This window comes from Loxodonta africana, chromosome 23 (genome assembly GCF_030014295.1).
Source record: "Loxodonta africana isolate mLoxAfr1 chromosome 23, mLoxAfr1.hap2, whole genome shotgun sequence".
Classification (NCBI taxonomy): Eukaryota; Metazoa; Chordata; class Mammalia; order Proboscidea; family Elephantidae; genus Loxodonta; species Loxodonta africana.
The window spans coordinates 55885456-56029634 of record NC_087364.1 but is presented as its reverse complement, the minus strand read 5'-3'; positions in this window follow the sequence as shown (position 1 = coordinate 56029634).

Below are 144179 nucleotides of genomic sequence, written 5' to 3'. Positions count from 1 at the left end.
TATACAGGGTTGCCATGAATTAGAATTGATTCAATGGCAGCAGGTTTGGTTTTGGTTTATGATAGACAAAAAAAATAATAAAAACATGCATGTAAACATGCCATTAGTCTGTGAAAAAAAAAAATTTTTCTGGTTGCCAGAGTTATTTGAATTCTATTTTTCTTTCTTAAAAACAAAACAAAACAACAACCACCACAAAATCTTCTGCCCTGTTTTCTTGACTTTATTGGTAATAGTTGGTTATAATGCCTTGTAGAAATGCCCTGGGGTGTAGCATTTCATTGGAAAGATAGCATAACTGTGAGAAGCTGTGATCCAGCATGAAAGAGTCTCTGTGATTGCAGGGCTGGTGTTTTTTTAAACACGTTGTTGTTAGGTGTCATGGAGTCAGTTAAGATTCATATCGACTGTATGTGCAACAGAACAAAACACTGCCCAGTCCCATGCCATCCTCCCAGCCATTGTCATGCTTGAGCCCACTGTCATAGTCACTGTGTCAATCCACCTCCTTGAGGGTCTTCTTCTTTTTCTCTGACCCTCTATTTTTTCCAAGTGTAAAGATAGATAGGAAACATTTTTATTTTTCTCCTTAGGCTAAGAATTAAAAATGGAACATGAGCTTACTTGTGCTTACTTAGTGCACGATTTCATCTCGTCAAGGATTGTGCATTACAGATTAGTAACTAAACACAATTAAGCTCCTGCGTACCTTGCTTACTGTAAACTGGTGCGTACCTTGCTTACTGGTTAATCCTCCCCCGCAGGGACAGATTTATTACAATATAGAAGTCTAGCCCGGGAAATGTTCCTTTAATGTCGACAAGACCAGACTTCTCTTCATCCCATCAACATGATCTTAAATTAACAACACCTGCTATTTGTTACCTCTAATTCCCACAAACTGGATGCAAGAAATAACAAAGTGTGTTTGGTCTTCAGCATCAGCAGGATGCTAGGTAGGGGTCTGTCTTGAAAACAAAGTAAACGATGAACGACTGTGAAAGTTCTTTGCAAACTGTCAAGCACTGTTATACAAATAAATATTGCATTTGTGATATGACAGAACAAAATAAGTGCTAAATATAGGTGGGAGCAAAAAGCCATATGTTTTCTCTAACAGGAAATGAGCCCTTAAAAAAAACAGAAATTTGCCTTTAAGTTCATCTTTCCAATTTCTCTCTCATGAAATTCAACTTAGTCTTTTGATCCCTACCCATGTGTATTTAATGACTGCTTGAGTTAATAAGTGAATGAAGATACACACACGCACACACACACATACACACACACATGCACGCCCATTGCCATCGAGTTGATTCCAACTCATACTGACCCTATAGGACAGAATAGACCTGCCCAGTAGGGTTTCCAAGCAGTGGCTGGTGGGTTCCGACTGCTGACCTCTTGGTTAACTTTTAACTACTGTGCCACTAGGGCTCTGAATGAAGATACAATTGTGGCTAAATATGGAGATGATGCACTGGTCCATCATCATCAATACAATTTGCACTCTACGGTCCTGGTCCAGCATATCGTGATCACCTCAACACCCTCACCTGGTAGCCTTGTGACACAGGATTCCCCCGTGAAAGATACCTGGCTACCACTCAAGTTATTTTACACAAACTGATCAATTGACTTAGTCTTTCTTTATTCCCCTTTTTTCTTAGGCACTAGACTATTGCAAATAAAATATTTAAATATATGAAATAGAACCAAAGTGTTTTAAATGAGATTCAACTTGATTCCACGGTGTAGCCTCAGCTCTACTGCTGTGCTTTGATAATAAAGCTACAAAGAAGACGTAGACTTTGCTGTCCAGAAACGTGTAGAGAAATGCAGAGGGTAGGATGATACGATATGTGTAAAGCAGAGTAGGGAATTCACAGGAAAGAGTGTTTAGTATTGGCATTGTAAGGGCAGGATGAGGTGGGACCTGGAAAAGTTGACTTACAGAAGATGGTACGTGATGAAAGCCTGGAAAGGAAGGTCAAAAAGCTGAGAGGCAAAGAGGACAATCATTTACCACTTAAGGATATTAATCTCCCAACCTTTCCTTTTTATATGGGAGCTGAGGGGATTCCAGAAGCTGAGCCTTAGCCTCACTGAATTCTAGAAGAAGCTTATTCTATTCATCTGACACATTTAAGTATTATGCACTGAGACCCTAATAACAAATTCTAGGCCTCTCTTGCTCCATTACATTTTGAAGGAGAGCAAATATACTGTGGTAAAAAGCATAGGGTTTGGCATCAGACATGATTTGGGTTCAAATCTCAGTTCTACTACTTAAGCAAGTTATGCAGCCTTTACAAACCTCCTTTATCATTAATATGAGGATTATAATGGTACTTGACTCAGAATTTTGTTAGGATTAAATGGCATAATGCATGAAAGGGTCTTAACCTAATGTCTTGCTCACAGAAAGCACGTAAGAAACATGAGCTACTATTATTATAAGGAACCCTGGTGGTGCAGGGGTTAAGTGCCTGCCTGCTAGCCAAAAGGTCACGTTGAAGCGCACCAGCCACTCTAGGGAGAAAGATGTGGCAGTCTGCTTCCCTAAAGATTGCAGCCTTGGAAACCCTCTGGGGCAGTTCTAATTTATCTTGTAGGGTCGTTGTGAGTTGGAATCGATGACAAAGGGTTAATGGGTATTATCATTACAAGGAATTTCACCCTCAACTACTGTATGTCTCATTCCACCAGCCTCCTTTGTGCAAAAAAACAACAAAACAAAACAAAACAAAAACTATTCTCAGGCAAATGTTTAATTTTAAAATACAGATTTGGCTTAAGAATGCTAATAAGAGAAAAAAAGTGATTCAAATATTCCCAACTCTCCCATGAATGGAATCATGATGTAAGCTGCATTGAGTACACAGTGCCACCCCCACTGTCACAGAGAAAATCCGACATGGCGGTTTCTCCGTGTTCCCAGCAGCAGGGCTGGAGCTGATGTTGATTTACTGGGCCTCATATAGCACGGGCCTTCTGGGATTATTAAGGAAATCATCAGGCTTGGGAGGGTCACTGTTTAGACTTGAACAATCTGTATAATCTTGGACTCTCCACCAAGATGCTGCTAGGCTACGAACTATCAACTTGCATTTCGAAATATAAATTCCGTGCTCTTGGCTGCCCCACTGATCGGGTTAGAATATGCTGTGCGTCATGGAAAAGTACAAAGGGAAAAGATGGAAATTGAAGACTTGCTGAACTACAACAGCCGTTGATAGATAACATCCCTGATTTCTACATACAAATGAATTCCCTTTGCTGAACGTCAGTGTTCTGGTTTGACCCATTGCCCCAATTTTAAATACCATGTCTAATTAGCTACGTGACACGCCTACTATTACAAATGTGATTTTTTTGGTCCAGAAATTCATTCCTGTTTGATATTTCACTTGTCTTTTCATTTGTGACTCTAAAGTCTTTTTCTTTCATGTGTAGTTTCCCCACTAAAGGTAGTCTTTTTATTTGGCAGCACAAAGAACGTTTTAAAGGCTGTCACATTAAGGTTTCAGTTTAGCGTTAAGGAGAAACGAGCTGACCTACCCCAGTCCACGCACACAAAAATCACTGGCCAAACAAAAACTAAAGCAAATACCCGAAACAAAACTAGGTACCATGCGTTGCACTAGGCACCAAGGATGGAAAGATAAATTCAATATTCCTCCTATCCAGACTGGGTGGTACTGATTGGTGAGGCATACACTTCCCTGTCCCTTTAATTTTAATGGAAGGTTCCCACTATTTTTTTCAAGGACTGGGGCTTAATGGAGACTAAAGGGCTAATGTGTTAACCATTAACTACTGATCTTCCTTCAGACAACTAGGAATTAAATATGGCGGAATTTAAATAATGACCTGCAATATTTCCATGTTGTATAAAATACTCCATGAATGTAGCAGTATTTGAATACTCTAATAGAGACGTGTAGCCTTGCAGTAAGTATAAACCCACTGCTGTCGAGTCGATTCCGACTCATAGCGACCCTATAGGACAGAGTAGAACTGCCCCCATAGAGCTTCCAAGGAGCACCTGGCGGATTTGAACTGCTAACCTTTTGGTTAGCAGCTGTAGCACTTAACCACTATGCCCCCAGGGTTTCCTGCAGTAAGTATAGCTTACTTTATAATAGCTTTTTCATTCTCAATTTCTCTACAGGCTATAGGCTATTCCACAGATTCGGTTGACTTAGCTTGGCTTCTCTTTCATCTCTCCCAGAACTTTTTAATCTCTCTCATCTGCAGGTCCCATTCCTTAGGTTTGACCATTGCTCCTTCCAGCATGTCTCAGTTTCAAAATGTTTCCTTATACACCAGAGCCATCTCACTCCCAGTTTGAAAAGGATTTTTTTTTTCTTTTTCCCAGAGGCTACATTGCAACCATATCCCTAAACAACCTAGTCTCTTGAAAGTCAACAAATTTTTTGCGTCTAGTTTTGGAAGAAGGCCAAGTACAGTACTGTAGAAGAAACTCTGTTTTTGCAAAGCTGCTTTCTACAGACAGTTAGCAAAGTATCCTAAATTTCTCTATAAATCTCAATCTTGCTGTTGTTTCTTTTTGAGTTCTACCCATTCTTATCCTACTTCCATTCTTAAATTCACCTAGTAGTTCACTTCAATTTTTACGAAACATCTAAACAGACAATTTAATTTAAAATCCAACTCTAAATTTTCCTATCCAGGCTTCCCTAAATCTATATCTTACCTATATGTTAAAAAAAAAAAAAAAGAGTTTGCTTTATCTTTCTTGATCCAGCAGACATTCATATCCAGGGGCAGATTAACCAGTTAGCAAGGTACCCAGGGGTTTACATTAAGCAGGGTACACAGGGGCTGTCTTGTGTTTACTTACTAGTCTGAAGTGCACCATTTCACATGGGTTTCACCACATCTTTGATGTGATAAACAGGTGATACTGTGCACTACAGTTTAGTAAGAACAAGTAATGCCTTGTGAACCTTGCTTATTGAGTAATCCATCCCTGTTCATGTCTGTAATTTGTGTGGCCATGGAGACCTGCCATCCCACGGTTTGAGTCTAGCTGAGTGGGAACTGATCCTTTAGGTGTCTCTGAAGACCAATGGACAAGGGCAGCTGGGAGGCCCTGAGAGCTTACTGTTGAGAGTTCAACTGTTACTCTTACTGTAAACATCCCTGGTGCCACAATGAGTTGCTTGCAAGATGGAAATCATAGCGTCTTAAAAATCCAAAAAGCTGATCTAAGTGATTGTTCTTTGTGTGACCAGCTGCCAACAAGGAAATATATGTATACTGAAAGAAAAAAAAAAAAAAAGATAAAACACTGCTAGCCAAAGTAAAGGCAATTCCTTTAAAACTGGTCCAAAACTTTTAATAAAGTTGCACCTAGAAAATGTCAATTTCATCACTTTCCCAGGACTCTATGTGATTTTTACCAAGCATATTACAAGGATTAGGGAAACGACCTGTAGTCCCTTGGATGTATTGCCAGTAATCTTATTTTTTATAACCATTACTTTATAGGAAGAGTAACCAAGCTTTCCAAATAAGGATAGGACCAAGGAAACTGGGATGATGCAAAGGACAGTTTTTACTTGCTTTCCGTTAACAACTACTGATGACAAAATCCATTCTCTGAGCTTATGGTATCCTTCCTCAGCCTGTCCTTAAATAGTCCATCTGCTTCCTCATGACCACCAGCTTTTTGACACTGTCACTACACTACTTCTCGCGGTGTCATCATACCTTCATCATTTGCTACCATGTTTCCTGTAAAATAGCTTCCAGAAATGCCTCCATGTAACCTTGTGAATCAAACCAGATGGAAATGGAGAAGAAACTTTAGAGGTACCTCCATTTTCCTCTACTAGATGGATAGATACTCAAAAGTCATTCGTATTTTCATAATTTCTACTGAGCCTTGTGCTGAAGAGGATCCTGGTATCTAAGAATCCCCTAGGATGGCTTTACATCTAAGATAAAACTTGCAATATTTGCTGCCAAGAGGTAAGCCTAACATGGTTCAATGTCAAATATCCCTATTGACCAAGCTTTCCTACCTGACCAAGATCTCTCCCATTGTACATAAAGGTTTTTCTGTTTTGTTGAGCGTACAGAGTTATTACCTAATCCTTCCGTGTAATATGTATCACCAACCTTTCTTCTTATTATTCTATCTCCATCTCAGTTAACAACCTCTTCTAATTATACTTAGTTTTTCCGAAGGAGACTTCTGTGTAAGGTGATGATTATCCAGCACCCGTTTCTCAAAAATGGTGGGCAAGTGTACCTACTATGTTTAAAATTTCATACTACCATAAAAACTTTGAAAGCCAGAACTTCTGCAAGGCAGAAACCTGCCAGGGAAGAAAAACTCAAATATTTTCCACTAAGATGAACAGTAGAACAGCGGTAAGACTGTACCCTGTCAAAGGCGGAAAACTTGTGAGACAGAGAAGGAATGCAGTCTCCTTGATTTCTGGCTCTCAGATTTCCCTGTATATTTTTATTAATGTGTTTTCTGGTTTGCATATCAGCTTCAGAAAGAATTCTAATGTGTTTTGCCAGAAAAGATAAGCAGAATCTATAGTTAGGGCTTAACCATTGCTGTCCAACATGAGCAAAATAACATATACTACTATGTTGAGAATTACTTTTAAATTATCCTCAAAGCATCAAGATGGCTTTGATTTTTTTTTTTTTTTTTTACTCTCCCTTCCTTCTCCTCCCTCACACTTGGAAAAGGAGTTACAGATACTATAATAAATATTAGTGGTCTTCGCAGTACTTGTTTATTAAAGAAGGACTTAAAATCCATTGTTGTCAAGTCGATTCTGATTCATAGTGACTCTGTAGTACAGAGTAAACTGCCTTATTCAGTTTCCTAGGCTGTAACCCTTATGGGAGCAGGGCACCAGATCTTTTCTCCCGTAGAGCCACTGGTGGGTTCCAACTGCCAACCTTTCTGTTAGCAGTTGAGCACTTAACCATTGTGCCACCAGAGCTCCTCGATGTTAGCTATAGGTCTTACACAAATACTTTTTATCAGATTGAAAAAAGAATATCATTTCTATTCTTCAATTGCCAAGTGTTTTTATCATTATAAACCAATTGTTGTTGAGTCGATTCCAACTCATAGTGACCACGTAGGAGAAAGTAGAACTGTGAGTTAGGGTTTCCAAGGCTGTCATCTTTATGGAAGCATACTGCAACTTCCTTCTCCCTTGGTGTGGCTGGTGGGTTCAAACCACCAACCTTTTGGTTAGTAGCCGAGTACTTAAACACTGCACCACCAGGGCTCATAAAAAGGCACTAAAACCAAACCTGTTGCTGTTGAGTCATTGCTGACTCACAAGGACCCCATAGGATACAGTAGAACTGCCCTACAGGGTTTGCAAGGAGCATCTGGTGGATTTGAATTACCAGCCTTTTGGTTAGAGCTGAACACTTAACCACTGCACCATCAGGGTTCCCAAAAAAGTACTAGATGATGAAAATTTCTCCCTTTCATTAATTAGCACTGCAATACACCCTGCAGCCTCAGCTACTCTCACGGGTTCTTTTTTCCAGAGCGAGTGACAACATCAGAAAGAGAGAATGAGATCATATCTTGCACAGTGAGCATTCCAAGAAGGCTGGCTTTGTGTATATTGTCTGGGCTCTGTACATACATAATACATACCTCTGTAGAGACCAGAAAACTCCATCAATTGGGCATAATTAAAGGGATAGGAAAGGGTAAGACACTTTATTTTTAGAATGTTAGAGTCTAATAGTATTTTTCACAAATTATGGCATGGATCACTTGGCTATGAAAAACCTTAAATATTTGTGGAAAAATCAGAGTCTTGGGCATCATCTTACACCGAATGTATGCTAGTCTCTGTGGGTAAAACTCTGTGGGTAGTCTCCTGGAATCTGCATTGTTGGCAGGCTTCTCAGGAAAGTCATAAACAACTAAAGTTTGGAAAGTACTATATGAGTGTTGTCAGTGAATGATACTATGCTCACTGAAGAAGGCCAGGCTTAGCATTGAGTTAATAGTGTTAATAGGTGGTAATAGGTAATAATAATGTCTATGAATAGTGTTAATTATAAATTATTAAAATGTTAATAATCATTGGATGCAGTTAGAGTAAGAAAAGTGGTTATGTAAATGCTTCTTAAACTTTAATGTGTATACGGATCAGCTGAGGTCTTATTAAGATGAAGATCTCATTTCAGAGGTCTTGGGTGTGGCTTAAGAGTCTGCACTTCTAACAAGCTCCCAGGTATGCTGGAGCTGGTGGTCTGTGGGTCACAGTTTAAGGAGCAAGGAGTAAGAAGATTTAAAAGCCATATGTCTAAGAGCTCCTGGTGGATAGTTATTTCAAATATATGTTTTACTTAAGCAGACTTAAAAAATTCTAGTGGAAACCAAAGGGTTATTGTTCAGTTTGAGACTTGAGAAATATGAATATGATGGGAACTGTTTCCCTAACCCATGGAGTCTGTGTTGTGTTTGATTTCTCACCTGAAATGATTCAGATTCTGTGAGCTGAAAATATAAGCTGTTTCCCTTCCATAAGGGAAAGTAACCAGCTTGGGAAATGTCTGTATTAAGTGGCAGCCATTTATGAAGATGAATTTAAGAGAGAGACAGTGTGTGAAATAATCCAGGAAGAATATGATTCCAAGAAGATTGAGAGTAACTGTTGTCAAAAAGCTGATGAGTGGACAAATATGACCTAAAATAACTTCTAGGGAATTAACATTATGTGGGAGGCTCTATGCTAAGAATTGTACTACAACAACAACAACAAATCTGTTGCTGTGAAGTCAATTCCAACTCATCGCAACCCTATAGGACGGAGTAGAACTGCTCTGTAGGGTTTCCAAGGAGCACCTGGTGGACTTGAACTGCTGGCCTTTTTGTTAGCATCCATAGCTCTTAACCACTACACCACCAAGGTTTCCAAGAATTGTACAGCAATTTTAAAATTTAAACCTGAACAGCCTTAAAAGTAAAGTGTACTTCCCTACATTTTACCACTTACAAAATAAGACTCGAGATGTTTTCGAAAGATTACAGAGCTGGAAATGGTAGAACCAGGACTTAATCTCTCTAATTCCCAAGTCTTTAATCTTTCTATTAAATGAAGCTTCCTCCCAAGAGGAAAAGAAGAAAAAAAGATACTTGTCATCATGGGCGCTGCCCAACACGCATGCCATTCTTCTCACCAAACCAAAAAAACAAACTCGTTGCCATCAAGTTGATTCCGACTCATAGCAACCCCATAGGACAGAGCAGAACTGCCCCATAGAGTTTCCAAGGAGTGGCTGATGGATTTGAACTTCTGACCTTTTGATTAGAAGCCATAGCTCTTAACCACTATGCTATTAGGAGAGCGCACATTTTCAACAGGGATTAATATGGCCTCCAAAGGAAAATATTGGTTCTTTAGGGTGAAAAAAAATTAGTTATCACATGACTGGAGAGTCATAGTGCATTAACAAATGTACAACGTATCTGTCATATTAAAATTTCATGGAGAGACGTGATTAGAAAAAAAAATCTTAAAAGGTTGAGAAATACATCACAGAGGGTGATGCTCAACCTTAGAAAAAACACTGACTCCCTTTAGCATCACCACAGACCCACAGATTCTAGCATATGGGAAATATCCATCACCAGTCAAGGAAAAAGCAACTCACAGGGTGGTAGATGACTCTATAGTGATGCAACCATGTTAACCATTCATATGGCTGACAAGGCTAATGTGAAAGTCTGCTGCCTTCAAGAAACTACTTATCCAGAGAAGAAAAAAACAGAGAAAGAAGGGAAGGAAGGAAAGAAAGGAAAGCTGCTAGCGATGTTCTTTACTATGCACTATTTACCCAGTTAAGAGCTACGGCTGCTAACCAAAAGGTCAGCAGTTGGAATCTACCAGGCACTCCTTGGAAACTCTATGGGGCAGTTCTACTATGTCCTATAGGGTTGCTGTGAGTAGGAATGATCTTGATGGTAACGGGTTTGGTTTTTTATGTTTGTTTGTTTGTTTACCTGGTATAAGAATCCCTGGTGGTGTGCAGTGGTTAGGCGCTTGAAAGGTTGGCAGTTGGAACCCACCAGCTGTTCCACAGGAGAAAGATGTGGCGATGTGCTTCTGTAAAGACTACAACATTGGAAACCCTATGGAGTAGTTCTACTCTGTCCTACAGGGTTGCTATGAGTCGGAATCGACTCAATGGCAGTGGGTTTGGTTTGGTTTATTTACCCAGTATAACCACTTTAGGACAAAGTGATATGCACAGTTGTCATTTAGAGTTCATCTAAGGCAAGTATCTACCCCAAAGAACACCATAAATCATTCTTTAACTCAGTATTTTACAAGAAAATAAAAGGGATTAATGGGGAGTATCAGATCCCACATGAGAGAATATGAATTACAGTTAAGTTAAATGTGAGCTGGTATGGCTGAGCGTGAACGGAAGGAGAGTGGGGAATGCCCTTGTTGCTTTGGTGTTTTCTGGCAAAGAACTCTTCCTAAGGAAAAAGGAACTCAGACGCATGCAGACCATTCACAGTGCTCGCATCTTGGGAGGGGCCATTTTGAGTAGAGAACATGGTCTGTCCCTCAGATTTGAGTAAAGGAGTCCTGTCTGGGGAGAGGAAGTCTCAAGTCAGACTGAAAGAGCTGTTTTCATAAGAAACTGGGAGTATAGGATACCACTGTTTTAGGACCCATAGAGAGGGGGATGGCCCACAGGTGAAGGAGAGGAGCTAGTCCTAGTTTAGCATAGAACACAGACATCATACCACATCAGTAGAACTAACGCATTAGCAGTGCAGCCGTGTTTTTTTTTTTTTTTTCGCAAAGCAGAGCAGCTTCCAAACAACATGGTGTCAGCACAGCATGGTTTTGGCAAGCTTCAATGGAAAATGGTGTGAATCGTAATGGTAGCGGCAGTGGCCAGACACTTCCAAAAAGGATTCAAAGGCGACAACTGTCATGTAGGGAAGCCAGAGCTAACACAGCAGAAAGGGTTAAGAGCCTATCCATGAGGACTGGAACTTTGAGCCAAATGAATGAGACAACTACTGGGAATTCTGCAAAATAAGTGGGGAGACTTAGAGAGTAACTGGAGGTCCTGTCATTCAAGCTGTGGGTAAAACATCATAAGACATTCATACCATAATTGTGATTTTGCTATCTTTTTTTTTTTTTTTTTAACCCACCCCTCAGATTGCTTTGCCATGGTCATGGGCAAAGTGGATTATATATAAAAACAAGCTATGAATAATATAGAGCGTGTTTTAGATGTTAATTTCCCATCTTCTCTCCTGGGGTTATTAAGTCCTGGAGCAAATATCTCTCTGGCTCTGGTCTGCGTGTTCTTCTTTCATCACCCAGCTTTACCTCACCTGCTGATACTCTTCTGTGTCCCAGGCTGCCTAAGCACTGCTACTTCTGAAACGGACTTATCAATTTATTGTGCCAATGAGGTAAAAGGAAAAAAAATTTCAAAAGTGGTCCTCCCCTCCTCCCTTTTTACCTTCCCACCTTTCAAAAGAGAAAACACCTTTTTCTGTCTTTGCCACTACAGGATGAGACTTTGGTGGGCTAACCAGGATTAGAAATGAAGAGAAATAAGATAGAAACTGAGAGCAGACCAATAGCTCTATGATTCATGTGTACAGATGAGAGAGAAGGGAGAGCAAAGGAATGAGGAAAAGTGGTGAGGAGAATAAGAGAGATAAACAGAGATCAGGAGAGAAGAGGAGAAGCTATGGTAAAGAGTTGGTCTTTAGACAGTAAGATGTTTTAAAAGAAATTTGAGGAAGTCTTGCTATATAAAATGAAGTGCTGTCTTTTCTTTCATTTTGAAAGAACTAGTTTTCTGATTTTTTTGGAGTCAGATTTTGGTTTCCTTTGGATTCATCATCTTGGTGAGGCTGTTTGCAAAGCATTTTTTCTCAATTCTAGAGATAAAATGGTGAACAAGCCAGACAAAGTCTCCGCTCTCATATAATGTGAGTTTTAGTAAGGGATGCAAAGAACACAGAGGTAAAGATAAATAAATAAACAAAAAAAACCCAATAAGTAAATAAAAAACTCTAAGAAAGAAAGCATGAAATCATCATCCATGTAGACATATACCTCAATAAAACAGCATAGAAAGCCCAGGGATAGACCCACATGCATTGTGTGAGTAGATTTTGGTAGAGGTGCCAATATAATTCAATGGGGGTAAGCTTTTCAAAAAATAATGCTGGAAAAACAGGCTATCCATATGGAAAAAATAGGCATCTCAACACTTACCTCACACCATGAATAAAAATTAATTTGAAATAAATCATTGACACAAACATAAAACCTAACATCATAAAATTTCTACAAGAAAGCATAGGAGAAACTCTTTGGACTCTTGGGTAGGCAAAGATTTCTTACAGGACACAAAAAGCACTAACCATAAAAGAAAAAAAAAAGTAATTTGAACTTCATCAAAATTAAAGTCAGCTGCTCTTCAAAAACCATTGTTAAGAAAATTAAGAGACCGTGTTTGTAGCACGTATTTATGACAAAGGACTCACACAAAGAATATATAAGGAAGTCCTACATGCCATAATTCGAAGGAAAACAGTCGCATTTTCAAAAAGGAAAAAGTCTGCAACATCTTTTCATGTGCTTATTATTCATATGCAAATGTGCAATAAGCACATGGAAAGATACTCAACATCATTAGTCAACAGGAAAATGCGACTAAAAAATCACAGTGGAAACCACTAAAATGACTAAAATTTAAAAAAGCCCAACAACATAAAGTATTGGTGAGAATATGGAGCAAATTTAGTTCTTGGTCTTCGGGAAGTGTGATGGTCCATTTGTTGAGAATAAAGATCTGTTGAGAATAGAGAATAAAGATCTGTTGAGAATAAAGAATAAAGAATGGTTAGAGAGAGTGCAAATTAAGTAGACTTTTGAACATATGAGTTGGATTTTAGCAAAGCCGGGGCTGGAAATATAAATGTAATGTTATCACCACAGATATGGTGTTTGAAGCTGTGGGATCCAGAGGAATTTTCTCTAAAGAGAGATGTGAAGAGGAGTAGTATGGTAGACAAATAACACCCCAAACCAAAAACCTAACCTGTTGCCTTTGAGTCAATTCTGATTCATAGTGCCCCCATAGGACCAGGCAGAACTGCCGCGTGGGGTTTCCAAGGAGCAGCTGGTGGATTTGAACTGCCTGTCTTTTGGTTAGCAGCTGACCTCTTAACCTCTGCACCACCAGGGCTCCTTGTAATCCACATAACCTGCGAATATGTCACCTTACATGGCAAAGAGACTTTGCAGGTATGATAAATTAAGGATCTTCAAGTGAGGAAATTATTCTGGATTATCCAGGTGGATCCTATCCAACCATGAATCCTCTTAAGTGGAGAACTTTTCTTGGCTATAGTCAGTGGAGATGTGACTATGAAAGAAAGCTCAGGGATGGCACATTACTAACTTTGAAGATGGAGGAAGGGGGCCATGAGCCAAGGAATGTGGATGACATCTAAAAACTGGAAAAGACAAAGAGAAGTTTCCGCCTAGAGCCTCCAGAAAGGAACGCAGCCTTGGTGGCAACTTGATTTTAGCCCAGTGAGAGTTATATTGTGCTTTTGACCTACAGAACATTAAGACAATAAATATGTTTGTGCTAATACACTTTGGCAGCAATAGAAGACTAATACAGTGAAGGACTCAACTTTGAGGCATTTTAACATTTAATAGCCAACCCAAGGAAAAGACAAGTAAGGGCCTTGAAAATAAGCAATCAATATGGAAATAGGAATTCAGAGCATGTGTTATCCTAAGAACTAAGAGAAGTGAAGAACTGTATCAAATGTGCTTAGTTGACAAAGCAAGATGAGGGCAGAAAACTGACCATTGGATCCAACAATGTGGAAATCATTGATAATACTCACTGAGCAATGGCACTTTCACTGATGAGGATAGACCCCTGCTTCATTAGATGATGTTATTGTTGTTGTTAGGTGCCGTTGAGTTGGTTCCAACTCATAGTGACCCTTTGTACAACAGAATGAAACACTGCCCAGTCCTGCACCATCCTCACAATTATCGTTATGCTTGTTGGAGCCACTATGTCAATCCACCTCATGTAGGGTCTTCTTTTTTACTGACCTTCTACTTTACCAAGCATGATGTCCTTCTCCAAGGACTAGTCCCTCCTGATAACATATCCAAATGAAGTGAGACAAAGACTTGCCGACCTTGCTTCTAAGGAGTATTCTGGCTGCGCTTCTCCCAAGACAGATTTATTCATTCTTCTGGTAGTCCATTGTTGCTGTTAGGTGCCGTTGAGTCGGTTCCGACTCATAGCAACCCTATGCACAACAGAACAAAACACTGCCCAGTCCTGCGCCATCCTTACAATCGTTGTTATGCTTGAGCTCATTGTTGCAGCCACTGTGTCAATCCACCTAGTTGAGGGTCTCCCTCTTTTCTGCTGACCTTGTACTCTCCCAAGCACGACGTCCTTCTCCAGGGACTGATCTCTCCTGACAACATGTCCAAAGTATGTAAGACGCAGTCTCGCCATCCTTGCTTCTAAGGAGCATTCTGGTTGTTCTTCTTTTAAAACAGATTTGTTCGTTCTTTTGGCAGTCCATGGTATATTCAATATTCTTCGCCAACACCACAATTCAAAGGCGTCAACTCTTCTTCAGTCTTCCTTATTCATTGTCCAGCTTTCACATGCATATGACGCAGTTGAAAATACCATGGCTTGGGTTAGGCGCACCTTAGTCTTCAGGGTGACATCTTTGCTCTTCAACACTTTGAAGAGGTCCTTTGCAGCAGATTTGCCCAAGGCAATGCGTCTTTTGATTTCTTGACTGCTGCTTTCATGGCTGTTGATTGTGGATCCAAGTCAAATAAAATCCTTGACAAGTTCCATATTTTCTCCATTTATCATGATGTTGCTTATTGGTCCAGTTGTGAGGATTTTTGTTTTCTTTATGTTGAGGTGTAGTCCATACTGAAGGCTGTGGTCTTTGATCTTCATTAGTAAGTGCTTCAAGTCCTCTTCACTTTCAGCAAGCAAGGTTGTGTCATCTGCATAACGCAGGTTGTTAATGAGTCTTCCTCCAATCTCGATGCCCCATTCTTCTTCATACAGTCCAGCATACAGATTAAATAGATATGGTGAAAGAATACAACCCTGACACACACCTTTCCTGACATTAAACCAATCAGTATCCCCTTGTTCTCTCCGAACAACTGTCTCTTGACCTATGTAAAGGTTCCTCATGAGCACAATTAAGTGTTCCGGAATTCCCATTCTTCGCGGTGTTATCCATAGTTTGTTATGATCCACATAGTGAAATGCCTTTGCACAATCAATAAAACACATATAAACATCCTTCTGGTATTCTAGGAAGAAGGACCTGGCAGTCTACTTCTGAAAAGCATTAGCCAGTGAAAACCTTATGAATAGCGGTGGTAGTCCACGGTATAGTCAATATTCTTTGCCAACACCATAATGCAAAGGCATTAATTCTTCTTCAGTCTTCTTTATTCATTGCCCATCTTTCACACGTATATGAGGTGATTGAAAACACCATGGCTTGGGCCAGGTACACCTTGGTGCTTAAAGTGACGTCTTTGCTTTTTAACACTTTAAAGAGGTCTTTTGCAGCAGATATGCCCAAGGCAATATGTCCTTTGATTTCTTGACTGCTGCTTCCAAGGGCATTGATTGTGAATGCAAATAAATTGAAATCCTTGAGTCATTCAAATGACTGCCTCTTGGTCTATGTACCAGTTCCACATGATCACAATTACTTGTTCTGGAATTCCAATTCTTCACAATGTTATCCATCATTTGTTGTAATCTACACAGTTGAATGCCCTTTGCATAGTCAATAAAACACAGGTAAACATCTTTCTGGTATTCTCTGCTTTCAGCCAAGCACTATCAGACATCAGCAATGATATGCCTCATTCCAATCCTCTTCTGAGCCCAGCTTGAATTTCTGGCAGTCCCCTGTTCATGAATTGCTGCAATCGCTTTTGAAAAATCTTCAGCAAAATTTTACTTGCGTGAGATATTAATGATATTGTTCAATAATTTCCACATTCTATTGGATCACCTTTCTTTGGGAAGGGCACAAATATGGACCTCTTCAGTTGGTTGGCCACGTAGCTTTCTTCCAAATTTTTTGGCATAGGTAAGTGAGGGTTTCTAGGGTTGCATTTGTTTGTTGAAACATCTCAACTGATATTCTGTCAATTCTTGGAGTCTTGGTTTCCACCCATGCCTTCAGTGCAGCTTGGACTTCTTCCTTCAGTGCCATGGATTCTTGATCATATGCTACCTCCTGAAATAATTAAACATCGAGCAATGCTTTTGGTATACAGACTCTCTGTATTCCTTCCATCTGCTTTTGATGCTTCCTTCATCATTCAGTAAAAAAAAAAAATAGAATCCTTCAAAATTGCAACTCAAGGCTTGAATTCTTCCTTCAGATCTTTCAGCTTGAGAAATGTGGAGCATGCTCATCCCTTTTGGTTTTCTAACTTCAGGTCTTTGCACATTTCATTATAATACTTTACTTTGTCTTCTCAAGTCATGTTTTGAAATTTTCTGTTCAGCTTTTACTTCATTTTCTTTTCTTTGCTATAGCTACTCTAGATTCAAGAGCAAGTTTCAGAGTCTCTTCTGACATCCATTTTGGTCTTTTCTTTCTTTCTTGTCTTTTTAATGAGCTTTTGCGTTCTTCATGTATGATGTCCTTGACATCACTCCACAACTTGTCTTGTCTTCAGTCATTAGCATTCAACGCATCAAAGCTGTTCTTGAAATTGTCTTTAAATTCATGTGGGATATACTCAAGGTTGTACACGTATGGACTTTTTTTACTTTTCTTCAGGCTTAACTTGAACTTGCATAGGAGCAATTGATGGTCTGTTCTGCAGTCAGCCGCGACCTTGTTCTGCCTGATGATATTGTGCTTTTCCAGCATCTCTTTTCACAGATGTAGTCGATTTGATTCCTGTGTAGTTCATCTACCTTCTATGTTGTTGTTGAAAGAAAGATATTTCCAATGAATAGATTATTAGTCTTGCAAAATTCTGTTATGTGATCGCCCACATGGTTTCTATCACCAATGCCATGTTTTCCAACTACCGATCCTTCTTTGTTTCCAACTTCCGCATGCAGTAATTATCAATGCATCTTGATTGCTTATTTGACCTATTTCAGATTGCAGTAGTTGGTAAAAATCTTAAATTTCTTCATCTTTGGCATTAGTGTTTCATGGGAAAATAATAGTCATATTAACTGGTCTTCCTTATAGGCATATGACAGTGTTGTACTTCAGTATAGATCCTGAAATGTTCTTTTTGACAATTTATGTGACACCATTCCTCTTCATTTTGCTGTTCCAGCATTGCAGACCACATGATTATCTGATTCAAAATAGCCGATACCAGTCCATTTCAGCTCACTAATGCCAGGCTATTGATCTTCAAGTGTTCCATTTATTTTTGACAACTTTCAATTTTCCTAGATTCATACTTTGTACATTCCACATTCTGATTACTAATGGATATTTACAGCTGTTTCTTCTCAGTTTGAGTCATGCTACATCAGGAAATGAAGGTCCCAAAAGCTTTACTCCATCCATATAATTCAAGTCAACTCTACTTTGAGGAAACAGCTCTTCCCCAGTCTTCTTTTGAATGCCTTCCAAGCTGAGGGGCTCATCTTCTGGCACTATATCAGAGAATGTTCTGCAGCTATTCGTAAGGTTCACTGGCCAATTTTTTATTTTTTTTTAGAAGTAGAGCACCAGGTCCTTTTTCCTAGCCTGTCTTTGTCTGAAATCTCTGTTGAAAACTGTCTGCTATTAGTGTCCCTGTTAGTATTTAAAATACCGGTAGTATAGCTTCCAACATTACAGCCATATGCGAGCCGCCATAGTGGAACAAACTGACAGACAAGTGGTGGCTTCTGCAAATAGAAATGATAACAGTATCTAAATCATTGGGTTGATGTGAGAATTGAATAAACACTTGTAAAGCATTTGGGGCAGTGGTTAGCAAAATAAGAAAAAAAATAATAAATATAAGTTGATAATAATAATAGCCACTTATGTGTACTTTAAGTATCAGGAAAGTTGGTTTTGAAAAAAAAAATTGTAGAGAAGGTGCATTCTCTAATGCATAGAGAATGGATGAATGAAGTTTCCAGAAGATGATCACACATTACTTGGTGTCAGGGTATATTCACTTACGATACCATCTAGGTCATCAAGCATTGGAGTCAGGGTTGGGATAATAACCTGAAGGAGTCAAGAGAAAGAAGTACCAGAAAGTTATTTACAAGTAATGTCTTCAGGAAAAACTAAGCATCAAAATGAGGGACCCAAATTCAGTGAACAATTTTAAAGCTGAAAGGTCAGAGTAGAGGCATAAGACAAAGTAAAAGTTTGAAGAAATGGGTGAACTCTGAAACTGAAGAAGGAAGAATAAGGGTGGGAGAGAAACTAAAAGACCTGTTGTGATGTCATACCCAGGACCTTGTGTTTTTATAGCCTGTGATGTGATTGAAGATGCGTGGATTTTGATAGCCAATAAAATTAAATTGTTAGTATGTGTTATGGATTAAATTGTTTCACCCAAAAAATGTGTGTTGAAATAATAAGCCCTACATCTCTGAATGTAATACTGTTTGGAAATATGGTTTTTCTTTTTCTATGTTAGTGATGCGTTGCCAATGTAGGGTCAATCCTAAACTTAAGGAGTTCTGAGTTATGAAAAGAGCACAATAGACACAGAGACACACACAGGAGAAGACAGACCCCATTTGAGGATTGTCTACAAGACAAGGAACACCAAGGTACCGAGGACACTCAGAGCTACTGACAAGAAAGGAATCAGCATGGCCGAGACCTTGATTTGGACTTTTTGACTCCAAAACTGTAAGAAAATAAATTTCTGTTTTTTACAAGCAATCCATGTGTGATACTTGTGTTACAGAAGCATTAGGAAACTAAGACAGAATGAGATCACAAAGATCCCTGGCCGGAGCAGCGGACGCTGTTGGAAAACAAGTGAAATATTTTGATTTTTATTTGGTTTCACACACTTATGTCGGCACACACACGCACGCAAATGTTCCCTGTGAGTTCATGGAAAGATTATGTAGGACTTAGAGCTCTGCTAGAGAACCCTCACCAAACAATGGGAGATTATAAGGCTGGAAGGTGATGCTATGGAAGTTATTTTCTAAGGACATTGAAGTCCAAATGCTGAACCTGGGAGCGGATACAGTGAGAAAATAAACTCATGGTAGGTATAGAATCAAGATTGAAAAGTAGAGACCTCAGACCTGAATTCAGCATACAAAGCTTTATCCTTTATTATTTACCTGAACAACAACAACAAAAATTTGAAGTACTTACATTAATGGTGGAAAATCTTTTGGCATAGTGGTTAAGAGCTATGGCTGCTAACCTAAAGGTTGGCAGTTCAAATCCACCAGGTGCTCCTTGGAAACTCTATGGGGCAGTTCTACTCTACCCTATAGGGTCTCTATGAGTCAGAATCGACTTGATGGCAACAGGTTTTTTTTTTTTTTTTTTTTTTAAAGTATTACTGGACTGAAACAGTGGCTGCAACAATGGGCTCAAACATAGCAACGATTATGAGGATGGCACAAGACCGGCCAACATTTCATTCTGTTGTACATAAGGTCATTAAGAGTCAGACTGGCTCAATAGCACCTAACAACAACTTACATTAAAACTCTGGAGTTTCTCTCGCTCTCTCTGTTCCTCTCCCCCTCCCTCCTCCCTCCCTTCCCTTCTCTGTCTCTCATGCATACACACACGCAATTATTTTTTCCATATCTTTTAAAAATCAGAAGATTTTATCACAATGGGTCCTAAATCTTGTGTGGCAAAAACCAAGTGGAATGGATAAGTAAGAGCTTCCCTTTCTGCAGTTGGGGTCTGGGCTCTCCAGTTCTCCGCTTTTACCAGCTGGGCTCCTGCAGGTACTTGAATTTTTGAACCATGGTTGAGCACTGAGAGATTGAGGAAAGGACATAAAACACAAAGCAGTGGGACAAAAGAAGAAGGTGTCCAGAGAGAGAAAATCACTCAGCAACAGCTTCCTGCACGTGTGGACCAAAGAATAGATGATGGCTGACTGGATTAAAGAGCCACAGACACAAAACCTACTGTGGTTACAAAGGATGTTCTCTGATGAGCTTAGATTTTAAAGTAACATGGAAGGGAGAAACAGTGTTGAAGAAGTGACATAAAGCTAAAGATTAAATCAAAACATTGGTCTGGATGTCTAAGGACAGTGAACGCTCAAGTGAGTTCAAGTTTGCAAAAATTTTCTGAAGACAAAATGGTGGACTTTTTTTCTTTTTGCTAAGTTCAGAAGAAAGAAATGAAGTTCAGGGCAAGGAGATGTTGGTAACTAACGGTTTAATGCTAATAGGTGAAAATAAGAAAACAGAGCTAATCAGCTCCTGTTTAGCTTCCATTTTCTCCAACAAGGAGAATGATCACTGGAATGGCTAAAGGAAAGCAATTACAGTTAGGAGGAAACTGAAAACAAAGACAGGTAAGGAGATAGTGAAAAATATAAAGCCCATTTAAACCTCCAAAAACCAAAAAAAAAAAACCAAACCCAGTGCCGTCAAGTCGATTCTGGCTCATAGCAACCCTATAGGACAGAGTAGAACTGCCCCATAGAGTTTCCAAGGAGCGCCTGGCAGGTTTGAACTCCCAACCCTTTGGTTAGCAGCTGTAGCACTTAACCACTATGCTGCCTTAAACCTCCAGTCTCTGAAAAATTATATCTTGGGCCAGTGAAAGAGATTGGATTACAAATCCACCACGATCTTTGAGAACATCTAAAGAATGGAGGAAATTGAAAGTGAGAAAAAGTAACTTTTCTTTCTTTTTAATCATTTATATTTTGTTTTCTTTTCATTAAGATAATACATGTTGGAAATGGGAAATTTAGAACATACAGAAAAGCATTAAGAAGCAGGAAAAAAAAATCACCTGTAATTTTAACTTTCTTAATCGTGGTCAACACTTTGACATACTTCTTTCCTGAAATTGCGCATTCATTTTTCCATAGTTGTGGTGACGTAGAGGAGCCCTGGTAGCACAGTGGTTAAACAGCTTGGCTGCTAACTAAAAGGTTGGCAGTTTGAATCCACCAGCAGCTCCTTGGAAATCCTTGAGCAGTTCTAGTCTGTCTTATGTGGTCGTTATGAGTCGGAATTGACTGGACAGCAACAGGTGTGGTTTGGGGTTTTTGGATGATGTATACTATACAATTATTCATCATACTTTCTTGAATTTAGCATTGAAGCCTAAGCGTTTTCCAATGCAATGTTAACTATTCAAAAGCATCTCCTTAATAAGTATTTAATATTGCATCCTATATATATAATATGATGTATTTAACCCTTCTCCTCTTCATTAATATGTTTCCCAGCTTGCATTGTCACAAATAAAGTGTAATGAACATCATTACATACGCATATTTATTTTTTAAATTTTGCCTTAGCATTCATTCTTTAATTATAAACCTGTCCATGAAGCTCTCAAAAGAATTGAGTATCATAATTGTGTAAGATTTTGCAACTTAAGGCTAAAAATTGTATCTTTTTACTAGTTTGATTTACATTCCTTTGAATCTTAGTGAGATTGAAGAATTTTCATGTGCATATTAGTTATTTGTATTTCCTGTATTACTAATGAACTCTTTGACTGGATCAATTGTCATTTTTTGTTAAACCTTTCTGTACAACACTTGAAAATTGTTTTATCTGTTTTAAGGTAGAAAGTATTATCAATATAAAATAACCAATCCCCGTTAATGGTTTTCTATTTGGATATTTTGTTTGCTATCAGTAGTTGAATCTTTGTTTCTTTTTGTTTCTAATTTTCCAGTACATCCATAGTCTTTTTTAAAGTAATTTTTGATATGTTGCCATAAGCAGCACAGAGACCATTTTAAACCTTTAAACCCATATATATATATATATATATATATATATATATATATATAAAACCATTACTGAAATGATTGGTTTTATATCTCTTACTTTGTTTTATGCCTTTAATTTTGTGTGTTTCCATACAATTGGTTTGTTTTTTTTTTTTTGCTAGAGTCCAGTTTTTTGTTTTATTCTGCAGTAGTTCTGGAAGTAAAGTTGTTGTTAATTTTACTAAAGATAAAATTTCTCAATATTTATAAACTTTTATTTCTCTATTTTCCAAGGGCAAAAAAAAAAAAAAAAAAGACCACTGAGTCACTTCTTTGCTAAAGAAATTTATCACTCTATGCAATTCCTTTCCTACCGACTTCTTAATTTTCGGAGCTCCTATAATGGGTTATGGTATTTTCAATCATGTCACATGCATGTGAAAGCTGGACAATGAATAAGGAAGACAGAAGAACTAATATATTTGAATTATGGTGTTTGTGAAGAATGCCGAATATACCATAGACCGCCAAAAGAATGAACAAATCTGTCTTGGGGAAGTACAGCCAGAATGATCCTTAGAAGCAAGGACGGGAAGACTTTATTTCATGTACTTGGGATATGTTATCAGGAGGGACCGGTTCCTGGAGAAGGACATGATGCTTTTTAAAGTAGAGGGTCAGTGAGAAAGAAGAAGACCCTCAACCAGATGGATTAACACAGTGGCTACAAGAATGAGCTCAAACATAATAACAATTGTGAGGATGGCACAGGACCAGACAGTGTTTTCTTCTGTTGTACATGGGGTCACTATGAGTCCAAACCACTCAACAGCACCTAACACCAGCAACATAATTAGCACTATGGACCCAACTTATTATCATATATTGTTCAATTATGTAAGTCATCATTTTGAATAATTAATTTTATATTACTTTCAGAGTTATTTATACTTCATCCAATTAGGTTACTATAAATCTCACAATCAGTCCTTTTATGTTACCAGGTTACTATGCTTAGGTTCTTAAAGCGATTGAAGAATATCTTCTTCAATTTTATCTTCTACAGAGTTTTTTATACATAAGAAAAATTTTCTGTCATCTCTACCCTTAGGTGACATCTGCCTTGGGTATATGATGCTTTAAAAAAAAAAAAAACCCGTTTCTATCAAGTCAATTCCAACTTCTGGTGATCCTGTAGTACAGATTACAACTTCCCCGTACAGTTTCCAAGGAGTGGCTGGTGAATTCGAACTGCCAATCTTTCAGTTAGGAGTCAAGCTCTTAACTACTGTGCCACCAGGGCTCTCTGTAATCCATATGACCAGGCTTGTCCTTACCTTGAGTTATATACTTGAGATTTCTTTAATTATAAGAAAAGTAAGTGGTATATTTTCAGAGCCATTAAACAAAAAGTTGTTCTTTCGCTTTCAAACTAGTCTAGCCATAGTGCTGCACACAGAATTCTTTGGTCACTTTTTTTTTTTTTTTCTAAAAATTCTGCAGACATTGTTTTTTACAGTGTAGTACACTCCAATAAATGTCTGAAACTAGTGTGACTTTTGTCTCTTTGTATATAATTTGTATTCCCCTACAATATAGTTGTCAACCACTTGTCTGTCAGTTTGTCATGCTGTGGTGGTTTGTGTGTTGTGATACTGAAAGCTATGCCACCGGTATTTCAAATATCAGCAGGGTCACACGTGGTGGACAGGTTTCAGCAGAGATTCCAGACTAAGACAGACTAGGAAGAAGGACCCAGCTATCTACTTTACAAAAAATTGGCCAGTGAAAACTTTATGACCTGCATCAGAACATTGTCTGATGTAGTGCCGGAAGATGAACCTTTCAGGTTGAAAGGCACTCAAAATACAACCAGGGAAGAGCTGCCTTCTCAAGGTAGAACTAACATGAATTACATGGACGGAGAAAAGCTTTCAAGACCTTCATTTGCTGATGTGGCACGACTCAAAATGAGAAGAAACAGCTGCAAACATCTACCAGTAATTGGAAAATAGAATGTACAAAATATGACTCCAGAAAAATTGGGAGTTGTCAAAAATTGAATGAAACATTTAAAGATCAATATCCTAGGCATTACCCAAAACCAAACCCAAACCCATTGAGTCGATTCTGACAATTGCAACCCTACAGAACAGGGTAGAACTGCCCCACAGAGTTTCCAAGGAACACCTGGTGGATTCGAACTGCTGACCTTTTGGTTAGCAGCTGTAGCACTTAACTACTATGCCACCAGGGTTTCCTTCTAGGCATTAGTGAGCAGAAATGGACTATATTGGCCATTTTGAATCAGGCAATCATATGGTCTACCATGCTGGGAATGACAAATTGAAGAGGAATGATTTCAAATTCATTGTCAAATAGAACATTTCAAGATTTAGCCTGAAGTATAACAGTGATAGGATAATATTCATATGCCTACAAAGAAGACCAGTCAATATAAATATTATCCAAATTTATCCACCAACCACTAATACCAAAGATGAAGAAATTGAAGATTTTTACCAACATCTGTAGTCCAAAATTAATCAAACATGTAATCAAGATGAATTAATAATTACTGGTGATTGGAATGTGAAAGCTGGAAACAGAAGAAGAATCAGTAGTTGGAAAATAAGACCTTGGAGATAGAAAAAACACCGGAGATCTATGACAGAATTTTGCAAGACCAATGACCTATTCATTGGAAATACCTTTCTCCAACAACATAAACAGTATATGGAATACATAGGAATCAAACTGACTGTATCTGTGGAAAGAGAAGTTGGAGAAGCTCAATTTATCATCAGTCCAGTGGCTGACTGTGGAACAGACCATCAATTGCTCCCTCATATGCAAGTTCAAGTTGAATCTGAAGAAAATTAAAATAAGCCCAGGCGAGCCAAATTACAACCTTGAGTATATCCCACCTGAATTTAGAGACCTTATCAAGAATAGAGAAACCCTGGTGGCGTAGTGGTTAAGTGCTACAGCTGCTAACCAAGAGGTCAGCAATTCAAATCTGCCAGGCGCTCCTTGGAAACTCTATGGGGCAGTTCTACTCTGTCCTATAGGGTCACTATGAGTCGGAATCGACGGCAGTGGGTTTTTTTTTTTTTTTTTTTTAATCAAGAATAGATCTCACACATTGAACATTAATGACTGAAGACCCGACAAGTTGTGGAATGACATCGAGGATATCATATATGAAGAAAATAAAAGGTCATTAAAAAGACAGGAAAGAAAGACAAGACAAAATGAATATTAGAATAGACTCTGAAACTTGCTCTTGAATGTCGAGTAGCTAAAGTGAATGGAAGAAATTATGGAGTAAAAGAGCTGAACAGAAAATTTCAAAGAGTAGCTCAAGAAGGCAAAGTAAAGTATTATAATGAAGTGTGCAAAGACCTGGAATTAGAAAACCAACAGAGAAAAATACGCTTGGCATTTCACAAGCTGAAAGAACTGAAGAGAAAAATCAAGGCTTCAGTGGCAATTTTGAAGGCTTCTACGGGCAAAATATTGAACGACACAGAAAGCATCAAAAGAAGATAGAAGGAATACACAGAGTCACTGTACCAAAAATAATTGGTTGACATTCAATCATTTCAGGAGGTAGCACAAGATCAATAACCAATAGTACTGAAGGAAGAAGTTCAATCCGCATTGAGGGCATTGGCGAAAAGCAAGGCTCAAGGAATTGACAGTATACCAATTGAGATGTTTCAGATGGATACAGCTCTTGGGGTACTCACTTGTCTATGCCAAGACATTTGGAAGACAGCTACCTGGCCAACTGACTGGAAGAGATTCATATTTGTGCCCATTCCAAAGAAAGATGATTCAACAGAATGCAGAAATTATTGAACGGTATCATTAATATCACACACAAGTAAAATTTTGCTAAGGACAATCCAAAAACAGTTGCAGCAGTACACTGACAGGGAACTGTAAGAAATTCAAGCTAGATTCAGAAGAGGGCGTGGAACTAGGGATATCATGAGAGACGACTTACCCAATAAGCAAGGTAAGCATGTGTTTAGAACATCCACAAAACAGGGGCACCAGTTGGTAAAAGCCAATTTTTCACTGGATGGCGAAACTTTGTCTCATGTGATTTAAACCCGTTATCAGGAGGGACCAGTCCCTGGAGGAAGACGTCATGCTATGCAAAGTAAAGGGTCAGTGAAAAAGAGGAAGACCCTCAATGAGATGGATTGACACAGTGGCTGCAACGATGGGCTAAAACATAGCAACAATTGTGAGGATGGCACAGGGTCAAACATTGTTTCTTCTGGTGTACATAGGGTCACTATGAGTTGGAACCGACTGGACAGCATCTAACAACAACATCAGCATACTTATAGAATTTAACTATCTAAAATAGGGGTCTTTTACCACTCATTTTGCCTTCCATTCTCTATACTGGTACATTTTTTTCAAAATGTAGAGCACATGAATTACCTTTATCCAGACAGAAACTTAGCCTGTTGTATGTTGGCAAATTCCTACATTTATTCATATATATACAAGTCATGGATTGAATTATGTCCCCCCAAAAAATGTGTGTATCAATTTGGATAGGCCATAATTTCCAGTATTGTGTGGCTGTCCTCCATTTTGTGATTGTAATTTTATGTTAAAGAGAATTAGTGTGGGATTGTAACACCCTTACCCAAGTCACATTCCTGATCCAATGTAAAAGAAGTTTCCCTGGGGTGTGGCCTGCACCACCTTTTATCTCTGAAGAGATAAAAAGGAAAGAGAAGCAAGCAGAGAGTTGGGGACCTTCTACCACCAAGAAAGAAGCACTGGGAGCACAGCGTGCCCTTTAGACCCAGGGTTTCTGTGCAGAGAAGCTCCTAGTTCAGGGGAAGATTGATGAGAAAGACCTTCCTCCAGGGCTGACAGAGAGAGCAAGCCTTCCCCTGGAGCTGACACCCTGAATTTGGACTTCTAGCCTGCTAGACTGTGAGAAGATAAATTTCTCTTTGTTAAAGCCATCCACTTGTGGTATTTCTGTTATAGCAGCACTAGATAACTAAGGCAATATGCATACATATACACACACACACACACGTATACCCATTGCCATTGAGTCGATTCCAACCCATAGTGACCCTATAGGACAGAGCAGAACTGGTTTCCAAGGAGCAGCTGGTGGATTCAAACTGCCGACCTTTTGATTAGCAGCTGAGCTCTTAACCACTGTGCTACCAAGGCTCCTACATGTATAATATAATCTGTTACACTAAGAAATCTGTTACACATAGTATAATCTGTTACACTAAGAAATCAATTTTTCTCTAATTGTCAACCTGCTTAACTATGGTAAACAGTCATATAAATCGTAGAACTGTAGTTCTTTTTGTGCCACGGAAATACATAAAAAACTACATCTACCAGTACCCACTGCTTAGATGTCCCTTCTTATCACTCACCCAACATACAAGGCACATAAATGTGGGAAATGAGATATAAAATATGGTAATAAATAAATGATACTTAAAAATCTATGTCTTAGAAAGCTTGCTTTAATAGAGTAAAATACCCAAATTAATTGAAGAATAGATTACATATCTGTTGTCTGGTTTTACACAACTATGAGAAAATTAAAAAAAAAAAAAACTTGTATGAGTATACTAGACTCCTGTGTTTCATGACAAACTACCTAAATCGTATCATTATACACCATTCCAAATTCATCTTCGATTTTTACAATTGTGTGATTTTACATGTAAATGTTCATTAAAAAATAGTTTCAACAGAACTGTCTTTTTCAATGTTTTGAGAATTAGAGTCATGGATAAATTATCTTCTACTGAAGGTTGTATGTGTCAGGGCTTGGGTGACTGCAATATTTTTTAGTCAGCATAGTCCTTGAATCCCAAAGTTAGGGGCAGACAGTGTGGATACAGCTGTCCCTGCAGTTCTGGTACAGTGAGTACCATGTGTCTAGTCTTGGAATGTGTTTCTCAATGAATTCTCATCAGTTAATAGAGTCATTGGAAGTTCTCCTCAGGAAATAGCATATGGTCTCTTATTTTTAGTTTCCAGTGCCATTGCAATTTTTGTCTTTTAATAGAGCATCATAATTATTTTTAACTCAAAGAAGAAGACACAGGAACCAGGATTTGGCCTCTGCATTAATTATAATTCCTTTACTTTAAAAGGAGAATATATAGCCCAGTAAATCTGTGAATAATTCTCTACAGCATTCTATTACATAATACCATTATGAAATAGATTTTAAATGGTGTTCAAGTAGAAGAGGAGACTCCAAAGCATGAGCACACGTTCACCTTGTTTGCCTTATACATAAGTAGCTTCATTTCCTATGAAGAAGCTGACTCTACCAGTAGACATTATGGGGCTACACATCAGCAAACTGTGTTATCAAACGTTTTCCCCAGAGCCCCAGGTTCATGGGCAGCCTTGGCTTAGAAGAAGCTTGAGAGGAATGAGGATGATGAGATTATGTGTCTCATATTTCTACCTACATGTTGACCAAAGTAGCTCCACTTCGTCATATTCTATAAATTGTGATTACACACAAGGCTGTATTTGAAAAAAAAAAAAAAAAGAATTATGTTACCTTAAAAAAAAAAAAAAAAAAAACAAAACAGCTAACAGCTAACTGGAAACTGGAGCCCTGGTGGCAAAGTGGTTAACAGCCAGGCTGTTAATGAAAAGGTTGGCAGTTCAAATCCATCAACCACTCATTGGAAACTGGGGCAATTCTACCCTGTCCTATAGGGTTGCCATGAGTTGGAATCTACTCGACAGAGATGAGTTTGTTTTGGTTATCTGACAACTTTCCAACTGACAAAGTATTTTTACTTCATGAAGAGTTTTAACAGAGTCTCTTGTGATGTTCTCGAGATTACAAAAATAAAGTGTGGGCTAGACAAGAACCCAGTCAGCTCGGTTGTAATTTGCTAAACCACGTTACCCTGTTAACCTGGTGCTCTCTAGTAATATGGCAATGGGATCCTGACCAATTCAAATATTTTGGTTATCAACTTGAAAGAAGATATAAGTGACATGCTATTTAAATTTTCAGATAAATAAAATCTAAGTTAACATGCTGAGTGACAATCAAGATTTAAAATTATTTCAACAGACTAAAAGCTAACAAGATTAAATCTGTTAGAGGTACATTTCAGACTCACACCTGAGTCTTAAAAATATTTTTGTTCATTGAAGAACAGATGAAGTATAATTTAAGTAGTTTATTTGAAAAAGACCAACATATTTTCATGAACAACAAGCTCAACGTAAGCCAAACTGTTTTAAAAAGTAAATTTTATTTTAAGCTGCATTATCTGTAGAATTTGTAACTTTCCAGCTGACTTCTACATTGGCCAGTCTACTTCTGGAGAGCACATCTGATTTGGGAATGGCTAAACTGGGTCAGTACATGGAAGAAAATTATAATTAAGACCATCCCTGAAAAGAATGACTTGTCTCACAAAGCAGATTTAAAGATCTTTTTAAATCTTCAAGCAAAGGAGTTAAATGAAACATTAAATTATGCAATCCCATAGCATTTCTTTGGACCTTAAATTTCTATGATTCCAAACATTTTAGAAGTGTGAGAGAAGACCTTAATATTTCTAATAGCGGTTTACCCACACGTGAACATGGAAATCCACCATGATTCATGACTAAGGAGAATTAGCCCTGGGCAATGATTTATCAAGGAGTCCCGGTGATGCAGTGGTTAAATGCTCCCTTGCTAAATGAAAGGTCAGAGGTTCGAACCCACCCTGCATTTCTGGGAGAAAAGACCTGGTGATATCCTTCTGTAAAATTTACAGCCTAGGGTCGCTATGAGTCAGAATTGACTCGACGGCACTGGGTAGGAAAGTGCATGGGGCAGTTCTATGCTGTCCTATAGGGTTGTTATGAGTCGGAATCAACTTGACACACAACAAAGATTTTTTATAAATTTAGTTTCTTTTAAGTTAAAATAAAACATTCTAAACTACATGACATAAAAGGAAAAATAAACTCTTGATTAATGTTTTCTGAGTGTATGAATTATTTAAGATCCCACTAGCTATTTTTCTCATTTTTGCTTTAATGAAAGATGATACATCAACTCTATTTGACATTTTAATACAGAACTAAAGACCTATCAACTTCAACTCAGCACACTTTTTTTTTATGTCATCTGATTTTCTTTGTCCTTATGTACTTACATTTTTATGTTTGTCAGCATAGAGTACAGATATTTTGTTTTTACATATATCATTAAAGTCATTAATATTGCCCATTATTCTACAGTATTCATGATATGTCTCAGGAACTGACATCCTCTTTTAAGAGTGATTAATAATTTATTAATCAATCTGTAGGGATTTTGGGGTTTTGTTTTTCACTATTACACATATTGTTAAAATAAGCTTCTGATGCATTCAAAATTTTTCTTGGCTCTTATAAATTTTTTTTTCTTATAAATACTTATATTTCCAGAAAAAAAAGATCTTAAGATCAATTGTAAAGTTAAAAAAAAAAAAGTCCCATCATAATTTTGACTGAAATGAAATTAAATTTATGTAGCAATTTGGGATAAATAGTGTCCTTTACAATAATGAATATTTCTTTTCAGGAACAACATACTTGTCTTCATTAAGGGCTTTGTCTTATTTCTTTTCTTATAGTTTTAAAATTTTGTTCACCTAGGTCATAAATATTTCTTGTTTATAGTTATTGTTTTGATGCTACTGTTAAGAACACAATTTTAATGCAATGTTCTAGTTGTTTCTTCGCAGAGGTATACAAACATAAATATCTTCATGACTCACGAAGGTGATGAAAATAGTTCTATCCTTTAAATCATTAATGTAGTTAATTGTATTACCATTGAACTGTCCTTGCATTCCTGAAATAAGAATCATAGTTGGTCATTTGTATTATTAATTTTAACTTACTTCTAGGATTCATTTTTCATATTTTATTTAAAATTTTACCTCCAAATTCCTCAATGAGGTTGTTCTAAGCTTTTCCTGCTTTGTTTTGATATCAAGCTCACACTAACATTTTTCTGCCTAATTTCTTCTAATTCGATCGTGTTTTCTTTTGCCTTTTTGGTTTATTTAAGTGACGTGACGGCTCTATTTTTTTAGGTCTAATCTCTTTGTCTCTGTGTCTTATAAGTTTTATCTCTTTGCATTTTTATACTTGTGCTTCATACATTAGATTCTGGATTTAGAGTTAAGCTGCTGTGTTGCTTTAGCTATTTAAACTTTCTATGGACTTTAACAAATAATAATAAGATTCTAATTTACCAATTTTTTAATTCTCCCTTTTTCCCCAACAGCCTATTCTTGCTTTATGAATGTGATGTCCTCATAACATACTCCAAGAATATTAAATAGACTTATTTCAAAGTTTTCTTTTGTTTCCTACATGAAATATTTCTTCAGAGATTAGCTACTTTGTTGATTAACAATACTGTTTCTTTTTCCTTAGACTTCAAGTGATTCTTGGTTATTTCTTCATATTTACTATATGAATGTATAATAAAGATGAGTATCTAGAATTAATCAGCATTAGTAGCTTACGTTTCCTCAACACTTGTGAAAAATTACTTTCCTCTGTCAGTAGAGAAGACTCAATATTACACAAGCCCTATGGTGGGGGGAAGAATAAAGCAAACAACAGGTGAGCTTCCTCTCATGCATGACATTTTCACGACCTGAGCTCTAGATGCCAGGAGTTACTAAAACCAGTCGCCGTCAAGTCAGTTCTGAGACCCCGTGTATGTCAGTAGAGTTTTCAGTGACTGAGTTTTTGGAAGTAGATCACCAGGTGTTTCTTCCAGCCGCCTCTAGATGGACTCAAACCTCCAACCTTTTGGTTAGCAGCCAAGTGCGTTAACCATTAGCACATTCCGGGGACACCCAGGAGTTAATAAAATAGAGAATATGCAATAGTGGACTCCCAGCCTGGGTGTTGAAACAAAAACAAAAACAAAAAACCAAACCCACTGCCATAGAGTCGACTCTGACTCATAGCTACCCTACAGGACAGATTAGAACTGTCCCATAGGGTTTCCATTCTAAGGAGCAGCTAGTAGATTTGAACTGCCTACCTTTTGGCTAGCAGCCACGCTCTTAACCACTACACCAGCAGTGCTCCAGCCTGGGCTTTGGGGCTGGATAAATAAGCAAGGGTTACCGATAGTTCTATCTAGAGAGCTATGTTTACTAGCTATAATCTGGGGACAGAAACCTCATCTAGACACTCTGTATAGGATGAGTGGTGACTGGAAATTTTTCAGTGATTGACAAATTTCCTGTGCCTAAAATATTAGACTCTGCTTACTCTAATCTTACGGTCTCTCAGTGTCCTTTTAGGAAAAGCGTCACTCATATTTTTGGTGGTGTCTTTCAGTGACTACAGCATCCAAACATGAATCTTAACATACCTGTTTTGTTTTTGCTTTCAATTCTTCTGAGAGTTTCTGATTTACTGATAGCATCCTTCCCAATCCTTCAGGAATGCTGCTGCAGAGGGTGGGATTCAGTCTTCATAAATGTACTTATCACATCATTCCTTATGATTTTAAATATTTATGAAACCCAAGTTGTTGGCTGTAAATTAGCTGCCTTTTCAGATTTAAGGACGATTGCCTCACACCATTTCCCTATTGATTCTTTAAGGATGACCTGTGTCCCACAGCATTTCTTTCTGCAATGTTCTAGGGAACTCATTTCTCATGGTCACTCCTGACTCCAGCTCTTGCTTCTACAGAATTATTTTAAGAGTGTTACAGATTGAGTTGTGTGCCCAAAAAGAAATGTGAAAGTGCTGATCCCTTACCTGTAAATATGATCCTCTTTGGAAATAAGGTTTTTATTGTATTATGCTGAGGAAGTCATACCAGAGTAGGTTGGGTCCTAAACCTAATCACTTTGAGAAGAGTAGGCTCAGAAACATATACACAGGGGAGGACACCACAGATGCGTCTACAAGCAGCAAAAGAGTACCAAAGATTGCCAGCAATCACCAGAAACTATGCACAAGACCTACAGAAGGAATCAACAAGGCGAAAGCCCTGATTTGTACTTTTATCCTCCAGAACTGTGAGAAAATAAACATCTGTTCTTTAAAGCCACCTCATTTGTGGTATTTTGTTACAGTAACTAAGATAAAGGGTCTGGCTGTCCTTTCTGTGCTTGAACTTTTTCCTTAAGTATCAACATCAAGGAAGTAAGTCATGTTCATTGGTTAAAAAGGAGGCCAACAAATAACCAAAAGTCACCCATGGAACACTTTCTTGTGAATATTAGTCTTTATTAAATGTTTTGGGATCTAAATGAAATTTACATACGCAAGTAAAAGAACTGAAAATTGAATACTAGATTTTTCTATTCCACAAGTCCTTTCATTTATCAACATTCAGTGGGTACATGATCTCCTGTAACATCTAGCGCTTCGTGATGTTGTTGTTCCCTTCTCCCTCAACTCTCCTATTTCTCCCATTTGCCCATGCATGTCTCCCAGATTGCTCCTAGCTCTTACTTCTCTTCACCATAATATTTAACCCTTTTGGCCCCAGCTCTTGAACTAAGACTAAAGCATACATTTGGATATCAAAAACTGATCAAACGGCTCAGATTAGGAGCTCAAAGAAGAAGCAACGACCTTCATATTTAATTTAAGGGTGTATGGAGCCCGGTGGTACAGTGGTTAAGAGCTATGGCTACAAACCAAAACGGCAGCAGACTGAATCCACCAGCCGCTCCTTGGAAACCCTATAGGGCAGTTCTATGCTGTCCTATAGGGTCACTATGAGCCAGAATCAACTCAATGGTAATTTTTTTTGTTTTGTGTTTTAATCTTCCTTAAGAGGAAACTATGCTTTTAAACAATAAAGTTGTCTGGGGTCTTAAAAGCTTGTGAATGACCATCTAAGATACATCAGTTGGTCCCATCCCCTTGGAGCAAAGGAGAATGAAGAAAATCAAAGACAGGACTAAAGGACCACATGAACCAGTTTGAGACCAGAAGAACTAGATGGTGCCTGGCTACCACCAATGGCTGCCCTGAGAGGGAACAAGACAAACAGTCCCGGACAGAGTAGGAGAAAAATGTAGAACAGAACCCCAGAAACTATGGCCCCCAGATGCACTCTTAACCCAGAACTGAAACCATTCTTGAAGCCCACTCTTCAGACAAAGATTAGATGGGAATGTAAAATAATAATACACATGAGGAATGTGCTTATTAGTTCAATCAGATACATGAGACCAAATGGGTAGCTCCTGTCCAAAAGCAGGATAAGAAGGCAGGAAGAGACAAGAACTGGTTGAATGGATACAGAGAACCCAGGTTGGAAAGAGGGTGTGTTGTCACATTGTAGGGATTGCAAGTAACGTCACAAAGCAATAAGTATATAAATTTTTGTATGAGAAAATTTTTAAAAAGCAATAAAGTTGTTATATTTACCTTAAATACATAAATTAATAGGCAAATAATTCAGACTTATTTCAAAAATTAGAATCTTTACCCAGAATATAAACCCTTAGGAATCAACTACTCTAATTCCAAAATGCCAACCCACAGAAAAGAGGTCATTTGTTTATCTAGAACATATATTCATCGATGGTATTTTTTGTACTTAAAAAAGACATGAAATAACATATCCAGGTTTGTAAAAATAAAAACAGGCTTATGTGCACATTGCTGCTTCTCATTATAAAGCAAAAGAACTTATCAATGATATTTACTGCATTTCTTTAAATTAAAATTGTTAGTGAAGATACCTTCCTTTACATTTTTCTGTAAAGCAAAACATTGCCCATTTGTGGTCTGTATAAATACTTGCCTTACCTGTTTACAATGAATACTACTGTAAAAGGAGTGTTTGCTTTCTGTTCATGGACCACTTGTTGTCTCTAGAGAACATACCAACTGGTATGAGGAGAGGAAAATTCACCTGGTCTGGGCTAAAAGCCCTTAGATTTTTCCATTAAGCAGCAACTACTCTTCATTCTCCATTCTTCTCTCATCTTGATGAGCCCATCCAGAAAATTCTAGGACTCAGTGAATAAATTATTATCTCTATTATCATTTTGCCTTTGACGTTGGGATTTTCTTTCCGTTTGATAAGCCTAGTTTCAACGGGTACATCTCAGAACATGGATAAGATGCTCAACATTGTGTTCATTATAATAAAATTTCAGTCTAATATATATTGTCCTATAAAAAAAAATCATGTTGGGATTTGACCCGTATTTACTATATTTGACCCATTTTGTGTAATTTTCAAGCATATGCTTAAATAATTATTTATCAATTAATTATTAATGATCAATTTTTACAATGTAATGTATTACTCATTTTTTCCTTTTTTAATCTTGGGCCTGTTTTCTCTAACAAACATAATAAAAGTAAATCCTTAATAAAAATAAACGATTATTGCCAATCAAAAGTTTCTTATTCAGGTAACAAATTAAATTCTAGAATTTAGAAAAGAAATGATCATTTATTGTAATCTTTACTCAGCTATATTTGCAGCAAATTTATAGCATGTGAGCAGAAATTTATATATATAAATTTAAATTTATATATATATCCCTCTTAAAGTATATAAATGTGTACACTTTTTATACAAACAGGAAAGTAGGCAATTAGTGGGATGGGTTTTTTTGGAATTTATTTAGTCAATCAGTTATTATGAACAGACGATTAAAATGCAAAACTTTGGTCTACAGTAAACAAACTTAAGTGTGAAACAGGAACACAAATTCACTTTCTGGAAGCAAACGTAGGATTTTCATATGACAGAAATATTTCTGGTGTAACTCGCTTATTTAATGAAGATTTTGCTGTAAGACCTTAGGGAACTCATAAATGAGAACAATTCAAATTTATCTTCTTAACAGAGGCATCAAAATATATTATAAAATCCATTATTTAGTATCTTCAAGGAAAGGTAAAGGTCACATAAATATGGAGCTGTATTAAAAAAAAAAAGGTCTCTGCTAAAAGTTGCATCTTTCCTTTCTAAAATGTTATTTTTGACCGGCTTTGTATGGAAAATAGCACACCTCTTAAAACACCCACACATCCAATGCATTTATATCACGTTTGGCAATCCTTTCAGAATCCCAAGTCAGAAAACAATACTAGCTTCAGTAAATGGTGACTCATCAAATCTGATGATAATAACCTCATTATTTCATTTTGTTTCCTGGTTATCTAGGCATACAGTCTTGAACAGGACAATCTGTGCATTTTTACACAGAAAGATGAACAACAAATAACATTGAAAATTTATAGAAGAACATGTAACCATGATAACAAACAAACTATGCTAACAGAATTCTATCTTATTAAGATGAGTGTGATAAATTACGAGCCCTCTCTGGAATCTTTTTATAGACATGCACCAATATTTGACTAGACTCATGTTAAATTCAGGGACCAATGAGGACGTGCCGAGAACAACCAGTCTGTCAGCTAATAAAACATCAGTGTAGGAAACAGCTCTGACCTACATAAGTAGAAGAAGCTATTTTGTCCAAATTTGAAGAGTCAGTCCTGTTTTAACTGTTTGCAGTATGAAAGCATAAATACAGTTTGGAAAGGATGATACTACTGCATATTAAAATAGCATTTTTTTTCCCCTAAGAGAATCTCAGCTTATTTTTGTATTATCTAGATGCTTGCTTCTATTCCAGATTCACCGGGAATAGCAACATACGCTTTGAAATCACTGAGGGAAAATGTACTTATTTATTTCATTTTTCATGGAGAGACCCAAATTCCTCCACTTGCCTTCACTGACGGCATCACTCTGTCACCTACCTTGATTTAACAGTACAGCTCTCCTTTAAGTGATGGGGTGGTTAGATTACACTCTAATAAATAGATTGAATGCTACTACAGTCATTTCCATTTTACAGGGTTGGAAAATGCTAAGATGGCACCATTTATCAGAGGAGGAATTCATGAGGTGAGGGGATGAGCAGCTTTAGAATTTGTGAATTCAAGGTTACATGTAAAATTAATAAGACCTATTTATTTATTTTTAAGGAAGAATAAGGAAGGTTACACGATAGAATGTTTGTGGTAACAGAAGTTGAGTGAGTTAAGCACTTAGATGTCATCTAATGAAGCAGAAAGTCCAGCCAAGGCTGAACTGCTCAGATCATCCCCCCAGTGACAATGGGGATCCTTGTCCATTATAATGACAGCATACTAATGACATTATAATGAGAAAACCACATGCAAATAAAATAAACAAGTAGGTCCGATTAACCAACCAGTTGTCAAGTCAACTTCAACTCGTGCAGACTCATGTGTATCAGGGTAGAATTGTGCCCCATAGGGTTTTCAATGACTGATTTTTCAGAAAGAGATCACCAGGCCTTTCTTCTGAGGTACTTCCGGGTGGACTTGAACAGCCAACCTTTCAGTTAGCAGCTGAATGCTTAACCATTTACACCACCCAGGGACTCCAAGCAAGTAACTGTTGCTGTTGTTGTGTGCCATCAAGTCACTTTCGACTCATAGCAACCCAGTGTGACAGAGTAAAACTGCCTCATCGGGTTTCCGAGGCCCTAATCTTTATGGGAGCAGATCTCCAGGTCTTTTTTCCTGTGCAGCTATTGGTGATTCATAACGGCAGTAAAATATTTTATATAATAACCTCTTTCTTAATAAAAGGTCTCAGGAAAATGAAACCCCGCTCTGCCGAGGCTTCCCCTCCTCTTCGTTTGCCAGCTTCTGACCACGGTTTGTTCCGAGCTCACCACCTTTGCAAACCGCAGCCTCTAACCATGGTTTGTATCTGGCACCAGATCTTTGAGCGTGCGCCTGCCAGGATCTTGACACATGCACAGATCTGCAGAATCGTGTCCTTACGTGACCCCGGGCCTGCACATCACTGGAGGGAAGGATATTCTCTGGCATACAGTACCACCAGAGCCCCTTTATAAAGCGAGACGTGCCACAACTCAGACTTCCTATGAAAAGTGACTCAGCATGACTCAGCACCCGGATCTTCAAATTTGGGCATGGGAAGGCTTGGGGTGCAGGGTTTCAGGCACCAATCCCTGCCCGTCGGGGACTTGAGGACATAAAAGGTCCCTGATCCCCTCTGGAGGGAAGTGCGTGGTCTTTCCGCCACTAGGCCCCACGTTGCTCCTTGTCTACAAACACAATAAATTTGCCACTTTCTGGTTCCCTTGAAATTAGTGTCTGTCTGATTTCAGTCGGCTAATGGAACAGGACAAGAACCTGAGGAATTTGGTTACAAAAAGAGTAGGAGGGGTTTGTGCCACAAAAAAGAAAGAAAAATTATGGCATTACAAAGTGTAAGGATTTGGTGTTTGCATAAAAGAATTAATACAAACATTCAAGTATGGGTATTGCTGACCTCTTGCTTCTCCTTACTGTGTTCAAGTCAGATAGGAAATGAATTATGCAGTTACTTATTCATCTTGTCTAGTCTATTCTGTTCCTCTGCTTTGCTCTTCAGGAATTCATACTGGGGTAGATGAATTCTCACTTTCTCCTCTGACTCTCTAGGTAAGTTGGCCTGAGATTATAACAGCCCTTGATATTGCTCTCAGTATTACCCCTTGATACTGACCTCAATATTGTTTAGAAGGTTTGAACCCACTTATTGGAGCAATCAAACATATAAAAATGATTCAGAATTTATTATCCCAAATTAGTGAATAGATTTTCAGAAATGTATTATCCCAAATAGTGAAAACTTTGCTTAGATTCTGAAGTTCTTTTTGCATATCACCCTGGCTCTCTTAGAACACAATTCTGAAAACAGAGCCTTTTTAGAGAGTGTGCCGTCCATGAGACATTCAATTCAGGCATCCTAATCAAAAGAGTACTATCCACACTCCTCACTTATCGACACGGTTAGGTTCCAAAGACCAGGTTGTTATGAGAAAATTGACATTATGTGAAAATGTAGGATGGCCACATCAAATCACAAAATGGAGGATGACTACGTCGTTAAATAACTGCCAAATTACATCATTACATAACTGCCAAACCACTGAGAATCATGACTCAGCCAAGTTGACACATAACCTTAACCATCACAGCCAGCATTACTCTCTCCTCACACCTCAGTGTTCGTTGCTGCCAAATGTTTAAGTCCTTAATGTGCAAAATAGTCAGATAGTAGATTTTTTACTATTGTCATAAATATGAAATGTCAGATAATGAGATAATTGATAAGTGAGGAGCCCATGTATTATGCTCCCCAAACTGTTATTGACTCCCTACTGCCTACTGAATAAAATTGTTATGCTTTATGCCAGTGGACTAAATAAGCATTAACTGAGCTTTCCAACACCATCTCTCTCACCTTTGGTCATCAAACTTTTTGTTCACAGATCTCTTAAAAGAATGTTGAAAAATCATGTTTCTCTTCAAAGACTTTTAAGCTGATATTGAAAAAAAAATATTTTACGTTTACATGGTTATGAAGATGTGATTCTAAATGTTTATGTCTTTAATAAACAGTTATAATATTATTTTAAATGTATCCAGGGAGATCTAAATAGCACAGTAATTTGTCACCCACCACAACATACTTAAAAAGTACTTGAATATGATTTTCTTTAACAGTCAGAAATTTTATATCACTTTTCTCCTTGAACTCATATTTCCATCTTTCTTCTCTCTCTGAATTTTATCCTAATGTAATCAGTTTTACGCTTAGACGTCTTTTACTGATCATCTCATCATATGTTTCTGCAACAACTACCTATCTACTTATATATATATATATATTTACCTTTGACTATATGGAGCCCTGGTGGTACAGTGGTTAAGAGTTCAGCTGCTAACTGAAAGGCCGACAGTTCAAATCCACCAGCCACTCCTTGGAAACTCAATGGGGCAGTTCTATTCTTTCCTATAGGGTTGCTATGAGTTGGAATTGACTCGATGGCAAAGGTTTTTTTTTTGTGTGTGTGTGTGTAAGGACTAAAAGTTAAATATTAAAATTGCCCATAATCTGATAATTTTTTTGGCAAAAGAAAATGATAATACTCTTCTCTGAGTCTGAAAAACAGTTCAATGAAGTTCAAAATACTAATTTGCCTCCCATATATGTTCTTTTATTCAAATATGTAATAATCTGCTGGAAGTAAAGATTCAACTTATCTTTCTTTCCTTGGATTTATGCAAAACACACCCCTTAGATGCAGAAACAGGCACACGTACACGAACATGGTCACCAAGCTTGCTGCTATGACTGAAGGGGAGAAAGGTGCAATCACACCATTACCAAAACCAAAACCACACTATTACCAAAACCAAAACCAAACCCAGTGCCGCCGAGTCGATTCCAACTCATAGAGACCTTATAGGACAGCGTAGAACTGTGCCATAGTTTCCAAGGAGTGCCTGGCGGATTCGAAGTGCCGACCCTTGGGTTAGCAGCCATAGCACTTAACCACTAGGCCACCAGGGTTTCCATCACAATATTGGAGTATTCTAGTTCTAAGATAAGGAATTAGATAGATTAGGCATTGCTATGCGTTTGCTACCTGGGTGAAAAGAAGTACCACAACCTTTAATATTTTTTGCCACCAGGACTGATCCTCAGGGGAAATGTAGACTTTGACAATAATTAGGGGATGGAAGAAGCAAGCTTGTTAAACAAAACGTGCCATCATCAATTCTGCTGGCCAATTCTATGCTATTTCTGAATTCTGATCATCTTGAGACAAGCCATAGTATGTGTAAGATAGGAAAAGATATGGAGTCCTGCTACAGATTGATGGTGCTGTTATTCAAGAAGGCTTTGCAGACCTCAGGGTCTCAAGCATTTTTTGTTTTGTTTTCTGTTTGGCACCTCAGAAGGTTTACACCCCAGGGAAGTATACTAGAGTAAGATTCAGGAAGAATGAGAGGTTACCTTTATTTGTCAAAATGGCAAAAGATTGACTGTAAAAAGCAAAGTGAGGAAGGAAAACCAGCACGTTTTCAGACAGAGCAGTTTCAGGAAAGATGCTTTGGTGTTGATGATCTGGGAAATGATTCCCTTAAAGCTGTCTGTGGTTGTGAACCCCAGGAAAGCCTTTGTCTACCCCAGGAACACATGTACTTCACTTTGAAGATCATAGTCTATATCTGAGTGTTCATGTTTTCTATTGCTGTGTAACAAATTAATACAAACTTAGTAGTTTAAATCAACACCCTTTTAGTATCTCACTAATTCCGTTGATCAGGAATGGATCAGGAGACATAGCTCAGCTGGGTCTTATGCTCAGGGTCTTTCACTGATTGAATTTTTTCCAAAAAAAAAAAAAATGTGCATATTAACTCGGTTAGGCCATGATTTCCAGTATTCTGTGGTTGTCCTCCATTATGTGATTGTAATTTTATGTTAAAGAGGATTAGGGTTGGATTGTAACACCCTTAGCAGGTCACAACCCTGATCCAATGAAAAGGGAGCTTCCCTGAGGTGTGGCCTGCACTACCTTTTATATCTTAAGACATAAAAGGAAAGGGAAGCTAGCAGAGAGAGGGGAACCTCATACCACCAAGAAACCAGCACCGGGAGCAGAGCATTTCTGCTGAAATGCTCCCAGATCAAGAGAAGACTGATGACAAGGACTTTTCCTCCAGAGCCAACCGAAAGAGAAAGCCTTACCCTGGAGCTAACATCCTGCATTTGGACTTCTAGCCTACTAGTCTGTGAGAAAATAAATTTCATTTTGTTAAAGCCATCCGCTTGTGATATTTCTGTTATAGCAGCACCAGATGACCAACGCAGGGTCTCACAGGATGCAATCAAGGTATGAGCCAAGACAGCTCATTGGAGACTGGAAATCCTCTTCCAAGCTCATATGGTTGTTGGCAGAATTTATTTCCCAGTAGCTACAGATCTCGGGGTAACTTGCCTCTTCAGGGCCAGAAGAAGAACTTCTGTGCTGCTTTTGGTCTCTGATTTCTAGACTTTCTTTTAAAGGGCTCATCTGATTAGGTCAGACCCACTCAGTATAATTTCCCTTTTGATTAATTCAAGTCAACTGATTAGGGATTTTAATTACATCTACAAGAATTCCTTCACCTTTTCCCTGTAATGTAACCTAATCACAGTAGTGAAGCACATCGAATCTATCATTCCCATCTACCCTCAAGTAAAGGCAAATATGTAAGGCAAGTACATCAAGGGGACAGCCATCTTGAAAGTCATCTTAGAATTCTACTTACCACACAGAACCAAACAGAACTTCCTGAATTTCAAAGATTGTTGACATTCTCTGATGTTATTCATTTACAAATAGTCTCTATGCATGTTCTCTTTAACTAACTGCCTTTTTTTTTTCTTTCAATTTGAAATACCCAGTGGCCACGATAATGGACTGGAACATGCCAGCAATGATGAGAATAGTGCAGGACTGGGCACAGTTTAGTTCTGTTGTGCATGGGGTGACCATGAATAGGAGCTAACTAGACAGCAACTAACAACAGTAACAACATAATCTCCCTTGGGTGGCACTTCTGTTCATTGTTCTGGTGCTTGGGTAACCGTTACACTGTTAATATTTCCATTGTCATTTTGTTTCCTAACAAATCTTGGTTATCAGAGTGCTTTTCCCATTGGAAGCAGAAGCGAGGGGTGGTTTGGGCTTCTAGTAATGGCAGACTGTTTAATTCTGACCTGCCTCCCACTGAGGAAAACCGGAAAAACCAGGGGGGAAAAATTAAAACCTTTGCTTGAAATTATTGGAAAGCTGACAAGTTAATGAAGAACTACTGAGCCAGGACCTGAACCAGGAGAGAGACTAAAGGGCATGAACCCCACATTTAGGACTACTTTTCCAGGTGGGGGAACCCTGGTGGCATAGTGGTTTTTTTTTTTTTTTTTTCAGGGCCTACTTAAAATTGCTTCTTTTTCAGAAAGCATTGCTTCCCTCTCCACCCAACAGTGATGGCTAGAAATCACTTTTCCCTGGTTTGAAATTTCTGTGGCACTTGATCTGAGTTTCCCTTATGGTAGCTTTGTTATCTATGCAAATATTTTATTCCTCTTCTAGGCAAGTAACTCCTTGAATCATATCTGATTTATTGTTGCATTGCTCACATAATCAATGCAGTGTTTGGGCACAGGAAGCACTCAGATATTTGATTAATGAGTAAATGGACAAATAAAAATATGTCCAATGTCTCAACTTGAGAATGTTTCTAACTCTCACGTCTTGGCTTTTTTCTATTCATATATCCAGTTGTCTCTATGACTAGATAGAAAATGTATAGAGAACAGAGCCAATGTCCTATCTACCTTTCTTAATACATTTTATTACGAACCTTAGCTCTTATTCCTACCTATATATGTGCTTATAGCCAAGTGACCTTATCTCACTCATATGGGCTGACCCTAAGAACAATCTATCGTTTGTATCATATGGTTTATAGTAACTTTTTTTTTTTTTTAATTGTTCCTTTATTTTGAAGTGGGGAAAATGAGTATTTGTCAAGTTTCTGGAGAAAAAATTAGAGGTGACTAGGATTTCAGGTCTCCGATGTTTAGTGTCTTACTGCTATCAGAATGTCAAGGATAATCTGAATATAAGACACATTACTGCAAAATATCATCCTCCCTTATTATGCAGTGATGGCCACATAATCTTGGTGGACTTTCCCCCAGCAGCCCCTCGCTCTAGCAAGATGGACCACAATGAGAATATTATAGCTAAAAGGAAAACTCTTCGGACAATTTATGAGAATCTCACATCTTAATCTTGACCTTCAAATTCTTGACACTCTGATGGCCACAGGTAATCACCAAGAAAATCTAATCAAAGGAAAGAAGTCATTTCTCCCTTGGGCTTAGAGCAGAGTTAACCTATGTCACACATAGCTGAGCCTTCGTAACACAGTAAAGCCCCCTATTTGGGAAGTAACCCCACATCCACCTTACCATACAAAACAGAATGCCAACAACCAGAGGGAGTAATTCCAAAAAAGAGAACTCCAAGAGGAGGAAGTCATGCAGCCATAACCTTTCTGGAAATCTTGGTCAGGGGCCTGGGAAACCCACTTGCCCTTAATTTATGAATTAATATTGCACTTGATCTTGCCCCATATCAGTCCTTGCTTTCTCAGGTAGAGAGCAGCTTGGGGGGCACTTCTGAAAAGGCCCTTACCTGCCTAATAGCCTGAAATGGCGGACAATCTTCCTGTGTGCTTTGTGGCTCATATTTCATTTGAAGTGTATCAGTGCTCACGATAGGCTCCCTCCCTTTCCTCTTTTCCTAAGCACCTGTCAGATATAAGGAATCCCTGGGTGAAACAAACGGTTAAGCAGTCAGCTACTAGCCAAAAGGTTGGTGGTTTGCATCTACCCAGAGGCACCTCAGAAGAAAGGCCTGGAGCTCTACTACCAAAAGATCACAGACATTGAAAACCCAATGGAGCAGAGTTCTACTCTGACACAGAGGGTTGCCATGAGCTGGAGCTGACTCAACGGCAGCTGGTTTGGTTTTTGGATTTGTCAGATAAAAAATGAACAACTGAATAAGCTTAACATAAAAAAAAATAACAACCCAAAACCAAAATCCTTTAAGTTAAATAGGTCCCTCTCTGCAATAGAGGAAGTTGTGTAACTAGTAAAACTCCTCGGGGGGAAAAAAACATACATGTGAGATTTGATTGCCAGAGTCTAATTAGTTTTAAAGTAGTGCTATAAAACTTAGTGAGAAGCAAAGATAAATATTTCAGCTAATTTCCCTACGTACTGTGAATAAAACAGTAGAAATGATTCTCAAAATGGAACGTTATAAAGTCATTTGCAAAGTATATTAAGTCAGTTCTTCTATGTAATGAAGTGTCCTTTACAGTTTAAGGACTTTGCAGGAGCTGACATTTCTTTCACAACGTGACTCTTGTGGCTTCATTATGACTTCTTGAAACAACCTGAACTTTAGACCTTTGCATCTGCCAGATGAGGTCACACCAGCACACTAACTGGTGTCTCACAGCAGCAAGGGCCAGCAAGGCTGAAAGCTATTGCAACTGTCATGACCTAAATCACTGGCCGGGTGACAACATGTTGAAAGCCTCCTTCATGACGCCTGATTTCTTTTTTGTCCCCACACTTACAGAGAGAACTGCACATCATGGTGAAGGTTTAAAAAATATGTTATCAGACTACTTGGTAGAAAGTCACTGAGAAATATGAATGTCTTTAGAAGCAATTCAATGTATCACTTCCTCACCTTTGATTGGCTTGATTCCCTTCAGTGGTGACCTGATAACTCCCCAAAATTGATCTCCCGTGCAATCTAGATGATGCTACATTAGAGAGGTGAGAAAAAGAAAAGGCAAACACAGAAATTTCTATGTATAAGTTTGCAAATGGGTTGATAATGCTCTCTTTGCCACTCTCACTAAGAAGGGAAATTTGTTGATTTTATTTTGTGATACAGACTATGTTGTCTTTGAGCTTTGTGGCTGGTAAATATACATGACATATGATTTTATTTTATACAGTAGTTATTTTTAAATGAAACTTTATAGCTCTTACATTAGTTTGGAGGGCTTATTCCAATGTCTGTACAGCAAAAGAGCCTATTTTCTCCTCTAATGCGAAGATATCCTGAATGTATTTTACCCTAGAATATATTTGCCCACCAGACAGTGAATTTTCTTTCATTATGTATTTATATATTTATCATTTGTTGAGACTTTCTTTTCTTCAAAGCACAATTCCTATTCTCATCCGGAGGGGGAAAAAAAACCTGGAAGATTGAAGAACACCTATGAGGTCAGGCGCTTCCTGAGGGGAGAGAACCTAGGTCCTAGCACCGTGCCTGGGACATAGCAATCTGAGTAATTTTTTGTTGTTTTTGATAAGTAAGTAAATTAGTATAATAGCAATATTTATGATAGAATATATGAATATATATAAACTTCACAAAATGAATTTATACATTTTATGCTGTGGAGATAGATATTAATGTAGAGACACAGATGTGTAGAATTAGATACACTACATAAGAAAAAAAAAAAACATTGCCAATGGGTCAATTTCAACTCATAGAGATGCTATAAGTCAAAGTAGAACTGCCCCATAGAATTTCCAAGGAGGGCCTGGTGGATTCGAATTGCTGACTTTTGGTTAGCAGACGTAGCTCTTAACACCACCGGGGTTTAGCTGTCTTCATATAATGGTCATGTTATTGTTAGCTGCTGTCGAGTCATTTGCAACTCATGGTGACCCCATATGTACAGCGAAGAACTGTTCATAGGGTTTTCAAGACGTGACCTTTCAGAAGCAGATCGCCAAGCTTGTCTTCTGAAGTGCCTCTAAAACCCAAAATCAAACCCACTGCCATCGAGTCGATTCCGACTCATAGTGACCCTATAGGACAGAGTAGAACTGCCCAATAGAGTTTCCAAGGAGTGCCTGGTGGATTCAAACTGCCCTCTTGGTTAGCAGCCATAGCACTTAACCAGTATGCTACCAGGCTCTAGGTGGGTTCAAACCACCAACCTCTCAGGAAATAGCTGAGCACTTAACTGATGGTGACACCCAGGGGCTCTGCATAAAGATCACAGCAACTAAAAAGAAAATCAGTGTAAACAGGTGGAAAGATACCACACTTCACGCAATTCTCCCTTTATGCAATGTAATTTTTCTCAAAGGGTTTAGATTTTTAAAATATGCCATTACTATTTGATAATTTACAATACTTAGGAATTAACTACAAAAATTAACTTTTGAAACAAACTGACTCAAGATTAGACCCTAGTGTATTTGGAAATGTGAAATTGCAACTTAGAGACAATCAAATGCTATTTTTCATAAATATCTTGGGAAAATAAGGGAAGAATTTGAGTAAATATGACATAATTTTCAACAATAAAAATGTATAAAATCCTGGCATTTGCCTCCTAATATATTTATAATTTCATGACTATGGCTGTTGTAAGAAATATAAAAATTGTCATCAATCCTAGGGTAATCTAATAAAAAATTATATATTAGCATTATTCATTCATACACAGAACTTTGTTTACTGTTTAAATTTATTAAATTGTATTAAAACAAATTATATTAAACTGCCCTTTGATCGTAAGTATCTATGATTCCAAAATTGGCAGGTCAAAAAGCAGTTAAGCTGTTAACTCAAGTCCCAAGAACCGGAGGTCAGATGAATAGAAGCCAGCTGCACGATCCAGAGTGAGCAAAAGCCCATGAGCTTTGCCAGAACGTCCACTTACATGCAACTCAGACCACGTGCACGAGGAAATGCCTTTCAACTGATTGGCTACTCATAGCAGATCCCATCATGAAGATGATTATGTTATATCAAGTCTCATCATGGAAGTGATCACATTATATGACTGACAAACCGCTGAGAATCGTGGCCCAACCAAGCTGACACACAACCTTAACCATCACAGCTATCAAAGGTTTACTGAGCTAAAAGGGTGCCCAATGGCCATACTCTTGGGGTTCCTTCAGTCTCTGTCAGGACAATAAATCTGGTTTTTTTTGTGAGTTAGAATTTTGTTCTACATTTTTCTCCAGTTCTGTCTGGGACCCTCTATTGTGACCCCTGTCAGAGCAGTCAGTGGTAGTAGCCGGGCACCATCTAGTTGTACTGGACTCAGTCTGGTAGCGGCTGTGGTTGTTGTAGTCCATTAGTCTTTAGACTAACTTTTCCCCTTGTGTCTTTAGTTTTCTTTCTTCCCCCTTGCTGCCAGTGGGGTGAGACCAGTGGAGTATCTTAGATGGCTGCTCACAAGCTTTTAAGACGTCAGATGCTAATCACCAAAGTAGAGCGTAGAAGATTTTCTTTATAAACTACATTTTGCCAATTGAGCTATTGAGGAGTCTGGGTCATTAGCAGTCATGTCGGAATTAGATTCCTGTAGTTTTCTACTGACTTTAATCACAGGGCATGGTAGTACAAAGAGACCTCCTAAGGGATCTCATATTCTAGACATAGTCTTCCTTACCTCCATTATGTAATATCAATCCAATTTCCTCTTGGTAATCAGAATCAGTCACACCAGCCAGTAAGGTAACTTCCTTCTTTGCCTGTTGATTCAGTTATATGAGGATCCCAAAGTGGCCTGGTGGCATTCTTAACTTCCAGTTCAATGGAATCAGTGTTGTGTCTCCTGGTGGGAACATTCCTCCCTTTAGAACTAAGACCTCTAGACCCACAGAGCATAGGGTATTGGGGACAGGAAGCAAAAATTTTGTGAGCTGGTCACTAGGAGTGATAGTGAGTGTTGCCACTTCCATTGATTCCTGGATCCATAAATTCTAGCTGTGGGAGAAACAGCACTGTATATTGGATGCTGGTTTAGAGCATATACAGTCTCCTGGAGAACCTTGCCCTAATGCTGCCAGGTATTGCCACATAGCTGGTGACATAATTGTACCTTTAGAAAGTCGTTTCATCATTCTATCAAGTCAGCTGCTTCAAGATAATTGGAACATGGTACGACTAATGAATCCATGAGCATGGGCCCATTGCCACACTTCATTTGCTGTGAAGTGAGTCCCTTGATCTGAGGCAATGCTGTGTGGGATAACATGACAGTGGCATTCTGTAAATCCACGGATGGTAGTTTTGGCAGAAGCATTGTGTGCAGGGAAGGCAAATCTGTATCCAGAGTGTCTGTTCCAGTAAGAACAAAATGTTGCCCCTTCCATGATGGAAGTAGTCCAATGTAATCAACCTGCCAGCAGGTTCCTGGCTGATCAGCTCAAGGCATGGTACCACACTGGGAACTCAGTGTTGATCTCTGCTGCTAGCAGATTGGGCACTCAGCAGTGGCTGTAGGCAAGTTGGCCTTGGTGAGTGGAAGTCCATGTCTCCAAGTCCCTGTATAACCTCCATCCCTGCCACCATGGTCACTTTATTCACAAGCCCATTGTGCAACGATGGAGTGGCTGGAGAAATAAGCTGGCTGATTTCCACAGAACACATCATCCTATCCAAATGATTGTTAAAATCTTCCTCTGATGATGTCACCCTTTGGTAAGCATTCACATGAGAAACAAATGTCTTCACTTCGTTATGTTGAGATGTATGTAATCCATACCGAAAGTTGTAGTCTTTGATCGTCATCAGTAAGCGTTTCAAGTCCTCTTTGCTTTCAACAAGCAAGGTTGTGTCATCAGCACATTGCAGGTTGTTAATAAGTCTGCCTCCAATCCTGATGCTGCATTATTATTCATACGGTCCAGCTTCTCAGATTAATTGTTCAACATACAGATTGAATAAGTATGGTGAAATGGTACAACCCTGATGCACATCTTTCTTTCTCTAGAGAAGCAAAACAATTGAAGTGTGTAGAGAGAGGGAGAGAGAGATTTACATCAAGGAAATGGTTCACATGATTTCAGAAGCTGAAAAGTCCCAAGTCTGTGGGTCAGGCATCAGGCAGGAGACTTCTGACTCACGTAGCTACAGAGGCCGATGGACGCAGGATCGGCAGGTCAGATGCCAGGCTGCAGGCTCACAGGCTGTGGAGGCTGATGAATCCAATATCAGCAGATAAGACAGCAGGCTGCTGGCTCAAGTCCCAAGAACCAAAAGTCAGGTGATGATGAATGCAGGATCCAGAGCAAGCAAAACCAGTGAGCTTTGCCAGAAAGTACATATATAAGGATGCAGGCCATAACCTCAAAAAAAAATTTCTTTCAGCTGATTGGCTGCTCATAGCAGATCTCATTATGGAGGTGATTACATTATTACACAACTGCTGAATGACATCGTAACTGCCAAATCACGGCCCACCCAGCCAAGGTGACACACAATCTTAACTATCACAAATTCATAAAACATAAAATTCAAGGCAAAAACAAGAAATTTATAATATAATCATAAATATATTTATATTCCTAAGTATAAATATATATCCCAAATATATATGTGCCTGGGTGGTGCAATTTGTGATTGGCTGTTAGCCAAAAGGTTGGTGGTTGCAGTCTACCCAGTGGCTCCACAGAAGAAAAGCCTGGCTGGCTGTTTCTGTAAAGATTACTCCCAAGAAAACCCTGTAGAGCAGTTCAACTCTGTAACACGTGTGGTCCCCATTAGTTGGAGGCCAACTCAGCACCTAACAACAACATATACAGGTGACACAGTCTTGCTTGCTCAAAGTGAAGAGAACTTGAAGCACTTACAGGTGAAGATCTTCACTGTGGATTACACCTCAACATAAAGAAAACAAAAACCTCACAAACGGACCAATTACCAATATTATGACAGACGGAGAAAATATTGACGTTGTCAAGGATTTCATTTTACTTGATTCCACAATCAATGCCCACGGAGGCAGCAGACAAGAAATCAAATGGCGTATTTGCATTGGGCAAATCTGCTGCATGTGTTAAAAAGCAAAGGTGTCACTTTGAGAACTAAGTTGTGCATGATCCAAGCCATGGTATTTTCAGTCATCTCACGTGCGCGCGAAAGCTCGACAATGAATAAGGAAGACCGAAGAAGAATCGATGCATTTGAATTACGGTGTTGGCGAAGAATATTGAATATACCACGGACTGACAGAAGAGTGAACAAATCTGTCTTAGCAGAAGTACAGACTAAATGCTCCTTAGAAGTGAGGATGGCAAGGCTTCACCTCCTGCGCTTTGGATATGTTATCAGGAGGGACCAGTTCCTAGAGAAGGACATCATGCTCATGCTTGGTAAAGAACAGGGTCATCGAAAAAGAAGAAGACGTTCAACGAGATGGATGAACAATGAGATGGCGGCAGTAATGGGCTCAAACACAGCAATGATTGTGAGGATGGTGCAGGACTGGGCAGTGTTTCATTCTATTTATTGTACATGGTGTTGCTATGAGTTGGAACCAACTGGATGGCACCTAACAACAACAAACTATAATTCTTTTTCACATCTCACAGATAAGGAAACTGAAAGCTCATAGTGATTAAATGACTTACTGTGATCAAGTGGCTAAGTGGAAAATCACAAATAGGGCCCAGGTTTTGTAAATCAAAATGCAGTGCCCTTTGGATTATTTCAGAGTCCCTGGGTAGTACAAACCATTAACATGCTCAGCTGTTAACCAAAAGATTGGCAGTTCTAGTCCATGGAGAGGTGCTTCAACAGAAAGGCCTGGAGATCTGGGTCTTTTCAATCACAGCCTTGTAGACTCTATGGAGCACATACATACTTTGACACACATGGGGTCACTAAGAGTCAAAGTCAACTGGACAGCAATTTTTTTTTCTTTCATGCTGCCTCTTAATATATCCCTCACATGAAACAGTACATAAGTTGCCTCTTTAGTTCCTCCTTGGTTTACATTCCTGGGATTCTATAGCTCAAGGGAATTCTGTGGGTTTGCTGCAGACTATTGCTACAGCAGTGAAAGGTCATAGACTCAGCTTTGTGACAGCTCAAGTCAACGACAAGCACGGTACCATGAAATAATTCCTCCAATCTCTTAGACTGAAAGGCCTTGCCCTGGACTTTGGGGACCACGAGGAATCCTATGAAGATTCAGTCCAGTTTAGGATCCATCTGCTGCCCCCCCTGGAGCAGTAAAACAGGTAGAATGACCTGCATCTTTGCTTCAGCTGGGAGGACAAGCTGCTTTAGTTCCGTCTACTAGTGCGACAAGAAGGGAATATTATCTCCAGGTTCCATTTCTGTCTGAAACCCCTGCCCTCAGGGTGTCAGCAGGGGCCTGATGATGCGAAGATTGATGTTAGATACATGGTTGAATGCTGAGTAATTAACTTTTTCAAATTAGCCACGTTATTAGAAATTTAAAATAATTATATGTATTGGTGACTGAACCACCCAGTGAGTAGGCAGTATCTCAGAAGGTGGGAGTGGCAGAGCTCTAGGAGATTTGATCCCCAATTAACATCAGTCAATTCTCTGAAGCACTGACTCATTTGTAAATATCATCAAAAGTGGAAACTGTTTAATGAGGAGTTTGAAGTTCCAGCAAGGAGAAAAAAGACTTGAAAGAAATGTGCCTGAGCCAGGTTTTTGAGCCCAAACCAATGAACACACTTTGTAAAGGCACCCAGAAGAATAATTAACTGGCTTTAAACTTTCTTTTCAAGTTGTCGATACTTGAATATATATTGATTTTTTTTTTTTTTTTTGTCTTTTTTAAATCTCTTCCTGCTAAAATAATGAAGTGACTCGGCTTTTATTTAAAGGGCCAGGGAAACTTTTAAAAGAGAGAAAATATTGCATTCTTTGTTTTTATCCCCAAGTGAAACAAATTGCCTAAACTGATAAACTTTTTAGATCGAGTCCGTGAAAACAGCTCAGTTGAGCTAATAATACAACTATTCCCAAACTCTTGGATTAATTGAGAAACAGAAACATGGGTTATTGAATGTTATCTCTTTCTCCCACATATTTACGGTAAATGTAGACACACTTACTATAGAGACGTAATCTATTCTAATGGAAAGAAGATGGTCAGATGAAAACAACTCTGTTGTTACATTTAAAAAAGCAAACAACCAAAAATGTTGCCAGTCAGTTCTGACTCATGGCTACCCCATGCGTGTGAAGTAGAACTGCTCCATAGAGTTTTCCGAAAGCAGATCGCCAAGCCTTTCTTCTGAGGTGCCTCTGGGTGGTTGCAAATATCCGACATTTCAGTTAGTAATTGAGCGCTCAACTGTTTGGACCAGCCAGGATTTCCCTTGTTATATTAAAAAAGGCTTCAACTGAAGTGGGGAGAGGGATTATTTGGGATTTCCTGTGATAAATATATGCAGTCAAAATAATTTTCTTAGTACTTCCCTTTATTCTCTATGACTGGCATTAGTGCCAGCAGCCCCGTTTTGAGCCTCGAGCTTTAGAGAGTCTGCAATACATAACAAACGAAATACGCTGCTCGAGCCCCAGAGAAATGCTGCCCCACATCTTTTCACCATGGTCTCAAATCAAAAAACAACTGGACCTGAAATTCACGAGTTTTTATTGTGCTGTGGATGCTGGAGAAAGACACTGCTATGGAGCACCAGGAAGAGTAGAGTGGTGGTCCCACTCAGGTAAAAGGAAAGACAAATCCATCCTTCCTCTCATAGTCTGAATGCAATGAGTTCTTGTATAAACACTTCCTGAGTAGTGCCAAATGTCCATTTTTTTTCAGCCTCTCTTCGTGTTCCAAATCATGTCTCTGGAATTACTGACAAATTATCATCATATTTTCAACGGCTGCACATAGTGGCTGAGGAATATTTTGAAACATTAGACTATTTATATCACTCTAAATTTGCACATATGCACATACATGATGAAGTATTCTGATTCTTTACATTGGCAAATATAATTGCACATATTTTTATTTTTATAAACATATTTTTAAAAATTAAATTTTTCATAGTAATAAATTTAAAAATCCAGGTTTTAAAAATCATTTTTACTTAAGATTCTGATGAACTTTAAATATAATTTATATTTACATTTTGAATTATAAGTATTTTTTATTTTAAAACTATTCTGAAGGCATGAAAATCCTTTTTAAATTTCAATTTTTTGCATTTGCTTTAATTTGTATTTTGATAAAACTGCATACAAATAATATATGCTTTGAGTGTTACTATATAAGTATTTTCTAATTATTGGTATCAATGTAAATTAATACATCAAATCATGATTAAAATAGAAAATACTGTGGATCTGAGAAAAGCCATGAAGAAAAAATTAAAAACATCAATGAAATGATAGACTTAAAAATTTTAAAAAACTGAAAATAATTAAAATTAAGAAATTTATGGCAAAAAACTATATAACATTTTTGAGCAGTATATTACAAAATCTTTATTTAATAAAAAATTATTGCAAATGAAGACAATAAGCAAGAAAATCCTTTTCAAAAAATCCAGGTGATCCAGTGATTACTAAATGAAGATTTTAATTGCTTATCAAAAAAATGGGAATAAAAAAGGCAATTATTTACTTCAAATTTCTGAACTCAAAAGCAGCAAATACAACTCTGTCTGCCCACTAGGAAAAAATTATATTCATGAAATCATCATATTGGATAAAAAAGACAACTTGGGGAGCTTCACTACACTTATTAGAAAAATATCCTAGAAAATTATCCTACCTTTTGACAGTGTGAACATTTTCCAGGAAAATAAAATTTAATTCAAGTTATTTGTTACAATTTTCTAGTGGGTGAGCATGGCAGAAATTTATTTTGACATTACAATTCCTTCAAATGAAGAAGACTATAAAAAACTGCCTTTTCTATTCTAAGTTCAAAGACAAAAAGCATTTTGCTATTACCCTTATGTCTTTCACCACCAGTCCTCCAAGATCAGTTTTTGGCAATGCAATGTTTGTGACTAGAAACATCAGGTTGTTGATATACACACACATGCACCCAAAATGCAAAACAAAACATCATGTGCGCCCACATAACTACACATGCAGCTATTAGAAATGAAAATATTTTTAAAAACTGCAAACAATGAATAATTTTAAAGAAAATGCTGGTGTCTAAGATTGAAAGGATGCTTCGTGGCACTTTTTTTTTTTTTTTGGTCTGCTACTATTAGCACAATGTTACAAAAAATAGTAAAAAAATTTCTGAATTTTGTAGGAGTCATTTCAAAATTGTGTTAGAGTGAACAAATACATAATGCAAATAAAAAATAATGAGACAAATGTCATTATTTAGAACTGGCTACTTAGCAAATACCCTTAATTAACAACTGTCAATGCCTAGTGACAGAATTGACTCAATTCTTTTCTCCTTTAGGACTGACTTAGTGAATTATAAAAGTTAAAACATATTACTTTAAGATGGATCCTTCACTAAGCAAATTACAAGTCATTATTCACAGCTTAATTATAAGACTGCACTGTTTATGATAACTGTGAAATATGTTTTATGGAGGTAGAAATCAGTGTATAGAAGTTTAAGTATATTTATCACAGCTGAGAAAAAGACTAGAAGATTTTAGTTCTCTATTTAAAAACAGATCTTATCAATTTGTGGGAAGGATATAAAAATAACCATTAAAAACATGAAAAGATGTTCAACCTCACTCACAATGTGAGCAATGAGAATGCACGTTAAAACTACACTACGTTAAAAAATCACGACACTCTGTGGTAAGGCTGTGGTGAAACAGGCGCTCTCATATATTGCCGGTGAGAAACAAAATTGGTACAATCTTTCTGGGATAAAATTCAGCAATATCTGAAGTAACTACATGTGTGTTTATATTTTGACCCAGTGATCCCAGTTCTAGGAATTTTTCCTAAAGATAAAAAAAAGAAAAGAAAAAACCCTTTGCCATTGAGTTGATTCTGACTCAATGTGTTACAGAGTAGAACTGTCCCATAGGGTTTTTTTGGCTGTAATCTTTATGGAAGCAGATGGCCAGGCCTTTCCTTTGCAGTGCTGCCGGGTGGGTTTGAATGGCCAACCATTTTGTTAGTAGTCGAGCACAAACCATTTGCGCCACACAGGGACCTTCTTGAAGATAAAAAAAAAATTTTTTTTTTTTGAAGATACACACCCAATAATATGAATGTAGATTCATGTCATATAATAATATGAATATATATTCATATTATATATCATATATATTCATATATATAATATATATTCATATTATATATCATATAATATATATTCATATCATATAATAATGTGAATAATATTCATATTATATACCATGTAATATATATTTGTATCATATAATAATGTGAATATATATTTATATCATATAATATATATTCATATCACATAAAACCAAAAAAAAAAAAAAAAACCTGTTGCCAAGAGTCGATTCCAACTCATAGCGACCCTATACGATGGAGTAGAACTGCTCCATAGGGTTTCTAAGGAGCAGCTGGTAGATTTGAACTGCCCACCTTTTGGAATGCTTAACCACTGTGCCTCCAGGACTTGTATGTGTCTGTATATATACACATATGTATTCACACCAGAAGAAAGAAAGAAGAAATCTGTCTGCAGAATGCTCCTTAGAAGCGAGGGTGGTGACACTTCATCTCATGTTCTTTGGACATGCTATCAAGAGGGGCCAGTACCCAGAGAAGGACATCAGGCTTGGTAAAGTAGAGGTTCAATGAGAAAAGGAAGACCCTCAATGAGATGGATTGACATAATGGCTACAACAGTGGGCTGAAACATAGCAATGATTGCGAGGATGGCACAGGACTGGGAACTGTTTGGTTCTGTTGTACATAATGTTGCTATAAGTAGGAATCAACTTGACCTCACCTAACAAAAACACAACAATACATACATCCCACCCAGTGCCATCGAGTTGATTCTGACTCATAGCGACCACATATATATATACACAGACATACATCTCTCTCTCTCTCTATATATATATACATAAATATACTCACACACAGAAGATTATTCACCATCATTAAAAAAGTATTAGAAAGTATCAAATGTACATCCAAAAAAGAGTGGTTGAATAAATTACACTACATCCACACGGTGCACGTTCTTTTATGAGAGAAAGAATGAGGAAGGCATTTACAATTGACATGGAGTAATTTTCAGGATATTGCTATGCACAGTGGTGTGTCAGGCAGTTAATTAATAACGATGTTTGTAGTAGGTTTAAGCTTTTTAAAGTGTATGATTTGTTGTGAATACTTTTCTCACTCTTAACAAAGAGTCTTATTTTAGAACTTAATTTTGTCTTCATAATTGTTTTACTTTCCTAAAAAAATTTCCTCTGAATTGCATAAACTTCTAGCTACACAAAACCTGGATTTTCTTCAGAACTGGGGACCATTGTGTATAAATAAATCATGTACTGTCTTTTATTTGATTTTTTGGTAGGAAACAGTTTCATAGAATTGCAGTTCTCAATTCTAGCTAAGAACCAGAATCAGGTGACAACCTTTAGGAAAATGCTGATTCTGGGGGTTGGGGCCAAGATGGCGGATTAGTCATATGCACCATACTCTCCCTCTACAGCAAATACACAAGAAACAAAGTGAAAGAGATGCACAAGACAGTCTTAGAACCCCGAACATCAAAAAGGAAGGATAAAGAATTGAGTCGAATGCTGAATGGAAGAAGAAATTGAACAAACCTAGTGAATAAGGAATAACATGGAGCGGAGAGGCTTTGTCAGCCATCCTGGCACAGTGTGGCCACTTGAGACAATGCCAAGAGTGACCCAGGGAAAGAGCGCAAGAAGTCGAAAGCATAGCACTCTCGACAAGAGACAAAAACTGTGAAAACACCCAATGGGAAGAAAGGTGAGCGGATCATCAACCAGATCTAAGGAAGGAAAACTCGGAGAAGAGGGTAAGGGTTTCAGAGAGCCTAATGCCCACAGAGCAGAGAAGGAGCCAGGAACCACAGTAAGGTATACTCACAGATGGCAGTCCCAGATCACTGGGGAGGGTGGCACACGCAGGCCGTGGGTCTGTAGTGTACCAGTAAGAGGTCAGCTACCCAGCAGGACTCTGGGAGCCCCCCTCCTTGCACTTGGTGGGTGGGTAGGCCCTGACTGCAGGCCTTAGCAGATGGGAAGTGACCAGGCACCCACGTCAGTTGGCCAGAGAGGTGCACTTCCTCTCACCCCATTCTACTGATTGGAGACTGCTGAGGGTCCTGTGCCCTCACCACCCCCGTCTGTGTATCATAAGACAAATGTCACCCCTCTCCCCACCCCATGGCCATGCACACACCCACCCATCATTCCCTCCCCACTCAGACTGGCAAGGGGTGGCACCAGTGCAACTGCGTGTGCACCTGCCCATCACTCACCCCACACCAGACCCAGTGAGCAGTCCCGTAGGGCGGCACGTGCCTCTACCCATCACTTACCTTTCCCACCTGTCCCAGTGAGAGCTGATGCCAGTGCAACTTCAGATGCCCACCTGACACTAACCCCTGACCCAGTGGGAGGCAGTGATAGCACAGACATGCATACACCACACCCACCACACCTACCACCCCACCCGCTTGACAACTGCCACTGCCTGCTCCTGTGCCAGTGGATCGGTGACAGACAGTGGCCAACACGTGCTCAGTCCACCCTCATCCACCCTACAAGACCAGCAAACAGACCCATGCCCACACGCTCAGGTGGTGAGTGCTCCAGTGCAACCAGACTAGAAACCAGAGTAGCACGCATGCCCTCCTTGCCCGGATATATTAAAAAAAAAAAAAAAAAAAATCAGGACACAGCAAACAAACATACAATTAATAAATAAATATAATAATACCTAAATGCCTCAGTGACAACAGATAGTATCAAATCACATAAGAAGCAGTGCAAGGTGTCTTCAGCAAGTGAACAAAATAAAGAACCAGAAAAACTTCCTGACAAAGAAATGGCAATGGAACTATCTGATAAGGGCTTCAAAATACTTATATATAGGGTTCTCCAAGACATCAAGGAAAACAGACAAAACCAAGAAAAATACCAACAAAATCAAGGGAAGCACAGGAAAAATGCTAGGAGAATTCAGGTAAACAACACAAGAACAAAATGACAAAATAAATAGACAATAAGAAACCATACAAAAACAACAACGAGAAATTCAGAAGATTAATGATAAAATTTTAGAAATAGACTACTTAATAGAAGGATATAGGAGTAGAATAGAATCAATGGAAGAGAGAATCAGAGAAATAGAGGACAAATCCCTTGACACTAATTTGCTTGAGGAGCAATCAGAAAAAAGAATGAAGAAAAATGAAGAAAGCCTAAGAATTATGTGGGACACTATAAAGGGGAAAAATTTATATGTGATCAGAATTCCAGAACAGGAGGCGGCAAAAAAAAGACATGGAGAAAATTGTTGAAGATGGAAGATATCCATCCAAGAGGCTCAATGAACCCCATACAGGATAGACCCCAAAAGAAAGACACCAAATTTATTGTAATCAAACTTTCCAAAACCAAAGACAAAGAAAGAATCCTAAGAGCAGTGTGAGTAAAACAAAATGGCACCTACAAAGGGGCATCAATAAGACTGAACTCTGACTTCTCAGCAGAAACCATGCAGGCAAGAAGACAATGGGATGATATGTATAAAACCCTGAAAAAAAAAATTGCCAACCAAGAACTTTATATCCAGTAAAATTGTCTCTCAAATACAATGGCAAAATTAGAACATTTCCAGATAAACAAAAATTAAGGGATTTGTAAAATCCAGACCAACCTTACAAGAAACACAAAGGGAGTCCTTCAGACAGAGAACCAACATCAGACAAAAATTAAGACACATGACAGCATCAGCCACATACCAACGCAGATAAAGAATTCTCAAAAATAAAATCAAGCTAAAAGAATGGAAACATGAAACCAGAGATGTCAATCTGTGAATAACAACATGAAAGCAAAAAAGGGAATAAATGGTGTAGTTTAAGAACTTACATTTGGAGAGAAAGCGTAGGCAATATCAAGAAATAGGAGATTAAACTTAGAATGATAAAAGTAAATTTGGGGTAACTACAAAGAAAGATTACAAACCTACAGACCAAAATAAAAAAGAAGAAAATCATAAAGACTCAGTAAACACAAAATCGACAACAGTGAAGAAAATCCACAAACAAAAAGAAGTCAGTACAGAAAATGGAATGGAACAAAGAAACCGTCAACACCACACACACAAATTTATATATATCAAAATGGCAGCAGTAAACTCATACCTATTAATAATCACACTGAATGTAAATTTTTAAATGCCCCAGTAAAGAGACAGAGAGTGACAGAATGGATAAAAAAAACATAACCCATCAATATGCCCTCTACGAGAGGCATTCCTTAGATGCAAAGATATGAATAAACTAAAACTCAAAGAATGGAAAAAAATTGTCAAGCAAACAATAAGCAAAAAAGAGCAGGAGTGGCAATATTCATCTCTGATAAAATAGACGTTAATGCAAAACCCATCACAAAAGACAAGGAAGACATTATATAATGGGTCAATCCACAAAAGACATAACCATGATAAATATATACGCACCAAATGACAGAGCTCCAAAATATATAAAACCAACCCTAATAGCATTGAAAAGAGAAATAGGCAGTATCACAATATTAGTAGGTGATTTTAACACATCACTTTCAGTGAAGGACAGAACAACTAGAAAGAAATTCGACAAAGACACAGAAGATCTAAACACCACAATCAACCAACTCAACTTCATAGACATACGCAGAATACTCCACACAACATCGGCAAAGTACAGTTTCTCCAAGGAACGTGGATTAGTCTCCAGAATAGGCCACATGTTCAGCCACAAAACAAGCCTCAATAAATTCAAAAGTATTGACATAATACAAAGCTTCTTCTTGATCCCAAGGCTATAAAATGAGAAATCCATAACAGGAACAGCAAGGAAATAAAATTTAATACATAGAAACTGAATGACATCTTGCTTAAAAAACACTGGGCAGTAGATGAAATCAAAATTATTAGAATCAAATGAGAATGAAAACACAATTTACCAAAGCCTTTGGGATATAGCAAAAGCAGTCCTCAGAGATCAATTTATAGCAATAAACACACACATCAAAAAAGAAGAAAGGGCCAAAATCAAAACATTAACCCTCAACTCAAACGCAAGCAAAAGAAGCTCACAATCACCAGAAGAAAGAAAATAACAAAGGGTAGAGCAGAAAGAAATGAAACAGAGAACAGAAAAACAATAGAATCAGTAAACCACTGGCAAAACTGACAAAAGAAAAAAGGAAATTGAAAATAACCCAAATAAGAAGTAAGATGGGTGACATTACAATAGAATCAACTGAAATAAAATGGATCATAACAGAATACTATGTGTCTTAGTTATCTAGTGCTTCTATACCACAAGTGGAAGCCTTTAACAAACGGACATTTATTCTCTCACAGCCTAGGAAGGTAGAAGTCCAAATTCGGGGCTCCAGCTCCTGGGGAAGGCTTCCTCTCTGTCGGCTCTGGGAGAAGGTCCTTGTCATTAATCTTCCCCTGGGTCTAGGAGCTTCTCAGCACAGGGACCCTGAGTCCAAAGGATGAGCTTCACTCCCAGTGCTTCTTTCTTGCTGGTATGAAGTCTCTCTTCTCTCTACTCACTTCCCTTTTTCATATCTCAAAAGATACAACCTAATCCTGTAGATGGAGTCCTGCCTCATTAACATAAAAAAAAATAACTGCCTCTAATTCTGCCTCACTAACATCATAAAAACATAGAGGTTAGAATTTACAACACATAGGGTAATATATGATCACAAAACGGAGGACAACCACACAATACTGGGACTCATGGCCTAGCCAAGTTGACATATATTTTGGGGAACACAATTTAGCCCATCACACTATGAAAAATTGTACTCCAACAAATTTGAAAACCTAGAGGAAATGGACAAACTTCTAGAAATATACTATCTACTTAACCTAACATAAACTGAGGTAGAAAGTCTGAATAGACCCATAACAAAAGAAGAGATTGGAAGGGTAATTAAAAACAAAAAAACAAAAACCTCCCCAAAACAACAATAATAACAAAAAGCCCTGGCCTGGATGGCTTTGCTGAAAAATTCCACCGAGCATTCAAAGAAGAGCTTACACCAATAATGCTCAAACTATTTCAGAACATAGAAAAGGAAGGAATACTCCTGAATTCATTCCATTAAGCCAGCATAACCTTGATACCAAAACCAGGCAAAAACACCACTAAAAAAGAGTACTACAGACCAATACCCCTCCTGAATATAGACATAAAAATTCTCAACAAAATTCTAGCCAATAGAATTCAACAGCATATGAAAAAAATAATACATCATGACCAAGTGGAATTCCTACTAGGTACAAAAGGATGGTTCAACATAAGAAAAATCAATCAGCGTAATCCACCACAAAAATAAAACAAAGGAAAAGAATCACATGGTCATCTCAATTGATGCAGAAAAGGTATTTAATAAAGTCCAACACCCATTCCTATTAAAAACTCTCAGCAAAATAGGAATAGCAGGGAAATTCCTCAGCATAATAAAGGTCAGTTATATAAAACCAACAGTCAACATTACCCTCAATGGAGAGATACTGAGAGTGTTCCCCTTAAAAACAGGAACCAGACAAGGATGCCCATTATCACCACTCTTATTCAATGTCATATTGGAAGTCCTAGCCAGAGCAATAAGGCAAGAAGGGAAAATAAAGGGCAACCAAATTAGGAAGAAGTAAAACTATCCCTATTTGCAGATTATATGATCATATACATAGACAATCCCAGGGATTCTACAAAAAAAAAAAAAAAAAAAACTGCTAGAACTAATAGAAGGATTCAACAAAGTCGCAGACCAACATACAAAAATCAGTCTGATTCCTCTACACTAACAAAGAGAACTCTGAAAAGGAAATCAAGAAAACAGTACCATTTACAATACCCCCTCAAAAGATAAAATACTTAGGAATAAATCTAACCAGGGATGTGAAAGACAAAAAAAACTACAAAGCACCACTGCAAGAAACCAAGAGACTTACATAAATGGAAAACATACCATGCTTAACATCATGAAAATGCCAGTAGTACCCAAAGTGATATATAAACACAACACAATCTTGATCCAAATCCCAACAACCTTCTTTAATGAGAGAAAAACTAATTACCAACTTTATATGGAAAAGAAAGAGGCCCCAGATAAGCAAAGTATTACTGAAGAAAAAACAAATTAGAAAGTCTCACACTCCCCTATCTCAGAACCTGCTATACAGCCATGGAAGTCAAAACAGCCATGGTAGAATGACAAACACATAGACCAATGAAACAAAATTGAGAACCCAGGAGTAAATCCATCTACCTATGAACATCTGATCTTCAACAAAGGGTCAAAATTCATCAAATGGGGAAGACATAGTCTCTTTAACAAATGGTGCTGGCAAAACTAAATATCTATTTGCAAAAAAATGAAACAGGATCCGTACCTCACATCATACACAAAAACTAACTCAAGGTGGATCAAAGACCTAAATGTAAAACTCTAAAGATCATGGAAGAAGAATACGGGCAAACTCTATGCATAAGTAGAGTACGAAACGTAACTGAAAATGCACAAACAGCAGAAGATAGACTAGATGACTGGGACCTCCTAAAAATCGAACACTGATGGGAAGATTCTCCGAAGAGTAAAAAGAGAACCTACAGACTGGGGAGGGGGGGAAATGTGGCAATGACATATCTGATAAGGTACTAATCTCAAAAATTTATGGAAAACTTCAACAACTCAACAACAAAAAGACAAATGTCCCAATTAGAAACAGGCAACGGACAGGAAGAGACATTTCACCAGATAACTTCATCAAAGAAGACATTCATGCAGTCAACAAATACATGATGAGATGCTTTCGATCATTAGCCATTAAAAAAAAAATTTTTTTAATGGCTAATGATCGAAAGTATCTCATTAGAGAGATGCAAAACAAAACCACAATGAGATACCATCTCACTCCAACAATAACGGCACAGATTAAAAAAAAAATAGAAAACTACAAGTGCTGACAAGTTTGTAGGGAATTTGGAACACTCATACACTGCTGATGGGAATGTAAAATGGTTCAACTACTGTGGAACAGTATGGCATTTCTGTAAAAAGCTAAAAATAGAGATGCCATATGATCCAGCAATCTTACTCCTAGGTATGTTGTTGTTAAGTCTGTTCCGACTCATAGCGACCCTATGTACAACAGAATGAAACACTGTCCAGTCCTCATAATCATTGTTATGCTTGACCTCATTGTTGTGGCACTGTGTCAATCCATCTCGTTGAGGTCTTCCTCTTTTTCACTGACCCTCTACTTTACCAAGCATAATGTCTTCTCTAGGGAATGATCCATCCTGATAACATGTCCAAAGTGTGTAAGATGTAGTCTCACCATCCTTGCTTCTAAGGAGCATACTGGTTGTACTTCTTCCAAGATAGATTTATTTGTTCTTTAGGCAGTTAATGGTATATTCAATATTATTCACCAACACCACAATTCGAAGATGTCAATTCTTCTTCGGTCTTCCTTATTCATCCTGTATACTCCTAGGTATACATCCTAGAGGAATAAGACATGAATAGACATATGCGCACCCATGTTCACTGCAGCATTATTCACGATAGCAAAAAGATGGAAAGAATCTAAGTGCACATAAATGGAAGAGTGGATAAAGAAAATGTGGCACCCACACACAGTGGAATATTATGTAACATTAAAGTATAACAGTGAATCCACAAAACATCTCACAACATGGATGAATCTGGAGGACATTTATGTTGAGCAAAGTAAGTCAATTACAGAAGGACAAATACTGTATGAGACCACTATTACAAAAATTCAAGAAAAGGCTTACACATAGAAAGTAACATTCTTTGATGGTTACTAGAGATGGGGGATGGGTTGGGAGGGAAAATCACTATCTAGACAGTAGACATATATTAACTTTGATGAAGGGAAAGAAAATACTCAATATGGGATAAGTCAGCACAATATGGTTAAGGCAAAGGAAGACATTGAGAGGTATGCAAGAGTAAAAGGCAACAAAGGTAAGTACTATTTCAAATACAACCCTGCAAAATCAGTAGTAACAAACGATGTTATGAGTAGTTACAGAGATTAATAAGTAAACTGAACAAGTGTGATATGGTGTTTGGGAGTATACTCACAAGCATATATAAATTTGGCAGTAGATATTACTACATACATATTGTATGTGCTGCATGTATATCCATCTTTATAATAGAACACATGGGGCACATTTATGAAAATTTCTCAGTCAAACCAAACACCTCACAGGACTGAGTCACTGGGCTTGAGGGTTTAGGACCATAGTTTTGGGGGTCATCTAGGTCAACTGACATAACATAGTCCATGAAAACAATGCAGTACATTCTACCTTAGTGAGTAGTAACTCGGGCCTTAAAAGTTTGTGAGTGGCCATCTAAGATTCAACAATTGGTCTTTTCCCATCCAAAGCAGAGTAAAGATAAACAAAGACCAAGAAACAATTAGTCTAAAAAACTAATGGGCCACTTGAACCACAGCCTCCACTATCCTGAGACCAGAAGAATTACATGGTGCCTGGTTACCACCAACAACCATTCTGACTGGAATCATGATAGAATGTTCTGGACAGAGTAGGAGAAAAATATAGAATAAAATTCAGATTCATAAAAAAGACCAGACTTACTGGTCTAATTGAGATTGGTGGAACCCCCGAGCCTATGGTCCTTTGACACCCTTCAAACTTGAAACTGAAACCACTCCAGGAGATCACCTTTCAGTCAAACAATAGATAGACCTATAAAGGAAACAGTAACACCAGTGAGGAACATGCTGCCCAGAACAAGAAACCAGACAAAACCAAAAGGGCAGTATTTGCCCAAAAACAAAGTTAAGAAGGCATGAAGGGGAGGAAAACTGGGTGAATGGAAACTGTAACCCCATGAGAGGAAGTGGGGAGAGTGCTGACACATTGAGGGGACAGCAATCAATGTCATGAAACAAGCTGTGTGTGAATTGTTGAATGCGAAACTAATTTTCTCTGTAAACTACAAAAAAAATGTAAAAAAGAAGAAAGAAAATACTGATTCCTGTTGTTATTGGGTGCTGGCAAGTCGGTCCTGACTCATAGTGACCTATGTACAACTGAACGAAACACTTCCAGTCCTGCACCATCCTCACAATCATTGTTATGCTTAAGCCCATTGTTGCAGTCACTGTGTCAATCCATCTCATTGAGGGTCTTCCTCTTTTTGGCTGACCCTCTACCGTACCAGGCATGATGTCCTTCTCCAGGGACTGATCCTTCTTGATAACATGTTCAAAATGTGTGTGGCAGAGTCTCACCATCCTTATTCTAAGGAGCATTCCAAGACAGATTTGTTTGTTGTTTTGGCAGCCTGTGGTATAGTCAACGTTCTTCACCAACACCAATACCGCAAAGACATCTGTTCTTCTTTGCTCTTCCTTATTCATTGTCCAGCTTTCACACGCATATGAGACAATTGAAAACACCATGGCTTGGGTCAGGTGCACCCTAGTCCTTAAAGTGACATCTTTGCTTTTTAATACTTCAAAAAGGTCTTTGGCAGCAGATATTCCCAATGCAATGTGTTCTTTGATTTCTTGACTGCTGCGTCCATGGGAGTTAATTGTGGATCCAAGTAAAATGAAATCCTTGACAACTTCAGCCTTTTCTCTGTCTATCGTGATGTTTCTTATTGGTCCAGTTGTGAAGATTTTTGTTTTCTTAACATTAAGGTGTGACCCGTACTGAAGTCTGTAATTTTGATTTTCATCAGTGTTTCGAGTCCTCTTCACTTTCAGCAAGCGAGGTTGTGTTCCCTGCATATCATAGGTTGTTAATGAGTCTTCTTCCAACACTTAAGTCTGAGTGCTGCCCAGACATCTGTAGTTTCAAAAATCTCTGTAGCTGATTCTGAGAGTCACCCAATTTTTGCAAGCTCTTTCTTCTAAAAGCGTGTTTGCAAAAGGTAGAAATAATAAAATTATTTTCACATTGCATTTCTTGTTTAGAGGTTTATAATAATTATGAATAATTTCTTAATCAGAAGTTAATTGTTCTGCCAACTGTCTCATACTGTAACTTGGGGGACTTTAAGGACAAACTAAACAATAAGGAAGAATTCTGCTTGTCGCATGCAGTGCAGCGTAGCAGCAGGCTGCCTGGACTTGGAGCCCTTCCATAGGAATTGATTCCTGACTCTGCTATTTCCACGGACTGTGACTAGTTTCTCATCTGTAAAATTTGTACAGTTTAATCTTTTTCACATAGTTGTCGGGATCAATAAAGATACACAATGTAACATGTTCTCATAAACTCATAAGTGTTATAGTTGTGAGCAGAATTCTCATTATGCAATTAAAGTCTAATTATGCCTTCATTTATTAAAAGTTTTTAAAAGTCTAATTCTACATTGAGACTAAATCATTTTTACACAGTATCTACTTATCTATCTGTCTCTAAGTTTGTCTATCTGTCCTCCCATCCCTCTGTCCGTCTCTCCATCCATCCGTCCATCCGTCCACCCGTCCACCCGCCCACCCTCCGACGCACCCACCCACCCACCCACCCATCCATCCACCCACCCACCCACCCACCCATCCATCCATCCATCCATCCATCCATCCACCCATCCATCTTTCCATCCATCTATCTAACTATCCATCCATCCCACCATCTCCCTGTAAATTAAAAGAAAGTATTGGCTTAGGTTATTTGGGACTACTATACCTTTCTATTCTAATGCCAGCATTGGGATCAGGAAACTCAGAAAGGATCTGAGGTGAAGTTGTATACAGAACACCTGAGGCAATTTAAAAATAACTCTCCTGAGGAGGAACAGGAGTTCCACAGTGTTTAAGAGGCAGATGAATATAAATCATATTCCATATGATCTAATATAAACATTTACATCTGTTAATCATATATGTTCCCTACAGTCTGGCAGAATCAAATACAGTTCACAAACAGCTATGTTGTTATGTAATTGCTTTATTTTCTGATACATATTGTGCCCTATTCTTTCAGAAAACATACCAAATAAAATCATATGCACCTTAGATAAATACACCCTGCATATTTTCAATAAAGTGATAGAAGTCACCACAATAATTAAAACTGCATATGGTTGAGAAAAATGCCAAAGGGGGGAAAATTAATTTTGATTTTAGTGGTATGGTTCCTGAGCTGGAACAGAGTCCTTGATTGCTGGTGGCGTTCACACCTCATCATTACTGCTGTTAGCAATTCTTTACCTACTTCTGGAGCCTATCGTGGCTTAGTGTATCAGAGGTACCTAACTCATATACAACTCTTGATACAGTTTTATGAAAATTATTTTTCAATAAGCAATATCCAGACCTCCTAGGTGAAGTGTGGAGCCCACATCAGTTCACAGAAGGCAGTCCTGAATCTTTAATTTTTCTGTTCGCATTCTATTTTAAATCTCTTCTAAGTAAAATCACGTCAACTATATTTCTACAGCACATTTCAAGCTGAGAACATTATGTTATGTTATTTATCATCTCATCAGAGTTTGTATTCTGGTTCTTTGGACGAGTGGCTTTCACACATTTTTTTATTGTGAACAACTATGAAAAATATATTTTATGGCCCAATCTAGTACACACACCACAACCTTTCCCACCAAAGGTGCACCCAAAAAAATGAGAAAAAAATGTTTGAAAGAATACATTTCCTAATGGAAATTTCTACTTACTCTCTTTTCTTCTGTTCTAGGTCTTCAAAAAATACTGGTCATCCTACTAAATTGATTTGATATTCTGCTATGTGCAGTTGCAAAAATTGCCTTAACAGTGGTTTTCAAACTCACCCAGGGAAACACAAGCTCCAGTCCTCCACTTCAGATTTACTAAATCAACGACGGGCACCCTGAGCCTGGGATATATCCAGAGCTTCTCAGATGATTCTGACACAAAGTCTGGTTTGGGAATCTGCTTTAGAATACAACCATGCCTTTCTCTTCCAATACCCAAATTTATTCGTCATTCTCTGCGAGAGAGAAAATGTGTGAGGGGAGAGCCCTTAGAAATCTAACTGTACCCTTGACCAGGATTAAAAAAAAAAAAAAAAGACTAGGGATTTTTCAAGTGGGAAAACAAGTCTGAGAATATACATTTAAGAGGTATAAATAAACTTTTTTATGTAAGAGAAATAAACTTTTCCAGACAAAACTATATACATAGCACCCTTTATATATATATAAACTCAAAACCCCAGTGCCGTAGAGTATATATATAGGTATAGATTGTTGTTAGCTGCCATCAAGTGGGCCCCAACTCATGGCAATCCAGACTTGTGGCCACCCCATGCACAATGGAATAAAACAATGGCCAGCCCTGCACCATCTCTATGATCAGTTAGGTACAGGTCCTTTATGTTCCATAGGGTTTTCACTGGTCGATTTTGGGAAGTAGATTGTCAGGCATTTTTTCCTAGACTGTCTTAGTCTGGAAGCTTGGCTGAAACCTTTTTAGCATCTTAGCAACACCCAAGTTTTCACTGACAGATGGGTAGCCGTTGCGAAGTACATTGGCCAGGTCAAACTTGGGCCTCCCATAGGAGGCGGGAGAATTCTACCACTAAACCACCAATGCTATGTATCAACCCTATAGGACAGAGCAAAGTTGTCCCATAAGGTTTCCAAGGCTATAATCTTTATGGAAGCAGACTACCACATCTTTCTCCCACCCAGTAGCTGGTGGATTAGAACCACTCACCTTTCAGTTAGCAGCCAAGCGCTTAACCACTGTACCACCAGGGCTTCTTCAGATGTATATATACACGTATGCATAAAACTCGCTGCCATGGAGTCGATTCCCACTCATAGTGACCCTATAAGGCAGAGTAGAACTGCCCCATAGAGCTTCCAAGGAACATCTGGAGGATTTGAATTGCCAGCCTTTTGGTTAGCAGCAGTAGCTCTTAACCACTATGCCACCAGGGTTTCCTATATATATTCGTGTGTGTCTGTATGTGCATATATATATATGTATATACAAGATCTATATATCTATATATACACATATATATGTATATACAAAATCTAAAATTAATTCTCCTACTTCTTTGACATTATATTCAGTGTCTTCTCTCAACTGGAAAGGAGCTATTTTCTTTTGCCTTTCACATACCAAGTTCTTTATGTATTACTTCACCTAACATCACGATGTCCCTGCCAGGTTATACGTTTTTATTGTATTGATGAGGAAACTGAGGCTCAGAGATGTCCAATGTCACATAGCTACTTTTAAGTAGAAGTTACATCGACTTGACTCCAAAGCCTGTCATCTAGTTAACACTACCCTGCTCCTCTGTGTGGTTTCACTCAACCCTTACACAGTAGAATAGGCTCATTATTGTCATTTTAAAAATAAAAAAAGAACCTCAGGGAGATGACTTTATGAAGGTCACGCAGTAAGTCTTCCACATTTTTAGTTGATTTTCATCCATAAAATAAGAGCTATTTCACCTCTGAGAAATATACTGAAGAAGCCAAATACAATGGAACATCATAAAAATAATGCAAGAAGGAGTGAAATCTTGATTAACAAGGAAGTGCCAGGCAGCTATGGTTAATTGAAAGTTAACTGCAGGTATCTCTTTGTTTTAACCTTTTAAGCTAAAAACCCCTTAAAAATAGATTGAACCACATCCTGGTTTACGTAAGTTTAGTGTAATGAATGCAATTAAATCTTTCTTTGAGTGTGTGTATGTGTGTGTGTTTAATTTCTGTATATCCCTGCAGATGTAGATTATACAGAAAATTGATTCAGATTTTTATGGAGGCCCAGAAAAAAACTTAAATGTGGTTGTTTTGACCAAGTCCCTAATAGGAGCTTTTATGGTCTCTTTCTTCAAAATAAAGCACGAAATTGCCTTAATTCTTTTTTTTTTTTTTTTCCCTTAAGACTGACTAAAAAAGATTGGACTGTAGATGATGATCATTTAATTGAGCAATATTTTATGCCCTCCAAATAGGATTTTAGGCTGGTGAGATTTTTCTGCTTATTTAGGGTATTCCCTTATACTAAAGAAGAAATGTACTTATTACTTCCTGAGATTATTCAGATATAATAAAGCCCCCAAACTCCCTCATTTTTTTAGGAAAAATATTAAAAGCACAGGTTCCTCTCAGGCAACCGGCTAAATTTCCAATCTGAACTGTTGACCTCAATCTTCCTTTGTCCAGGACAGCTGACATTTATCAACCTTCCCTCCAAGCACCATCCACCACCTTCCCCGTTCTCATTGGTGGACACACTTGCTGAAATAGAGATGAGCTATTTGAATAAAGAACAAGTAAAAGTATCACCAAGGCGGTATATACCAGCCGAGGGAGCTACTACGTGTGTTTCTAGGGTCTTTACAGGCTGATCAATACCAGAACTTTTGTAGGTTATGCAAAACCAAGACTAAATCCATTGCCGTTCCGTTGATTGGAACTCAGAGAGACCATATAGGACAAAGTAGAACTGCCCCATAGGGCTTCTAAGGCTGTAATCTGTACAGAAACAGACTGCCACATCCTTCTCCCACACAGCGGCTGGTGGGCTGGAACCCTCAACATTTTGGTCAGCAGCTGAGTGCTTTAACTACTGCACCACCAGGTATCCTTCTTGTAGATTAGCAAAATAATATTAGAAATAGATTTTAAGTTGTTCAGATTAGTGATTAGTGGCTTTCAAAATAGCCTTTCGCCATTCATCTTTAAGAATAACATCCTAGATCTGATTCATACAACCTCCTCCATCTAGACACTAAAAAATTGGGGAATTTTTGGTCACCCAATTCTAACTCAGTAGTTAGCCGAATATGATGGTTAGGATATGTCATTCATTGCATTTGGCTTGAGTAAACCTTTCATCCAAGGAACTATCATAGCACCCTAAAAAAGAACATAGAGCTGGAAATTGCTAGAGCTCTTATTCCTAGCATGTGCATGCTTGCTAAAAAAATGTCTGTAGTTGCAGAATTTCTCTTAGGTTTGCTTTCATTAAGACTAGTAGAAATGTTATGTAAAAGCAGTCATTTAACCCTTATTTATGACTACTGCCTATTGATATCTACCAAAAGGAGCCTAATAAATTGTAATTTTAAATTGGTTTAGGTCAGTTTCCAATAGTAGATAGCAAACATATGACTGTTCCTAAGGATATTGAGGTGATGACCCATAAAACCCTTCCACTCTAAAGGCACAAAATGTTTCATATGATCCTACATTTAGGACATTCCTAGAAAGGAATCATTGACCTGGAACATTTTGCTGGTTAGGAATGACTGCGCTAAGACAAATTTGCTCAAACCCATGCTCTTCAATTGATGGTTCCTTTATAGAAGATGATTTGCTATTACACGGGTAGAATTTATGTGAGCATAGAGAAGTTGCGATGACAACCCAGGCTCAGAATTTTATATGGGAGGCATTATGAGTTGAGAGTCCACCTAATGGAGAAGTGATGAACGGTGACTATCTGAAGAAGATGCCAAAGGGCTACCCCAGCCAGTGCAAAAGTGATTAGTACATAAAATCTTCTTAAGGAAAAGATTAGAACCTCCCTCTGTTTTCCTCTACACAGCCCTGTCAGGCTTCAGGCTTCGCATTCCAGCTTTCTGCTTTCACAGTGAGCTCAATATTTACCTGAAACTCTCATTTCAAGATGTAAAAATTGTGGTGCAAGATCTACGGATCCACAATCAGGCACCTAATTTACACCACGGTTTAGGAGGCATAGAATTCTTGTCTCTAACGTACTGTCTTGGGCAGCCAAGTGCTCTCCATACCTAGCTATAAAGAATTAACACATCTGTGCAAAAACCAAAGCCTATATTTTCCTGAAAAAAATAGGACTCCATGTTTGTGAGTGTTATTTATGTTAGTAAGAGGGCCTCATATCAGTTATATTTATCACTGCATTTGTGGAAGTAGATATCAGATATCGTATTCTCCAAAGCTGTTGCTTTTTTTGGTTGGAGACATAGTCAACCAAATTACCACATTGTCTGACACTTGTAAAGGAGATGACCAAGAGCTGCCTAACCTGGTGAAACTGCCTTTTCTGAATTGTTCTATCTCATCTTACTGAGCCTGAATTACCATCTACTTCCTGCTTTCATCCATTTGTTCTGTTCTCTTTTTGCATTCACTTAATTTATTCTTTATGCCTATTCCAAAGAAAGGTGATCCAACCGAATACAGAAATTATCAAACGATATCATTAATAACTGAAAACTCATTGCCATCAAGTCAATTCTGACTCATGGCGATCGTATAGGACTGTGTAGAACTGCCCCATAGAGTTTCCAAGGAGTGCCTGGTGGATTCAAACTACCAAACTTTTGGTTAGCAGCCGTAGCTCTTAACCACTACGCCACCAGGGTTTCCATATAATTAATATCACACGGAAATAAAATTTTGCTGAAGGTCACTCAAAAGTGGTTGCAGCAGTCCATCTACAGGGAACTGCCAGAAATTCAAGTTGAATTCAGAAGAGGATATGGAACAAGGGGTATCATTGCTGATGTCAGATGGACCCTGGCTGATCCAGAAAGATGTTCACCTATGTCTTATTGACTATAAAAGACATTCAAGTGTGTGGGTTGTAACAAATTATGGTTAATTACTTCGAGCCATGGGAATTCCAGAACACTTGAATGTGCTCATGAGGAACCTGTACGTAGATTGAGGCAGTCATTCAAACAGAACAAGGAGATACTGCATGGCTTAAAGTTAGGAAAGGTGTGCGTCAGGGTTGTTTCCTTTCATCGTACTTATTCAGTCTGCATGCTGAGCAAATAATCTAAGGATATGGACTATATGAAGAATGCGCATCAACATTGGAGGAACAGTCATCAACAACCTGCAATATGCAGATTACACAGCCTTGCTTGCTGAAAATGAAGAGGACTTGAAGCACTTACAGATGAAAATCAAAGACTACAGCCTTCAGTACGGATTGCACTTCAACATAAAGAAAACAAAAATCCTTACAACTGGCAACATTATGATAAATGCAGAAAAGATTGAAGTTGCCAAAGATTTCATTTTACTTGGATCCACAATCATCGCCCATAGAAGCAGCAGTCAAAAAATCAAAGGACACACCTGACCCAAGCTGTGGTGATTTCAATTGCCTCATATGCATGTGAAAGCTCGACAATGAATAAGGAAGCTCAAAGAAGAATTGATGCCTTTGAATTACGGTGTTGGCAAAGAATATTGACTACATTGTGGACTGCCACAAGAATGAACAGATCTGTCTTGGAAGAAGTATGACCAGAATGCTCCTCAGAAGCAAGGATGGAGAGACCGCCTCTCACATACTTTGAACTTGTTACCAGCAGGGATCAGTTCCCGGAGAAGGACATCATGCTTGGTAAAGTAGAGGGTCAGCGAAAAAGAGGAAGACCCTTAATGAAATGGATTGACATAGTAGCTACAACAATGGGCTCATGCTTAACAGTGATCATGAGGATGGCACAGGACCAGGTAGTGTTTCGTTCTTTTGCACATAGGGTCGCTATGAGTCAGAACCAACTCAATGACACCTAACAACAACAACTACAATTATTATTACATTGATACTCTAGCTATCTACTATATCGTCCAAAAGAGAAAGAAAACAATTCATGAAAAAATTAATATTTAAATTTTTTATAAAAAATAGACATAAATAATTATAAACCCAGTGTTTTTCCAAGCCTATAACCTGTGTACGGTCACATTTCCCATTCTCCCTCAAGCGATCATCTCATAGCTTCTGGCAAGGCGTTAGAAAAGAGGAACACAGTTAGAAAAGGGAAGGGGCTCAAAGGAGGACTACGGAAGTAGTAAATACGTGGTCTCAAAAGTTTGCCATGCATCTTCCAATATGCTGGCGTTAACCGCAAGTTTTCTTTGAGGATATTGAAAGATGCAATAACCTTGAGAAAAGTCAGATGATCTACAAAATGGTAAGATTTTTTAGCTGGTCAGTGACCTGAAGTCACAAGAAAATCATGTAAACTAAATTCTGAAATAGAATAACCCCCTCTAAAAAGAGATACAATGCATAAACTTATTCATCTTTGGCAGAAAGAGAAAAAGAAGTGGTCAACATACAGGTGAGTGAAGAGAAATCAGCTAATGCTTAACATTCGTAAGTACCAAGTGTAGCCCACAAGTACAATTTAAAATGTCCAGGGAAACCACAGAGAGGAGTTTGCACTCATTCACATACCGTTTTCCAAATGCCTCCATGAAGTATTTACGAGAAAGACTGGAGGAAAGTAAAGAGAGAGAGAGAGAGCCTCACTCAATGGTAAAGGCATAAAGAAGGCAATTGGCCTCTTGTGTGTGTGGAGGCCAGGCTAAAGCCCTGCCCTCTTTGCTGAATTGTTCTTTTCTGTGAAACAAAAAACCTTCGTCTGCTAAGGGAGGAGCAATAAACTTTCTCACTCCCAGAGCATGGGTAAGACTTGTTGCATCTTGTGTAAGAGTAGAATTTAAACCTGTCTGCCTCTGGGAAAGGGGTGAAAGCCTCTCATCCTGAGTAACAAAAAACCCATCGCCATTGATTCTGACTCATAGAGATCCTTTAGGGCAGAGTAGAACTATAGGACAGAGTAGATATGCTCCATAGAGTAAGAGTTTCCAGGGAACACCTAGTGGATTTGAACTGCTGACCTTTTGGTTAGCAGCTGTAGCACTTAACCACTACACCATCAGGGTTTCATCATTCCAAGTACACAGCCAAGATTCATTTCTTCTGAGCTAGGATTAGAAACAAAACCCCTTCTAGGAGGGGCAAAGAACTTTCTTGAATCTAAAGCTATGCACACATAACAAAAAGATGTCTGCAGTTACTGGAAGAGGCACAGGCAACAATTGCATGAAACCACCTGCAGGCATAAAGCAGAGCTTGAGTTTTTTTTTTTTTTTACTGGGTTTTGGGGTGACTGTGACAGGAAGGAGCAGTAGGGACATAGAGAAAGCCCCACCCCTGAGGTCCAGGCACACAGATCTTGCCTAAAACTCCTATTACAAATCAAATTATGAATATTCTGAATAACAAGTGGGAATAGTGTTCCACTGGACAAGAACTAGGAGAGAAACCCCCTTTGCCGCACAACTAAGCAGGAACTACAAAGCCTGGGAGTGGAACAGGCACACTGAGAAAACTCCTCCAACTCTCCAGGCACCAACTAAGCACAAGCTAACGGAAGCCAAATATTGCAAGAATTGAAGTCTGTGGTACACTGAGAATAATAATATCAAGGAAAAAAACCTGAAGCCCAGCTGAAGTACTGACTGCGCTAAATCCATTCCCCACACTAAGAGCCTCACCGAAGAAGAGGCGTGCCCTTTCCTAGGTGCAAAAGCTATTTACCTCAGACTACACAATTAAGAGCTCAGCTGCTACCCAAAAAGCCAGCAGTTCGAATCCACCAGGTGCTCCTTGGAAACCTTATGGGGCAGTTCTACTCTGTCCTATAGGGTCGCTATGAGTCGGAATTTATTCAATGGCAGTGGGTAACAGGGTATACAATTCTTTGGAAACCCTGGTGGCGTAGTGGTTAAGAGCTTCAGCTGCTAACCAAAAGGTTGGGAGTTTGGCAGATCAAATCCATCAGGCTGTCCTTGGAAACCCTATGGGGGCAGTTCTACTGTGTCCTATAGGGTTGCCATGAGTCTGAATCGACTCAATGGCAATGTTTTTTCTTTTTTGTTTTATTCAATTTGTTGGCATACAATGCTCAGTATTCAATCAAATACAAGACATGCAAATAAAACAATGAATTAAAAAAAAAGGTTCGTCACCAATAGTTAGTGCAAGCAACAGAATGACAGAGAGAAATGACAGAGATGTTGGAACAATCATATGGGTCTTTAAAATAATGATGATTAACATGTTCAAGTGTCTAGTGTAAAAGATGGACCCCAAGAATAGATGGAATATTTTAGCAGTGACAGAAAGAAACTATTTTTTAAAAGTCAAGTAAACATGCCAGTTGAAAAATAAGAAAAACATCAGATATGAAAATTTCCTTCACTGGCTTTTAGCAGACTGGACACTACTTAAAAATATTTTTGTTTACCTAATAGAAGCCATCTAAAATAAAATATACACAGGAAAAAAAAAAAGAGCTGTAAGACAATATCACTTGACCCTAATATGCATTTAATTTAATTGGGGTCCCAGTAAGAGAAAAAAGGAAACCCTAGTGGCATAGTGGTTAAGTGCTACAGTTGCTAACCAAAAGGTCGGCACTTCAAATCTGCCAGGCGCCCCTTGGAAACTCTATGGGGCAGCTCTACTCTGTCCTATAGGGTCACTATGAGTCGGAATCGACTCGATGGCAATGGGTTTGGTTTTTTGGTTTTAAGAGAAAAAAGAATGGGGTAGAAGAAATATTTAAGAAGTAACGATTGAAATTCTTTTTAAAATTAATAGAGACATAAAACCACGGATCTAAAGATCTCAAAAGGCACACACCTAGATATATAATAGCCAACTTCTGAAAATCAAAGAAAAAGAAAAAATCTTGTAGGCAGACAGAGGAAAGAGAAGCAATACTTGTAAAGAAACAAAAGTAAGAATACTGCCCATTTGTCAAAAACTATGCCAACCAGAAGACAATGGAGAGACACCTTTGAATTATTCAAAGAAAAAAGGTTTTCATCCCAGAATTATGTACTCATTGAAACTATCTTTCAAAGTTAAGGAGAAAAAAAATCTTTTTCATACCAACAAATGCAGAGAGAATTCGCTCTGGCAGACCTATGCTAGAAGAAATGTGAGGCAACATGTGTAGAAATGAAAATACGCCAAAAATAACACATAACGTATGATGTTGTTGTTGTTAGGTGTGCAATCCTCATAATTGTTGTTATGCTTGAGCCCATTGTTGCAGCCACTGTGTCAATCCATCTCAATGAGGGTCTTCCTCTTTTTTACTGATCCTCTACTTTACCAAGCATGATGTCGTACTTCAGGGACTGATCCCTCCTGATAATATGTCGAAAGTATGTGAGAGGAAGGAGCATTCTGGCTGTAGTCCTTCCAAAACAGATATGTTCTTTTGGCAGTCCATGGTATATTCAATATTTTACACCAACATCATAATTCAAAAGCGTCAATTCTTCTTCAGTCTTCCTTATTTATTGTCCAGCTTTCACATGCATATGAGACAATTGAAAACACCATGGCTTGGGTCAGGTGCACCCTAGTCCTTAAAGTGACATCTTTGCTTTTTAATACTTCAAAAAGGTCTTTGGCAGCAGATATTCCCAATGCAATGTGTTCTTTGATTTCTTGACTGCTGCTTCCATGGGCATTGATTGTGGATCCAAGTAAAACGATACCCTTAACAACTTCAGTCTTTTCTCTGTTTATCATGATGTTGCTTATTGTCCCAATTGTGATGATTTTTGTTTTCTTTATGTTGAGGTGTAATCCATACTGAAGGCTGTGGCCTCTAATTTTCATCGGTAAGTGCTTCAAGTCCTCTTCACTTTCAGCAAGCAAGACTACGTCATCTGCATATTGCAGGTCGTTAATGAGTCTTCCTCCAATCCTGATGCCCTGTTTAAGGGAGGAAATAAAATTATATTATTGTAAGGTTCTTATACTTTCATGAAGTAGTATAATATTATTTGAATGTAGAGAATGGTAAGATAAAAATGTGTATCGTAAACCTTAGAAAAAACAATGTTTTTTTTTTAATTGTTTTTAACTGTGCTTTTTGGATGAAGGTTTACAGAGCAAACTAACTTCTCATTAAACAATTAATACACATATTGCTTTGTGACATTGGTTGCCAAACCCACAACGTGTCAACACTCTCCCTTCTCGACCTTAGGTTCCCCATTACCAGGTTTCCTTTTCCTTCCTGCCTTCTTGCTCTTGCCTCTGGGCTGGTGTGCCCCATTAGTCTCGTTTTGTTTTATGGGCTTCTCTCATCTTCGGCTGAAGGGCGAACCTCAGGAGTGATTTCGTTACTGAGCTAACAGGGTGCCTGGGGGCCATATTTTTGGGGTTTCTCTAGTCTCTGTTAGGCCAGTAAGTCTGGTCTTTTTTGGGAGTTAGAATTTTGTTCTACATTTTTTCCCAGCTCTGTCTAGGACCGTCTATTGTGATCCTTGTCAGAACAGTTGGTGGTGGTAGCTGGGCACCACCTAGCAGTGCTGGACTCATTCTGGTGGAGGCTGCGGTAGATGTGGTCCATTAGTCCTTTGGACTAATCTTTCCCTTGTGTCTTTGGTTTTCTTCATCGTCCCTTGCTCCAGATGGGGTGAGACCAGTGGAATATCTTAGATGGCCATTCACAAGCTTTTGAGACCCCAGACACTACTCACCAAAGTAGAATGTAGAACATTTTTGTATAAACTATGTTATGCCAATTGAGCTAGATGTTCCCTGAGACCATCATCCCCACAGCCTGGTAATTCAGTCCCTCAGGGAGTTTGGATGTGTCTATAAAGCTTCCATGACCTTACCGTGGACAAGTTGTGCTGGATTCCCCAGTATTTTGTATTGTCTTACCCTTCACCAAAGTTACCACTTATCTATTGTATATTTAGTAGAACAACCAATATTTCTAAGTCAATAATGAAGGATAGTTAATACATAATACCAGCAGGATACATGGGAATAAAGAAATGGCTAGATGCATTTAGATGAAACTGCAGGAGACTAAAGACGAAGTTTTTAAGTAGTAAATCAGATATGAAGTGTTGGAAAGATAATGTGTATTGTACTCTTTCAAGTAGCTTGATTGTAAATTACATGAGAAAGCTGGGTGGACTAGAATGGGAAAAGGAATTCATTACCCATTTACTTTATTTTGTATCATTCACATTTAGGATGTTATCCAGCACACAACAAACATTGAATAAATGCTTCTTATTCAATATGTCGGGAAAGATACATTAGAACCAGGGTCATAATATTTCACTTGAGTGAGTGCATTTTCATAATTAAAAATATATGTATTTCTTGAAAATATAAGAAATCTGATATGCTTTATGGGTCAGCATCGTAATGTAAAAAGAAAAAAAATCTACATTTTATCCATAGGTTTTAAAGCCCACCCACCCAAACAAATCAGATAATTATCACTAAATTGTGTTAATACAAATCTTCGAAGACTCTACTATGCAATATATATTTTAATCCCTTTCTACACATAGGATGATTTTTTTCCTCAGATTTTCCAAATGAACAATGATACACCATTGTTATGACACAATGAGGTAAGACTTTAAAGTGTGAGTAGGTATTAGGCAGAATACTGTGAACAAATAAAAAATATATATATATACATAGGTTGAAGTCCCACACACCTTTTTAAAAAACAGTCATGTCTGTTGCTCTCAATCATTTATTGCTAAAAATGAAATACCACAGGATATAAAGTGTCAGAGAGGCAGTCAAGAGACTTCCTTCAGCTTTTTTATTGCATAAAATTAATTGGTTCAATTGAAGTTGGAGGATTGTCCAGGGGTTTCTGATAAATGCTCCTTAAAAGCCTTGTAGCAGAAGGTTTTGAAGTGAAAGAGAGATCTGTCTATTAGTACAGGCTGTTCCATTGGAGGCATTTATAATTTGGTCAAACTAATTCTGGAAATAAATGTTCCCATCAAAAGTTGCATGCAATTGCCAATAAAATAAATATAAGATAGAACTAAAGCAGGGAGGAGAATATTGCTCATAGAGGAATGGAAATACATTTTTTTTTAGGTGAAATCAGAAACTCTAACTAAATCTATTTTTCTTGTTGTGGCATAAACACAAGGCACTCGCCGCAGTCACAGAGGCTTTATTAAAGGGAACAGCCATTTACTATCATTTGTTATCCTTCCTATGGACAAAGTTTAATAGGGAAGGTATGTTGTTTCTTTTGACTTTTAAATCAATTATAAGCTATGGAAACTCTAAGACAAGTCACTAGGGCAAGAAACAGTTGGGAAATTCAGGATTCCATCCTTTTCCCAGTCAATTGCAGTATATTATATTACAGTACATAAAATTCAAATAGTCCTTAAGAGTTTGCTATTGCTACCACAGCATGAGTTGCTTGGCGCAATAGTGATGCAATGGAAAGTGCCCTACTATTGAAGTCAATTGCCCTGAGTTTTCACCTCAGTACTAAAAATTTTGAGTCAAGTTGACCGACTTATCTTCTTAAAGCCTTAGCTTGTTCCTGTACGAAATGGGAATAATGAAAATTGCCTTCATCAAATAATTGTTGAGGAGGTTAACCAAGAAAATGTATTCTAGCTCAATGTGTAAACTGTAAAGACCTATATAACTTTAAGGAACTTTTATTGCTGGGTAAGAGCAAGCAAAGGTCAAAGATCCTCTTGGTAGGAGAGCCAACACTGAGTATGAGAAAATCCCTCTTTTTCCCATTTTGGAAATCACTTCCTCAGTCCTAGCAGTTATTTGTTTAGTAACTTGAGTTCTCTTCGCCTCTTAAAAGTTATTGACCAAATAATATGAATCCTTTTAAAGAGCAGATTTCCTATTGTGATGACTTGCTAAGAATTAATGAAACACAAAAGATGTTTACCTGTATTTCATTAACTGTGTAAAGATTCAACTGTGTGGATCGTAACAAATTATGGGTAACATTTCAAAGAATGGCAATTCCGGAACAGTTAATTGTGCTTATTCAGAACCTGTACATAGACCAAGAAGCAGTCTTTTGAACAGAACAAGGGAATACTGGGTGGTTTAAAATGAGGAGGGGAGTGTGTCAGGGTCGTATTCTTTCACCGTACTTATTCAGTCTGTATGCCGAGCAAATAATCCGAGAAGTCGGACTATATGAACAAGAATGCAGCATCAGGATTGGAGGAAAACTCATTAACAACCTGCGATATGCAGATGACACAGTCTTGCTTCCTGAAAGTGAGAAGGAGTTGAAGCACTTACTGATGAAGATCAAAGACCACAGCCTTCAGTATGGATTACACCTCAACATAAAAAAAACAAAAATTTTCACAACTGGACCAATAAGCATCATCATGATAAATGCAGAAAAGATTGAAGTTGTCTAGGATTTCATTTTACTTGGTTCCATAATCAACGCCCATGGAAGGAGCAATCAAGAAATCCAATGACATATTATTGAGGAATCTGCTGCAAAATCTCTTTCAGGTTTTGAAAGGTAAAGATGTCACCTTGAGGACTAAGGTGCGCCTGACCTAAAGCATGGAATTTTCAATCGTCTCATATGCATCTGAAAGGTGGACAATGAATAAGGAAAGCCAGAGAAGAATTGATGTATTTAAATTGTGGTGTTGATGAAGAATATTCAATATGCCGTGGACTGCCAAAAGAACGAACAAATTTGTCTTGGAATAAGTACAGCCAGAATGCTCATTAAAAGCAAGGATAGCAAGACTTCATCTCACATACTTTGGACATGTTATCGGGAGGGACCAGTCCCTGGAGGAAGACATCATGCTTGGTAAAGTAGAGGGTCAGCTCAAAAGAGGAAGATCTTCAACAAACTGGGTTGACACAGTGGCTGCAACAATGGGCTCAAACAGCAATGATTGTGAAGATGGCAAAGAACTAGGCAGTGTTTTGTTCTGTTGTTCATAGGGTCAACATGAGTTGAAATCAACTCGACGGCACCTAACAACAACAACAACGAAACCCAGTGATTACATATGACTGATCATTATCATGTTCATATGTGTGGGTGAGTGTCTAACAAAAAACTTACTCACTTGGACAAGAAATTTCTTGTCTCGCTTATCAGAAACTCACACCATCATGGGAATCGAGTAGGAAAGATAAACATGCAAGCTTGGTAATTGAGCCAGGAAATAACAAGAGCACTATTGCATTTTTTTCCTTATAAAAATGATAACCTATAAAACTTTAAAAATTATTCACAAAAATTATCCTTTTCCTATTTCTCTAAAGTTGCACCTTCTTATATATGACTATTACCGAAATTCTATCAACGAATGTTGTTAAGATAGAAAAGGTAAAAATAACCCCCCCTAGTTTTTTACTGCCTTTATATGTAAAACCTCAGAGATATATTTTATAATTCCCCCTGTGGAGAGGCTGTATTTTCAGCTCTCATATTGGCTCGTGGGTGAGCTCCCACTCAAAGCTTCAGTTGCGATGAAACAGAGGACTGATTCCAGAGAATTACTTCAATGTCCTTCTCAGGGAATAAATAGTGCTGGTACATGAAATAAGCATCTATTATTATCAAAGGGCACTGGGAGGAAAAAAAAAAAAAGAAAACCCTAATGTCATGGTCAGAATTTGGAGCATGGCCAGAATAGTGCAGATGAGGGTTCAGAAAAAATAAAGAGCTCAATTTGGGGCATTCTATGTAAAAAAAATTCAAGTTAATAAACTTTTTTTGTGCACTGCCACTTGTCTGCACTATTCTAAATTGGGACCTCACTGGTGAGCAAGGCACAATCCCTGCCCTCAAAGAACTGGCAGAAATCCCGAACAGAGATTTATTATATCACGTGATGTGGGCTCTGCAGAGAATATGGCAAAGAGGCAAATGATGGATTTCATCCTCCGTCTGGGTGGGAGAAAAGTCTAACTCAATCTGATGACAGTGGAGATGTTTATTAAATGATGAGTAGATATTAGCCATATCTGGGAACAATGGGAAAGGAAAAACACTCTAGGCTGAAGGTACAGCATGAACAAAGGCAACTGACACAGAGGTAGTTTATTGTTGCAGGAGCATAAAATGTAAGAGAGGGAGGGGTAAGGGATAGGCTTGGAGAAAGAAGCAAAATCCTTTATGCGAAGAGATTATTTTCCTTCACAAAAGGAGCAAGAAGCTTGGAATTTATTCAGCAGATTGTGGTTTCTAAACTTACCTTATCACCAAACTGACCCTCAAAGATTCTTTTTCTTGACATAGATTCCTGTCCCACCCCTTACCCTCTAAAATAATTATTAACTTATACCCTTTACAAAATGTACTGTTTAAAAGAAAAAAAAAATTATAGAAATTCGTCTATCAGTAATCATAATAAAGTAAATACGTTAAAATTACTTATAAAAAACTCTTGACTTGATTAAATTTTTCCATGATAAATCATCAAACGAACTCTTAATAACAAATAGTACATGAAAACTTTCTTAATCTGATAAAGAATATCTATTGAATGTACAGTAAAGAGTATGTATTATTTTGAAACTTCAGAAGCTTTCCAATTAAGATCAAGGAAGGACAAAACTAGGACACTCACTCTCACTAATATTCAGCAATTCAAAGATATCAACAGTTTTATAATTGATAGTTTTAAGAAAAACATGAATATGGTAAAGAAATGAATGTCAAAGAGCTCATAATAAAATCAGTAGTATTCCATCCTACCATTCTCTACCCTAGTCCTACACCCCAAAGGAAACAAATATTTCTCTCTTTTAAATCATGAGACTAATGATAACTCAGGATTAGTATCAATCTTACTTATTAAATCAATACAGTATCTGTTGACTCCCTGATATGAAATATAATTATTTGCCCCTTCATACACTCCTCTTTTTCATGCTTCTTTTAGTCTGGGTTCTTTAGAGAAGCAAACTAGTGAAGTGTATATAGATGTAGATAGCGAGAAATTTACTTCAAGGAAATGGCTTACACAATTGTGGGGGCTGACAAGTCCCAAACCTTGGATCAGGAAGTAGACTGAAGACTTCTGGAAGGCTGAAGACTCCTACAGGTTCTCGTGGTTGAAGGGGCTGATGAATCCAAAATCTTCAAGTCAGACGGCAGGCTGAAGGCTTCTCGTGACCCAAGAACCAGAGGTGAAGTTACAAGAAAAATGCACGGTCAAAAGACAGCAAGCTTTGCCAGAATATCCATTTATATCATGGATGTAGGCCACACCCACAAGAAAAGTCCTCTTCCAACTAACTGGCTGCTCATATTAGATCACAAAATGGGAAGTCATTACATAGTGTCTAAATGTTACTTAGAAGCAAGGATGGAGAGACTTTTACTCATTTACTTTGAACACATTATCAGGAAAGATCAATAGCTGGAAAAGAATACAGTCATCCCTCCATATCCACAGGTTCCCCATCTGTGGATTCAAGCAACTGCTAGTTGAAAATACAGTATTAAAAAAAAAAGAAAAAGCAAGTTCCAAGAAACAAAAGTTGAATTTGCTATGCAGCAAGCACTACACTGAGCCCACTTAAATGAAGTGGTATGTAGGCACACCCTGCTGTAGCCTCCCTCCATTTCACAGATTCTCAGTCTCTCTCCGTCACTCGTTTGAGCATTTTTCACATTGCGTCTCATTCATTTGCTACTTATGTTGTGTGCACCCTTTGTTCGGCAAAAAAAGTGGCTTCTACAAAGCAATGAAGTAGTCAAAGCAATCCCTCAAAGGCTAAGAGGAAGTGCAAAATACTATCTCTCAACGAGAAAATAAAAATCTTAGATCTTTTGGAAAGAGGCGTGTCACTTACCAAAGTAGGCTGGAAGGTGAGTAAGTATGAAATGAGCAATCCCATGACAAAGCAGAAAGCAGCTAAAATTCATGGAAGTTTTAGTGCTGTCCCTACAAGGATAAAAATAGCCTCTCTGTTTCATGATAAAGTGCTTGCAAAGATGGAGAAAGCATTAAGTGTTATGTGTAAGCATTAACAACTGTTTACATAGTATTTGCATTTTAGTAAGTATTATAAGCAATCTAGAGATCATTTAAAGTATACGGGAGGATGTACGTAAGCTCTATGTGGATACTACACCATTTGATATAAGGGACGTAAGTATTCATGAATTTTGGTATTTGTGGCGGGGGTGGGGGGCCCTGGAACCAATCCCCCAAGAATACTGAGGGACTACCGTAATACGTTTGGAAAATTAGAGGGCCAACAAAAGCAAAGAAACCCTCAATGAAATGGGTAGACAAAACAGCCTCACCAATGGCCTCAAACATACCAACGATCATGAAGATAGGCAATGTTTCATTCTGTTGTAATAAAGTCACTGTGAGCTGAAGCTAACTTGATGGCAACTAACAACAAAAACACATCTGAAGGGATGAAAAAATGAATGTTAGCCTTCGTTTACTCTCGAGTAAGAACTCCACGTCACTCTTAAAATGAATAAATGAGCGAGGGATTTCATTGCAGCCACATATTTTAAGGATCAATTGTACCTTCATCATGACGTATCTTAACTTTATCATTAGAATTCCTTATTCTACTTTTTATTATGCGATTCTGGTTTTCATTCATACACATATAATGAATGCAAGTTAGGTAAAATGGTTGTGATTTGAAACTGTCTATGTCTGCAGTTCTTTCAAAATTCAGACCAGTAGCTTGTTGTTTCGCAAAAAGGTTGAGATGAAAGATATTGACCAGAGATTCACCAGCATCATTTTAATTTTTTTTGAAACTCCATAAATTCTTAAAGAGAGATGAATTTCTAATGCCTTTAATGATTGGCACTGCAGAATTGAGAGAACTTCAAAAAACCACCGTCATCAATCATGCATGGCAGTTCTTTACCCAGGCACATGTTAAAGCTTTTAATGGGTTCTTATGATGTGTGCACCTTGAAATTTCTGAGTTTGATTTAAAAGAGCTCGCTAGGATATAATTAACTCAGAACTTAGAACCTCATGCATAATTGAGAAGCAATTACAATTCAAGGAAATAATAAGCCAACTTTTCATACTCAAACAAAAAACAATCTGGAAAAATAGAATTAATCACTGGCAATTACTGAGTTAAAATATAACTCATTACCTGAAATACTCCCACATAATCATGCATTCAACTTTAACTGAGCCCATAATTGTAATCATACTTAGGGATGTGCAGGTATTAGAATATCAAAGGATCATAAAACACATGAAGCTACTATTTAAAAAAATAACTTCTCAAACTTTTTCACCTACAAAGTTGGCAATGTGCTTTAAAATCCTTAGTTTGTGCTTTGTAAATCTGGAACTTGTAAGGATTTGAAATGGTTCTTAGACAAATTATAATTTTGTAAAATTTGGGGAGATAGGCATGAAAAATCAATAACAGAAATCTTACCTGTTCTCTTAAGTATTTTTAGCATTTCTTCTGCGATATTTTTTGGATACAAATTAAATTGAGTATTTTAAAACAACTAATAGCTAACTACAAGTCCTTTGCAATGTCTCATTAATAGAGCATGGAAAGAACTTTGTTATCATCATATTTGAAAATAATAAAGGTAATTTCAGACTTTTCTGTTCAAATTAGCTTCCCTTCCCTGATTAGTCCAAATAATTGAGATTTTACTATACCTAACAGCAATTCTGAAGCCATCTTTCACATAAATATTCATTAAACCTATGAAATGACATTTTTTCCTATAACCCAGTGATAAGGGAAATTAAAAGGTGTAAAGACAATATGTGAAGCTTTACTCATCAGAAGTGGAATTTGTCTCATTTTCAATGAAATTTATTTCCATGATTGCTCATAAATTGAAGAAAGCCACATCCTTGTTTATCTCTTTCTTTTCTCAGTTTTTCTACAAATCTCCCTAAATTGAATTATGGAAGCCTTCTTTGTGATGACCATAATAGCTAAACATTAAAAACAACTACTATTATGACAAGTAAATTGTTCTTTCTATTAAAAAAAATAGCCCAAACTTAAAACGAAAAGGGCATTTGAAAAAAAAAAAAATCAGTTATTTTAGTATTATGAAAGTATTTGGTATATAGTAAAAAAAAAAAAAATTTTTTTTTTTTTTTACTAAACGGCTCCAGAATGCTCAGAACGATACCGCTAAAATCTCAACACAAAGAATGAGATTAACTCTTCATTAAAAGAAACACGAAACAAAAAAAAGGACAAAAACAATAATGAAAACACCCTAAAAATATCTGCAAAACTATAACTGAGGAGGTTTGGAAAATACCTGAGTCTAATGAAAGAAATGATCAAGATGTTTTCTTAAGACTTGAATGTAATCAGAGCAAACTGGATCTAAGAAATGGCCTCAACAATTAAAAAATATGTGTACATATTACCACAAGCAAGTGGCCCATATATTGTCTAGCAAAGGATGAGCTATCACCAAGAGGAAGACTGGTTCAGTACAATCCAGGGAGAGGGTGGTTTGTCCATTGGTCATTGTATCTCTAGAGGGAAATGGCTGGATCTCAATTTACTAGCTTGATGTCACTAATCACAAACCTCATCCAACTTCTCCATTTGCTCTGGTTCCATGCCCAACAAATAAACTTCTTATAATAATTTGACTTCCACAAAGACTTTCCTAAAAAGGAGAGGCTATGTTAACCAAAATATAAATTGTTTTGTACATTGTATAGATAAATGTCTTACCCCATTTTAGGCAAATAACCTATGTTCTCTACCTTTGTTTGCCCTCCCCCCAACAAGGTATTTTTGTAAGTGTGCTATGCTAATTCTTTCACAGCTAAATGCAAAAAAACAAAAAACTGGCATAGCAGCACTTCTGAAAATACCTGGCAGGCGGAGGGCATGGTTGGCAAAAAAAGGTAGAAGATGTATGTTATTTACATAAAAATATGATATTCTAAATTAATAAATGAGCATTCTTGTTTTTATAGGTATCTTTTGTGAGTCTAATTATGGAATCTAGCTTCACCGAATCAGCTTAATAAGACACTGATACAATTTGAGTTTCTCAGCCTGCAAAGCTGAGGATTTACACACCGATTGTCATCTTGTGGTCGCTATGAGTCAGAATCGACTTGACAACACTGGGTTTGGGGTTTTTTTTTTTTTTTTGGTTTTGGTCCAAATAAAGAAGTCGATGGAAGTCCCTTGTCAACATCCCAGAAAGTTGGTTACCTTAGCCATTTAATTTCATAGGTAAGAAATGATATTCAATATTGTATATTCAAAAAGTGACCGTTCACTTTTGTATTTGTATTATTTGTTTACTCAACATATATTTATTGAGCAAAGATACAATTGAATTAGGCATCATGCTAAGCATTGATTTGTCAAACAGATTTCGGTATGTGCTGTGGCGGGAGTTTATAACTAGTTCTCATTTACTGAGCATGTACTATTGCCAGGTCCTGTTTAGGAACTCTAATATTAAGAACTTGCAATATTATTCCATTAAATCTGTACAACCACTCAATAAGATATTATCTTTTTTTTTTAAACAGATGAACAAACTAAGATGGAAAAAGTTTAAATAACTTCCCAGAATTACACAGTTAGGATTCAATGTCAGAATCAGAGTCCATGTAGAAAAGACACAAATTAATCCCACAAAAATAAACAAATATAAATGATGATTACTTCTATGAAAGAAACTTAGTAATGAAATAGAGTGAAGGAAAGAGTGGTGTTGGCAGGGGACAAATCACGAAGGCTTTTTGTACCATGTAAGGGGGAGCCACTTAAGAGTTTTAGCAAAGAATAGATATGCCCTTTTGAAAGATCACTTTAGCCGCAATATGGAGAGCAGAATTAGAAGGGGCATGGGAAAATAGAGGAAGACCATTCAGAAAGGTAATGAAGAAGCTCACATTAGAAAGAATGAAGTAGAGGCGGTGGAGATAGGAAGAAGTAGGCGTTTAGTGAACATTCTGATGGACTCAACCCTCACAGAATTTGTGAAGGGTTAGGAGAGAGGAATGTGTGAATGACAACATCTAGGAATCTGGCTCTCCTGGCTGAATGGATGGCAGTGGCATCTCCTGAGACACAATAAGATGGAAAATAATCATATCTTCTAAATTACATTCACAAATTCTTCCTAACACCTCATTTCTTCAATATGTCAAATCATAGCCAATTGTTTCTTCACTCTCTGACAGCCAAACATGTATTTCAATTAAGCATTCCTTAGAGTCTTGTTATAGCTCTATGTTCTTAATGGAAAGAGTATCTGCAGGCAGTAATCTCTCAGTCTGGGATACTGTTCCTACTTGCCCCTTCCTGAACCCTGAAACCTTCCCTCTTTCTTCTCTTCACCACTAGCTTTTTCACTTAATTCATAGACTCAATATTTCTTGAAGACTTACTGTTTGCCAGATATTGTGTACTTGAAAGTCAGATCATTATTTGAGGTTCTCTTCAGTAGCACTCCCACCAGAAAATTCTCTCTCTTACCCTATCTTCTTTGCAGTCCCATAGATCTTTGTTTCATAAGAAACGTTTATAAGAATCATTTCATTTGTTTTAAATTCTAGCTACTTGTTGGTCTACCTGTCCTCTCAGCCCATGTTTAAGGATAAAGCCTGTGTTGTATTATGCCTCTAGTCTTCCCATCTCAAGCACAGTTTGTTTTGCACATAATAGAGGCTATATTTATTGGGAGTAATTATCCACAGAGCCATAGTAAACATTAAAATACCTGGGTAGGTATGCAGAATCCCAATAAGAAAAATTCAATTGATTGTAGTTTTAAATCTATTAGAAGTCATCACAATGAAATTATGGTTGTAGATATTAGAGATATACATTTTTCCCAAGTGCTGGTGCTTCTTGTAACACTTTTCCTTTTTTGAACACACCAAATATTTCCATACCACTGATTAAATGGCTCCATTTTGCGGTGGCTCGGGGAGGCATTCAACCAATGCAGAAAATCACACTTCAATAAAAAAGAGAAGAGCTTAATCTTCATTTCAGATCCATGTCCTACATTTTCCAATAGCTGTAATGACTGTCTTCATTGCAGCTGTTTTCCGTGACTTCATCAACTCATCTTGAGTAGTACAATTCCTTGGGAACATAAAAGCTGAAATACATTTTCTGAAACCTCTGAAAAGAGGAGGAAACATTAGTCAAAACTAAAACAATCATCTGGAAGAGTTTTATCATCTGCCTGGCACTAGAGCTATTACAGGTCACTGAAAGGAAGGATCAATTACACTCGTAATTCATCATTAGCCTCAAGGAATTCTACCATAGCGAGCTCAAGGCTGATTGAAGTGGAGTGGCAGCAAATTACAGAGAGAGGGCTGCGAAGAACACAGTTTGCTGCAGTTTTACATTATGTTTGACTGTATCCAGATTCTGTTATGAATGGAAGCGTAGCACTTCCAAAATCAGCTCATTATAGACATTGATTCTGAAACTAAAACGCGGGGCAGGAGGAGGGGACTACAGCGGATGTGGTATAAAGGTAATAGAAGACATGGCATTTACACGAACACCACTTTCTCACTTAGCGACCTTGAGCAAGCTCCCTAATTTCTCTGTGCCTCCCTTAACGCCTCTGTAAAATGGGGGCAATAATAATTCCTTTCCCAGAGTATTGCTGTGGGGATTAATGAGTTAATACAGGCACATTCCTCTGGACAGAGGCTGACACAAGGTAATAACCATCAATCAGTGCTGTTTTTGTTGTTATTTTCCCTTGAGGATTCAATTTAATTTAGTTGTCTTTTACAATTTTCCAGTCCATGCAGAGTCTACAGTGGGGCGGAGGCCGGAATGGCTCCTCTACTCCTTCATCCCATCCTCCTCCATCAGTAAGTTCCAGTAATTATGTCTCTGCTTTTTATGGCCAATCCAGGAGGTACGTCTTCCACATTGATTAGGAACAACCCTCCCATGACAGCTTCTTCTTCCCTTTAACCCCTCTCTTCCCAACCCCCAGGGTCATTTTCTTTTTCTGTGTACTTCTTATCAACTCCTGATATGAAGTGACACCCATTTGGTCCCACCGAATTCCCATCTGGGTAGTTGTGGGGGATGGGAGTGGGGATGGCAGATGAACATCACTTGGAAGGCCTTCCCCATTGTCAAGTTAAACTTCCTCTTTTAGGAACATCTAAAAGAATCTCTGCCTCTTCCTCAATTTGATTTTCTTGTCCTAGATTTTTGGGTCTGCCAAACACCCAAATGGTCCTAGGAAAAGAATGATGGTAAGGGAGAAAAAAAAAAACCTCTCCCAGCAAATCCAAAGTGATCTTGAAAAACTCAAATAAAACCATGCCACTTCCGTCAAGTGCACCTATAACTTCTCATTTGTACTCAGGATAAAACTTCAACTCTACACACTATGGTCAACCAGGCCCTGCATGATCTGGCTTCTGCCTATTTTTCCCACCTCAGCTCTCACCACCCTTGGCTCCTCTGCAAGTTATTGGCCTTTCTTCAATTTCTGGAAAGTTTAACCTCTTTGCTGCTTCAAAGCATTTGCCTGAAACAACTTTTCCTTTGCCTCTTTCTCTGAGTATCTTCTTTTTCTCCATCAGGTGTCAGCTTAATTGTCTCTTACATTGCAAGGCCTTTCCTTTTCTGGCCCTTCCAACCAAATTAAGTTTTATGCATTTTCCTAACACCTTGTATTTTCCTCTAGGGTATTAGTCATAATTTGTAATTATATACATATTAGTCTGTTAGGTTTTTAAATGTTGACCTCTTCCAGTTGGCTCTGCATGAGAATGTAGACCATGTCTGCCTTGCTCACTGCTGTATTCCTGTGTAAGCATTGTGACAGGCTCATATTTATTAAGAAATATACCCATGAAGTCACAGTGTTGTGGAAAACACCTAAGACCAAGGTCTTTACAGTTCTACAGACCTTACCAGCTACAGGACCTAGACCAATTACTCTCTGAGCCTGTTTCCTCGTCCATAAAATGCAGTCGTGTTCCTCATAGTCTTATGATGGAATTTAATGTGAAATCTACAGGTACTTAGTAAACAGGGTGACCTTCCTCCTGCCACCCTTGCCGCCCATGTTCTGTTTTCACAGTCAGAGTGTTAAAAGGGAATTTCTCTGCTCATAACTCCCCATTGTCTCCTCATTTCATTCAGAATAAAACGCAAGCCTTGTCCACACCTCTGTGCTCTGCCTTTTTTTTTTTATATCTTATCAAAGCTGAATATTTGTATTAAACAACAAGTAGAAAAAGCGTTAGGATTTTCTCATTGTTTCCCATTCATCAGCACTCAGACTTCATTAACTGATTACAGAGCCTATCTATGTCATGTCCACTGGGCCTCACTAGATTTCATAATGATTGTGCCTCACACAATCCTGCTGCTTCTCAGGCGTTCACACTGATTTAGCTGCTTGGCCTGATTAAGGCTTTGATTGGCATCAACATTTGCCTTTTAGAACTCTCTCTGGGTCAACCTTTTCCAACGTGGTCCTATTACCCTTTGTTAAAATTTCTAATTCCCTTTAAGAACGTCTTTGAGTCTAAGGTTGAGGGCAGGAGCCAAGAAGGGGCGAGAATTGCAACTGTGTGGGTGGTGGGAAGATGGTACAGGTATCAATGGATTAATTTAGGAGTTAAAGTACCTAGAGCCTTCCCTGGGTGGAATTCTCACATGAAAGATACAGGACAAATAGAATCCTTTGGAATGCAAAATTACGGGTGAGAATAAGAGATAGTGAGAAATGAAAATAGAATTTTGTTGTTCTTGTTATTTCTTTTTTAGTTCCCTTGAAGATTTCCTATGTGTTCCTCCAGGGCAGAGAAACCATACATTACTTTACTTTTGTATCCTAAGTACTTTGTATGATGTCCAATAAATAACAGGCATTAAATGAGTAGTTCTTGTTGAGTATGTTGGTAAGGATACAAATAGGGCTGCAGCACTTATTATGATTATAAACGTGCAACGGGATATTCTCATTGCTATGTGGTTGCTTTTCATCAGGATTATATGACTAAGCAATTACCATAGATACAGGGTATGAGAAAAATGAACAAACAATGTTCACAAGGTCACTATACCATGCCTTCTATGGGAGAAAGAGAAGTGGTATGTGTGAGATGGAACAAATTAGCTCACCCCTGGTTAAATTCTTAGAAACAGTCTTCTAGAGTTGTAGGGAAGATTAACTGCATTAATCTATGTATAGCACTTGGAAAAGGACCACAAGTGTTCAATAAATGTTAGTTATTATAAATAAGTCCCTAGGTTTTTCATCATTCTATTGTACATAGGGTCTCCATGAATCAAAGCCTACTTGATGTCAACTAACAATGACATCATTGTAAATATTACTATTTTCCTTACCTCTAGAACTTTTTAAGAATATACTTTCCTGAACCTGATACCCAAGAATCTCTCTCACTAAGTCCTTTGATGACTCTAACGCTAGTGGTTAATCTGCCCCTGTATGTCCCAGGGACTAGCAAAGTGAAACAAGGCATGGCTGAGGAACTCTACCATCTCTTATACCAGTTTCAAGGCTAGAGGGAGACAAGAGCCGTATTCCTCTTCATGTTCTGTGTTATTAGTCTGAAGATTATTGGTCCTTCTTGGCCTTAAATTATTTCCCCAAAACCAAAACCAAGCCCATTGCCACAGAGTCGATTTTGACTCATTGTGACCCTATAGTACAGAGTAGAATGGCCCCTAGTGTTTCCAAGGAGTGATGGGGTAGATCTGAACTGCCAACATTTTGGTTAGTAGCTAAATGCTTAACTACTGTACCACCAGGGCTCCTAATGTATTTCAGAGGTGGACAATCATAACATTTAAGGATGTTTTCATTCATTTCAATTTAGCCACCAGGTTTAGACCTTTTAGCATAAACCTAATAACATGTTTCTGATTCTGGAGAGTGTGAGCCAGAAAGACAGTGAGCCTAAGGAAAGATTTCCAGATGCTAGCTGTCCCTAGTTGCCTCCTAGGAATTTCCAACTCAATATGTCCAAAATAGATTTCATTATCTCTCCTCCTTATCCTGCCTTGCTTAAAGTATTTCCCTTTTCTGTTAAATGGCCCTACAATCCAACCAGTGTCCCAACCTAGAAATCTGGAATTCATCCCCATATACTCACCCTATTCACCTCCAAATAGTAAAATATTGTATATGTTTAACCTCAGAAATTCTTCCACTTCAATTCCTGCTCTTCACCTCCCTTCTTGCTTTGTATCCCCCTCATCTCCTGCTGCAGCCCTGGTGCCACAGTGGTTAAGAACTAAGGTTGCTAATCAAAAAGTAGGCAGTTCAATCCACCAGCCACTCCTTGGAAACACTAAGGGGCAGTTCTACTCTGTCCCATACGGTCATTACAATCCAGAATGGACTCAGCAGCAATGGATTTGAGTTTTGGGGTTCATCTCTTGCTGGGTGCCCGTACACCAGTCTTCTGCTTTAGCCTCTTTATTTACAGACTGTCCTTTGTACTCTGTTGTTTATCTGCTTGAAACTCTTCATTGGCTCCTCAGTACCTACCAGCTAATGAGCAAACTCCTTGATACAGACCAGAAGGCTCTCCACAGCATATTGGGAGGCAATATTCTAAGCAGCAGTTCAGGAGATAAGCATTGGAAACAGATATTGCTCGGTTGGAGTCGTGATTTCATCATGTGTGAACTTGGGAAATTATGTTAACTTTTCTGTTGTTCCATTTCCTCACCCATAAAATGAAGATATCAATAATGTCCTCACAGAGCTCTTGAGAATATTAAATTATATATAACGCTTAGTACTTGATACACATGCATAGTAGAGTAAGTGATTATTGCCTTCCACGGGAGAGACTCGGGTTAGATTCCTGGCCAATGGGCCTCACACACAGCCACCACCCATCTGTCAGCGGAGACTTGTGTACTGCTATTATACTGAACAGATTTCAGCAGAACTTCCAAACTAAGATGGGCTTTTAAGAAAGGCCTGGTGATCTATTGCCAAAAATCAACCAGTGAAAACCCCATGGCTCTCAAATGTCTGATTCACAACCAGTCATGGGGATGTTGCAGGACCGGACAACATTTTATTTCATTTTGTGCGGGGTCATCATGGGTCAGGGACCAACTCAATGGCAGTTAACAACAGCAGTAACAGAGTAAGTGCTGAATAAATGGTGGTAGCTGTCATCGATAGAGTTGTTAATAGTAGTGGTAACATTATAATCTGTCTTCAATTTAATTCTTCAGTTGTAGCTTTCCACTCTCTGCTTTGCTGCGTCTTCCCACTTCCCTGCGCATTCTCTCTACCCCAGTCACAAGGGATGTCTCACCACTCCCTGAACACGCCATTTTCTATCACACTTCCGTGACCCTGCTTATGCTGTTATCCCTGCCTAGACTGTCCCTTCCCACATCCTCTGAGTAGCAAATTCCACTTAATCTTAAAGAACTGTTTCAAATAGCAGCACTTCCATCAAGTCCTTTCCAGCTTGCCCTTCTCTTTTTAAGAGCACTCAGTTCACATTTCCACTGCAGGTACAAGGACAAAGGGTGGTATTGTCAGGGACACTCTAGTCTGTCTAAGACTACATGAACTCCTTTAAGTGGTAAGGAAAGTAATCATTTCAAAAATAACATCTTCTATGAAATTGAAATAATTTCTATTGCAATTCAGGAGAGTACAGGCCTCTAAGAAAAATAATGAGCAAGCATGAAGAATTTTTTATTATTATTTTTCACTGAAGCTCCAAAATAGATTCCCCCACCCTCACTGCTACCCCCACCCCAGTTTAATTTAGAGACTATACAACGTTTTCTGGAGTCTGATTCATCAGCAAAGAGTTATTCTGCATCTACTCTCTCCAATGCACTTTTCCAAGTCATATTCATGCCTAATAAAACAGCATCCTGTCATATCATGCTGGCAGATGGTTTTCCCGTAGGAAATGAGGACTATCAGCAGCATTCTTCACAGGCACAGATTTGGGATCATACTAATGTGTCAGCAGATCCATTAATGGGTTTTCACTTTAGTGGCATGATGTCATAATTTGGCATTTAATGACACAGTTCTGACTTAAAAAAAAAAAAAAACCCGTTGCTGTCAAGTCAATTCCAGCTCATAGTGACCCTATAGGGTTATCATGTAAAGTCTTTGCCCTGAAGTAATTGATAAGAATTGTTTAAAAAAAAAAAAAATGCATTTGGTTGTTTGCCATCTGTAACAGTGTTTGGGGCAAACTCAGTGGTATATGGTACTATTGCTCATTCCACCTGTACCAGAAGTGATGGAATTGCCTTCAGGTGTTTACCAGCAGGCAGAGGCATGTTTTAGCGAAGTTCCACTGTAAACACTTTTCCCTCAAACATTCTAATTTGTTTTGCTTTCACTCCCATTCTCCTTCCTTCCTCCAGCCTTCCTTTCTCCTTCCTCCTTCCTTGCCTCCCTGCCTTCCTCCAACCTTCTTCCCTTCCTCCATCCTTCCTCCCTCCCTGCCTCTCTCCCTGCCTCCCTCCCTCCCTCTCCCTCCCCCTTCCTTCCTTCCTTCCTTCCTTCCTTCCTTCCTTCCTTCCTTCCTTCCTTCCTTCCTTCCTTCCTTCCTTCCTTCCTTCCTTCCTTCCTTCCTTCCTTCCTTCCTTCCTTCCTTCCTTTCTTCCATTTTCTCTTCCACCAGATAAGAGAGATCCACCTAGGGAATTTTAAATCTAAATTATGTTCTAGATTACTAAAGGCCATTTTCTCATCCCTCATCAATCCATTGGAAGGGAAGAACATTCCAAGGGGGTTCTATGGATTGAATTTTTTTTAAAGGTCAAGGGTTTAGAAACAATTCAAGGTGTTTCAGAAATATCAACCAGCAGGTGTTTGTGGCCTCAACAGTAGGCTTGGGTTTTCTGGACTGTTAGATTTACATAGTGTAATAAAGTGACCCTGCAAGCTAGTGGTTTCACAATCCGCTGTAATAGGGGTTTTTATGGCCAGCGGTACAGTTGCTTCAGAATGGCCTACAGCACATAACACTGTAAGTATCTGTTCCTCCTGCTATATTTATATAAAATAATAATTGCTCTATTTATTAAACCTTATGTTATTATAAATAACTACCTCAGGCCCTTAATATACATGTTCTTTTAAAATACTTAATATACTCCCATTGAATAGAGACTGGGGCTTAAGGACCTAGAACTTGGTCAAGTTCACACAGCTAGCAAGTGATACAGCTGAGTTTAGAACCCAGGTGTGCTGGAATCCAAATTTCCTGCTCCCTTTCCTGTCTCCTTGTCTCAGGATGAAAGGAATTTCATTCTACTCTAAAAAATATATTTTGTTTCATGTTAAAGTAGCCTACTACTTGGCGGCTTGCTGTAACTAATCTTCATCCATTTCTTTCCTCATGGACATTTTTCAGACATCAATTTCAAGGAAATAGAGATTAAGGGCAGAATATAAATCACCAGCTCTACCTCAATGAAAAGAATTTTTTTTTTTAAGATCTCTACTCCCTTTTTTATGGGTTTGTTTATGAGAAATCAATGGCTTATTTATTCACAGTTTAGCTTTTGTGTTTTACATGGAGCAATGAGGTGGAATTCTAGGAACATATTCTAAACATATTCCAAGCATAGAGCTGTATATAGAACAGGATTAACAAATATTTGTGGATAGTGAGAATAATGATATTTCATAAGACAATACCAGAAAAGGCATCTATTGAATACATTCTGTTGCAATCTTTTGATATAAACTATCTCTTTTCATATTGCAACAATTTTAAGAGTAAGGCATTAGTATTTCTGTTTTACATTTAAGAAAACTAATTCAGATCAATAAAATAACTTGCCCGTGATCATACAACTGATACATGGCAGAATTGGAATTTGAATCCAGGTCTGCCCGACTCCAAAGCCCAGGCATGCTCTTTTTCCAAAACATCAAAGGATCTATCCAAGGAAAAAGGAAAAAGTATTTCATCAGTTACCAGTGCCTTTATCAAAAAGTAACAGAAACTCATCCATGATGGCTCACTCAAATAAGGGTTTGTTGTTTTCATATACTAAGAAGTCCAGAGTTGAGCCATCCGTACCAGTATGATGGCTCAAAGACGTCATTAAGTAATGAGGCTTCATTTAACTTCCCATTTACATTCCTTAGCATGTGGCCTCAATTGCGATGGTTGCAAGGTGGAGATTTTCCTCTCTGGTCATCTCACCCCAGAAAAGAATAAGTGGTGGGGGGTGAAGGGTAAAAGATATCCACTAACTGAGTCTGTCCCTTTTTATCAAGAAAATCATAGCTGTCTCAGAAGTCTCACCTAGTGACTTCCATTTACTCACTAGAATAGTGTTTTATGAGCACCATTTATTACAGGGGAACCCAGGAAACTGATGTCATTTGTAGTTACATACACTGACACTTCAGACAAGAGTGGGTCTGCCATAAAGGAAAGATAGATTTGGGGTTGGCAAACAGCTATATCTAGAACAAAAACTGGTAGCTGGGGAAATGAGCATTAGAGCTCAGTAGAAATTAAAAGTGACATCTACAAAGCTTAGAAAGAGATAATTCATTATTCCACCTAGAAAAAAATAATATTGGGACAACTTGATTAAAGGGATCATAAGGGAGTCTTTTACTCAACAATGTAAGTAAGTTTCTGATAACCTCCCTGTTGGTCTAATTATTTGGGCACCAACCAGCAGTATCCTATTGGTATCTAGACTATTTCACTTATACTGTGAGAAAAGACCCACTTAGTTAGGACACTCAAATGCAGCATAAAGATCCAATTGGAGCAATAGTCTCTTGGCCTAAAGGGTGATTTTAGTGGGGCTTCAAACCAGTTCCTGCCGTTTGCATTTCCATCCTAGATATAGTGAATCAGAAACTACATTTTAACTAGATACCTAGGTGATTCTTATGTATATTGTTATTTTATTTATTTATTGTGCTTTAGGTGAAAGCTTACAAAGCAAGGCAGTCTCTCGTACAAAAACTTATACACACCTTGCTATGTACTCCTAGCTGCTCTCCTAATGAGACAACACATTCCTCCTCTTCACCCTGTACTCCCTGTGTCCATTCAACCAGCTTGTGTCCCCTCTTCCTTCTCACCTCACCACCAGACAGGAGTTGCCCACATAGTCTCAAGTGTCTACTTGAGCCAAGAAGCTCACTCCTCACCAGTATCATTGTTGATCTTATAGTCCAGTCCAATCCCTGTCTGTAGAGTTGGCTTTGGGAATGGTTCCAATCTTGGTCTAACAGAGGGTCCGGGGACCACGACCATCAGGGTCCCCCCAGTCTCCTTCAGACCATTAAACCTGGTCTTTTTATGAGAACTTGAGATCTGCATCTCAGTGCTCTCCTACTCCATCAGGGATTCTCTGTTTTATTCCCTGTCGGGGCAGCGACAGTAGCTGGGCACCATTTAGTTCTTCTGGTCTCAGGCTGATGGAGTCTCTGGTTTTTGTGGCCCTTTCTTTCTCTTGGGCTCATCTTTACCATATGTCTTTGGTGTTCTTCATTCTCCTTTGCTCCAGGTGGGTTGAGACCAATTGATGCATCTTAGATGGCCACTTGCTAGCATTCAAGACTCCAGACACCTCTCACCAAAGTGGGATGCAGAACTTTTTTAAATACATTTTGTTATGCCAATTGACCTAGATGTCCCCTGAAACCATTGTCCCCAGATCCCCATCTCTTCTACTCTGGCCTTCGAAGCATTTGGTTGTATTCAGGAAACTTCTTTGCTTTCGGTTTAGTCCAGTTGTATTGACTTCCCCTGTGCTGTGTGTTACCCTTCCCTTCACCTAAAATAATTTTTGTCTACTATTTAGTTAGTGAATATCCCTTCCCCTCACTCCCCACCCTTGTAACCATCAAATAATATTTTCTTCTGTGTTTAAACTTTATCTAGAGTTCTTAAAATAGTGGTCTCATACAATGTTTGTCCTCTTGCAACTGACTAATTTCACTCAGCATAATGTCTTCCAGATTCCTCCATGTTATGGAATGTTTCACAGATTCATCGTTGTTCTTAATTGTTGCATAGTATTTCACTGTGTAAATATACCATAATTTATTTATACATTCATCCGTTGATGGCCACCTTGGTTGCTTCCATCTTTTTGCTATTGTAAACAGTGCTACAATGAACATGGGTACACATATATCTGTTCGTGTGAAGGCTCTTATTTATTCAGGGTATATTCCAGGAAGTGGAATTGCTGGAAGTTCTATTTCTAGCTTTTTAAGGAAGTGCCAAATGGGTTTCCAAAGTGGTTGTACCTGTTTACATTCCCACCAGCAGTGTATAAGTGTTCCAGTCTCTCCACAACCTCGCCAACATTTATTATTTTGTGTTTTTTGGTTATGTATAATAAATTTTCAGAACCACTAGTATAGCAGTGGTTCTCAGAACTGGTCCCTAACCAGCAACATTTGCATCACAGGGGAATTTGTTAGAAATGCAAATTCTCAGCAGGGGTTCAAATCAGAATGAACCAGTTGGAAGCCCTGGATTTTAGAAGAAGGAATCTACCGTCCTATCCACACCCAAGTCTTCAGTAAAGCAGACAAATCAGGACTGTAGATCCCAGACCTTTGTTGGGGCAGATGGAAGGTGTTGTCACAGAGCTCTGGGGAATCAAACATTTGAACTTCTGAGGCTGGAAAAAAAAAAATACTTTCAGATGCCTGAGGTCATATAAGCAACTATTGTCAAACTTGGTCTGGTTACTTTGATAAACATAATTTCCTGATCTCCGCCTAAACTTTTAAATGTTGAACTTTGCAAATCAATAAAAATAAGCCTCAAAATAAATTCTATTAAGAAAACATTCTGCATCCCACTTTGAAGTGTGGCGTCTGGGGTCTTAAATGCTAACAAGCGGCCATCTAAGATGCATCAATTGGTCTCAACCCACCTGGATCAAAGGAGAATGAAGAACACCAAGGTCTCACGATAACTATGAGCCCAAGAGATAGAAAGGGCCACGTGAACCAGAGACTTACATCATTCTGAGACCAGAAGAACTAGATGGTGCCCGGCCACAACCGATGACTGCCCTGACAGGGAGCACAACAGAGAACCCCTGAGGGAGCAGGAGAACAGTGGGACGCAGACCCCAAATTCTCATAAAAAGACCAGACTTAATGGTCTGACTGAGACTAGAAGAATCCCAGCGGTCATGGTCCCCAAACCTTCTGTTGGCCCAGGACAAGAACCATTCCCGAAGACAACTCATCAGACATGGAAGGGACTGGACAATGGGTTGAAGAGGGATGCTGATGAAGAGTGAGCTACTTGTATCAGGTAGACACTTGAGACTGTGTTGGCATCTCCTGTCTAGAGGGGAGATGGGAGGGTAGAGGGGGTTAGAAACTGACAAAATGGTCACAAAAGGAGAGCCTGGAGGGAGGGAGCAGGCTGACTCATTAGTGGAAGAGTGGATGGGAGTATGTAGTAAGGTGTATATAAGCTTATATGTGACAGACTGACTTGATTTGTAAACTTTCACTTAAAGCACAATAAAAATTATTTAAAAAAAAAAAGGAAGAAAAAAAACAGACCAAAAAAAAAAAAAAAAGCCTCTTTCTCATCCTTTCTAGCATCAACCTGGAGATTCATTGTAATGGTTCTATGTCTGGTACATACATGGATGTGCGTATATGCTAAGGAATGTTATAAGGAGGAGAAGACAGGAAATTAGAATCCCTCCTCACCACAGGAGTAAACTTAACAACATAGAAAGAATAGGTGTTATAGATTCACACAGCCCTGTGCATGAAGGGCATGTAAATTCATGAAGCTTTCCGAGTTTTTCCCAAGATTCTCTTGCGAAGCTTTTTCTGACCCTGCACTCCCATTGCAGTTTGTACATCCCCGTATTATCATCTGTCTCGCTGTATTTAATTATTAGTGTACACATCTGCTGGGAGTTTCTTGAAGACAGCAGCAGCACCTTGTTTATCTGTGCACCTGCATTTTCTGGCACATAGTGGCATCTTGGAACTACTTAATCAACCCAATAATGGTTCCTTCTCTTCCTCCCAGTCTTTGTGTAACTGTAACTTCTTCAAAGAGACCTTTCCTATAAAAGTATTTTTCCTACCATCCCTACCAACCTCAGTATTTCTCTCTTACTTGCCTTTGTGCACTTCCTGCAAGTTTTACTTACCATTATAATCTCTGGCACTTGGCATAGTCTCTGACTCATAGTAAACACAATAAGTAATTGTTAAATGAATTAATCAAAGGCAAAAATATAAACATATTAAAATATATTTTATCACATGCTATGGATTAAGTTGTGTCCTGCATAAAATATGTATCAAAGTCCTGGTCCCTGGATGTGTAAATATCCTGATTGGAAATAGCACTTTCTTTGTTTTTTTAATTACTTCACGCTCAAGCTAGGTGGGTTCTAAATCTAATCACTTTTGAGTTATAAGAGAGCAGACTGCGCACAGAGGCACACATAGGTGAAGACAGATGTCATGCAAGGATCATCTACAAGCCAAGGGACACCAAGGAGCCAAGGAGTACCCCGGGCTACCAACAAGGAAGGAATCAGCATATCTGAGGCCCTGATTTGGACTTTTAGCCTTTGGACTGTGAGAAGAAAAAAAAAAAAATTCTGTTCTTTAAAGCCACTGACTTGTGGTATTCGTATTACAGCACCACTAAATAACTATGTTACTGTCTTAGTTATCCAGTGCTGCTGTCACAGAAAGAACCACAAATCAGTGGCTTTAACAAACAGAAATTATTTTCTCACAGTCAGGAGGCCAGAAGTCCAAATTCAGGGTTCCAGCTCTATGGGAATCCTTTCTCTGTCTGTGGGCTCTGGAGGAAAGTTCTCATCTCTTTTCAGCTTCTGTCCCTTGGTTCCTTGGTGGCTTCGTGTGGCCTAGCATCTACCTTCCCCCATCTGTGTTTTCCTCTCTGTCCTGATCTGCTCTTTTTATATCTCAGAGGTAATTGGCTTCAAATGCACCTTACAGTGATACGGCCTCTTACCACAACAAAGAAAACTTCGTTCCCAAATGGGATTATAACCACAAGTATAACTAATACTCCTTGCTGTCAAGTCGATCCCGACTCATAGTAACCCTAAAGGACAGAGTAGAACTGCCCCATAGGGTTTCCAAGGAACAGCTGGTGTATTCGAACTGCTGACCCTTTGGTTAGCAGCTCAGCTTTTAACCACTGAGCCCCCAGGGCTACAAACTACAGGTATAGGTGTTAGGATTTATAATATACATTTTTGGGGGACACAATTCGATCCATAACAGATACTTTATCACTTCAATTACTACAAATGATGGTCTGGAATAAATATGATCTTTGGTCAATCAATGAAGAAAGTGCTGCCCAGGTAACAAGGAGTAAAAGGTAAACTGTAAAGGAGATATTAAAACCGCCAAAAGTGTTTTCAGCACCTGTGAACACTTTAGAACAATGGATCTCAACTCTGACTGCACACAATCTTTATAAAATATTGATGCCTGAGTCTTGTCCCCAGAGATTCTGATTTAGTTGATCTAGGGTGTGCCTGGGCATCAAGATCTGTAAAGCTCCCAGATGCCTCCGGCATAGCCAAGGCTGAGAACCACTGCTTGAGAATTATGACCCAGTCATTATGCAGCATCCTCCCACCCTCTGTTGTTCTTAGAGTTATCGTGGATTTAATAGCCCTAACTTTGCAATGTGTTTTTCAGCTGTAGGGGTTTTGTGATGATTGCTGGAATTGGACAGTAAAGAGGGTACCAAAAAAATCCAGTACCAGTGGAGTCAATTTCAACCCATAGCAACCCTGTAGGACAATGTAGAACTGCCCCATAGGGTTTCCAGGGCTGCAATCTTTACAGAAGCAGACTACAGCATCTTTCTCCCTCAGAGCTGCTGGTGGGTTCGAACAACTGACCCTGCGTTAGCAGATGAGAAGTTAACCACTGCACTGCCAGGGCCGTTAGTAAAGAGAGTAGAGGGTCTTTATTTGAAACACCGGTGCTGGTGAGTTCACCTAACACTGGCGTTCCCACGATAACATAAAAGAAGAGATACTCGTGGCAGTAGTCTCCAATAGGCCTCATCTTTTTAGCCCCTCTCCTGACACTCCCCAAACCAAACTATACCAAAAGCTTAAGGCATATTCATTATGTAAATGAACACTATACACTCCAAATTGCTTAAGTCTAGTCTACCTTCTGTGACACTGTCTATTCGATGATAATCCAAGAGGCTTGATATTGGTGTTGATATCAAATCATATTATAAACTATAAAAGGTAAGTAACATAATTAAAGGGTTGTTAATGGTCTCAGCTAAAATAAATAAGGAAGGCTTGAGACTACCTTTTATTTCCTGAGAGTACATTCAATTCAACCCCTTGCTTCAGGGGAGGGGTTCATATAAATAGAACAACTAACTCAGTTTAGAACAATGACAACAACAAATACAACATAAGATTCAGAATATATATATACACAAAGATCCCTGAGTGGCCCAAGTGAGTTGCATTTAGCTACTAGCTGAGAGCTTGGTGGTTTGAATCCACTCAGTGGCACTCTGAAAAAAATACCTGGCCATCTACTTCTGAAAGATTACAGCCATTGAAAACCCTATGCAGTACAGTTCTACTCTGACACACACAGGGTTCCCATGAGTAAGAATCGACTCAATGGCAACTGATTTGGCTTTGTTTTATATATTGCATTTTTAAGCAAATAATGTCAGCCTTCTGCCTTTGTTCGCCAGCCGCAGGATAGAAGGATAAACCAGATGATCCTTTCAAGACTCTTCCAAACGTAAAAAGGCTAATTTAAAAAGAATTCTTTGAAAAATAAAATTAGAAAACATCTATTTGGTTATCCAGAATAAAAAGTAATTTCATTTTCTCTACTACTTCATTGGCTCTTTTGCCCAGAGCACATTTAAAGCTCTGAGTCTCAATAAAGCTATGGCAGTAATCATAAAAGACAAGTATTCATTTCTCATTTCATTACTGTAAAACTACTGCCTAAATCCTGCCTATTTCTATAGGTGAAAAACAGCTACCTACTGGAGCAATATCTACGGTACTAATCAGCACTAATAGCTTTTAACAGGATTGAGGGCATCGAAACTCTATCATCACCATGTAGCTGGATACCCAGAGAAATATCAGAAGGAGTATGATAATGGTGCATTTCAGAGGTCTGTTCCTGAAGAGATTAGGCAGAGCCAAGAGCTTCAGCCTGCTCTTACAGAAAAATAGAAAAAGCTAAAACTCCTTTTTGAGTGTTGTGAATGCAGGGGGTTATGAAACAATGCTCCCAAGAAATTGGAAAAGACTGAGTCTAAGAGTTAAGCTGAAAGACTAAAGCACTGCAGAGCAGAAATATGCAACGTTGCCCCAAAGGGATAGAAGAACTTGTAGGCGCACAGAGTTTGACTAAAGCCAGGTTATGTGTATGTGCATTTCTAAAGAAAGATTATAGTCAGCCATAGAAGCACAAAAGAAGGAAGAACCTGGAGTCCCCAGGACGATACTAGTGTTGCTTCTTAGCCAGGTTTTCCTTAGTTTCCCTTGCAGATTTGGTAAGATAAGAAAGCGTCCTGATCAGCCCAATGTGCTCTTCCAGCCAGAATGTGTCAGTTTAACCCAGCTTTACCTTTTTCCCCGGTGCCCAACACAGTACCAAATTTGTAATGGTTCCACCACTTGTCTGTCACTTTGTCATACTGCAGTGGCGTGTGTATTGCTGTGATGCTGTAAGCTATATCACTGGCATTTCAAATACCAGCAGGGTCACCCATGGTGGATAGGTTTCAGTTGAGTTTCCAGACTAAGACAGACCAGGAAGAAGGACCTGGTGACCTACTTCTAAAAAAAAGGCCAGTGAAAACCTTATGAATAGCAGCAGAACATTGTCTGATATAGTACCAGAAGACGAGACCTTCAGTTTGGAAGGCACTCAAAATAAGACTAAGGGAGAGCTGCCTCCTCAAATAGAGTCAACTTTAATGATGTGGTTGGAGTAAAGCTTTCAGGACCTTCATTTGCTGAGGTGGCATGACTCAAAATGAGAAGAAGCAGCTGCAAACATTCGTCAATAACTGGAACATGGAATGTAAAAAGTATGAATCTAGGAAAATTGAAAGTCGTCAAAAATAAAATCAAACAGGTAAAAATTAATGTCCTAGGCATTAATGAGTTGAAATGGAATGGCAATGGCCATTTGGAGTCAGATAATCATATTACCTTCTATGCTGGGAATGATAAATTGAAGAGGAAAGTTGCCACATTCATCTTCAAAAAGGCCATTTCAATATCTATCCTGAAGTACAATGCTGTCAGTGATAGGACAATATCCGTATACCTAAAATGACCAGTTAATATGACAATTATTCAAATTTATGTACGTACCACTTGAGGATTTTTACCAATTTCTGCAGTCGGAAACTGATCAAACATGCAATCAAGGTGCATTGATAATTACTGTTGATTGGAATGTGAAAACTGGAAACAAAGAAGAAGGATTAGTAGTTGGAAAATATGGCCTTGTGATAGAAATGATACCAGAGATCACATGATAGACTTTTGCAAGATCAACTACTTATTCATTGCAAATACCTTTTTCAACAATATAAATGGCGACTATCCATGTGGACCTTGTTGGATGGAACACACAGGAATCAAATTCACTACATCTGTAGAAAGAAACAACAGAGAAGCTCAATATCATCAGTCAGAACAAGGCCAGGGGCCGGCTGACTGTGGAACAGACCATCAATTGCTCATATGCAAGTTCAAGTTGAAGCTGAAGAAAATTAGATCGTGTTCATGAGAGCCGAAGCACAGTCTTGAGTACATCCCACCTGAATTTAGAACCATCTGAAGTATAGATCTGACACATTCAACACTAACGACAGAAGACCAGATGAGTTGTGGGATGATATCAAGCACATCATACATGAAGAAACCAAGAGGTCATTAAAAAAAAACAGGAAAGAAAGAAAAGACCAAAATGGATGTCAGAAGAGATTCTGAAACTTTGTCTTGACCATCAAGTAGGTAAAGCAAATGGAAGAAATGATGAAGTAAAAGAACTGAACAGAAAGTTTCAAAGGGCAGCTTGAGAAGACAAAGCCACTATAATGACATGTGCAAAGACCTGCAGATAGAAAGCCAAAAGGGGAGAACATGCTCAGCATTTCTCAAGTTGAAAGAACTGAAGAAGAAACTCAAGTCTTGGGCTGCAATAGTGAAGGATCTATGGGGACAACATTAAATGATGCAATGTCTGTGAAGAAATACACAGATTCACTGTACGAAGAGAATTGGTCAATTATCAGCCATTTCAGGAGGTTAAAAATATGGTTAAAAACCAATGGTATTGAAGGAAGGAGTTCAAGTTGCACTACAGGCAATGTTGAAAAACAAGGCTCCAGGAATTGACAAAATACAAATGAAGAGTTTCCAACAAATGGATGAACCCTGGAATCACTTACTCATCTTTGCCAAGACATTTGGAAGACAGCTACCTGGCCAACTGACTAAAAGAGAGCCATATTTGTATCCACTCCAGAGAAAGGTGATCCAACAGAATGTGAAAATTATAGAACAATATCATTAATATCGCATACAAGTAAAAGTTTGCTAAAGATTGTTCAAAAATGGTTGTAGTAGTAGATCGACAGGGAACTGCCAGAAATTCAATATGGATTCAGAAGAGGACATGGAATGAGGAAGATCATTGCTGATGTCAGACGGATGTTGGCTGAAAGCACAGAATATCAGAAAGATGTTTACCTGTGTTTTATTGACTGTGCAAAGGCATTCAACTGTGTGAATCATAGCAAATTATGGGTAACATTGCAAAGAATGGGAATTCCAGAACACTTAATTGTGCCCATAAGGAACCTGTGTATAGACCAAGAAGCAGTTGTTCAAACAGAACAAGCAGATACTGTGTGTTTTAAAGTCAGGAAAGAGGTGCTTCAGGGTTTGTATCCTTTCACCATATTTATTCAATCTGTATGCTGAGCAGGTTTATTCAATCTGTATGCTAAGCAAGTAAACATAGAAGCTGGACTATGTAAAGAATGTAGCATTGAAGCTGAAGGAAAACTGGCCGACAACTTTCAATATGCAGATGACATTATCTTGCTGAAAGCAAAGAGGATTTGAAACATTTAATGATGATGATCAATGACGATGATCAGTATGATTACACCTCAACATAAATAAGACAAAAATTCTCACAACTGGACCAATAAGCAAAGTCATAGTAAGTGGTGAAAATATTGAAGTAATCAAAGATTTCATTTTACTTGGGTGCACAATCAACAGCCATGGAAACAGCAGTCAAGAAATCGAACGATGCATTGCATTGGGCAAATCTGCTGCAAAAGACCTCTTTAAAGTGTTAAAAAGCAAAGATGTGACTTTGAGGACTGAGGTGGGCCTGATCCAAGCCGTGGTATTTTCAGTCACCTTATGTGCATGGGAAAGCTGAACAATGAATAGGGAAGATTGAAGAAGAACTGACGCATTTGAATTATGGTGTTGGAGAAGAGTATTGCATATACCATGGACTGCCAGAAAAACAAACAGATCCTTAGAAGTGGGAATGGTGAGACTTCATCAGGAAGGACCAGTTCCTGGAAGAGGATATCATACTTGGTAAAATAGAGGGTCAGGGAAAAAGAGGAAGACCCTCAATGAGATGGAGTGATACCGTGGCTGCAACATTGTGCTCAAACATAGCAACGATTGTGAGGGTGGCGCGGTAAGCAGCGGTGTTTTGTTCTGTTGTACATAGGGTTGCTCTGCATTGGAATTGCCTTGAGGGCACCTAACAACAATGACATAATGGTTGCTCAGTATGTATTTGTGGAAATGAATTGCCTAAGGCCAGACAGGGGAGAACAAATGGGCCTTCGATTTCAGGATCCTGGAATGAGCCACTGATTAATTTCCAATAGAACCACAGAATAATTTGGGCAGAACCTTCAGCAGCCCTATCGAATAGAAGCAAATAATTTTAGTACTCTCTTCAGAAGAATCATCTAACCAAAAGTAAGAGCTGCTTAAGGCGAAAGGTGCACCGTAAAACAGAATGTGATAAAATTTAAGAAAAAAGGAACAGTATCTATACTGGGTTTTAAAAATCTGGGTTTAATGTTTCCTGGATTAGCCCATAAGCTTCAATGTCCTTTTATCATTCTAAGCCACCATTTACTCATCATTAAAATTAGACAAGAAATAAGAAATGGTAGGTTAGGCAGATCGCAAGTCAAAGCATACAGCAGCAACTAGCACAAACCGGCAACAAGATTTCTGTCTTATGGAAAGTTTGGTATGTAAAAACCTTGAAGATGGTTCTGTCACTCAGAATATACATACTCAATAAATATTTTAATAAGTGTATAAAATGCAGATGCTCTTTGCACAAAGATTCCTCTATGTACATTTTCTTTTTTCTGTAAGCTGAACTATTCTAATATCCTTAACCTTTTCAGATGTCAATTGTTCATCTTCTGAATTAGTATCACTTTACAGCTTGCTGAATACAAGTAATTCACTTTTCTGTTAGATTAAGAAGTCCAAAATTAGACACAATCTTTAATAAGAACTTATCCAGCCAAGTTTGGAACAGAAGGACAATATTTTATTCTTGTTCTTTTATGCTATGCTCTTACCTGAATAGCCAAAGGTCATACTGGCTTACCTTGTGCCACTCTTAAAAACGTTACCTGCTTTAATTCCAAGCCTCTTAACAGTATTAATGGTGCATGTTTCAACCTAAGTTTTACACTGTAAATTTAGGAAAGAAGCACTTTCCCATTTTGTTACAAATTCTGGAATAAATACTATCTTAATACAATCAATGAAGAATATTTCCTAAGTGAAAAGAGAGGAAAAGGTAAACTGTGAAGGAGATGTTTAAAATTTCCCAGAGTGTTTTCAGCACTAATCACTTTAGAACAGATGTTCTCAATTTGAACTGCACAAGAGGTCAACATACCATGGCCCATCCATTTAATTTTACCAGGTCAGTGCACCGTAATTTACTAAACCGTATTTCTTTTTATTCTTTTAGTATTTTGGTTGCTTTCTTGTGTATCGCATCACTTTGTTTGCTAATAAAAATAAATACAATAAAATGATCTGAACCTCTTGTGCCCAAGCTCTTTTTCGGTTGTGGATTCAGAAGTGGTAAGATGGAAACATTTGAAGACCTTTATACTTCTTGACAAAATTATTTCCAAAGATTCTACTTGCAAAGATATTCTTGATGCATTTTAAGAGATAACCATCCTATGGTCCCTGTATGCATTGAAGAATATCTACCATATAGTTAGCTGTCACTGTCTTCTGATGGTGAGATTATGACTAATTTTAAAAGCATTATTAAAGCAAAATTGACATACAATAAACTGCACATATTTAAAGTACACAATTTTGTAAGTTTGTACCTATGCAATTTACCCATAAAATCATCACACAAACAACACATCGAACATATTAATCGCCCCCCAAATTTCTTCCTGTCTCTTTGTAATCCCTCCCTCTTTTTCCTTCTCCCAGTCCCCAAGGATTTTCACTTTAAATTAGTTTTTATTTATCTTAACACTAATATCACACTGTCTTGATGATTATAGTGTTGAGGTCAGATAGTGTGAGTTCTCCAATTTGTTCTTATTTTCAAAGTTGTTTTGGCTAATATAGGTCCTTTGCATTTCCATATGTATTTTAGAACTAACTTCCCATTTTCTACAAAAATGTCTATTGAGTTTTTGATTGGGATTACATTAAATTGATGGCTCAATTAAGGGAGAAGTGACATCCTAATGCTGAGTCTTCTGAATGATGAACATAGTATATTTCTCTATTTGTTTAGGTCTTTTTCAATTTTTCTCAGAAATGCTTTGCAAAGATATGGCATAACTTTTTTTTTTTTTTTTTAAGGATTTATCCCTGAGTACTTAACACTTATTTATAATATTTTAAATAAGACCTAGACTCTATGAGTGAGGAAATAATTTGCCTTAGTTTTTGAAAAATATTTTTGCTTTGTAAAAATTCTAGGTTGTCGGTTTTTTCCTTTCAGTGGTTTAAAGATTTTTCTCAACTATCTTCCAGTTTAATTTTTTTTCTGGACAAGAAATTTTCTGTCTCTGGTATTTTTGTTCTTCTAAATGTACTGTGTCTTCTCTGGCTGCTTTTTTTTTTTTTTTTTTAAATCACTGCTTTTAATAAATTTCATTATGACAGGCTTTGCTGTAATATTCTTCAGGTTTCTTCGGAGTTGGTTGAGTTCCTTGGATCTGTGAGTTTATAGTTTTCATATACTTCTAAAAATTTATAGCCATCATTTCTTCAAATATTTTTTCTGCCTTAGTCACTTCTTTCAAGGACTCCAATTACACATACATTGAGATGCCTGATTTTTTTCTTCACCTCACTGATGCTATGTTTAGTTTTATTTTTTTCTCTGCATGTTTCATTTTCAATAGATTCTATTACTATACATTCAAGTTCACAATTTATTTTCTTCTGTAAAATATAATCTGCCATAATTCCATTCAGTATATTTTTCATCTCAGACATTGTAGTTTGCATTTCTAGAAACTGGATTTGGGCCTTTTTTTAATACTATGACTCTGTTTAACAAGTTCAATCTTTTCTCCAGCTCCTTCAGTATGTAGAATTCATTTATAATAGTTATTTTAGTGACCTTGTCTACTAATTCTACCATCTTTGTCATTTCTGGGTCAGTATCTACTGACTGTTTTTTCTTCTCATCATAGGTCATGTCTTTATGCTTCTTTGCTTGGTTGATAATTACTTTTAACTGTATACCAGGCATTTTTTATTTTACTATGCTGTGTACACAAAATGTTTATATTCTTAAAAATATTCTTGAACTTTATTCTAGCAAGTAGTTAAGTTATTTGGAAACAGTTTGATTATTTCAGATTTTGCTTTTAAGCTTTGTAGTTAGGACAAGACCAACATTCAGTCTAGAGTTAGTTTTTTCCCATTACTTTAACAAAACCTTCTGAATACTCCTGGGCAAAGAACAAGTTCATTCACGTTTGAACCCCTGCTGAGAATTTACATTTCCACCCCAGATATACTTAATCAGAATCTACATTTTTACAAGACCCCTGAGTGATTCTTATGTATAACTTCCTGGGAACCTGCTGGAAATGCAAATTCTCAGCAGGGAACTAGTTAGGAATACATATTCTCAGTAGAGGTTCAAATCGGAACAAATGGGTTCGATGCCTTGGAGTTTTCTGCTTAGGTCCCATGAATAATGGGCTAACTGCAGCTTATTTTGATTTGGGGGGATTGTTCCTTCTGATCCTTCCTTGTGGTGCTTTTTCCAGCATCAGGTAATTTCCTCACATGCTTGTGTTAGGTTCTTTGCCAAATACTCAGAAGGGTTCTTCTATAGATCTCAGAGCCCGTGTTGTGCAATTGTCTCCTCTTTGATAGTCTATCCAGGAGATTCTAAGTACCTTTACCCTTTGAAACCCCAGCTAAGTCTCCTCAACAAAGAGATTGCCACTTTTCCCCTTCCCTCCCTCCTCAGTGGAAACTCTCTAGGCATTAAGCTGAGGCAATTATAGGGCCCATTTAGTTTGTTTCCCATCTCTCAAGGGATCTCTGCGCCCTGTAGTCTATTGTTCAATGTTTTGAGAACCATTGTTTTACATATTTTGCCTGTGTTTGGTTGGTTCATTGGTTTTCTTTTAGTAATTTCAAGTGGGAGAATAAATCCTATCCCTGTCGTTATTTTATGTTGGCAGGAAGCAGAAATCTGAAATAATGTTTTGTTTTGTGGCTTTCACTGTCATGTTTAAATATATAATCAACTAATTTCTATTGACACCTATTACTTTCCAGGGACTGTTCTAGATACTCGGGAGACAGTGGTGAATAGAGTAGCCAAATATCCCTGCATTTTTTATTTTGTTTTGTTTTGATAAATGGCTGACCCCTGAAACATCTTGTCACAACAAAAAGCAGAGAATCTACCAAGTCTACTGTGACAGTGTGAAAAATAATCAGAAGCCAACTGAAGAGCAAGGATATACTACTCAATAAGTATGGTATGCACAGGCTTACTTGTGCTTGCTTGCTAATCTGTAGTGCACAATTTCACCTGTAAACAGGTGAAATTGTGCACTACAGATTAGTAAGTAAGCACGAGTAAGCCCATGCGTACTTTGCTTATTGGTTAATCCGCCCCTGCTGAAGAGGCTTCCACTTGGCAAAGTTAGGACATTTTGAGCATTAATAGAATAATAACTATGAATATGTTATTCAATGTATGAAATACATTGATGTATTTCAAACATACCTACATCTATGAATTATAATGATACTAAGAAATGAACTCATCGGTCATCTTTGAAGGGTGCTATGGAACTAAGTCACTATTTTGATAAGCAGGAAATAAGGGAAAAATTTAATCATTTTCTCCTGCCTTTCCTTTAACCAAATGATAGACAAGGGTAAATTTTTCTTTAGATAATTATTTCAGATAAAAAGTGAGGATAGGATAATTGAAGTAGAATATTAATATTTTGTAAACCCTAATGAAATATTTACTCTAGTCAATGAGCAACAATGACTATAACATCACACCAAAAAAGAATGATAACCGTACATCATGTGCCCCCTTGCTACAAGTACACAGCATCACCTAAGAAGCATGTACGCCCAAGTCTCAACTATAAATCTGGTTAAAACTCTAGAGGTAACTACCCAGTTGCAGGAAATACAGGAGACAAAACATATTAAACAACAGCATGGAGGCACAATCAGAAAATCAAAATTGGGGAAAACCCTACAGAGCAAATGTCCTGGTTTATTCAGTAAATAAATAGTGTGGTAGAGAAAAGTGGTAGAATGAGCATGTATGTTTAAGAGATTAATGGAGGTGAAAGGTTTAAAAAGGTGTAAACTCCCAAACTATTCCACCTAGAGAAATCAGTGTGGCTTTCGTAACTCTACTAGCCCTGATCCGTTTAAGCCAAAGAACACAGGAGGTATCTAGAACCAGCACCAAGAAAAAGCTTGGGGGAAGGGGAAGAAAGACATTGTGGTCTTGTAACTCTGTCCTCCAAAGCAGCTGGAGATGAACAGAACACCTGCCCAGAGATAATCCAATTAAATCTAGGCTTCTGGAATGAGTGAGCTAGTGGGATAGACCCTGAAGAAGCCTGGAGAAGGAAGACATTAGACTCCCAAACACTCCACAGGAAATAATAGATCTCCAGAGAAGGCATCAATATAAAGCACAGGTCTCAGTCCTGAAACTCTGCTTCATTTTCTTCTTTCTCTCTCCTTTCCTTCTCTGGCCCCTGACCTCTTTCTTCTGATACCGGAAATTGTCAACAACTCAAAACATTCTGTGTCTCTTTCTTTCTACCTCTTAAAAAGATGCATTGTTAGAGAGGGAGAGAGAGAAAGAAAATAAAACATATTAATGTATGGACGTCATCTGAATCCTGATGCAATGAAACAAATGTAAAAAATCTTTTATGTGACACTTAAGGAAATGAGAATATAAACAGTGAATTTTTTAACGTTTTTAGATATCTCAATGACATTTAAAAAACACATACTCAAATATTATTAAAACAATATGATGTCTGGCATTTTCTTCAGAATAATTCAGGTTGTGAGAAGGGGCAAGTGGTTAGAGATGTAAACTAAAAAACATTGATCACAATTGATAATTGCTTAAGCTGGGTGAAAGACGCATGTCAATTTTTACCTATTGCTAGTCACACTGCTTTTATATGCCCGACATTTTCCGCAAAAAAAGTTAAAACATTCCTACCCCCATATAACGTACGTTCTAAATTATTTATATTTTCTATAAACTTGTCCTCTTTCTTAAAGGATTTTTACTTAAAATTTCTATACTAGTTTACAGTCATATCTGGATAGTATGAGAATGTTCATTGCCTCTTTCTTAGTCCTAGTGACTTTCTTTTGTTGTGTAAAGTCCATTTTACCTGCAAGCTTTTCTCATTCTGACTGTAGGTTTTCTAATTTTTTTTTTTTTTTTGGTTGTCTTTGCTATTCCTGAACTTAAAAGACATTCTGCAGCTGTTATTGCTTGAATTGTTGCTAGAATACGGTATTCAAGTATTATATAACTCTTCAAATAGTGAGATCATTCATTGATAGCTAATGCTAGTCAAATCGCTGTAATTCAATTCAGACATTCATGGAGCACCCACTAGGAGCATACCCTATACCCTATGAGGGGCTACTTAATACCAAGATAAAGAAGATTTGCTCCCTGCCCTGAAGGATCCTATTAGATGTTGGAAAACAAGGACACACTGTGATGAAAGTCAAAAGAGAAAGGGATAATAGTAGTGCTAATGAAAGAGAGAGAGAATGTGGAGAGAGACTTCCAAAGAGCAAACCTAAGCAGGTGTCAATTGCAAAGTGAAGGAATTTACTCATGGTCTTGAAAGATGGTTAGGACTTCAACATTTGGACAAGGGCCTGCAGATCAGGAGTGATGGAGAATTATTTCGGAGGAATGGTTTATCACTTTTGCTTCCATAATAAACCATGGAGCTTTACTCCATCTCATGTCTACTTTATCTACTTGAAAAATCAGCAAGCAAGGATAATATGTGGCTTCTTTTGTAATGTGTTGCAGAGATATTTTTACTTTCATGGTAATATTTTAGCTTAATGAAAGTCTAACTATTTTTTTTTTTTGCAAATATCACAAACACTTGAGTCAAGGGCGACATTTGTTCCTTTGACATTTTGTATTCAGCCACCCAGAAAAAGACAGTTTGCACCATTAAATGTTGCCTTTTGAAACCTCTTAATGAGGAGTAGGGACAGAATTCCTATGTTAAGAAGAGAAATGAACCATCAGATGAATGCTAATTTTAATTTTTGAAATAGCTTTTTTTTTTTTCACAATTTAAACATATATTTTGCATTTTATTTTCATTCCCCTGTGGTATTATGAAACTCTTCAGAATGTACGGTAACTCTCTTAATCGCTAGGATATTCTAAGCAGCCTTTCTGGTAATTCTTAACAGAAACAGCAGGAAGTGGGTGCTAAGAACACTGCAGCTTGCTTTATAATTTACAATGTAGGTGTAAATCCTTTCTTTTAAGAACAGCACAAAATTGCCATTTAATTCACTTCAGGAACATTTAAATAAGGTGCATTTACATTTTAAAATAACACTTTGTATTTTACTCAAGTTATATTCCAGTGAACTGTTCACCCAAAGAACTGTACATGTATAATGCATGAGTCCTGTAATACCACATAATGACAATTGTATAATAAATAAGAACAATGCTGTTAATTAAGATCTTGATTGAGCCCAGGATTACATCTAGCAAGACATCACATAGTGACTCCAGGCCATCTGGTTCAAATTGTCAATATTAACCTTCTAAACTTTCTTTCAAAAGATCAGCTCCGTGCTGGCAAATGCTAAAAAGGCATATAGGAGAGGAAGAAAAATCCTTCTGATGACATACCCATATTTTCAGGTCTTAGAGAGATGTTGAAGAATGCATGACAAAGGTCATGAAGGATGATGATGAGAAAGGGAAGGTGGCAAATCTTTACCGAAGCAGACTGCCACATCTCCCACAAAGAGGCTGGTGGGTTTGAACCACAACCTTTCAGTCTGCAGCCAAGTGCTTAAGCACTGTGCCACCAGGGCTTCTTTGGGCAAAATCCAGAAGCAAAGAAATATATAGGCAGGTGTACTTGGAGTTGAGAGGTATGACCTCAGGGTGAAAAATTGTTTTATGAACATTTCCTCAGTTATTTTATTTTATTTTTTTTCTATGAAGAAGAAACAACAAATCGATAGTTTAATGTTCAGGAAATGAACTTCAATCCAATCATTGTATGTAATGATCAAGAAGGTTTGCAAATAAAATTGGGGAAGAAAAAATCCAACATAAGCATGGAACACAGGCACTTAAATACTACATTAAAGGGTAGATGGTTTGTTTGATTTAATATTTATTTATATACTTCAAACATCTATTGTTTTCCTACTGGTTGTCAGGCACTGCTCTAGATATTAAGAAGATAGAAGAGATTAAGAAAAATTTCCCACTGTTGGGAGGTTATCTTCTAAAGGGGCAGGGTAGAAACTATGCGTATTCACAAATAAATTACTTCATGTAGTGTTGCTTTTTGCAGAATAGAAAACAGGCTAATGTATTAAAGACTGAGTGTGGGGGTAGGTTAAGGAAGACACTTTAAAAGCTAGGAAGATCAGGGAAGACCCTCTGAGGAGAAAGTGGCATTTGAGCTTAGAACTGAATTACACACAGAAAGCAATCAGCTATGCCAGGACCTGAGGGAAAAGCAATCCAGGCAGCAGGAAGGATAGAGGACCCAAAGTCTCATAACCGTGGGTAAGAGTGGTAAGACATGACATCAGAGGAGTGGACAGTGGCCATCTCTTACAAGACCTTGTATGCCATGGTGAGGTGCTCAGTTATGGGACATTCTTGCAGGTGTTTTTAACAGGAAAGGGGTATAACCTGATTTACGTATTAAAAGCTGGCCAAGTTGCATTGAGGAGAATGGATATAAGGATGTAAAAAGTAGAAGCAGAAAGAACAATTAGGAGGCTGTTGCATTAGCTCAGACATGCTAAGGTAATGCCTTATATAAGAAAGTAGCAGTAGATATGGTACAAGTGGTCATTTCATTTAATAACTGGAAGGCTAATGTGAGAAGACTTGCTGACAAATTGGATGTCACTGAAGTTTTATCTTAAGCAACTGGGTAAATGATAAGAACAAGTTTGGCATGGAAATCAAATACTTGTTAATGTTGAATATAGAGTTGGATATTTAATTCCAAGTTCAGGAGAGGCATCAGAGTTGAAGACAGACAACTTAGAGCCAACATCATGTAGGCCTAAGGTACGCCTGACCCAAGCCATGGTATTTTAAATCACCTCAAATGCATGCAAAAGCTGGACAAGGAATAAGAAAGACCAAAGACTTGACACCTTTGAATTATGAGGTTGGCGAAGAATATTGAATATACCAACCACGGTCTGCCAGAACAACACACAAGTCTGTCTTGGAAGAAGTACAGCCAGAATGTTCCTTAGATGTGAAGCTGGCGAGACTTCATCTCATATACTTTGGACATGTTAGCAGGAGGGACCAGTCCTTGGAGGTGGATATCATGCTTGGTGAGGTAGAGAGTTAGTGAAAAAGAGGAAGACCCTCAACAAGACAGATTGACACAGTGGCTGCAACAATGGGCTCAAGCATAACAACCATTATGAGGATGGCACAGGACCAGGCAGTGTTTCGTTCTGTTGTACATAGAGTAGCTATGAGCAGGAATCAACTTGATGGTACCTAACAATAATAACGTCAGTTAGATGATATTTAAAGGCATGGGAAGATAGCCTAAGGAGAGAGAACAGCACCAAGGACCAAGTTCTGGGCTTTAGGCCATTTTTTAGAGGTCGGGAAGAGGAGGAGGAATACAACCCAAGGAGTGACAATGAGATAGGAGGAAAACAAGGACGATGTGGTATCTCAGAAGCCAAACGGAAATGATTCAAAAAGGAGGCTGTGGACGACTGTGTCAAATGCTGCTGAGAAGTTGACCATGATGAAGTCAAAGAATTGCCTCTTGGATTTGTTAGGATAGAGGCCACTGCTGGTCTTAATGAGCACTGTTTTGGGCAGTGCTGGGGATGAAAGCCAGTTAAAGCAAGCTGAAAGGACACAGAAAAAGGAAAGAAAAAAGAAACAATAGTTTAACTTAACCAGTAACAAAGGTCTGCCTTGAGCACTTGCTCTTTTAAGAACTATCTTTGAGATCAAATTGACAACAGCAACTTGAAAAGCTAGACAGGAACCTTAGGGGGCAGTAAGTTTATGTTAATGAAGGAGGAACAACTCAGAAAGACAGGGTGAGAATAGTTGCACAACTCGAAGAATATAATCAATGTCACTGAATTGTACAGGTAGAAACTGTTGAATTGGTGTATGTTTCGCTGTGCATATTCTCAGCAACAACAACAAACTAAATAAAATTTAGAAAAAATAAAAAGACAGACAAAAGAGCAGATGTAAACCATTGTTTCCAGGACAGTGGCTCTAAAAGCAGAGGGGAAAAAAAACATAAGATCAAGGGACTTTTTTTTTTTTTTTAAATAATTTCTTTGTTTTATTTATTTTTTCTTTTAAGATGACCAATATAAAGGTTTATGAATATGCCAAAGAGAGTTGACCCAGTAGTGAGGAAGAAATTAATGTTGCCGGAGAGAGGGAATGATTACGGAAGCAAAGACCTTGAGGTACTGAGAAAGGATGACCCTGATTTCCTCAATGATGCGCTAAGTGTTTGTTTACTGGAAGTCTTAGCTAAACCACTGGATAAAGTGATTCTAATTTAATTGTTCCGGGCTGGGTCCTGGGCTTTGGTATTTTTTAAAAGCTCCCCGGTTAATTCTAGTGTGCAGCCAGTGTTGAGAAGCAGTAATCTAAACAATAGTGGTTTATGCTTATCCTTCCTTTGTTTTTCTTTATATTTTTCTGCTATGCATATGTGCCCCCAGCAGTTTGCTATGTAATTGTGCAGGAACTTTACATAAATGAATCACATGTATCTATTCTATGTATAAGGCTGTCTTTTGTTTTACGTTAGGTTTTTGGAATTCATATAGGGTGATGTGTGCAACTCTGTAGTTGATTCGTTTTCCCAGGCAGTATTTCATTCTGTCGTGCCTGGGGTTGTCATGAGTTGGTGGACCAACAGGACCACAGCTAACAACAACAAATAGTGTCCCAGAATATTAAAATGCTACAATTTATCCATTCCCCTACTTAAAGGCTAGCTGGAGTTTTTTTTTTTTTTTTTGGTTTTGACTATTGCAAATAACACTGCTCTGAGCATTCTTGTATATATACTTGATGCCCTGTTATAATTGTTTCCTACCCACTGGCTATGAGTCGGAATCGACTCGACTGCACTGGGTTTGGTTTTGGTTTTGGTGTTTAGTTGATTCTGACTCAGAACAACCCTATAGGACACAGAAGAACTGCCCCATAGGGTTTCCAAGGCCCTAAATCTTTACCGAAGCAGACTCCCATATCTTTCACCCCCAGAACGGCTGGTAGGTTGAACTGCCAACCTTTCTCTTAGTACCAAGTGTTTTAACCATTGTTCCACCAGGGTTCCTGATTGTTTCCTAGAAAGTGGGAATACAAACTGGAATGACTACTTTGGAAAAAGGATTTTACATTTTATATTTATTTTCCGAATGCAGTAATTAAACTTATGTTTGGGTCTATAATATTCCATGACAATACTAGGCCATGAAAATGATTTTGAAAGGCATTTTGGTGTAGTCCAATTTCATTCACTTCTTCATTATTCTTTCATTATTTTTATGCTTAGAAAAATCTCTACAGCCCAACATCAGTTCAAAATTTACCTAGAGTTTTTTGGTTCCATTTTGTTCAGCTTCTGAATATATCTGAATAATATTATATTTTTTAAAAATTAAAATACAAATTCTAAATTGGCAAAAAGATTCAAAACAAAATTGAAATCCAAGCAGTCAAGGGGAAAAATAATCTACTAAGAAAAAAGACTCAAGATATTAACAGATAATCTACTAGAGAGACAATTTGCTGTGAAATATCTGGATAATATTCAACCTCGGTAATTGAAGAAATACAACTTAAAATTGTTATATGACAGTTTTTGCACCGTCAATTTTTTTTTTTTTTTAAATAAAATGGGTAAATCAGTAATCCTTTAACACTGCTGGTGGAAGTATTTATTAGTGCAAACTTTGGAAAACAATTTGGTAACATATACCAAGAACCTTTAAAAAGGTCATAATTACAGAATTAGCATTTTATTTTCAGGAAAGAGTTGTGGATGAGATATGTGTTCAAGGATGTTCATGGATGTATTATTTATAATAGCAAAAAGAAAAGTTTGAAATAATCTAATGCAACCAAGTAGGCGATCATTAAATTATTTACTTATAATTAATAGGGTATTATTAGGTCACTAAAAACATGTTTTCAAAGGATAATGACATGGGAAAATTCTCATAACTGGAAAAAGCAAGCTAATTACGTGTTATCTATGATTTCTATTTTATGAAATGTCTCCACCTAGCTTTCTACCTGGCACTTTGTCTTTACCACCACCCCGCCAACCCTTTCCCCATGTATAGGAGGGTATGTGTCAAAACCTAAACAGTGGTTCTCTCTGAATGGAAGAAATGGAGACAAAGTTAATTTTGGTGTGTTTGTTTGTTTATATTTGCTTTTACTTAGTCTTTTAAATGCTATCGGATGCTTCTCTTTGTTTGATTTAAGTTGAAAAGAGTGTTGGAGTTCTAAGATATGACAGATTAAAAAATTAAGTGCTGAAAATAGAACCATCGTGGTGTAAATTTATTCCATTGTACCCTGTAAATACGCATCTCTTTCTGGGTACTCAGGTTTGTCAAGTCAGCTTTTGTTTCTCATTACCTCTTTTGCTTTTTTTTTTCAAACTCTATGTGAGTCAGAATCTACTTGACAGCAACCGGTTTGGTTTGAGTTTTTTGGTATGTCCACTTATCCAATAATCACCAAATAGCCAGCATGATCAGGTCTATGGAAGCTGATCGAGTTGAATGGCCACGTCATGCTTCAGACATTCCTATCTAATCTCCCACGAAGCGGAGTGAAAGAGGAGCAAAGAGTTAGAGAAATGCAAGACAACAAACCAGCTGCAGCCATGCTGAGAGCAAGTATTAAGGAGTCAAAACTACATAAATTAATGAACCACGGAGGCTCTTTGGTGTGCTGGGAAAAAGCGTAGGTCCCAGAACGCACAGAAATGGCTTCTAATTTTGTTCTTCCACACATTTGGATTTGAACTTGACTAAATATTCTCTTTGAGAGCTCTTCCTCATCTGTAAAATGGGAGATGACTCTTCTTTCCTTCTAGTGATGTTGTGGAACTAAATGATGTGATTTAAGGATGATCTGTGCATGTTGTTTTTGTTATGTGCTGTCAAGTCAATTTTGACACAGTGATGGAGTAGAACTGCCCCACAGGGTTTTCTAGACTGTAACCTTTATGGGCTTGGATTACCAGGTCTTTCTCCCTTTGGAGCCTCTGGGTGGGTTTGAACCACCAACCTTTCAGTTAGCAATTGAGCGCCTACTGGTTGTGCCACCAGGGTTTCTCATAATCTTCACATAAAAAAAAGGTAACAAATGAATGCTGCTATCATTACTTACATCACTTCTAAATCTTCATGCAGAGAATTCAAGACACATCTCCTGATTGAGACGGTTTAGACCTTTTAGCGAAATACATTATAAATGATGAGGTGAAGTCACAGTGCTGATTTCCCAAGCAGGACATATTGATCCCCTCTTGTAACAACATCCTTTTTGGCAATAACTTTGTTTTTTATGCTACGTTATTGACACACAGATCTTGTGAGATGAATATTCATGCTATGAGATCCTTTTCCATTCTTTAAAGTGTAACTAACCATTTTATTTTAATCTGATGCTTTCAAAGCGTCAGTTAGGGTTGGTAGCATGGTAACATTTTTTTCTTTGGAGAGTGGGGAAATTAACCGGTGTCAAGCACTTCGCTTGAGGTGTATGGAGAAGTGTGTGACTGTACCTACAAGCTCTGTTCTCCCCTTTGCAAGTAGTAGAACATCTCAGCCTTTGTGGTGGAAGATTGGGCCTGATTCTGGGCTATAGAGGAGAGGAGTCTCCTCAAGCAAATGAACCCAGAACCAAGAGCCAACTGAGGTCAGATGTTTATAGAGGCCCTGAGCAGGAAGACAGAGCTGCATAGAGCAGAGCAGGGCTGCAATGCAGTAAGAGTGCTTTCAGGGATATCTATAAAATGTTGTGGTTAGTTGCCATTGAGTTTGCTCTGACTCATGGGGCTTCCATGTAACAACAAAATATTGCCTTGTCCTGTGTCATCTTTATGATTTTTGGTATGCTCAAGTCCATTGCCATAGCCACTTTGTATTTTCAGTGCCTTCCAACACTATATTAGATAATATTCTACCATGATCCATAAAGTTTTCATTGGCTAATTTTTAGAAGTATATCCTGTTACAGATTGAATTGTGTTCCCCCCAAATGTGTGGCAACTTGGCTAGGACAGGATTCCCAGTATTGAGTGGTTGTCTACCATTCTGTGATCTGATGTATTCATCTTATGTGTTGTAAATCCTAACCTCTGTGATGATAATGAGGCAGGACTCAATCTACCGGATTAGGTTGTATCTTGAGTCAATCTCTTTTGAGATATAAAAGAAATAAGTGAGCAGAGAAAAGAAGGACCTCACACCACCAAGAAAGATGCACTGAGATCAGAGCGTGTCCTTTGGACCCGGGATCCCTGCACTGAGAAGCTCCTAGACCCAGGGAAAGATTGATGACAAAGGACTTTTCTCCCAAGACAACAGAAAGAGAAAGCCATCTTCTAGAGCTGGTGCCCTGAATTTGGACTTCTAGCCTCTTAACCTGTGAGAGAATAAATTTCTGTTTGTTAATGCCATCCACTGGTGGTTTTTCTGTTACAGCAGCACTAGATAACTAAGACGCATCTCTAGGCCTTTCTTCCTAGTCTCACTTAGTCTGGAAGCTCTGCTGAAACCTGTCTACCACAGGTGACCCTGCTGGTATTTCAAATACTGGTGGTATAACTTCTAGCATGATAGCAACATGAAAGCCACTACAGATGCAAACTGATGGATGGTAGATTTACAGAACACTTTAATGCTAAAGGGGAGCACAGACGAGAGACATTAATGAAGAAAATGAATCACTACTCTATGCTGGCAGAGATGACCAAAAAGACTAGGAACAGGAGGAGGGCACTCCTCAGGGAGCTTTGTCCAGAGCCTCTGTGGATGACCTGAGGCCATACTTCTGCAGACTTCCTCACCCAATCCCCAGGACAATTTCCTTTGTACAACACCTAAGAGTCCACCCCAAGGACAAGAAACCAATAGGCAAGATCTATTTTAAGCTTCCTGTGCTTCTTTGCCCCTGCTCAGATGCTTCTATTTTGTCTGTTTTCAAGAAGACAGTGCTCACCTCAGCAGTATAAAGCTCGAGCTCAGAAAATAGATAATCATGTAAACCCAGATGTCCACATTTACTGCCTTTCTGGTAAAACCAGCTGCCACTGAGTTGACTCCAGCTCATGGTGACCCCACGTATGTCAGAATAGAACTGTGAGCCATAGAGTTTTCAATTGTTGATTTTTTAGAAGTACATCACCAGGCCTTTCTTCCTAGGTGCCTTTTGGTAGACTCAAACCTCAATCTTTCAGTTGGCAACCTAGTGTATCAACGATGTGCTACACTCAGGGACTTCTCCTTCCTGGTAGTAGTGTCAAAAGCTACATTGCCTCATTAGAAAAAACAGTAAATAATTTTGGAAGGCAGAAGATCCATATTTAGTTGGATATCCATTGAAAGCCCAGTCCCAGGTTTAAAGGTTTTTACAAAGACTTCTTTTCTCAAAACTATGCCTGCCCCAGCCTGTCCATGATCCCCAAGTCTGACTTTCCTTTGGTCGAAGGCATTAAACCTTCTGGAAAGGAACACATCAAGTCACCATCACTCAGCCCCACCTCACATGAAGTATTGTCACCATCTTAGCAAACCCATAGTCAGTGGAGAGAGTTGTGCCAATAAAATGGAGGAAAGAGAGGTCCAGACCATGATTTTCACCTTGGCTGTATAGCCAGATGACCTAGAGAAGAGCAAAAAGTATACAGATCTACAGACCTCCTGAGTTACAATCTTTTATGGTGAGATCTTCGCATCTTTATTTGTCCAAAGCTCCCCAGATAATTTGATGCACAGTCTAGTTGGAGCAAATGAGCTTGAGTAGGAATTACAGCAGCAAGAAAAATCAAGAGCTCATTGGTTCCTAATTCAACCTAAGCCCTGCTATTATCAGAGTTTGGGACGTGGGCCAAGACCATGGGATGGTGCCAGCACAAAGTGGAACTAAACATCTCAGGACAGCTCAGACACCATCTTCTATCACAAATATTAAATCTTATATTTGATTTCAAATCCGAAAATGAAATGCTTAGACAAAAAGCACAATGCTGAAAATGATAAAATAAATAAATACATAAAACAAAATAGAATAAAACTACTTAAATATCCTGTAGCAGGGACAGGATGATTAAGTAGTGTTGGTTCCATACAATGGAAATACTTTTAAATTGTTCTGAATAAACAGATGTGTACACTAAGAAAGATGTCATAGTCTATTGCAGGTGGAAACAATCAGGTTATAAATATTATTTAAGTATGATTTATACCTGCTCAAAATTATACACACATACTCACACGTAAACCTGAAAGAATTACAAACACGGAAACATCCACTGTGGTTATTTCTGAGTAAGTAGATTACAGGTCATCTTTATTTCCACTTTTCCATTATTTTCTGATTTATTTGTAAAGAGCATGCATTATTTGTTGACTTCAAAAAAAATTGCAGAAAATAGCACAATGAGATTTTAAATCCTCTGCAATGAGCTCATGCTCTCAGCATCTTTTACCTCAATTATTACGATAGCTTCCCGTCAAGTCTCTCTATGTAGAACCTTCCAATTTTTCAGTATAATTTTGTAAATATCCTAAAATGCAGGTTGGAGAGCATACCCATGCTCCCCAACTTCAGTCACTCCCCGTTAACTACCAAACAAAGTCCACCCTCTTCATAGGTCACTACCACATGCTTATGATCTTCCTTCAGTTCTGTTTCCCAATTCAATTGCTCAACCAAACCCTCTACTCACCCAGTGCCCTAATCCTATGAGAGTACTCCTCGTCTTCCAAGCACACAAAATATTTCCATGTTTTTTTACCAATCCCGTTACCTTCCCCTGAGCCAAGTGCCATTCCCTACTTTTTTTTTTTTTTTTTTTGCTTTCTCAATTATAGTCGCTCTTCAAATCTTCAAAGACTGGTCAGAAATTGCTACCCCATTAGGCCATCCTGAATGCCTCTCCAACCTCCACCCCCACACTCAGAATTAATAGCCCCTTCCACTGCACCCACACAGCACATTGGTTGAACTTACGTGTACCATGCATTATTATTTCTTCTTGTTTGTCATTTACAAGTCTGCTTCCTCTAGTGAACTAAAGGCTTTTTAAGCAAAGATACCTTCCTGTTCACCTTTGGGTCTTTGATAATTCCCAGCTCAATGCACTAAAGATTGTACCCACTCAATTAAAAACATATTATAATGACTTACCTAAAAGCCTAAAATGTTAATACCCCAAATAACATCTTTCTTCCCTCACATACACCTCTTGGAATTTTTAAGGTTAGAGAAATTTAATCACTGATACATTGGTAACGGTAATGAAAAATCAGTCAGTCATTCTGGAAAGCAGTTTTGACAGTGTCTTATGCAGCAACCATATGACTCCACAGTTGCACTCTTGGGCAATTATGCCAGAGAAATGAAAACACTTACGTTTACACAAAGCCTCTGCACGAAAATTCGTAGCAGCTTTATTCATAATAACCCCAAACTTAAAAAACCTAGATGTATTTCAAAGAGTAGATGGTTAACAACACTGTGGAGTATTCATCCCATGGAATACTATTTAGCAATAAAGAGAATTAGACTACTGATAAATGCAATAACTTGGATAGATTCCCAGAGAACTATGTTGAGTGAAAAAAAAACCAATACCCCAAAGGTACATATGTATGATTCTGTTTATATAACGTTCTTGAAATGACAAGATTATAGAACTGGAGAATAGTGGTTGTCCTATGTCAGGGATATGGGAAGGGATGAAAAGACATAGATATAAACAGCAGCATGAGAGATCTTTGTGGTGATGAAACTGTTCTGTGTTTCACTATATCAATGTCAATTTGATTTTGATATTGGTGTCTATAGATTAGCAAAATGTTACCTTTACAGGAAGCTGGGTAAAGGACATATGATTATATCTTAACCTACAATTTTTCAAAATTAAAATTAAATTTTAAAGAATCTATAGTGTTGAACTTAGAAGATCAGAAAGAGATGCACTCAAAGCTGTCAAGAAATAACCTGTAATTGTGGTCTTTTAACAGCATTTAATAAACATCATCATCCATCCAAGGTCACCCACCTGACAGGTAAACTCTTCTCTTTACTGTAATACTCATCTCTAGACTGAATGATAACTACGCTATTAAGGCACACACACACACACATAATAAAATATTGCTTGTCATATGTCTTCATAGGGTAGGGATTAGAAAAATAGTGGAGATCATCCAAAAATCATGTCATAACATCTGATGTTGAGGAAAACTTAAGAAGAACAATAGTATATAGAAGTGACTATTATTGGTATGGAAACCCTGGTGGCATTGCGGTTAAGAGCTACTACGGCTAATAACCAAAAGGTAGGCAGTTTGAATCTACCAGGTGCTCCTTGGAAACCGTATGGGACAGTTCTGCTCTGTCCTATAGGGTTGCTATGAGTCAGAATCAACTTGATAACAATGGGTTTGGTTTTTGGTTATTGTTAAAGTGATTATTTACTGTACGTTTAGTTTTAGAAGAATAAGTGATGATGGAACTAATATAACTAACCAAAGGTTTTAATTACAAAAGTACGTAATTACCATAAGTGTATAATCAAGAGACCAAGTAAGGCTATGATGCTGTGGGGAGTTACAAACAGTAATCAAGGACAAAAGTATGTACCAGGAGACCACACTCACACACCAAACAGTCCATCAAAATCAAGTCGAAAGAAAAACGTGTGCTTGTGGGTCTCAATCAAACAAATCCAAATGAACAGCAGAGGGTTAAACCTTGGAAGAGGTGCAATAGGAGATAGCTTTAGGAAGTGGAAACAAACTTACCAAACAATCCTGCAAAACAGAAGCTTAAAATATGGCGAGGGCAACAAAGATAGGATGCAGACAGAGACATGGCCTTCTGAACGAGGAAGTATGAAGGCCTTACATGTTGATTAATGGGATTTCAATAACACCATGGAAATCAGTACAGAACTTTCACCAAAATGAGGTCAACCAGGTAATAAATGTTCCTCCACTTTATTGCCTGTTAATGAGGCAGAAATGGGGAGGTGGATGCAGGATATACTGGAAGTAGATTCAACAACAGTGTCCCTGGTTGTTACTGTCTCTCCTGTGGGAAGGGGGACTTCTCTGCCAATCTGGCAGTCAGCCTCTGATCCGCACAATTGTAAGAAAGTTCCGCTTGCCTTCAGATTACAGCTACAGAGACACATATCTACACTAAGCATAAAATTCATGAAGTCTTTGGGCAAAAACTAGGCAAATTATTAGAAATGGGGCTGGTTCACTTGGGAGACGCGAAGGCTAGGGTGTGTAATGCTTGTTAAGTAAGAATGGCTCTTAAAGGCTCGAGACTTCCTGTAATCTAGTCTTCCTATATTTTATCATGCCAACCTTAGATTCATTCATAGATAATAGCAAAAGATCAAAGAGTTTTTTTTTTTTTTTTTTGCAGTGGGCCTTAGCTGGTATAATGGAGGTTTGGCCCTCATGAGATTTCCCTGAGAAAGCTCCTATGGAAAACTATAGATAGATAGTTACTTGGCTCTTATTGCTCTACAATGCTGATAAAGATGACCCATTGGTGAATAAGAATCTTAAAGACTGGGGAAAGGAAAGACTCAAAACATTATGGATCTATTGGATACAGACAGATGGCGCAGACAGTTTGCACTCATCTACTAAACTAAAGACTGGCACTTCAAAGCCACCCAGCAACACTGTGGAAGAAAGGCCTAGTGATCTGCTCCCATGAAGATTACAGTCAAGAAAACCCTATGGAGCAGTACTACTCTATAACACATGGGGTCCCCATGAATTGAAATATACTCAATGGCAACAGGTTTTGTTTTGTTTTACTGGATACAGGCAACCAGGTTACTATTCCACCGGGCCTTGGAAGTAAAAGAAACCTGTTTCAGTTAATGGGCTTGAAGAAGTTAAAGTGACCTTGTGAATGCGAGCTTTGAAGCTATGTCTGAATGTACAACAGGGATCGATGTGTTATGTGTTTTACTGCTCCATAGGTGCCAGAGGTATTCCCCAGTTTGGGAACAGACACAAGGAGAGAAGTGCTATGCGCTACATGGATTGCTCTCCACCTATCACCCATGGAAGGCACTCCCTTAGAGGTACCTAAACTCTCCTTCCCTTTGCCACCAGTGGGTGGGTCAGGATTCAGCGATAGTGACCCTAGCCTGTGAATTCCAAGGCTTTTATTCAGATGTCAGAAGCCTCAATCACTACAGCCTTGACTGCTGTGTTATCACACCTCCACCAGCAGGGGTGGCTGATATGAATACCAACAGCATTCAGGAGAGAGCTTACCAAGTAAAATTTCTTGAGAGTATGTAGTTAGATTCACAATGCTCAATACCTCTGTGAGTCAAGGGAAAAAAAAAAGTTCTTTCTTCAAACCATACAAAAAGGAGGCCTAGCACTTTATTGAACTCTTTGGGTATTGGAGACAGCATATGCCTCGTTTGGGCATTGTATTTGGTCTTTTATATTGGATAAGGTGGTGGTGCAGTGGGTAAGAGCTTGGCTGTTAAGCAAAAGGTCATCAGTTTGAATCTACCAGCTGTTCCTTGGGAACCCTAAGGGAACTGTTCTACTCTGTCCTATAGGGTCACTATAAATCAGAATCAACTCTATGGCAATGGGGTAAGCCTGCAAATCAACATCTTTTTAAGAAGGACCCAAAGCAACAGGCTATGTTGGAAACACACTTTCCACCTTTGAGAACACACAACTGTAATGATCCCTTTGAGCTAAAAAGCCTCTGTGATTGACGATTTTGTCAGTCAAGGCCACTGGCTAAAAAAGGTAGCCTCTATTAGAGGTTCCTCTTTGGGCCATCTATCTGGTGTGGCAACCAGGTAAACTCCTTTTGAAAAACTCAAAAAAAAAAAAAAAAAAAAACCAAACTTGTTGCCATCAAAAGCGGTTGTTAATTTGCTACTGGGCTTTTCCCAAAACTGAATGCCTGACAGATGGAAGCCTTATGACTCCAGCCTGAATATCCTCATTTTGGGGTTCTTGAACTCAATAATTGGCAAGGTGAGAACAGCCCAACAAACTTCCTCACCAAGTAGAAACGGTGCCAGTGGTATCTCAGCTTTACATTAAAAAAAAGTGGCAGATAACCCTACGGGAGAAGTGATTTTCTAAAAACTTGGTTTAGCTAATTTGCTGATGGTTTTTAGCTAAGCTAAAACTCAATGGTATCCACTGGCCTATGGCGACTATTCAACTTCAACACCAGCTATGCAGAACTGAAAACAGAAGTGGTCTTTCTGCTCTATAGGCAGAACTCTAGGTCATTCTCAGAACGCTAGCCAATATTCCCCTTGATGAGCTTTGTTATGTTTTTACTGACTCTTGTTTTGTTGCCATAGCCTAGTCATTTCATTTGCCACTTGAAAAATTACAAGCTGACAGCGTAAACACACCTCTCATTGGGGCTGAGAACTAGGAAAACAAATAGCAGCTGCTGGTTATCCATCTGGGCCACTCATGTAAGTGCCCGCAGTAAGGATAGCCTGCTCGCTGATGCGACTGACTGGAGCCAGCTGTTAATCATGCCTATCCTGCCCAGCTTGCCACAATTGCTACCTGACCGTCATCATGCTGGACATGGAAACACATCTACCACTGTAGACTTTGCATCAAGTGAAAGATCCATGGATACCGCTAAATGTCTGACTTGGAACTCCTACCAGAATTTGACGCATTTGGCTTGCAGCGAGGAAAACCACGTTGCATGGGATATTTTTCCTGCCTGCTTCTGGTAGATTGACTACAGGGACTTTTGACCCTCTCTCAAGGCTACCGGTGGTGCCTCACCACTGCTGACACTTTTTCCCAGTCTGCAGCCTGCTTTTCACATTCTTAGTGACATCTTTTGATGAGTGGAAGTGTTTAATTTGAGAAAGTCCAATTTACTAATTTTTCATGGTTAGCACTTTTTGTGTTCTGTTTACTCAACTCTTTTTGACCATAAAACACCAATTTCTTATGGTTCAACTTAACACATAAGCACTAAATTATTTCATTTTCACAATAAATCTATAGGATATATATGCAATTTTATAGGTGTTGAAACAGAGGAGATAAAGATTAATCAACTTTCCCAAGGTCACACAGTGAAAAAATGACAATATGGGATTCAAACACGTATGGCTCTAAACTCTATTCAATCATGATGTTATATTGCATATCCTGCCTGGTACTGAAGTTATTAATTTATATGTGTCACCCTTTAGTATATGTGCTCCTTAAGGGTGAAATTGCCAACTTTGTAACACTTCCACCCAGCACGGTACCTTACAGATGGTAGATGTCAGTAAATACTTGATGAACAAATAGATTCATGAAATGGGAGGTCCCCACACTAACAGCAACCAAGGACCACTGCTTTGACAGTGTAGGTGCAATGGCCGTGTTCTTTCAGCATGAATGCATTTGCAAAATACTCATTAGAAAGTATCCAACGTACCTTGCTGGAAATCTTCCATTGCAGAGCTTCCCACTTTTAGTAAAGCATTGAACATCATGGTATTGATATTCATGAGTAATGAAAAAAACCCAGTGCCCTTGAGGCTACTGAAAGTGAGGGTTTCTGACCTGTTTGATTGAAGGAAAATTCTGTTGTAAAGGATCCTAAGTATAATTTTCTTTTTAATTTCAGTGATGGAAAAATGATGCCTCTACAGGTTTATGAAAAAATAGACCTTATGTTTGTTTCCAACTTCACTGGAGAACCATTTCTACTCTCTCTCAAAAAAAAAAAAAAAAGCTGTATCTACTGTTTACCCTTATTCCAAACCCATTGCCTTCGAGTCAATTCTGACTCATAGCGACTCTGTAGGACAGAGTAGAACTGCCCATAGGGTTTCCAAGGCTGTAAATCTTTATGGAAGCAGACTGCCACATCTTTCTCCCACAAAGTGGCTAATGGGTTCAACCCCCTTACCTTTCAGTTAGTATGTGAGCACTTTTAACCACTGCACCACCAGGGCTCCCGTCTACTCTTACTAGATCCAATTATATCAAGATCCAATTCTATCTAGAGAATATTATTATTTATACAGTGAAAACCAGACTGCCTTGTTTTTCTGGGTCTTGCAAGTTTTCCACCTTTGACAGGGTATAGTCTTACCACTTTCCTACTGCTCCATATTAGTGGAAAATATTTGAGTTTTCCTTGTCTGGCAGGTTTCATATGTAGGTTCTGGCTTTTGCAGGTTTTACTATATAAATAAATAGCATGCAATCCAGCTGCCAAGAAATCAGTTTGAGGCATATTTGAAATATTTTTGTTATCAGATTCATCACATAGATTTAGAAGAATCCCCCCATTGCCCATCCATTATAATCTAACCATTCCTATAAGTGAAACAATTAGCCTTACTTGCTCTTTATATTGTTGCTTGCTACACCAGCATACTTATTAATGTGAGAAAATTTATGTGAGCTTCTCTAGGCAGCTCAGTAGCAATAGAGATGAGTTATGTTATACTTTTTGGTAATTAACATTCATACAACCAGAAGCATCTTCTATGTATAGTCAAGGTATAAAACTCCTTCCCAGACTCAAAACCATTGTATCACTTCTAATTTGCACCTTAGAGTTGAATGCTCATTGTGATCCAACAGCTCTAACTCATGTCAGCCTTGATGCCAAGGATATTTTGCAGAAATTTTTAGCTTGGCTATTTCACATAAATCTCACTGCTAGCGGGGTTTGCTGAAGTCATATCTGCTTGTTTTGCAAAAATATCATTTGACTTGTTTGCAAAATTGTTTGTCGATATGTTTTACAACCATTTGATCTGGTATAACATAAAACCCTTACCCTGACTTTCTAATCAGTACTCAACTTTGAGAGAACAATTCCTTCACCACACTGGTAGATGAATATATGTTTCTTACCAATCACTAAATGATGGTAGCTCACTAGAAAAACACTGGAGAATTTTTTTCAAAACTTAGATCATTTTTCTTTCATCAGGTTTGGATTCTTTAAAGAAAAGATGCCTTGAAAATTCCAGATGTTGCTATTATTATTATAGCCATTGAAATTAATATTAGTAATGCATCAAATTAATTATTGTTAATGAGGATAATAAATAATTCCAATAACAATGATGAAAATTAATTGCCCTTCATAAGTGAGTTGCATTTTTTAATGTCTCCGAATGGACACAGTTAGTAACATGATTAATATTTCCCAGAATGCAATACAAAACATGTTTGATTAGAGAATTAGAATGTCCTCCATCCAAAGGTGTTTTATGCACAGAGCATCCCCAGCCAAATTCAGGGATGATATATTTAAAGGTCTCTAAATTTTTTTTTTTTTTCGGGTTGGTTTATTAAACAGGAAATACACAAATATAGTGCTATGCTACATTTTCACCCAGAAGTCAGGATAATAATGAAAATTACCAGAAATATAAGCTATAGAGCTATGTAAAAGACTCTAAAATTTCTAGATAGGAGAAGCTGTGGAACTCTCCAAAACAAAGGCATGAATTATTTTAGTCACCTCCTATTCTTCCCATTGATGAGGGAGTGTTTCCCACCCTGAGATTCTGAGGATGGCCAAACACACAACATTCCACATTGGACAGATGGTATTAACAGCAGTTCATTAGTCAAAAATGCTCCCAAACCAGGAAGGAAGACCCTGCTTACCATGCAGGGCCTTGTGTGTGTGACACTGTGGAACAGAGTGAACCACCAAGTGTTACAAGAGGCAGGTTTTGTATCAAGAGAGTAAGTGTCTCTAGTTCCCATGAGAGGATATATTTGACTTGGTTGTGCTCTATTCCATGGAAGGGAACTGAAACCTGCTACTCTGGGATAAGCAGGAACTGCACCTTGTCTACTTGATAGGGAGGATTGTTTGGCTAGACAACCTCATTTGTGGGAGCAGAGTGAGGAGAAGAATTTGTGGTTAGGCCATTCAAGGCCTTCCCAATTTTACCAGATGTCAAGGCAGCATGTAATATTAATTTTAGGTCTTGTAGCTCGTGAATATCCACTTATTTTAAACGCACTTCTTAGACTCCAGTCCTAGAGATTTTGATTTAGTGGGTCTATACAGGCTCAAGTTATCTGCATTTTTGAGACTCTGGTAAAGGAAGTCCCATACCACACTTTGAGAAAAGTGGTCTGGAAAGACTGAAGTATCAGGCAGGTTGCCAAGCCAGAGACTCTCACACATAGAGCAAGCCAGAAACCTAGTTATCAGAGTCACCAGGACCAGACGGGAAGTGATGTTCCATGGGTTGGTTAAAACTCTAACTTTACTATGTCCAGGATCAGACTGGTCTCAAGAGTACAATGCGGCTGAAGCTACAGGCAGGAGTGCAAGTGGCCCTGATCAAAGACAGAAAAGACCCAAGTGATAGGAGGCAGGCAGCTCCTTCCACTCAGTGCTCATTTTACTTCCATCTCCTAAATACTCTGTAGCAAGTAGAGTATGGCTCTCCACTCAGATAAACCCAGACTTGGACTTGGGGAGGAATCATTCTCTCTCTTCTCTAACTTGTTGGAGTAGGCCTTGACTCCATGGAGATTTGCTGAAAAGGTGTCAAGTGGGGGAAAAAATAAATAAATAAGAAGGAGGGTGGAATAGCCTGGAGCTGGGATTGTGGAAATGGATTTATGGGTAAGTGTCCCTGGATTTGTCAAAGAAGTTAACTTCTGCTCTTCAAATCTCACATCTGTGAGTAAACTGGCTTCCTGAATCATTAAGGAAATGAATAGAACTGTAACCCAAAGCAGTGGTTTCCAGTGTAGCTGACCATCGAGATCATTTGGAGAGAATTTAAATTTTTCCCTTGGAGATTCTGACTGAGTGGATTTGTGTAAGGATGTAGGGTGTAAGGATCTGTGTTTTTAAATAGAGTCTCAGTTAATTGTTATGTACAGATAGAATTGGGCAAAATAGGAGACCTGGTGGCATCACGGTTAAGCATTTGGCTGCTAACAAAAAAGGTCAGCTGTTCGAATCCACCAGCCACATCTTGGAAATCATATGGGGCAGTTCTACTCTGTTTATAGGGTTTCTATGAATTGGAATCGACTAAGTGGCAATGAGTTTGGTGTTTTGGATTTTTGGTAGTAAGATATATCAGAAACTTAACATGCTTAAATACTGGCTTTGGTTTAGCAAGGGTTTTTAGCATGAAAAGTCTAAGAATTAATTCTATGCTATTTTTTTATTAATTAGTATAGCTAAGAGAACAATTTTTCCATGAATCTTGAAGGTTGCTAAATGTTCTCATACCTCCAATCATAATTCAAGTTTTTTTAGCTAGACTCCATCAGCAATCATTGAATTAGTATTCTGTGGCTGTGTTGCTACTTCTGGTTCACTTATTACTTTGTGGAAGACAAGTAGAGTGTTACTAAATTGTAAGCTTCAAACAATACTTTTAAGGATTCAGAAAGGAAAAGGTCAAGGCCTACTTCAGAAGACAAGTTTAAAGGAAAGAAGGCCTGGCATTCCCAAGGCCCCAGCAAAGTGTAATCGTTAGCAAAATGCCAAATTGTGAAGTGTAGATTTTGTATAATGTATTCTCTTTGGGATAATGAAGCATTCATTAGAAGGGTGGAATCGAGCATAGAATGACATGGTGTAATTATGATAGGCTCTGATCCTTGAAGGAGGAGACAGTAACAAGGTTGACACCAAGTAATAACCACTGGGTTTATTTAGAGTTTTTTCTCAATTAACAGAAGATACTACAGCAGGGAGAAAGAGAGTCAGGAAACTGTACTTTGTTTTTGTCTAAAAAGGGAAGAAATGCTAGCTAAGGAAGCTATGTTCTAGAGCTGATTACGAGAGCTGAAGCCACACAAAAAAATTATATTTCACCTTCAAAAACAGTTAAAAAACTCACCTGCCAGAGATTTAAGGCAAAATAACTGCAAATTACCAGACTTTTACTTACATTTAGCACAGATTGGAAATGTCAGTAATTCTTAGAAAAATTTAGTAGCAGTTGAGAGGGAAATGTCATAATGGGCTACTGTACAGGGTAAAGAATCTCCCCTGGGAAATGCCTCATCTTTTTCTGGAAACTATTACTTATTCTTTACCCTCAAAAATCCATCTATACCCATGTGATTACTACAGAGTTTCCTGTGGTTATACAATGTGACCTTATTCCCTTGTGCAATTGATTGGCCCTGGGGCGGGCATTTGACCCAAGCTGGACAAATCACTGTTCTTCTCTGGGAATTTGGAATGCGTCTGAGAGGTTCTTGCTTGTTTTGGCTGCTCTCTTAAAAGGAAGTTACGAATGACTGGCAAATGAATGCGAGAACTGTTTCCTGTCAAAAGAACCAGAAAACAGAAAAAAATCAAGTCTGCAGTAGGAGTGAAGAAAGAAGTAAATGTGAAAAGAGAAGTGGGAACAAGATACAGAATGTCAATGGCATTTATGCCTCTGTACCAATAGTTCCAAAGTCTTGGATATACTCTGTTCTACTTTATGCTAGTGTCAATTAGGCTTTTATTTCTCACAATCAAAAAATGTATAAATAATGTAGAGAGAACACTGTAGGGTTGGCCCAAAAAGAAAAAGGCCAAATGCATAGGAACGAAAGAAGAATCTAAAATTACCAGAGATTTTCACTACACAATGAAGCAGACCGAGCAAGGCTGAACGCATACCATGAGTAAAGTTATTGCCAGAAAGCAAAAATAAATAATAAGGTTCAAGCCATGATTCAAGAGGCAAGGTTATGGCCAGTTGATACCTACTAGGTTTGGTTACCAGTGGATTGGCCAAGCTGTAAAGGCTTACATGGTAATGACTCATTGGGGTAGGCAGGGTTCAGCATTCGTGTCTGAGAACCAGCCTCCAACTTCTGACTAGAACAAAGGTATAAATGCTATATTCACTTTTTTAGAAAAGCATGATTCCAGTAAAGTAGGTAAGAGAGACTCCCATATTGGCTTAAGTGCTGTGTTTGCTGTGGTTGATATCTCTTTTGGACACTGTGAGGTTTTCCATCTACAGGTGAAGTACATTTGGGTGTATCATATGCAGTAAGCTCTTAAGGATCTCAGTTTTCTAAGACTGAGTTAAATCTATTTATTGAACATGGTGATCCTTCCTAAATTATAAGAATAACTATAGTATGGGAGTTGTTATTAACCTCCCAAGGATGGACCTTAAAAATTCTACATATTCACTGATGACATGGATCACTGATGACAGGTCACGGATTGTACAATTTAACTCTTCTCAAATAAATTTCTCAGGCATTAAACATACCAAAATGGTTCTGTACATTATGGTAAAGTTTAATTGGACATATATTTAATTTTCTATCCTACAAGTTATCTGTTATTTTAATCATCATGTTGATGTACTAAGAGTGCCTAAAGAGACCATTTACACTAACAAATCAATTAAATTAATAAAATATTCAAACCTAGATTAATGGAGCTTAGTTTGTTGATGGACGTGAACATCTCTTAGATTAAGTGCAGAGGGCTCAGAACGATAAAGATTTATTGAACCAGGTCATTCCACAGTGTCTAATTCTGTGTTCTTGCATCTAAGGTTACTGAGAAAATATCCAAAGATGATGACATGCTATATAAGTGTTATCGGAGTAAAACAGTACTGACTTGGAGGATTTAAAAGTAGGGATAAGAATTCTGATTTTTCAGCCTTAGTGAATTCGAGCAATTCACATTGTTCAAATGGCATTTGTCAATTTCTTTAAAATGAAATCAAGTCAATATTACCTCTCCTGCTTCCTTAAACAGGTAGCAGTGAGGAAGCCAAATAACACTGGAGAAAGTTCTTTGTAAAAAAGGGAAACAAATAAAAATAAAAGAAAGGAAAAAAAGATCTGCTGCCTACTTACCCACACAGTAAAAAGGCCTCAAAGTTTTCAGCTAATAGCCAGAACTGAAACTATTGAAAAGTTAGGGTAAAAAAAAAAAAAAAAAATGGGGAATCTATATATGGCCTTAGAAGTAGGCAGAAGAGAAAGGTACTTCTGTGATTTGATTTTGTGGTTGTTGTAGATTCGGTCCAGTCGGTTACAACTCATAGTGATCCTATGTACAACAGAACAAAACACTACCTGGTCCTGCACCATCCTCAAGATCATTGTTATTCCTGAGCCCATCATTGCAACCACTGTGTCTATCCATCTTGTTGAGGGTTTTCCTCTCTTTCCCTGACCCTCTACTTTAGCAAGAATGATGTCCTTCTCCAGGGACTGATCCTTCCTGATAATAGGTCCAGAGTACGTGAGATGAAGTCTCATCACCCTTGCTTCTAAAGAGCATTCTGGCTGTACTTCTTCCAAGACAGACTTATTCTTTCTTCTGGCAGTCCGCAATATACTCAAATATTCTTCACCAACACCATAATTCAAAAGCATCAATTCTTCTTTGATCTTCCTTATTCATTGATTTGATTTTAGATGAGCTAAAATGGCTCTCCTTACTAAATACAAAAAAAAAAAAAAAAAGAAGAGACTGACCTTGCCTTCTTACTCATAATGCCCCAAAGTTCTATCAAGGAAATCATTCAATTGTTAAAATGCACTACTAATGAAAGAGATGACTTTTATTAGTCATTTACACCTTAGCTTAATAAGTTAAGATAGACTAAGCACATACTGTGTGCCACAAGCATCATTAAGACACAGAGCTGCAAAGAAAAAGATACAGTTCTTCCTTTCAAGAAGCTGGTAGTCTAATGGGAAAATCACATCCATACGTGAGAGTTACGGTATATAATGTGATTAACTCTGTAATAGAGGTACAAACTTTAACAATAAGGAGAAAGGAGGTGAAGTTGGGAAAGGCTTTCCTAAGAACAGTCTTTTCTTCTTGAATGGAGGAGCAAAGAATTAGCTTGAGGAGATTAGATACATAGGAAAGGAAGTCTTAAAATGTACGATAATCACAGAAAGGGAAAACAAATGGTTTGGAATAATGTACATTGCTTTGCCAGCAGTAATATGACTGATAATTTGGGCACAAATCCTAGAACATTTGGAGAATAACCTATTCAAGAGTTATTTTTAAGTCCTCTTACTGTATTCTCACCACCTGCAGAAGAAAACAATGACAAGAAAATATTGTAAGAGGAGAGTGGAGAAATTGGAGTTGCATTCCTACAAGCTGAAAATCTTAGTTGGACTGAAGAAACCTATCAGGACACCTTGCTGGCAAAGAAAAGAGCATAATACCATTCTAACTTCCATGACATAAGGGACCCTATGTTCTTTGAGGAGCCATGGTGACACTGTGGCTAAGCATTTGGCTGTTAACCAAAAGGTCGGCAGCTTGAATCCACCAGTTGTTCCTTGGAAATCATATGGGGCAGTTCTACTCTGTCCTTTTGGGTTCTTTGAGTGTTTTCATATGCCCAGACCTACTTTTTTTTTTTTTTTGTCTCACAGATGCATAGTGTCAGAACAGGAAAATAATATCCACAAATCTAAAAGCAATATGCTAATAAACCTCTTTGCTTTATTTTTCTTGACTATCTTGGAAAACCATTTTCCGAATTACTTTTAGTTAGTTTTCATTTGATACCATACTCTACATTAGGTCATAGTAACTGACATCATACCTGTCAGCCAGTGGGTCAAATGTAGTCCTGTTGATATCACCCACTAGGTGAGAATAAAAGGAAATTCCTTACTGGTCCAAATGCAAGTCTTCTGATATCCAGTGTTTTACACTGACTTCCTTGCTGACTTGTCATATTTTTATGCTTCTATGCCTTTCTATCTCACATATAATTTTTTCATACATATGAGGAAATCCCAAGAGGATTTTCCTTGTCCTTCACTGCTTCAAGAAAATAGAATTTTAAATTAGCCACAGTTTGTCCACTAGAGAGAGAGGTGAGTAACTTAAAAACAGTTGCAGCTTTTCTAAACATTCTAGCAGTGTAATCATTATTTGCATTCAAGTTAAAAAAAAAAAAAAATTGCAAAGCAAATAGAACTGAGGTAAAACATTTCATTATATTTTATTATCCCCAAATCAACTCCTAAAGCAACGTGTGAATTAAAGTGTTTTATCCAGCATTTTCAAGGAAGCAATTTAAAATTACACAGCTTATAACAAATTGCCAGAAATATTGCAAGCAGCCATTAATTTACTCCAAGCCAATTAAACTCTACATTAATACATGCAGTAATATGCATGCACTTGTTCCTAATTTCCTTTTGCAATTAAGCATGGGTACAAAAATTTTTAATCCTCTTGCTTGAGCTTTCTCCAGTCCTCTCCAGCCACTACTACCAAATGGCAAAAGTCACTTTGCCTTTTATCAACTTTCATTCTTCAGTTTTAGGAGCAATTGCTTTTAAGTGTTCATAGGTAGTGTGTAGTGAGATTCCAAGCATCCTGAACTTGCCTCATATTTGAGAGACAGTCCATTCTCAATTCTACGGGGATCAACTCCCAGAAGGTTAATGGAAAGTACATATGAGTATAAAAAGAAAAAACCAAATCCACTGCCATCGAGTCGATTCCAACTCATTGTGACCCTATAGTATAGAATAGTACTGCTCCATAGGGTTTCCAAGGCTGTAAATCTTTATGAAGAAGACTGTCACATCTTTCTTCTATGGATCAGCTGGTGGGTTTGAAGTGCCAGTCTTTTGGTTAGCAGCTGAGCGTTTTAACCACTGCACCACGAAGGCTCCTCCATAGAAATATGCCGTGGAAATATACCAGAAGTTAATTTCAACAGTATTGGGAAAATGAATGTGAATTGTACTAGTTCACAATCAAGATCTGTCAATATAACATTCTTAGCTTTATGTATTCAATTACTTATAGAAATTGTCCCCCAATTCAGGATTGTTAATAAGAATTATTTTTCAAAAACATCTTTCTGCAATCTATTCAAGCATAAAGAATATTGAACAACTATGAAAGAGTTATCACATTAATCTTTAATTTCTAATTACTTATTAAAAATTCTTATTTTGGTCAAAAATAAGGATATTGAAATTCTATAAAAATCAACCAATTTGAGTAAAATATTCCCTCCTAAGAAGGTCTCAAGAATTTTGTAAAGGGAAAAGAAACTAATGGTATTTTGTTCTTACTCTGCCCTAGAGTCTTTAAGTGGATTTGCTTGTTTAATTCTACAAAAGATAAAATAACCTCGCTAATAAGGAAATGGATATTCAGAGAGGTTCTACAATTTGCCAGCATCATACAACTTCTGGCAGAGTTGGAATTCAAACCTAACTCTAACCACAAGCCCATGTTTTTTACACAATGTAAACGCTTTTTTTTTTTTTTTTTTCTATTGCAACAACCCTTTCCATTCAGGGGATGTTACTGTCCATACGCATATGAGCATCTCAGCACTTGATAACAAATATTATTTTTTGTTTTTGTTTCACTTGACATTATGTTATAAACATGTTCTATGTTTTTATATATGCTTAAAAATGATAAATGTTGACATCCCTCAAATGTTTTTCTTGCTAGTGTACACAATTTTGAAAGCATTTCCCTAATACAGGGCATCTAAACTGCTTCCAAGTTCTTTTCATCATAGATAAGGCACAATTAAAATATTCATTCACTTAAATTTTTGTGCCTATTGAATTACTGAAAAAATTGAAGAGAAATAATGTCACATTCATCATCAAATAGAGCATTTCAAGATCTATTCTGAAGTACAATACTGTCAATAACAGGATAATATCCATATGCCTACAAGGAAGACCAGTTAGTACAACTATTATTCAAATTTATACACCAACTACTAATGCCAAAGACAAGGAAACTAAAGCCATTTTACCAACTTCTGCAGCCTGAAATCCATCAAACATCTAATAAAGATGCATTGATAACTACTGGCAATTGGAATGTAAAAGTTGGAGACAAAGAAGAAGGCTGTATCGTTGGAAAATATGGCCTTGGTAATATTAAAGATGCTGGAGATCCCATGATAGAATTTTGCTAGACAAACAACTACTTCACTGCAAATACCCTTTTTCAACAATGTAAATGGCAAGTATACACATGGACCTCAATGGATGGAAAACACAGGAATCAAATTGACTACATCTGTGGAGACGCTGGAGAAACTCAATATCGTCAGTGAGAACAAGGCATTGACAGGGGTTGACTGCAGAGCAGACCATTAATTGTTCATACGCAAGTTCAAGGTGAAGCTGAAGAAAATTAGAATCAGGCCACAAGAGCCAAAATACTACTTTGAGTCTATCCCACCTGAATTTAGAAACTATCTCAAGAATAGATTTGACACACTGGACACTAATAAACGAAGACCAGAGGAGTTGTGGAATGACATCAAGGACATTATACCTGAAGAAGCAAAAGGTCATTAAAAAGAAGGGAAAGAAAGAAAAGACAAAAATGGATTTCAGAAGAGACTCTGAAACTTGCTCTTGAACATCAAAGTAGCTGAAGCAAACAGAAGTAATGATGAAGTAGAAGAGCTGAACAGAAGGTTTCAAAGGGGGCTCGAGAAGACAAGTAAAGTATTACAAGGAAATGTGAAAGACCTGGAGTTAGAAAACCAAAAGGGAAATACACACTCGGCATTTCTGAAGCTGAAAGAACTGAGGAAAATACTTAGTCCTCAAGCTGCAATACTGAAGGATTCTACGGGCAAAATTTTGAACGACAGGGAGCATCAGAAGAAGATGGAAGGAATACACAGTCACTGTATCAAAGAGAATTGGTCGCTGGAGGTAGTATATAATCAAAAACCAATGGCACTGAAGGAAGAGGTCCAAGCTGTGCTGAAGGAAATAGCGAAAAACAAGGCTCTAGGAATTGACAGAGTACCAAAGGAGATAATTCAATAAATGGATACAGAGCTGAAGGTCATCACTCGTCTATGTCAAAAAATTTGAAAGATAGCTTCCTGGCCAACTGACTGGAAGAGATTCATATTTGTGCCCATTCCAAAGAAAAGTGATCCAACAGAATGTGGCAATTATCAAACAATATCACTAATATTACACGTAAGTAAAATTTTGTTGAAGATCATTTAAAAGCAATTGCAGCAGTACCTCGACAGGGAACTGCCAGGAGTTCAAGCTGGATTCAGAAGAGGAAGTGGAATTAAGGCTATCATTGCTGATGTCAGATGGATGTTGGCTAAAAGCAGAGAATACACAAAAGACGTTTGTTTACCTGTGTTTTATTGACCATGTGAAGGCATTTTACCGTGTGGATCATAAGAAATTATGGCTAACATTGCAAAGAATGAGAATTCCAGGACTCTTAATTGTGCTCATGAGGAACCCGTACATAGAACAAGAGGCAGCCGTTCGAACAGAACAAGGGGATGCTTTGGTGTTTAAAGTCAGGAAAGGTGTGCATCGGGGTTGTATCCTTTTACCATACTTATTCAAACTGTATGCTGAGCAAATAATCAGAGAAGCTGAACTATATAGGAAGAAGAATGGGGCATCAGGATTGGAGGATTCATTAACAACCTTCGATATGCAGATGACAAACCTTGCTTGCTGAAAGTGAAGAGTACTTGAAGTATTTATTGATGAAGATCAAAGACTACAGCTTTCAGTATGGATTACACCTCAACATAAAGAAAACAAAAATCTTCACAACGGGCCCAATAAGCAACATCATGATAAACTGAGAAAAGATCGAAGTTGTCAAGGATTTCATTTAACTGGAAGCCTCAATCAACACCCATGGAAGCAACAGTCAAGAAACAAAATGATGTATTGCATTGGGCAAATCTGTTGCAAAAGATCCCTTTCAAGTGTTAAAAAGCAAAGATTTGACTTTGAGGACTAAGGTGCACCTGACCCAAGCCATGTTATTTTCAGTCTCTTCGTATGCATGTGAAAGCTGCACAATGAATAAGGAAGACCGAAGAATTGCTGCCTTTGAATT